General features: G+C 32.0%; 9 protein-coding genes across 10 annotated transcripts; 3 read left to right on the forward strand and 6 right to left on the reverse strand.

The window, feature by feature from the left end:
- Window positions 1-9,913: 9,913 nt before the first annotated feature.
- Window positions 9,914-34,578, reverse strand: LOC134694331 (uncharacterized). The gene is made up of 6 exons (XM_063555336.1): window positions 34,498-34,578; window positions 31,506-32,768; window positions 18,674-18,731; window positions 16,516-17,932; window positions 10,420-11,647; window positions 9,914-10,086 (listed from the first exon to the last, which is right to left on the reverse strand). Exons 2-6 carry the CDS (start codon window positions 32,686-32,688, stop codon window positions 9,914-9,916), a joined length of 4,059 nt encoding a protein of 1,352 aa, XP_063411406.1. The 5' UTR covers window positions 32,689-32,768; window positions 34,498-34,578.
- On the reverse strand, window positions 15,548-19,441 carry LOC134694872 (uncharacterized). The gene is made up of 2 exons (XM_063555976.1): window positions 19,385-19,441; window positions 15,548-17,932 (listed from the first exon to the last, which is right to left on the reverse strand). The coding sequence occupies exon 2, from the start codon at window positions 17,860-17,862 to the stop codon at window positions 16,144-16,146; it is 1,719 nt and encodes a 572-aa protein (XP_063412046.1). The 5' UTR covers window positions 17,863-17,932; window positions 19,385-19,441; the 3' UTR covers window positions 15,548-16,143.
- A 10,706-nt stretch (window positions 34,579-45,284) lies between the features above and the next one.
- LOC134694817 (P2X purinoceptor 7-like) lies at window positions 45,285-46,841 on the forward strand. The gene is made up of 2 exons (XM_063555882.1): window positions 45,285-45,826; window positions 46,600-46,841. The coding sequence occupies exons 1-2, from the start codon at window positions 45,480-45,482 to the stop codon at window positions 46,784-46,786; spliced, it is 534 nt and encodes a 177-aa protein (XP_063411952.1). The 5' UTR covers window positions 45,285-45,479; the 3' UTR covers window positions 46,787-46,841.
- Window positions 46,828-50,843, reverse strand: LOC134694816 (uncharacterized). Its single transcript, XM_063555881.1, has 4 exons — window positions 50,135-50,843; window positions 49,461-49,556; window positions 49,244-49,339; window positions 46,828-48,906 (listed from the first exon to the last, which is right to left on the reverse strand). The coding sequence occupies exons 1-4, from the start codon at window positions 50,195-50,197 to the stop codon at window positions 46,894-46,896; spliced, it is 2,268 nt and encodes a 755-aa protein (XP_063411951.1). The 5' UTR covers window positions 50,198-50,843; the 3' UTR covers window positions 46,828-46,893.
- Window positions 50,844-55,379: 4,536 nt separating this feature from the next.
- LOC134694332 (uncharacterized) lies at window positions 55,380-60,509 on the forward strand. Its single transcript, XM_063555337.1, has 3 exons — window positions 55,380-55,469; window positions 58,755-58,970; window positions 60,147-60,509. Exons 1-3 carry the CDS (start codon window positions 55,452-55,454, stop codon window positions 60,507-60,509), a joined length of 597 nt encoding a protein of 198 aa, XP_063411407.1. The 5' UTR covers window positions 55,380-55,451.
- A 15,901-nt stretch (window positions 60,510-76,410) lies between these two features.
- LOC134694333 (transcription intermediary factor 1-alpha-like) lies at window positions 76,411-78,143 on the reverse strand. The gene is made up of 2 exons (XM_063555338.1): window positions 77,183-78,143; window positions 76,411-76,580 (listed from the first exon to the last, which is right to left on the reverse strand). The coding sequence occupies exons 1-2, from the start codon at window positions 78,141-78,143 to the stop codon at window positions 76,411-76,413; spliced, it is 1,131 nt and encodes a 376-aa protein (XP_063411408.1).
- Window positions 78,144-84,119: 5,976 nt separating this feature from the next.
- On the reverse strand, window positions 84,120-85,058 carry LOC134694334 (transcription intermediary factor 1-beta-like). The gene has a single exon (XM_063555339.1). It carries the CDS (start codon window positions 85,056-85,058, stop codon window positions 84,120-84,122), a length of 939 nt encoding a protein of 312 aa, XP_063411409.1.
- An 8,941-nt stretch (window positions 85,059-93,999) lies between these two features.
- Window positions 94,000-97,527, reverse strand: LOC134694335 (uncharacterized). Its single transcript, XM_063555340.1, has 2 exons — window positions 97,460-97,527; window positions 94,000-95,823 (listed from the first exon to the last, which is right to left on the reverse strand). Exon 2 carries the CDS (start codon window positions 95,737-95,739, stop codon window positions 94,000-94,002), a length of 1,740 nt encoding a protein of 579 aa, XP_063411410.1. The 5' UTR covers window positions 95,740-95,823; window positions 97,460-97,527.
- Window positions 97,528-101,545: 4,018 nt separating this feature from the next.
- LOC134695236 (uncharacterized) lies at window positions 101,546-108,645 on the forward strand. Of its 2 annotated transcripts, none has more exons than XM_063556449.1 (3): window positions 101,546-101,608; window positions 106,969-107,184; window positions 108,358-108,645. In XM_063556449.1, exons 1-3 carry the CDS (start codon window positions 101,591-101,593, stop codon window positions 108,559-108,561), a joined length of 438 nt encoding a protein of 145 aa, XP_063412519.1. In that variant the 5' UTR covers window positions 101,546-101,590; the 3' UTR covers window positions 108,562-108,645. The 2 variants fall into 2 exon arrangements, with proteins under 2 accessions (XP_063412519.1, XP_063412518.1); XM_063556448.1 differs by lacking the exon at window positions 101,546-101,608 and adding an exon at window positions 103,438-103,527.
- The last annotated feature ends 8,754 nt before the right edge of the window (window positions 108,646-117,399 follow it).

Consider the following 117,399-nt stretch of genomic DNA (forward strand, 5'->3'; position numbering starts at 1 on the left):
TAATATTGTTGTGGTTTTACTTTTTGTTTGATGATTTGCTTTCAGTGGTTAAATTTCATCACAAAAAAAACCTCAGTACATACATTATGTCGATACCATATTTCAATGCATGCCAAAAAAGAAAAGAAAAATGCAACCCGTTTCAATAAAAAAAATCTGACGCTGATATTTGGAGAAGGCACTTTGCTCGAATTAACCCAAATTAAAAGAGAGAAATCGAAATATGCTAATTCAACGTTTTTCTAAGGCTTTTTCTAAGGCTCATATATGTATATTACACTTATATTTCAACTTTAATACTGCTTATACTTAGGTTAATGTGGACCCTTTCTAGAATTTATGTCAGTACATATTCTTTAATGTTTTAACTTAATTTCCCTAATTCAATGTTAATGCATCAACAATATTGTTATTGGTGTACCACTTTCGTTGTGCTCACTTGTTAAAGAATCAGTGGCGGATCCAGAGGGGGGGTTCCGGGGGTGCGCACCCCCCCCTTTATTTTTGCCGATCAATGCATTTGTATCGGGACATATGTTTTGCACCCCCCCCCCCCCCCCCCCTTTGCTCTGGGTTAGCACCCCCCCTTTCGAAAATTCCTGCATCCGCCCCTGAGAATAGTTGGTACTTAGAAGACTGGATGGTCAGCAGCTCCTAAGATATATAATATCATAAAGTGAATACCCGTTTTTAATCGACCAGTTAACATAGGCGAAAGAAAACACTATGTACGCGTTCCTTCCAGATTTACACGCGTACATTATGTAATCACTAGATAAATTATTTACACGCTTATTTCTACTACACACACGTATATATTTTCAAAGTTTATATTTTATGTATGCAGAATGAATATACGAGTTATCCGGCAATGACATCATACTCTTATTCTAGATATATGTAAACTTTGCATGATGAAAAGGACAATTTACACTCCGTCGTACTTTGTGTACAATTTGGTTAATGGGCGATAATTTGCATGGACTTTTGTTTTGTTGCCTGGAAGGTTTCGAATATATGATTTGATAAAAAGCATTTGAAAAGCAGATTTGACCCAATATGAAATTAAGAACTATTGCTTTTATCGTTCCTACCTGATTGCAACAACGTACGAATTTTAGTTGTTGTTAATCTCCATACATTAAAACTTTGCTATCTATACACATTTAGTTTACCTGTGATTTTTCACGTAGTTAATTGTGTAAAAGATCAATATAACATTTACGAATAGGAAACATAAATATATCAAAATTATTTGAAATAGTTAAATGTCCCTATATTGTCTTTGCAATTCAATACAATCCACTACATCTTTAATCATTTCCTTGAACTAAGTCTATTTTATCACCTTTAGGTTTATGACCCCTTCTGTAGCCATATTTGTACGAATTTTTCAAACTTCGATTGTATCAAAACTACAAGTATAACGAATAATAGAGATAGGCCATTTTGTACATACACCAAGGGAAACTTGATGAAAAGCATTATTATTTACTGTTTCATTTCATATAATAGTAAAGGAGTACTTTGTGGCAAATAAACCAAATTTTTATAGAAAATCCACAGCCTTTGTTACAGAGATTTTAGTTATAAAATTTGAAACATAGATTACTCATTTGCTTTTCTGTGATGTGCTAGTGTTTATTTTTTACACAAAAAGTTCTAACCAACCTGTTAATTCCAAAATATCTCGTGCTGAGTCACTAAAGTCGAGCGCACCCTAAAAGGTGTACTTGATTTGGTCCATATTATTCTGTTTTTAGCCAATAACTACATTAAGTAATGATTGATAATTGACGAACCAGATATAGATTTAAATATATTTATTATGTATAAGGTGTGAGGTAGTCCGCAAGTAGTCCTTTGTACAAATCATTGTAGCCTGAAAATATGACTTTTTCTACAAGTTCGACAGAAAATTTACTCTAAGGCTGTTATTTAATTCTGAACTTGATAACAAAGATGTGATTCCAGCTGTAAAAGTTTTATTGTATGTTTATGCTTTAAATAACATCGTACACGAAGGCGCCATAATTGTTATAGTTTGCTACTAGAAGCAAGTGTTTTGTTTTATGAAAATACAGGGCACGCGGTTTTGCAAGTCCGTCACTAGCTCCAATGAGCTCTTTCGCCTGTTTTCCATCTGGAGATATCACGACTACATTTTTTGAATCAGAACCCGCAACGTAAATATTCGAACTAGTATCTAATGTGATGCCGTATGGTTTTCTAAGCAATGTAGAATCGACATATTTCCATTGTACCTGCCCGCTGAAATCGTAACATACAACAGAATCGTCACGGCAATTGGTATGAAAAATGCGATTTGCATTTGAGGCAACGTAGGTATGATCCGCCGTTTTGGGAGAATTTGGAAGTATTCGGACATTAGAGTTGGACCTGTCATATATTTTTATGCCGTTGCTATACGTGCAACAAATAAATGAATCGTTGCTGTAGCTTATACCGCAACAAAAGTCTCCCAGTTGAAGAACTTGACGCGTTTTTGTACTATTCAAATCAATCAAGTATATATGACGAGGATCGTTTCCCCCACTTGATACAGCAACCGTATTAGAATCAATCACTGCAAGGTCATACCCAATGCTGCTCGTCGCTGGGTTTATACGTGATTCTGAAATGAATTCACCATTAGGCGCATATTGTATCATACTATTGTTATGTGCTTGAAGAAATATCATGGTTCCAGCTTCTGATATGGCACATCCAGAAAGACCATTGACATGTATGTTAATCTTGTGAACAAGTGTGACATTTATATTTTCAATAGATTTTGCTCCTAATATAGATTTATAAAGCTGTGCTGATTTATCTCCTTTCCAGGAAAAAGAAATATGTTTATCACAATCGTCTACCTGTATGTCACCAAATACTTTTACTTCGTTTCTTAACTCTTCCAGTTTATTATTGAACGTACATTCCATAGTGAAGTTGTTGAGCTTACCATTATCATATAATTCATGGACATTATTTTCATTGCTGGAAACATTTTCCTGGAATGTCTTTGTTCCAATGAAGATTTGTAAATTGGATGCAAACATTTTGACAGAATCCACATCTTCTTTAATTTCGTCAACTTTCTTTTTTTCATTCTCTAATTTTGCAATCACTTTATTTATTTTTAGACAGTATTCATTCTCCATTGCAGATGCCTTTTCTAGTAATGCATCTTCTTAATTGTTCAAGCGTGTATTTATTTCTTGACGTTTTTCTTTAATTTGCTCTGAAATCTTCTGTTTCTGTTCACGTAACTCGATTAAATTTCGATTTCTGACCTTTATAGCGGAACAAATATTAGTTTCTAGATCTTTGAGGGTTTTTTCAATGTTATCCAAAGCTACGGAGTGATATCCAGTAGAAGGTGTTAGAAAATCCTCAATGACAATAGTTTCCTTGCATTCCTTATGACTTGATATCAAACATCGTTTGCAGCAAAGAGAGTCATGACTTTTACCATAACATTCAAGAAAGCAGTCATGCTCCTCACAGTTATGCTTTATTTGCTTGATGAAAGATGGTAATTTATGATATTTTTCTAAAGAGATTGTCTGATGGGATTTTGTCGATTTCGATATCTTATGATGATGTTGACAGTCTCCACAAAGAGCCTCTTCACATTGCGGACAATATTCTTCCGCCATCTTATTTAGGTCCCTGGTAATGCAAATGTTGCAGCATGGTGCAATTTCCTTAGTAGCTTTATCTGAAAAATGCATGCCTTATTTGAGATCAATGACGGTGCTTTATAATATCCACTTCTCTCAATCTACCATGCATACTTTGAACCTATGAAAAAAATTGGAATACAGAAAATTATCTTTGCTAAAACATGTAAAAAGCTAAAATATATGTTTCTTGGTGAGGAAAAACAAGCTGAAATGCTTATTACTATCGTAAATCCCCCCAAAACATAAAACTTTTTTTTAAACCTAATAAATTTAAAAAAAAAGAAGAAAAAAAGTCCTACCGAATAATTTAAGTATTGATAAATCATGTAACCTAAGATAAGATATAAACTGAGAAGTGCATGTTAAAAGTTGCAAATCGAGGTTATAGAAAAAATCTACGAAAGTGAGTGAGACTGGGTTTGTCAAAAGTATGAAAATTAAAAAAAAAATCGAATTAGCATTAGTGTTCGAAAATGAGCAAGTTAGAATATTTTTTTATGACAGGTTATGCAAGCACAACATGACTTATATCCTTTTGAAAAGCCCGATCTCGCTCATTTTCATAGATTTGTTTCCCTCGATTTGCATCTTTTGAATGAATTGATAAGATTGAGTACCAGTGTACTCAAAATTGGACAGATGGTTTTGATTGGGGAATATTGAACAATATTTGAAAAGTGAGAAGCTCAGACAATAGCATAGGATCAGATTCTCCTATGTTACACGTCATCTAATGAGATGCAGATTTTATAGCTATTCTTATCTCTGAAAACCCGGATGTTGCGGACAAACACTCAGCATGATTGTATTACTTTAACTTATAACATGTACAGCAGTAATGCATATCAATTTGTAAAATTGGAAAGTAAACATTTACATTGTGTTTAAATATATTAATATATTATAATAACAAATAAATTAACAAAAAATCTAACAAAATGTTAAGTTTAATAGATTTTCAGTGTTTTAAGCGTACTAAATAATATCAATCTTTACAAATGTTTCCTTATTCTAATTTTCCTCTTTAGAGAACAGATTTTACTTTATTTTTCATTGTTGTATTTTTACCTGCTGGAAATGTAAACAATTATACAGTCCATACTATTATTATGAATAAGTTTCACAATAATCCTTATAAAAAGTATTCTCTGATTATTAAATAATCACTAGCAGATTCAATTTTGAAGTAAATTATGTGACTCAACAAAACATACTTTTTGCATTCTATTTTTGTGTAGATTTTCGCAGGGAAAGAAAAATTTAACTGAAAATGAATTAATTCAAATCTGAAACACAATATAAGAATTAATATTCCAAATATATAATTTTGGTCTAGGTTAAGAGGGTCTTTGAAATATATATATATATACATGTATATGTATTTGATGGAATAAATTCCCTGCATTTGATTGTCTCGCAGGGTCAAACATTAAAGTTGTCAAAGCCTACTTGAATTCAAATATTATAAAGTCTATATAATATACTTGAAATATTTGTCAACAATTTTTGAACTTTGGTATGTTGAAAAAAAATTCCAGCGCTATTAGGTGCTGTTGAAGCCATTTTGATATGAAATTGCATGCGAATTTAACATGTTTTTGTACAATATTTCATCAATCATGTTAATAGATATCTCAAACCAAAATCAAAAATTAATTTCTATCCAGAAAAAAATTTAGAAACTTGTTGTTTATCAAAAACATGATAAATGTTCCTGTAAAACTTTGAATTTGAGTAAAAACAATAAAAAAAAACTATTTGAGAAGGACTCTTGTGTAAAATAGATTCTGAGTAAATTGATTCTGCGTACTTTCATAATGAGTCTTATTGATAAAATTGTATACTCATATATGTCATTTTCTATAAAATGCTGTTCTTCTTGGGCTCTAAAACTATAAATATTCTTCCATGGTAAGTTAAAATAGACCGTCTTATAGAAAAATTTTAAAGAGAGTTTGTAGAAAATTTTGTTGCAAAGGGTACTTTTTTCTTTCTTTTTATATATATAGGGAATAATGTAAGAGGACTTTGTGTGGGTTTCTTTTCAAAGAGTACATTCCATTACTATTTTAAACTAATATTTCAACCAAAAAAGAATATTCTTCGATACTTATTTTTTCTATATAGACAACAAGGAATGGCCTTTAAGTGTATATATTTGTTATATAAACATTCAGAAATATTACTTATTATAAAAGAATGTTAAATCAGTCTTTACTAAATCATATTTAATTGAAATTATAAAAGAAAATTACTATTCCATATTAATTTCCTATAGTAATTGTTTGTTTAATACAGTAACACTACTAGTAGGGGATAAGTTTGTCCGCAAGTGAGACTGATTAATCAGTGAGTAGATAAGGTTAACTATAAATAGAACAATCAGATAATCTGAACCTATGCTATTGCAAACATTGTGTTTAATCCTTTGATTTTTGGAGGTTTATTCACAGTTTATTGCAGGTTAAACACCATTTTTATAAATGAACTAAGCTACATTTATCTGTTAAAAATGTAAAAGAGTTGTTCATGAAGTTATCTCAATATGGATACTTAATTTCTAATTTCATGGATTTACACAAACTCATGAAATAAAATAGGAGAAAACTTGAATTAATGGTCAGAGAGATGTTTTTTTAGAGTTCTGTTCTATCATTTACACAAATGGTATTCTAAATAATGATAATCTATATAGCTAGCAGCAGTTGTTGTAATTCAATTTTATCAAAAACTCATCCTCGGATGTTGCTTTTTTGTCGCACATTGATTAAATCATATTTGAGTCCGTAAACAAGACATAACAACCAATGTCAATTTTGAATTTTTGACGCTTATATTTTAAATACCAAAGTCTTTGGATTAGCTACTTTTGAAATAACTTAAAATAAATGAGAGGAAATGATAACATAATCAAACGTACTTTCTTTAACCTATATTTGATTCCTACACATAGAACTAGAATTTGACTTTGATACAGACTTTTAAACATGTTTGTTAGTATATGTTCTTTATCATTTCAAATTATTGTCTCTCATTCAACAAGTACACTAAAAGTAGTTTATAATTGCTGGTCCACTTTTCTAATTGTCAAAACATATATGAATAGTATGTACTCCGGTTACAGGGAAATAAATGTAGGCAGCTCTTAAGAAATGGAGTCATAAAGAGCAAACCTCTCTATTCGATCAAAATGTATAAGTGTAAATTAAAGCACACATACATTCTTAATTGTAATGTATATAATCTAATCGCCAGATAAGGAATCAACCTTTTAATTTCAAAAGGAGAGTTTGGGGATGAGGTTAAAGTTTTTTGACTGCAGTATTGTGTACGTTTTGTTATCTGAACAAGGAAATCTTATCCCTGCTCGTTGATCTCCTAAGAAACTTTTGGTTCAATTTAAAATAGTTTTTAATCGCTTCTTAACTTATATGAGTTATGTCGTATTGTTTTTCTAGTTTTTATTTTTTTTATAGGTAAGACTGTTTGTTTTACTGTTGTGATTTGCTTAACACTAGCCATTTTGGGGCTCTTCATAGCTTCCTGTTCGAGGTGAGCAAATACACTTTGTCGTACTTTGACCTATAACTATTACTTTTCACTCATGGTGACTTGAATGTAGAGTTTTCCCATTTTCACCCATCATGCTCATAGCACATCTGTATCTTCCTATTTATGTTTTGATGATGAAACAACACTGCTTGTGGTTTCTTTTTTTTCACGCCGCAATAATGTGTGTACTGTTTGGTTTACAGGTGAGATTTAACGTGTACTTTTTTGCTGGCTTGAAGGTTTCAAAAATTTGCTTTAATAGTAATGCTATAAAAAATAGATACGACCCATTATGAAATTCTGAATTTTCCATGTTCTTACCTGATTGTAACATTATTCGAATTTTAGTGTATCTCAATACATTTTAACTTAAATCTATACTGATTGAGTTTACCTGTGAGAATACACATACATTAGTGTGTTAACGATAGGACATATACAGATATCAGAAATATTTGGATATTTACCCTTTCGTCTACTGATAACGTTATTCAACTCCGTTTATTTAAGTACCTTTTGTGTAAAAGATAAATGTGGGATTGATTTTAAATTTTAGAAATTATTTGATTTCTTTAATCGACGTCTATCCTTGCCTGACAATTTATCCAAATTATGGCTACTTTGTCGTGAAAAAGAAAAGTAGTATGAACACGTTCGTTCGTGTATTTCAAATCCTTGCAACGAATTTTATTGATTGATTAATTATTGGTGCTTAAACGCCAAGTGAAAGCATCGGATTTAGGCTATTTATTGGCGGCCATATTGGTGGAGGCAGCCGGAGTGCCCGGAGAAAACCACAGACCTTTGATAGGATAACTGACAATCCTAGTCAAATAAGATTGGAGTCGAGTGCAACCGCACGAGCGGGGCTCGAACTCAAAACCTCAATGTTGGCTGACCAGTGATTTATAGTAATAACTACTTAGACTACTCGGCCACCGAGCTTCTCCTACACACACAATAATTTTAAGTAATAAATATATGACAAATACTGTTATATGTGCATTTGATTTTGTAAGACGGATTTGCTTTCTGTCAATCGATTTATGACTTTTAAACTTTTCATATTGAGTAAATTGCCTTAATCTCTTTTGAGTTTACCAATACAAATATAAACTACTCATTATTGAAGAGGGGCGAGAGATACTAGAGGGACAGTCAAACTCATAAATTGAAAATAAACTGACAACGCCATGGCTAAAACTGAAAAAGACAAACAGATAAACAATAGTACACATGACACAACATATAAAACTAAAGAATAAGACAAGAAAACAGTTTGTTTCCTCAATCTATATCAGCACAGGAGTACCCCAGTACACAGAGTATACGAAAAGGACACTCGTGATGAAAGCGGCGTTAAACTTAAGTAAATCAATCGAGATATTATATTTACTATTCTCAAAATATTTTTTCCCCAACAAATATATCTTTTTCTTAAGATTGCTTTTTGCAATAATTCTTCACTGTCTTTGCGTAAGAGGAGTATTCCTGTAAAAAACCTCTGAATTTCCAGGAACATACTCAGAATATAATAAACGTCCTAGGTTAGGGGGGTTGGGATCCCGCTAACATGTTTAACCCGTCACATTATTTATGTATGTGCCTGTCCCAAGTCAGGAGCCTGTAATTCAGAGGTTGTCGTTTGTTTATGTGTTACATATCTGTTTTCCGTTCATTTAAAAAAAAAATAAGGCCGTTAATTTTCTCGTTTGAATTGTTTTACATTGTCTTATCGGGGCCTTTTATAGCTGACTATGCGGTATGAACTTTTCTCATTGTTGAAGGTCGTACGGTGACCTATAGTTGTTAATGTTTGTATCATTTTGGTCTTTTGTGGATAGTTGTCTCATTGGCAATCATACCACATCTTCTTTTTTTTATAATACTACTTAAATTATGACAATATATCTCAATTATTATATTAAATCAACTCTTCAAATTTATGACAAACACATTTAGAGAATTATTTTACTTTCGTTAATAACCTTTCTAAATTCCTTTATAAACAATTCATACATATCTTAGCATTTCAATTTTTCTCTGAACCATAGTATGACTTAAAAATGCCAAAACCTAAATTTGTTAAAAAAAAGTCAAAACCATAATAATCCTGATCTGAAATTTTGTGTCATAACGGAAAGAGCAAGTAATCAGTCAATTAAAACGATACCGTACTTCATAGTCATTTTTATACCGTATAAGATTAACACCATCTGTTATTTAACTTGTACGATGATGATATTCGTTTGAAATATAGCTTTAGAAATACGATGTGGTATGATTGTCAACTCTTCACAAGAAACCAATTGCCGAAAAGAATCTTGCATGTTTTAATAATAAATACGTTATAAGGACTGGGTTTAATGGACTTATTTCGTTACCAGTATAATGACAGTACTTGGCACATACATTATGAAACAGGTAATTATAAATATAATTGAGCATTGACGAAATAGTTATAGATGTAAATAGATTAAGTTTGTAAGGAGGAATTAATATGTGTGTAAGATGGCTAGTCCTCCTTTGTACACTCTACTTAAGCCTGATAATATGATTATTCTATAAGTTCTATAAATCTGATAAAATTTACTCTTAAGCTTTTATTCAATTCTGAACTTGATACCAAAGATGTGAATCCGGTAGTAAAAGGTTTATTGTATGATTATGCTTTAAATAACATCATACACAGATGCGCCCCTGTTATAGTTTGCTACTAGAAGCAAGTTTTTTGTTTTATGAAAGAACAAGGCACAAGGATTTGCAAGTCCGTCACTAGCTCCAATTAGCTCCTTTGCCTGTTTTCCATCTGGAGATATCACGACTACATTGTTCGAGTCAGAACCTGCAACATAAATATTCGAATAAGTATCTAATGTGATACCGTACGGTTTTCTAAGCAATGTAGAATCGACATATTTCCAATGTACCTGCCCACTATAATCGTAACATACAACAGAATCATCCCACCAATTGGTATGAAAAATGCGATTTGCATTTGAGGCAACGTAGGTATCACGCGCCAATTTGGGAGAATTTGGAAGTATCCGCACGTTAGAATTCGACCTGTTATATATGTTTATGCCATTCTGATACGTGCAAAAAATAAATGAACCATTGTTGTAGCTTAAACCGTAACAATAGTCCTCAAGTTTCAAAACTTGACTCGTGTCTGTACTATTCATATCAATCAAATAAATCTGTTTAGGGGAATTTCCACCACTTGATACAGCTACCGTATTAGAATCAATCACTGCAAGGTCATACCCAATGAGGCTCAGTGCAGGGCTGATACGTGATTCTGAAATGAATTCACCATTAGGCGCATATTTCATCATACTATTGATGTGTGTTTGTAGAAAAAGCATGTTTCCTGCTTCTGATATGGCACATCCAGAAATACTTTCGCTATCAATGTTAATCCTTCGTCCTAACCTAACGTTTATGGTTTCAATAGATTTTGAGTCTGACTTAAAAAATTGTGCTGACTCTTCACCTTTCCATGAAAAAGAAACTTGTTTTTCACTATGATCAATTTCTACATCACCAAATGTTTTTATGTGTTTTATAAACCCCTCTATCTTTTCATTAAAATTGCATTTCATTGTCAAGTTGTTTAAGCTTCCGTTGTCATATATTTGTTGGGCGTTGATTTTGTTGTATGAAATACTTTCCTGGAACGACTTTGTAGCCATGAAGATTTGTAGATTAGAAGCAAACATTTTGACTGATTCAAACTCTTTTTGAATTCCTTCTACTTTTTCTTTTTCGTCCTCCAATTTTGTTATAATTTCTTCTATTTCCTGACCGTTTGTCTTTTCAAGTGAAGACACCTTTTCTAAAAATTCTTCTTCTAAACGTTTTAAAAGTGTATTGATTTCTTTACGCTTTGCTTTGATTTGTTCTCCAATTACCCGCTTCTGTTCGCGTATTTCATTCAAATTTCGAGTTCTGTCCTTTATAGCGGAACAAATGTTATTTTGCAAATCTTCCAGAATTTTTTCAATATTATCTAAAGCTGCTGACTGGTGCCAAGTTAATGGCTTAAGAAAATCTTCAATGAAAATAGTTTCCTTGCATTCCTTATGACAGGATATCAAACAAAGCTTGCAACAAGGTGCGTCATGCGATTTGCAAAAGAATTCAAGGAAGCAGTCATGCTCCTCACAGTTTTGGCTAATTTGCCTGATGAAGGATGGTAATTTGTTATATTTGTCTACCGTGATTGTCTGATGCGATTTTAACAATTTTGATAAGTTATGATGATCTCTACATTCACGACAAAGAGCCTCTTCACACTGTGGACAATAATCCTCCGCTGATTTATTAAGGTGTCTATTTTGGCAAACATCGCAGAGTAATACACTTTTGTCGGTGGCCATATCTGTAGTTTGGTAGCTTTTTGTATGTTAAATATAGTGCCTTAACATTTTTACATTTCTTCATATGCAATCCACTTTTTCAACCTTAGGAAAAATATGAAAAAAGTATTTAAAAGGAGTTAATGTCATATTCATCATTTTCAAGAGTTCAAGATCAATTGCTATCCGGATTTTTATTTTCACTATAAATTATTTGCATAGGCGCTAGGAGACGGGACCCCTTTTTCTCTGTTTTTTTTAATTTATTTTTTGTTTGTTATTGTTCTTTGATATTTCAACCTCATATCACTAACTGGACGTATTACGACATTTCAAACGCACTTGAATATATGCTGCCCTGATTTCTTGATTTAAATTTATATTGGAATATCATAAACGAAGGCATGTAAGATGCAAGGAAATGGTCAGTAGCGCCTTAAATATATTGTGGTAAAATACAAACCCTATCCAAGACCAACTCATCAATATCAAACTATGTTGTTTTACATGTGTATTATTAGGCACCAGATCAATTATACTATACATTACACGAGGAATGCATTTTATACATTTAAAGATAAATATTGCAACAAAAGATGCATGATCATTCTACTTGTAATTGTGTACTGGTTAAATAATATCTTGTTGATGAGCAAAACAATATGCTTTCCTTATGTGGAATTGACTTGATTAAGCAACGATGCGTTTCTTATGATTATACACAGAACGCTTTCGACATGTGGTATTGTACAGTGTGCGAGTAGTTTTGCTTTTGTCGGCTGGTAGGATTGGAGACTTTGACTTAATACAAAACATTTAAAACCAAACATCTTTGACATTTTTTTAATTAAGTACCATTTCCCCCTTTCTTACCTGATTATAAAATCCTCGGACTTTAAGCTGTTGTGTAACTTCATAGATTAAATTCACACTATTTACGATTTTTAAATTTACCTGTGACAAGTGTATAAATGTAAAGTAGGACACATACATTTTATAGCAATGGTTTAAATATCTGGGGTCTGTTGTTCAACTTGTGATTAAACCAATCATATGATTATTTCTAATAAGTCGTTAAAAGTTAATTGCATGATAAGTTAATACAATGATTTATTTGCGTTGTTCAACTAATCTTAATCATTGAATTTACTAATCATTCGATTAATTTGAAATCATATGATTAAGTTTGGGTAGTTAGCAAGTGTTTCCCATAATGCATTGTAAATCAGGGCCTTTATAACTTCCCTTTTTGCATTACACTATAACATTCTTCTTTTAAAAAGTTTTGCGGTACCAACAATTATTGAATAACTATCTTATAACATGTTCATATTTTTATGGACACATATTCATATTTTAGTTTAATTTGTTTCCAGTTCTTAATGAAATGTTCTTCAATTGAAACATAATTTCAGTGGAAAGTAATGCCCTCAGAATATGCCGATTTGTTTGGTCCCTGTTTACCATGAAATGGTTAAGTATACATTTTGTAATAATCAAAATTTGCATTTCACTTGACATATTTTTTTCATGCAGCATGTGGTTGTTTTGACCCAGAAACAATGTCAGTGATCTGAATTGTCTTCGGTCCTCAACAAGAATGCACCCGAGTTATGCCCATGATTTTTATATATTAATCCCAGTTTTTCACATATCCAGATCATAATGATTCTTTTAAAAACCTGTCAAATAACCTGTTCTTGTAAATATAACAAATAAGAGGATGTTCAGCATTACCAAATATTCAGTAATTTGTCTTTAAAAGAATGGTCGTTAAAATACCTGCAATATTTAAAAAATCAAAACCTTTATTGAAATCCTTTTTTTTAATAAAATGTTTTTATGATCTTCAGGGCGATCAATTTTGGGAAACAGTTTAGAATAACAGTATGCCATTATAATTTGAACGATTTAATTCTTAGAACTGTAATATGAAATTGTGTTGCAACCTCTAAAATTTTATTTTATTCATTTATAGGTAGAGAGCTTGATTAAGAGATAATGTCTGTCGTTGTTTTTTGAAATAGAAATTCGGTCTGAAACATTTGTATGGTTGATCCGAAATTTTCTTTGATTGTTATTTTTTCACGTCCATGAGAACGATATTTATGAACAGTTTTGGAAATTATATCGAAAATGTTAACAGAATCGGTTCTATTATCATTAAGACCGAGAGTGTACACTATCTGTATTTTTTTAATTCAATTTAATTTAATTCTTTTCCGTGATCGTACAAACTTTGAATGAGATTAACCGGGCTGCTTATTTACTACTTCTAAAGAGTGAACTGTTATATATTTAATAGGATGATTGTTCTTCTTAAGATGTTGATAAATGAAACTTTTGAATTTATTTGGTCTTTTAAAACGATACAGATGTTCTTGCGTGCGTTCAGCTACATATCTATCAGTTTCATCTACGGACTGTATACCACATCCCGGTTTGTTTCACATAAGTAAATATATACTACTATTTGTTTTTCAAGTAATATCAGTATTCAAAATTTAAAGAAAATATGCGACCATTAAACGTGGACCTTATCGTATTGATTGAGACGTGTAGATATCCTTTGAACGAGTTTAGTATTTAATATTTTTCCAGTTCTAAGCTTCATATTTGTTTTTTGGTAATATGTGGATTTTATTAGAAATGAGCAAAGACTGACGTCCAAAATATGAACCAGCACACAGTAAATTGAATAATGTAAAAATGAGAAAGCTGTTCGGGTAAAGACGTCAAACGCTTTTCATCATAAAGTACCCGACAGATTTAACAAAAGATAGGATTTTGCTTTTTGTCCATAGATTTATGAGTTTTGAACAGCGGTATACTACTGTTGCCTTTATATATCAAGGTAACGACTGACGTCTGACTATATAGATGAATGGAACTGAATATAAAAATACTACTTTTTAATAAATTTTCATAACGTAATGAACAAAGAGAAGTTCTCGCTCGGACACATACTCCATAGTCTAGTATAATATAAGAGCATAATTAACCAGTTTAAATATTAACTAAATTAGATATATAAACCACAATCACCATAATTAAGTACCTTTTTAGTTCTATACATTGACACTTACGATATACAAAGAGTGATTATATAGTAATTTGTTTTAAAAATGCTTCAAGAATTTTCCACTGAACGAAATAGCTGTTTTATTGACGAATATCTAATTTATTATTATAATTCAAAGAAAAAGAAAAACATCGAAGTTAAATTATGAACTACTTAATGCACAATCATCCCATGTCCCAATTTAACTTGATCGTTATTTGGATATGTCGAAGTGAGCCTTATGAACAGAAAAAACACGGTTTCTAAGACATGAGTTAATGTTAGGGTCAAGTGCACTCTGTCTGACTGATAAATATAAGTTGTGATAAAGCTATGTTCGAACTGTATAATACCTTTAATTAAACTGAATATATAAGTGTGATTAAAACTACATAGTTATCAATTGGGCATTGAATAATCATATCTCAAAATATTGAGTAAAAAGTTAATTTGAATAGCGATAACATTGGCGACAGACACGTTTAACGGGATTATACAGCATTACACATTCCCTTTGAATAAGTATGCAGATAAACAAACCTTAGTACCTCGTTAAAAAGTAAAACACAAAGTGAACTGTACAATAATTTGCCTTCTTTATATCGTATTGTAATAAACACTGAAAACATGAGGTCTTTTTGTCTTCAGACGACAGCGTAATGTTACCGTAATTACTAAAGTATTTTCGGCCAACTTTCCAATACATAAACCTGCCAATGTTAAGTTATTACCTCCTAATTTACAAACGCTATATAATATTGTATATCAAAGAAAGCTGTCTTGATAACTTGTATCCGTATATTTAATTCAAGCTATACCATTGGAAATAAATGAATCTCATAGTAATCATAAGTATCTTACAATTTGCATATGAGTAAATGAGGGCAAGGAAAACTGTCATATGCTATTCTAAAAGCAAATACATATCAATTTTGGATTATCAAGACAATCTATCTTTTGAAATAGCCATTTTTATTATTTAGTCAAATCCGGTAATAAACAGTCACTAAGACAACTTTTTGTCTGTGATAAGTGTATTCCTGTTGAATTTTCTTCTGAGTTCAGTATTTTTGTTATTTCACTTTATACAATGGTTTTAAAAGTATTTCACCCTGAAAATTATTCATGCACATAACATTGATTAATTATTTTCATTCGACTACTTTTGTAAACAGTATATCATTTGACACGTTCACAATTGAACAGCTTATCAGTACTTTCAATTGACTGTTGACCATTCAGCAATTAATTTGGTGCATATTCAGTAATTGATATATGTGTAAACTAGACTTATACTTATATAAACTTTGCATAAATCGAAAAAAAGATAACGTTGTCAGTTATCCGTCCAGTGTATACATTAATGAACTCCAAAATAGGGTTTCATTGAATGAGAGTTATGTCTTTTTTATACCGTTATCTGATAGTAGCACAAGTATCATGGGTTTTCAGTAGGAGAATATTATTGTATCAAAATGTTTTATATAACGTCGAACAGGAATGCAGTGTTCATATTGTTTGTTACTAGAAGTATGTTTTTGGTTTTATGAAAATAAATGGCTCGAGGATTTGAAATTCCGTCACTAGCTCCAATTAGTTCTTTCGCCTGTTTACCATCTTTTGATATCACTACGATATTGCTGGATTCATCACCAGCAACATAAATGTTGTTTTTATGATCCAAGGTGATGCCTTTTGGTCTTCTTAGCAACGAATTGGTATATTTCCATTGTACCTGTCCATTGTAATTATAACATACGACAGAATTATCATGATAGTTTGAATGAAAAATGAAATTTTCATTTGAGGTAACGTAGGTACCATATAATGATCCGGTTGTATAAGGAAGTACCTGCATGTTGGTAACTTTTTTCGACTTGTCAAATATGTGTATGCCTTGGTTTTGTGTGCAGCAAACAAGTGATCCTTTGTGATAGCTTAAACCATAACAGTAGTCCTTTAAATCAAAATCTTGACGTACTTCCGCATTATTAATATCAATCAAATAAATTTTGTGTGGGTTATTTCCACCAGTTGATACAGCTATCGTGTTTGAATCGACCACAGCAAGGTCATATCCAATGTTGGACGGCGCAGTATTTATATGCAACTCGGAATGAAATTCACCATTAGATGAATATTTGATCAGACTATTTTTGTGAGCAAGAAGAAATAACATGTTTCCAGATTCTGACATGACGCATCCAGAAAGCTCATTACGACCAACGTTAATCTTACGCACAATTTTGACATTTATATTTTCCACCGATTTTGCTCCCGAGATAGATTGATAAATTTGTGCTGATGTATCACCTTTCCAAGTAAAAGAAACATGTTTTTCACTGCTGTCTACCTTCATATCACCAAATGTATTTATCTCTTTTATAAACTGCTCTAGCTTTTCATTGAATGTACATTCGATTATCACATCGTTTAAGCTCCCATCGTCATACAATTTTTGAACTTTGAGTTCATTGGTCGAGACATTTTCCTCGAATGACTTTGATCCCACAAAGATTTGTAAATTGGATGCAAACGATTTTACAGATTCGACATCTTTTTTAATTTCATCTACTTTCGTTTTTTCTTCTATCAATTTTGCAATTACTTCCTCTATCTTTTGACAGCATTCTGTCTCAAGTGCAGATGCCTTTTTTAGTAATGCCTCTTCAAAATTGTCGAACAGTTTATTAATTTCTTGACGCTTTTCTTTAATTATTTCTGTGATCACCCGCTTCTGTTCTCGTAAATCGGTCAAGTTTCGATTTTTGTCTTTTATAGCAGAAGAAATGTTACTTTCCAAATTTTTCAGAACTTTTTCAATGTTATCCAAAGCTACTGATGGGTGTCCTTTTGAAGGCGTAAGAAAATCTTCTATAAACATTATTTCCTTGCATGCTTTGTGAGCTGTTATCGAACATATTTTGCAACAAAGAGAGTCATGAGATTTACAAAAGAATTCAAGGACGAAGTCATGTTCCTCACAGTTGTGTTTTATTTTCTTGATGAAAGATGGTAATATGTTATATTTGTCTACCGTGATTGTCTTATGCGATTTTGACGATCTGGATATTTTGTGATGGTCTCTACATTCCCCACATAGAACCTCTTCACACTGTGGACAGTATTCTTCCGCTGTTTTATTGAGGTCTCTGTTTAGACAAACGTCACAGAATTGTGGACTTTCGTTTGCGGCCATATCTATAATAGCTTGATTGCTTTGATGATGTGAAAAATACTTTTTGTCGACAGCAATCCTCTTGTTCAACCTTAAGAAGAAAAATGAATATATATATATTCAAATATGAATTTAAGATCACTCACAAATGCCTCTTGAAAATTGAGAAGGTTTGCTCTCACAGAAAAAGTTCAAGTGACATCTTTAAGTTAAATTGCCCATGCCAACTTATATTGCGTGTGAAAACTGTTTTGCAAAATCTATGTATATTTCAATAAAACTCATGGAGGTGTTTTCATAACGTCATCACGACATATATACTAGATTACCTAATTTTACCTTTTAACATAAATAGAAATTCGGCACCTAAATCATTGTTTTTTATTATTATTTTTAATATAAGCGAAAATTATATCTGTTTTTTTGGTGTGAGTTTTTCTGTACTTTTTCACCAAGTGGTCATTAAATGATATTTATCCACCTACACATTTTGTACAGTTGTGTTTCTTTGAGTGAACATTCCCAGTTCCTATGTTATTTTATAATGTTCTTTCATTTCTCACTGTATAATGCATATTGTTTTATGAACAGAAATATAAATTCGGCTGTTTCGTCAGCGTTTGAAGCAGATAATGCAAGAAGTGAAAAGTAATACAAATACAATTATGATTTAATCTGCACTTAATGTACTAGTATTACTTATTCGACGTTTTCCTGTTCCTATCTATATAGTATTTCATTAGAAAATCAAATGCTTCATGCTGACCCTATTTAAATTATTTTGTACTTGTCATAGAACTAAATAAACTCACAATTACAAAGTAAAACTTACTTTTCAAACACATTGTTTTTACATATATTAAGAAACCAGGGTACCTTGCTTGTGAAAGCTGTAACAATAAGGTAATTGTATCAGCTTTAGATTAATAAATCAATTATCATGTGAAAAAAAAGAATTACATAAACTAATGAACAAGGAAAGGGCCAGCTGCGACATACCCATATCAAAGATCAAATCATCAAATTGAATGTATTACAATAAGTCGTCGGATAAATTATATTCAATTTATATATTTTATCAATTTACACGTATATATCAACAACACACGCATATAAATAAATATAGTAATAATACACAAGTATGATTAGCATACTCGTACGTGTGTACTTAATAAGTGTTTTCCTTTTTGCTATGCATCATGTGACCTATGATGGTTTACTTTTGCAAATTATGAATTGGATAAAGAATTGTCCAATTGGCACTCATACCAAATCTTCTCATATCTATCAAATTGATGTGTGACCCGTATTTGTTTTCATAAAGTCGATTTATGACGATTAAACAGAGATTTATGACTGTTTTTTAATTCACATTTGCTTGATCGAGCACTAATGCGTCAGTTTTATTTTGAAAATATGTGTACTTGTTAAGTATGTGAGTAGTTTTCTTTTTGTTGGCTGGTTTGACTTGATGCAAACCATTTAAAAACACACAAATATAACATATTTTCAAATTAAGGACCATTATTTTCCCCTTTCTTACCTGATTGTTAAATCCTCGGACTTTACGCTGTTGTGTAACTGCACAAATTAAATCCACACTATATTTGATGACTGAATTTACCTGTGACAAGTGTCACTGGTATGAAAGTGTAAACCGTAACATGAATTACGACTATCCCAATATGACGACGGCAGATATAGGTAAAGTCTTTGCGATCATTTTTCTCAAATGTAGCATGGTTTTGTCCATAGTTACTCAGCTGCAATGTTTTTCTATTACATTACATCAAATTTGAATCGTAACGGTGCACTGGAATTGTTTTAGCGCTTTAAAAAGTGCCGTTGAAAAATTCGGGATGCTAATCTTAATTAACTCAGAAAAAAGATAATCGTTATTATGGTATTGAAAATTGAGAAGATCATCGTAACTGGATGGTGTTTTATTGATAGTGAAAATACAACGTATTTCTGATAGCATATGACATTATGGTGATGAATTAACCACGAAAACGTTCGAACTTCTTATGACATTTCTTTTTGTGCATATATTGTCAATAGTTCTAATGAAGCAAGTTACATACTAGCATATCATAAAATTGGAAGGGTAAACAAGCTCAACAAGAAATTTTGAAATAGAAAAAATAAAAACTATGTAAAACTCAGACAACTCCAAGAACTAGGGTTGTCACAAAATAATGAATGATCAAAGAGGCAATTTTAAAAGAAAATATGATGTATGGCAATAATTGTAAGACTTTACGCGCCATTTAGGAAATGCTAATAAAAACAGTTAACAATAGAAATAATAAACTGGTAACTATCCTAGATCCTTTACTATCCACACTGTTAAAAGAAACGTCCTAAAGACATGAGTATTTGATCAAAACATTTGAATTTAATTTTTAAAATCATATATTTATCAGTGTAAGACAGGAAAAAAGTGAATTCACGGGAAAAAATATGAACGGCTATTTTAAGGGCATACGATTCAGTTTTGATCCCGTATTTACATTTTGATAAAAATTTCCATGTAGACTATTTTTACCTGATTCAATCAAATATGTAATAAAGTATATACCTTCATGTGCTACTTTTTGGGTAAAATGAGGTCCAAATTTTGTATATTTGCTAAAAAATTTGCACAAAATTCGGATTTGTGGCCGTATTTTCCCTTTCGAAAGAAAGCCATAACTTGTTTGTTTTAAAAGATAAACACAAATTGATTTTGGTTAAATAATTCTGTAATATCTGTTTTTCATACATATCCTAAAAGTTTGTACATTTTCGATTCAGAAACAACTCATATTTATGAAATGTTCATGAATGTAGAAAACAAACACATTTTTTTCTGTATATTTATCAAATTAAACAAATTTGCCCTATCTACGTTTTCATGAAAAGTGGCACACATAATCTTCTCGCGTAATCAAACCAAATGGCATTTTAAAAAATGAGGGGTCCATTAACCTATTTTTAAGTTAAAAAAGATTGAATGATAAAAATCATTTGAAAACTGAATCATTTCCTGATAAGTCATAGTTTGACGTCGCGAAAATAACAATTTATGTTAGCAACATGAGTACCTTCCCTGTATCTGTATCGTATGCCCTTTAATTGATGGAAACTTTTTTTCTGTCACGCAGAATTTTAGACTAAACATGATATTCGGTGCAAAACATATGGCACATCATAATATTGTATATGAACTTTCATTTTGAGCAATAAATTGAGAGGATTGCACTTTTGGTATATGGGAGATTGCCACCCCCCTCCCCCCTTATAAAAAAAACTTTAAACGCACACAGAAACTTTGGTGAATTAGATCTATTGACCTATGTTCCCTTTCAATTTTTGATAAATTTCAGATTTAAAAAGGGGTATTTCCCGTTCTCGGACAATCACTCATAAACACTTTCACAACATTAAAAAGGGCAACGGGAAAATCATGTGCTTATAGCACATCTCTTTATTGAAATTGCAGTAGATTATGTCTTTTTGTTTATGCACGGCACTATAAACAGCTCAGAGTCTGTAGAGTCGCGCACATATTTTACCTATTTACACTCAACATAACATCGACCGTACTTAACTCAATCTAATTGAAAAACAATCTCTCATCGCTCCCGTGGGAGATCCAACGAAACCCGCTTTGAGGTCACATGTGAGTGAACTAGAAATTATGAATTTATAATGTTATGAAAATGAGTTGACGACCTATCAATAAGCCAATCAAAAAAGTTTATGAATTCTTTGGACTGACGAATTAAATGAGTTACATTCCTTTACCATGTTTACCTCACGATCGTCGAAGACTCATTTTCATCGGTCAAAAAAGACACACCTACGAGGTCCCTCACATGTGACCTAAAAGCGGTTTCGTTAGATCTCCCATGCGACATTTCAGAAAACGGGAGCGATAAGAGATCAGTTTTTAATTAGATTGTACTTAACTGTAATTAACTATACTCCATTTAAATCTCGACTTTACTTAATAAGTCTGATTCAGTACTTGATAATGTTGGTTTAGTCTGGAACCGTCTTGACAAATGATCAACCTGTCTTGACTAAATATCGACCTGTCTTGACCTTTTTCGACCAGTCTTGACCTTTAAATTCAGTTTAGACTTGACTTAATCGACCCATCCAACTCAATTATATATTGATCTTAAAAATATTCCAGGTTATTTGGTAGTTTGATTTATTGTAGACGTTTCGTCCCCGAGGGTATCACCAGCCCAGTAGTCAACACTTCGGTGTTGACATGAATATCAATAATGTGGTCATTTTTATAAATTTTCTGTTTACAAAATTTTGAATTTTAAAAAAAACTAAGGATTTTCTTATCCTAGGCATAGATTACCTTAGCCGTATTTGGCATAACTTTATGGAATTTTGAATCCTCAATGCTCTTCAACATTGTACTCGTTTGGCTTTATAAATATTTTGATATGAGCGTCACTGATGAGTCTTATGTAGACGAAACGCGCGTCTGGCGTATTAAATTATAATCCTGGTGCCTTTGATAACTTTTAACACCACTGGGTCGATGCCACTGCTGGTGGACGTTTCGTCCCCGAGGGTATCACCAGCCCAGTAGTCAACACTTCGGTGTTGACATGAATATCAATAATGTGGTCATTTTTATAAATTTTCTGTTTACAAAATTTTGAATTTTTCAAAAAACTAAGGATTTTCTTATCCCAGGCATAGATTACCTTAGCCGTATTTGGCATAACTTTATGGAATTTTGAATCCTCAATGCTCTTCAACATTGTACTCGTTTGGCTTTATAAATATTTTGATATGAGCGTCACTGATGAGTCTTATGTAGACGAAACGCGCGTCTTGCGTATTAAATTATAATCCTGGTACCTTTGATAACTTTTAACACCACTGGGTCGATGCCACTGCTGGTGGACGTTTCGTCCCCGAGGGTATCACCAGCCCAGTAGTCAACACTTCGGTGTAGACATGAATATCAATAATGTGGTCATTTTTATAAATTTTCTGTTTACAAAATTTTGAATTTTAAAAAAACTAAGGATTTTCTTATCCCAGGCATAGATTACCTTAGCCGTATTTGGCATAACTTTTTGGAATTTTGAATCCTCAATGCTCTTCAACATTGTACTCGTTTGGCTTTATAAATATTTTGATATGAGCGTCACTGATGAGTCTTATGTAGACGAAACGCGCGTCTGGCGTACTAAATTATAATCCTGGTACCTTTGATAACTTTTAACACCACTGGGTCGATGCTACTGCTGGTGGACGTTTCGTCCCCGAGGGTATCACCAGCCCAGTAGTCAACACTTCGGTGTTGACATGAATATCAATAATGTGGTCATTTTTATAAATTTTCTGTTTACAAAATTTAGAATTTTTCAAAAAACTAAGGATTTTCTTATCCCAGGCATAGATTTCCTTAGCCGTATTTGGCATAACTTTATGGAATTTTGAATCCTCAATGCTCTTCAACATTGTACTCGTTTGGCTTTATAAATATTTTGATATGAGCGTCACTGATGAGTCTTATGTAGACGAAACGCGCGTCTTGCGTATTAAATTATAATCCTGGTACCTTTGATAACTTTTAACACCACTGGGTCGATGCCACTGTTGGTGGACGTTTCGTCCCCGAGGGTATCACCAGCCCAGTAGTCAACACTTCGGTGTAGACATGAATATCAATAATGTGGTCATTTTTATAAATTTTCTGTTTACAAAATTTTGAATTTAAAAAAAAACTAAGGATTTTCTTATCCCAGGCATAGATTACCTTAGCCGTATTTGGCATAACTTTTTGGAATTTTGAATCCTCAATGCTCTTCAACATTGTACTCGTTTGGCTTTATAAATATTTTGATATGAGCGTCACTGATGAGTCTTATGTAGACGAAACGCGCGTCTGGCGTACTAAATTATAATCCTGGTACCTTTGATAACTTTTAACACCACTGGGTCGATGCTACTGCTGGTGGACGTTTCGTCCCCGAGGGTATCACCAGCCCAGTAGTCAACACTTCGGTGTTGACATGAATATCAATAATGTGGTCATTTTTATAAATTTTCTGTTTACAAAATTTAGAATTTTTAAAAAAACTAAGGATTTTCTTATCCCAGGCATAGATTACCTTAGCCGTATTTGGCATAACTTTATGGAATTTTGAATCCTCAATGCTCTTCAACATTGTACTCGTTTGGCTTTATAAATATTTTGATATGAGCGTCACTGATGAGTCTTATGTAGACGAAACGCGCGTCTTGCGTATTAAATTATAATCCTGGTACCTTTGATAACTTTTAACACCACTGGGTCGATGCCACTGTTGGTGGACGTTTCGTCCCCGAGGGTATCACCAGCCCAGTAGTCAACACTTCGGTGTAGACATGAATATCAATAATGTGGTCATTTTTATAAATTTTCTGTTTACAAAATTTTGAATTTTAAAAAAAACTAAGGATTTTCTTATCCCAGGCATAGATTACCTTAGCCGTATTTGGCATAACTTTTTGGAATTTTGAATCCTCAATGCTCTTCAACATTGTACTCGTTTGGCTTTATAAATATTTTGATATGAGCGTCACTGATGAGTCTTATGTAGACGAAACGCGCGTCTGGCGTACTAAATTATAATCCTGGTACCTTTGATAACTTTTAACACCACTGGGTCGATGCTACTGCTGGTGGACGTTTCGTCCCCGAGGGTATCACCAGCCCAGTAGTCAACACTTCGGTGTTGACATGAATATCAATAATGTGGTCATTTTTATAAATTTTCTGTTTACAAAATTTAGAATTTTTCAAAAAACTAAGGATTTTCTTATCCCAGGCATAGATTACCTTAGCCGTATTTGGCATAACTTTATGGAATTTTGAATCCTCAATGCTCTTCAACATTGTACTCGTTTGGCTTTATAAATATTTTGATATGAGCGTCACTGATGAGTCTTATGTAGACGAAACGCGCGTCTTGCGTATTAAATTATAATCCTGGTACCTTTGATAACTTTTAACACCACTGGGTCGATGCCACTGTTGGTGGACGTTTCGTCCCCGAGGGTATCACCAGCCCAGTAGTCAACACTTCGGTGTAGACATGAATATCAATAATGTGGTCATTTTTATAAATTTTCTGTTTACAAAATTTTGAATTTTAAAAAAAACTAAGGATTTTCTTATCCCAGGCATAGATTACCTTAGCCGTATTTGGCATAACTTTTTGGAATTTTGAATCCTCAATGCTCTTCAACATTGTACTCGTTTGGCTTTATAAATATTTTGATATGAGCGTCACTGATGAGTCTTATGTAGACGAAACGCGCGTCTGGCGTACTAAATTATAATCCTGGTACCTTTGTTAACTTTTTGTACATTTTTTTAAGAATTTATCTGTAAAATGATTACTAGCCACCACATATCATTCCTGGGTATTTTGTTTTATGGATCGCTCAAAATTTACTTTGATTTAAACAAAATATTACTTATTAAGTAACATTATCAAGATGTTTGATGCCATGATTGAATACATATTTTCTATGTTGAGAACACGTTAATTTTTCAACAAGCAAATGGCATTCCCAATAAACCAACAGTGTCCTCGTCTTGTTGATTGCCTTTTTTTTTTTTATTTTTTATATCAGGCTGACTCCAGAAGTTTGTAATGAAGAATAAAATGAAAAAAAAGAAATGAGTATTATACTATAACTTCACACGTTCCCGTTAGTTAAATGCTTACTGCCAACTAAATAATTCAACGTTTTTTTTTAACTATATTGGACGCATCTGTGTTAGTGAATTCCCCCAACATAACATACAGCATAAAATAGACCCAGAAAATTCTGGCCAATATCTTGACTTACATCTCGAAATATAAGAGATGGTGAGAAAAGGTTGAGAAACACACAGATACTTTCCGCAGTTTAATTATGAACATTTCACTTCTACAGTAGCATAATATCAGTAGCGACTGGAAAATTGGCGAGTTTTTCATGAAGTTATCTCAATATGGATACTTAATAACTCATTTCCTGTGTAATTACTTTTGATTAACACAAACTCATGAAATAGAACAGGAGAAAACTTGAATTGATGGTCAGAGAGATGTTTTTTGAGATGCAAAAGTATTGAGTTCTGTTCTATCATTTACAAAAATGGTATTCTAAATGATGATAATCTATATAGCTAGCAGCAGTTTATCAAAAGCTCATCCTCGGATGATATGTTTCTTTTTTTGTCGCACTTTAATTAATTCATATATAAGCCCGTAAACAAGACCTGACAACCAATGTCAAGTTTGAATTGATGACGCTGATATTTTAAATTTTAAATCTTTGGATTTGGTACTTTTGAAATAACTTAAAATAAAGGAGAGGAAATGATAACATAATCAAACGTCTTTTCTTTAACTTATATTTGATTCCTACACATACATTTGAACTATAATAAGACTTTGATTCAGAATTAGGGTATTATTAAGACCCCTATTAAATATGTATTTTAGTATTTTTTCTTTATTATTTCAAATTATTTTCTCTCATTCAACAAGTACACTAAAAGAAGTTTATTTGCTTTTCTAATTGTCAAAACATATTTGAATAGTATATACTCAAGTGCCAGGGAAAAATCGATCAAAATATATAAGTGTAAAGGTACACATACATTCTTAATTGAAACGCATATAATCTCATCGCCAGATAAGGAATCAACCTATTAGTTTCAAAAAGGGAGTTGGAGGGATGAGGTAAAGGTTTTTTTGACAGAGTCAGATTTTTCACATGCGTGTTTTGACTTGCAGTATGGTTTAACTTTTTTTTTTTAATCCGAACAAGGAAATCTTACCCCTGCTCGTTGATTTCCTAAGCACTTTTTGGTCCATTTCAAAATTATTTTTATAATCGATTCTTAACTTATATGAGTTATGTCGTTTTTTGGTATTGTTTTTCTAGTCTCCATTTTTTTTATAGGTAAGACTGTTTGTTTTACTGTTTGATTTGCTTAACACTAGTCATTTTGGGCCCTTCATAGCTTCCTGTTCGAGGTAAGCAAAGACACTGTGTTGAATACTGTACTTTGACCTATAACTATTTACTTTTCACTCATTGTGACTTAAATGTAGAGTTTTCCCATTGGCACTCAAAACACATCTATATTTTCGTATTTATGTTTTGACGATGAAACAACACTACTGCTTGTGGTTTCTTTTTTCTTCGCGCCGCCATTATGTGTGTACTATTTTGTTTACGGGTCATTTGTTTGTGATTTAGCGTGTTCTTTTGTTTTAGCTGGCTTCAATGTTTCAAAAACTTGCTCTAATATATAATGCTATAAAAAATAGATACGACCCATTATGAAACTCTGAATTTTCCATGTTCTTACCTGATTGTAACATTATTCGAATTTTAGTTGTTGTGTATCTCAATACATTTTAACTTAAATCTATACTTATTGAGTTTACCTGTGATAATACACATACATAAGTGTGTTAACGATAGGACATAATACAGATATCAGAAATATTTGGATATTTACCCTTCCCTCTACTGATATCGTTATTCAACTCCGTTTATTTAAGTATCTTTTGTGTGAACGATAAATGTGGGTTTTGATTTCAATTTTTTGAAATTATTTTATTTCTTTAATCGACGTCTATCCTTGCCTGATAATTTATCCAAATTATCGCTTCTTTGTCGTGAAAAAAGAATAGTAGTATGAACACGATCGTTCGTGTATTTCAAATTCTTCACACGAATTTTATTGATTGATTGATTTTTGGTGTTTAAACGCCAAGTGAAAGCATCGAATTGAGGCTATTTATTGGCGGCCATATTGGTGGAGGCAACCAGAGTGAAACGACCGGAGAAAACGACCGACCTTTGATAGGAAAACTGACAATCTTTAATAGTCAAATAATATTGGAGTCGAGTGCAACGGCAGGAGCGGGGTTCAAAATCAAAACCTCAATGTAGACTGACAAGTGATTACAGTAATAACTACTTATACCACTCGGCAACCGAGCTTCTCCTAAACACACAAGAATTTTAATTAATAAATATATGACAAAGACTGTAAAATGTGCATTTGATTTTGTAAGCCGGATGTGCTTTCTCTTAATCGATTTATGACTTTTGAACTTTGCATATAGAGTCAATTGCCTTAATCTCTTTTGAGTTTATTAATACAAATATAAACTACTCATTATTGAAGAGGGGCGAGAGATACTAGAGGGACAGTCAAACTCATAAATCGAAAATAAACTGACAACACCATGGCTAAAAATGAAAAAGACAAACAGACAAACAATAGTACACATGACACAACATATAAAATTAAAGAATAAGACAAGCAAACACTTTGTTTCCTTAATCTATATCAGCACATGAGTACCACAGTACACAAAGTTTAGTCCCTTGTTTTACTTAACCTTGGTATGTTACAAATGCAAGATATACTTCTTTAGGTACCTTTAATATAAGTCTTTGGTATTCAACATTGTTTGAATACATAGATTGTAACCAGATCCTCGAGTAGTCTAACAAGTCGAGCTACTGTATTATTAGCCTGCAAACACTTATGTTTATCGACTCCAATCTTAATTGGCTGGGAACGTCAATTTTTGGACCATAGCTCGGTGGTTCACTCTAGGCAATTTGGTTTCTCCATCAACAAAAACATTTACGAAAAGGACACTAGTGCTGAAAGCGGCGTTATACGCAGTCAACCAATCAAGATACTATATGTTCTATTCTTAAAATATTATTACTGGTCATGATAGTATTGCTATTTATAGATTATCGTGTATCATCTCAACGAGATTGATTTTCTTGTCTAAGCCGGTACACCGAAACTTAGAAAGCAATCAAATTGAGATGACCAATGATAATCTGTTTATCGCTATTTTACCTATGACGACTTTGTTAATTAAATTTACATAAGGCAACTGCGCCCTTAATTTCTAGCGACAATTTTTCATAACACTGTGACGAGAAAGGAAGTTATCAGTCAGTAAGATCAAAGAAAAATTTCTGAAAATTGCTCTAATTGTAGTTTTTAACTGATGATTTTGAAAATTCAAGATTTTTTTATTGTTACCTCTTGTCATAACGCAAAAAGCAAGTTATCAGTCAATTAAAATGATACCGTATTTCATACTCAGTTTTAAACCATATAAGATTAAAACCATCTGTTATTGAACTCGAACGAAGATGATCCTCATTTGAAATATAGCTTTTTATCCTGCAATTGGGTGTCCTACTATACAGATACAGCCCTACAGATATCGCTATGCTGTATCTGTATACTATACAGATATCGCTTTAAAGCTCCGCCCATTGCCGGACTGAGTATTGTTTGAACCTGTTTGACCTCAGAATGTGTATTCCCGTTGCATTCCAATGACGATGACAATTGTCGATTTCAAAACTTGTCAATTTCAGCATGCATGTATAGTGAAATTCCATGTCAAGTCTGAAGCAACTCGTACACTTCTATTTCAAATTGGACAATGCTTTGTTATTTGTTTTTATTATTGAAATTAGTTGTTTTGTTAAAATAGATAATAATTCACCTTGAGCGATGCATTATTGTTGACCATTCGAGATTCTTTTTTAGCGAACCCGTCTTCAGCGTAATGTGTGGTTTTGATATTACTACGCGGGCCTCAAGGGTTCACAAATCGAAAATAAATGCTAAATATGTTAGTTTTTGTGTCTTTCAAAACACAAACAATATACAGAATTAATTGCAGGATAAAGACAATAACTGTTTAGTGTCTGTAAATATCAACTGTATTTGTACTCGGCTCGAAACAGGTGTAGTAGCTCGCTAAAAGCTCGCATACACCTTGTTTCCTAGCCTCGTACAAATACAGCTGATATTTAAAGACACTAAACAGTTATTGTCTATATAAATACGATGTGATTTGATTGTCAACTCTTCACTAGACACCAATTGTCGAAAAGAATAAGCAACCAGTATAATCAGATATTGAAACATTCACCCAAATTTCCCTTCTATAAGTATTACTAATTGTCAATGGCGATATGCAAAAATTGTGTTCAATTATCTATTGCTTTTTTTTTAATGCGAAAGTTATTGTCACTGGAAGCAAAGAAAACAACGATCTTTAGTCAATTTTACGTTGTTTATATACATCATCCAACTAGAAAGTTTTCCATCTGACATGATTATTTACGAGTTAAGAAATGGTTTTGAAAACTGACATCATAATCATTAGCTGCTGTCATCGATATCTTTATTTTCATTTACTTAACTGACATAATTTGATTTTTCAACAGTTGATTTTTTTCACTTTACTTCTCCATCAATAATTTCTAGTGTTTCTCCCTTTTTTGGAAAAAAAAATATTCTTTTTTACAAATTTTGAGAAACTTTTTTTTTCAGAATTCTACGTCCTCCATCAGTGTATTTCTGTTACTAAAGTTACATGTATCATTGACGTACGCCTTGTGTAATGACAGTATGTAGCCCTGTATTTGATTTTCGGTTAACTTTGTTTTGTTTAGGTTGTTGTCTCATTGACATATAACATATTTCCCTTTGTTATTGCTCGTTATAATTTTTTGTAACTAAAAACGACAAACTTCGTCATAAGGACAAGTAAAAATCATTCTATCAATTAATTTCAATTAAACTTTTGCATAAAAATTTTGAAGAAAGGGTCTGATTATTTTATATTTCCAATAGCTTAGTACTTCTTACTTTTAGATTTTTTAAGAATTTATAAAAACTTCAACGGAAATTTCGGAATGATGTAGTTTTAAAGCCAGGACTGAAACAAATTGATTTTTGAAACTTTTAAAATTTAAGTTATAAATTTTAACCTACTGCCTGGGAAGGTATTGAGTTCAAGACAACAATCTGTTAAAACATGTGATTATAATTACGATTGAGCATTGACGAAACAGTGATCGATAGATAGAAATAGATTTCTATAATTGTTTTTTAGGAATTAATATGTGTGTAAGATGGCTCGCTAGTCGTCATTGAGGCCTGAAATAGGATTTATTCTAGATAAAATTTACTCCAAGGCTTTTATTCAATTCTGAATTTAGTAACACATATGTGATTCTATTTGAAAAAAGGGTTTATTGTATGTTTTTGCTATAAATAACATCATACACCGAGGCGCCATTGTTATAGTTTGCTACTAGAAGCAAGTGTTTTGTTTTATTAAAGAACAGGGCACGCGGTTTTGCAAGTCTATCACTAGCTCCAATTAACTCTTTTGCCTGTTTTCCATCTGGAGATATCACGACAACATTGTTCGAGTCAGAACCTGCAACATAGATATTCGAATTAGTATCTAATGTGATGCCGTACGGTTTTCTAAACAATTTGGAATCGACATATTTCCATTGTACCTGCCCACTGAAATCGTAACATACAACAGAATCATCACGGTAATTGGTATGAAAAATGTGATTTGCATTTGATGCAACGTAGATATGAACCGTCGATTTTGGAGATTTTGGAAGTATCCGGACGTTAGAGTTTGACCTGTCATATATTTTTATGCCATTATGATACGTGCAACAAATAAATGAATCGTTGCTGTAGCTTATACCGCAACAATAGTCCCCCAGTTGAAAAACTTGACGCGTTTTTGTACTTTTCAAATCAATCAAGTGTATCTGTTAAGGGGGATTTCCACCACTTGATACAGCTAATGTATTAAAATCAATAACTGCAAGGTCATACCCAATGCTGTCGTTTCTTTCTGGGTTGATACGTGATTCTGAAATGAATTCACCATTAGGCGCATACTGCATCATATTATTGCGGTGTGTTTGAAGAAATAGCATGTTTCCAGCTTCTAATATTGCACATCCAGATATACCGTTGCAGCCTATGTTTATCCTTCGTCCTAACCTGACGATTATGGTTCCAATAGATTTTGCTACTGATTTTGGTTTTAAAATTTGTGCTGATATGTCACCTTTCCAGGAAAAAGAAGCATGTGTTTCACTATTATTAATTTCTATATCACCAAATGTTTTTATGTCTTTTATAAATCCCTCTAGCTTTTCATTGAAAGGACATTTCACTGTCACGTTGTTTAAGCTCCCGTTGTCATATACTTTTTGGACGTTGATTTCATTGGTTGAAATACTTTCTTGGAATGCCTTTGTTCCCATGAAGATTTGTAAATCGGATGCAAACATTTTAACAGATTCAACATCTTTTTGAATTCCTTCTACTTTTTCTTTTTCGTCCTCCAATTTCGTTATTACTTCTTCTATTTTCTCACAGTTTGTCTTCTCAAGTGCAGATACCTTTTCTAGTAATTCTACTTCTAAATGGTCTAAAAGTACATTAACTTCGTAACGCTTGTCTTTGATATGTTCAGAAATTTCCCGCTTCTGTTCACGTAATTCCGTTAAATTGTTTTTTCTGTTTTTTAAAGCAGAAGAAATGTTACTTTCCAGTTTTTTCAGTACTTTTTGAATGTTATCTAAAGCTACTGATTGGTGTCCTTTTGAAGGCGTAAGAAAATCATCTATATAAATGATTTCCTTGCATTCTTTGTGAGCTGATATTGAACAAATTTTGCAACAAAAAGAGTCATGGGATTTACAATAAAATTCAAGGATACATCCATGCTCCTGACAGTTATGGCTAATTTGTTTGATGAAGGTTGGCAATTTGTAATATTTTTCTATAGAGATTGTCTGATGTGATTTCGTTGATATCGAAATCTTATGATGTTCTGTACAGTCGCTACAAAGAGCCTCCTCACAATGTAAACAGTATTCTTCCGCTGACTTGTTGAGATCCCTGTGTTGGCAAATGTCGCAAAATGGTGTACTGTCGTAAGTAGCCATTCCTATCAATAGTTTGTCTAAGTTTTGGTCCTATATTGTTACATTCAATATCGGAAATATCTACACTCTAAACTTTGAATCTAGAAAAAAAAATGTAGAAAAATATACTAATTAAAGAGCAAAAATATTAGAAATTTCAGTAATACAGTACTGAGGGATCCCTTATACACTTGGAAGTAAGTATAAAAGGAAGGTGTTGTATGACTGCCAACGAGACAATTTTCCACAACAGCCTACAGACATAAACAACTGTAGATCACTGTTCAACCTTCAGCAAGGAGCAAAAATAATACCGCATAATTAGGTATTAAAGGCCTCGAAATAACAAATGTTAAACAATTAAAATGAGATATCTATCGGCCTAATTTATAATTCACAAAATAATGAACGACAAAGCAACAACCAATAACCACCAAATTACGGGCTTCTGACTTCTGACAGAAATTAGCGGGATTAAACATATTAGCTAATTAGCAAGCGCACAATTATCCCCTACCTCGGACAGTAGCTATAGTGTAAAAGTAATAGGAGCAAACTATAAAAATCAGTTTAAAAATGTTGGACTCATCAGATGGATACAATTAGAAATGCATCTAACAAAATAAGAGAAGTCTTGAAAGGCAACTTTTACATCCCAACAACAAAAATACTCTAGTACATATCTGACAGTACTCGCATTTACTGACATCTAGTTCAAAGAAAATTACAACTAATAAGAACATTACGCATCTAAGACTAAATTATTATTCAATACACATCTAACATCCAATGGATTTAGTATAAGACGTCATAAAAGTCAGAGAAAGACATGACATTGTGCAATGTCAAGATACATTTGTACATGCATCGGCAGATTGAAGAGCAATGAATGTGCTCAATTTAGGTTTCTTGTGTACAATTTGGAGTTAAGTATTGCCTTCATTATCACTGAAATAGTATTTAAATTTGTTTAGGAGTCAACTGAAGGACGCCTCCGGGAGCGGGAATTTCTCGCTGCATTGAAGACCTGTTAGTGACCTTCTGCTGTTGTCCGTTCTATGGTCGGGTTGTTGTCTCTTTGACACATTCGAATTCCCCATTTCCATTCTCAATTTTATTGATGTTGGTTCTAATTTCACGGATAACAAAATTGATATTACTAAGTACTACCAATAAAACAATATTCAAAGATCTTATTACAGTGTTGCATTGGTAACCTTTTAGAATATATCAAAGGTATATGAAAAAATTGTGATCTAAACGTTAATCTTGCAAATAGGTTTATCAAAAAAGCGTTATTTTTTTTATATTGTTTAAATGTCAAAGTGTATTAAGAGGTACATGAATATGATTAAATGACTCTCCTTTTCTCCTTGTTTTTTTTTAATTATACAGACATCTACGTCTTTAATAACTGTGCGGTTTCGAATGTATATATGTCTATAGCATGATGTATAAAACACATACACATGTATATATTAAATGAACGCATTTGTTATCCGAACAATTTCACGAACGGCATACTCACACTAGGTCCTGTGTATCACACAAGTAATCGTAATTATTTTCGTTTTAAAAATATGCTAATGATTGATCATTCTGTACTGAGATTTAATTTGTTAACCAAACTATTACCAAAATAATATATATGTTCTTTTTTAAACGCCATCAAACTGTGTGTACTATTTTCTTTACATGCATAGTTATGTGTAATATTCTTTTCCTGGTTGGTACATGTTTCGATAATATGACGTGTTGCTCAAATACAAATCAAGCACCGATATTGACCATTATTAAGTTAGGACCCATTATTGATACGTCTGTTCTTACCTGCTTGTATCTTTGTTGGACTTTGAGATGTTGTGTACCTTCAAGGTTTAAGCTACACTATCTACAATTATTGATTTTACCTATTGTGGTTACAGATGTACATGTGTATAAACAATCAATACGAAGTAGGTCATATAGTTTTTGAAAAATGTTTTAGATATTTGTTGTCCCCCTTTTTCACGTTCATTAATACAATTTTCACTATTATTTGTAGGTGAATTCTCAGACATTCTTTTATAAATAATTAATTTGTTTGCATCTGTTATGAGATCAAATGAAAAGGAACGTTACAATATATCAATATTTTCAAATGGGAAAACATGCAATTTATTTAAACAAATCAAATTTATCTATTTCCTGCCATGGCTTACTTTTTGAGTTGACATGTTTGCCGATACAATAATGACATGGGTGTATGTAACCTGGAATCCTGATGTGTCTAATACTTTCGATTTTGCTATGCTTCAATTCAAATATAAGTCCGCTTACGGTATTAAGAATATTGTGTCAGGTTCCCAGACTAGGTTGTATGTAAATATGGCCATAGTTTGTAGTTCCTTCTTAAAACCTTCAACTGATATATTACAAAACATCAAGTATCCCTATTTACACATCATCAACTTTCAAACGAAACATATAGAGAAAGAACTGAAAACTTCACGCATCGTAAATAATTTTCACTATAACGAACAATATACAAGAAGGAAAAGTAAGCTAAATATACATTGCTATATATGTGCAGTTATATGAACGGATGGTCATACATCCTGTCTATACTGTTTACATATATTTTGACATTGCATAAGGTCATGCAATTCTCAGACGAATAATACGTAGTTTTACTAAATTCTTCTAATGTCTACTTATTAATACCTTTGTCTTGGAGAAAATTGAATTTATAAGTCGTAAATGGTTTTGAACGAATTTTCCGTAACTGTATGTTTGTGTCTATAGCTTCTTATGTTAGTTGTTTTTGTACTAAGGCTTCATGATGATCTTTTAGGTTGAGCCAATTGCAACTGATTTTCACAACTTGCTTATATATTGTGCTGTTACATCACTGTCCTAGGTTAGAAGAGGTGTGAGTGCTCACAGACACTTTAAACCCGGCAATAATCTAATTGTGCCAGATCCAAGTCAGGAGCTAGTATTTCAGTTATTTCTATAGTTTATGTATGTCATGTTTGTTGTTTTTTTAAATTATTCTGTTATAGGTAAGGGCCGTTACTTTAAATGAATGAAACGTTTTACATTTTTGCATATTGGTGCGTTTTGTAATCGACTATACGATATGGAACTTTTTCTCATTCTCGAACGCCGTACAGTGAAATATATTTCTACTTATTTGAAATCTAATGGTAATTTTATCATTTGCGTGCATACCACATCTCTTTTATTTCGATGCGTAAACCGCGCAATGATTGTAAGCACGTGTACAAAATAAGTCTGAATTTCAAGTTAAATATAAAAAAAACCACGTGATAAATATACTTTTTACAATGTCACTGACCAATTTGAATGACATAAGAAACACGTGAAAGCTCAAACCAACAGATAATACTGTATAATAAAGACGATCTACATTTTAAAATATGACGTGTTTTACTACAGAAGAAAACAGGTGTTTTAACTGTGCCCGTTTGGTTATCATCAGTGTATCAGACATAATGCGACGTTGAGGAGATGTTGCATATAAAATAAGATGTACTTAAAAACTGCAAAGATCATTTAGAGTACATACAATTTATGACTCTTTCATCTGGCAATAGTATTAAAACATCGGACTTTTCTACACTTTACACAAGTATTCCCCGTTCCAGACTAAAAGGCAAATTGAAAGAGTAGGCATTGCTTTGTTTCATAAAAAAGAATGGCAAACGTAGATACAAGTATCTTTTCTTAGGGAAGGATGAGTCCTACTTTGTAAAGAATCACTCTAATTAAAACAATAAATTTTCTGAAACTGAGGTGATCAAGATACTTGATTTCTTAAATGACAACATATTTGTTACGAGGAGGACGTGTTTTTCAACAGACTGTCGGAATTCCATTGGTCTAACCGACTTTTTTCTTTATCGTTATGAGGCTTACTTCATACAAGAACTTCTTAGGAAGAAAAAAAAAGAGAAATTAGCAATATCCTCTAATTTTACGATCCGCTATATAGGTGATGTTCTCTCACTAAATTATTCAAAATTTGGTGACAATGTTGAACGAATCCATCACTTTGAACTAGAGATAAGGGATACTACATATACAGTTAATCCTGTCTCATATCTGGATTTATATCTAGAATTTGACAACGAGGGTAGGTTGAAAACAAAACTGATGATTTCAGCTTTCCAATTGTGAACTTTCCATTTCTAGGTAGCAACATTCAAGAAGCGCCTGTGTACGATTTTCCCGGGAGTGTATTTATTATCATGCTTTCCTTGATAAGGGGTTGTTTTGCTGCTCACTAGGAAGCTAATAAACTAGAGTTCCAAATGGTGAAGTTGAAATCATCTTTTCGTAAATTTTACGGACGCCATTACGAGTTGGCTGACCGTTATTGGATAACAGTTTCACAGATGATATCGTATATGTTCTTTATCTCGTAACTACAATCCCCTTCCCTTTTCACGAATATGACCTACAGAATAAGACTTTTTACCGGATTTGTAATAACATAAGAACCACGACTGAGGCCACATGTGGAGCAGGATCGGCATACCCTTCCGGAGCACTTGAGATCACCCCAGTTTTTTATGGAGTTCGTGTTGCTTAGTCTTTAGTTTTCTTTGTTGTGTCTTGTGTACTGATATTTGTCTGTTTGTCTTTTTCTTTTTTTAGAAATGGCGTTGTCAGTCGATTTATGAATTTGACTGTCCTTTTTGTATCTTTCGTCCCTCCTTTATTGATGCATTGAAATTGTATGAATAGCTCTAAGATCTAACACGCTTATTTCCCAAATTTGATGTTAGTGTAAACTTGATAAAAGACTCTCACTCCTTCATGGATGAATCGAAAATGTATAAATAGATCTCAGATCTAAACGTCTAAGACGTTTTCCCCCCAAAATTATGTAAGTGTAAACTTGACAACATACTCTCACAAACTTTAGGTTTATTGAAATCTATCGAATGTTATTGTTAGTCGTGAATGCTGATGCAATCGAATGCCGTTCTTCTGTATTAAATTGATTACAAAATTGTAAACGATTCTTTTTTAGGCTAACTCAGTACAAACCATACAGTCATATAATTGTATTGGTCGATATTTTCCGCATTCGATATCTTTTGGCTGAAAATAGAGATTAACTCATTATAGATACCAAGATTAATATTTACATTTACGCCAGACGTGCGTTTCGTTTATAAAAGACGCATCAGTGACGCTCGAATCCAAAAAAAGTTAAAAAGGCCAAATAGAGTTGATGAGCATTGATGACCAAAATTCCTAAAAGTTTTGCCCAATACAACTAAGGTGATCTATTCCTGAGGTAGAAAAATCAGAAAATATTGATGAATGTTCTTTTCAGTAGTAATCCGAACTTTTCTGATTAGGTTCCAGTAATATATTCCCAAGAACCAGAAATTAAGGAAACAACAGCCATGGATTCCTCCCTTTTAAGACTATACGTCGAATTCGACACACAAATGCATCTCAGTACCATAATCTATGACAAATGAGACGATTCTTATTTTCCCTCACCTTATAGTAAAAGGAGTATACCAGTTTTCACCTGCATATGAGATATACATTTCCCAACTTATTCGGTATTCAATAGCATGCAGTAACTACTCAGACTTTGTAAAAGTCACCAGTGTTTGAGCAAAAAGATAATGAGACAGTGGTATGTCAAAAAAGGGTACCGAAACCTTGTTGACAAATATTTTGAATCAACTTTACAAATATACACGATAGTCTTGAAGCATAAACTCTGGGAACTAACGTTGTTTATCTTCTTAGTTACGTGTTATATCATTTTTCATTAAATGTTTTTTTTGTGATATCCATTAAACGTTACTCTGTACTTATGTATCCCGTTATTGTTTCTATGATATTTTTTATAATATTGTCTTTTATTTTTGCTTATGTACTTTGTATATATGCCTTTTTGTGTTTCTTTGATACATATGACGTGGCTCTGAACTCATACATCAAACCATTGTGTTATTGTTTAATGCATGTTTTTTGTATTCTTGTTTATCATTTTTGCCAATGTGCTTTGTCTATATTCCTTATTGTGCTTTCTGTGATTAAGATTATAATACAATGTTGACTGCTGTATCCGTATTTTTGACATTTTTACCTTTTGTATCTGTTTGATTTGTTCACATATTGTTGTCAATATATTGGAATTCGACGCAACTGCCATACAAGTAAGAGGTTTAACAAGCTATATAACCTGGTTTAATCCACCATTTTCTACATAAGAAAATGCCTGTGCTAAGTCAGGAATATGACAGTTGTTATCCATTCGTTGGATATGTTTAGGCGTAAGATTTTGCTATTTGATTAGGGACTTTCCGTTTTGAATTTTCCTCGAAGTTCAGTATTTTTTGTGATTTTCTTTTTTCTTACACAATTTATATAATTTCTATTATTGTATAATTAATGAAAATAAAGTCCAATAGACAACAGATATGTCTTAATACAGCCGTATCAGTTGTTTGTGCATTTGTAATTAAAAATTATACATATGGCAATTTTCAATCAGCAGAATGTTTACTGCATTTAACGTCAAACAGAAAGGCAACTTCATGATAGTTAGCAACAAGAAGTACGTTTTTGGTTTTATGGAAATATACGGCACGAGGATTAAAAATTCCATCACTAGCTCCAATGAGCTGTTTGGCCTGTTTTCCATCTTTAGATATCACTACAACATTATTTGATTCAGACCCAGCAACATATATGTTGGAATATGAATCTAAAGTTATGCCGTATGGTTTTCTAAGCAATGAATCAGAATATGTCCATTGTACCTGTCCATTGTAATTGTAACATACGACGGAATTAGTACGCCAGTTGGAATGAAAAATGTTCTTTTCATTTGAGGTAACGTACGTCTCATCTACGTCCATAGGGGCAGAAGGTAATATACGGATGTTATTTTGTTTTTGAGACGTGTCATATAGTTTAATTCCATTTTGATGTGTGCAACAAATAAGCAATCCATTGTGACAGCTTAAGCCATAACACCAGTCGCTGAGGTCATTCACTTTGAGCAATTTTGCATTATTCATATCAATAAAGTGAATGTTTGTTGGATGATTTCCGCCACTTGATACGGCCACCGTTTGTGAATCAACCACTGCCAGGTCGTAACCAATAGCGGTTTGCTCATTTATAATACATGATTCGGAATTTAATTCACCATTAGGACAATATGTAAGCAGATTATTATTGTGAGCTTGTAGAAATAACATGTTTCAAGCTTCTGATATGGCACATCCTGTTAGATAATTACGACCAATGTTAATCTTTTGTACTAGCTTGACGTGTATTTCTTCAATCGATGTCGGTCCTGAAGTAGATTTATAAATTTGCGCTGATTGGTCACTTTTCCATGAATATGAAACATGCTTTTCAGAAGAATCCATCTTCATATCTCCAAGTGTATTTATTTCTTTGATAATCGCTTCTAGCTTTTCATTGAACGTAAATTGTAATGATAAGTTGTTTAAACTCCCATTATCATACAATTTCTGGACGTTAATTTCATTGATGGAAACACTTTCTATGAATGCCTTTATTCCCATGAAGATTTGCAGATTTGATGCAAACAGTTTTACAGATTCAACGTCTTTTTGAACTTCGTCTACTTTCTTTTTTTCTTCATTGAGTTTTGCAATCACTTCTTCTATTTTCTGACTGTTATTTTTTTCCATTCTAGATGCTTTTTCTAGAACTTCCTCTTCTAAATGGTCTAAAAGCATAAGTATTTGTTGGCGTTTTTCTTTTATATTTTTTACAATCACTTGCTTCTGTTCACGTAACTCTGTCAAGTTTCGCCTTCTGTCCTTTATAGCAGTAGAAATGTTACTTTCCAGATCTTTCAGAACTTTTTCAATGTTATCCAAAGGTACTGATTGGTGTCCTTTTGAAGGCGTAAGAAAATGTTCAACGAAAATAATGTCCGTGCATTCCTTATGAGCTGATATCGAACAAAGTTTACAGCAAAGAGAGTCATGAGATTTGCAATAAAATTCAAGGAAGCAGTCATGCTCCTCACAGTTTTGTTTTATTTTCTTGATAAATGATGGTAATTTTTGATATTTTTCAATAGAGATTGTCTGATGCGATTTGAGTAATTTCGATGCCTTATGATGGTCTCTACAGTCTCGACACAGAGCCTCTTCACATTGTGGACAATATTCTTCTGCTGACGTATTAAGGTGTCTGTTTTGGCAAACATTGCAGAGTAGTACTCTTTCGTTGGTGGCCATATCTAAATGATTGATAGTTTTTATTATTTTCAAAGGGTGCCTTACAATTTCCAAAATTCTTCTTCTGCAATCCAGTTTGTAAGCCTTAGGAAAAAAATAGGAAGAAAAATTAAGTGCAACGATTTCTGTATTCAATTTTGGTGTTTCTTTTAATGAAAGTCTTAGTATGAAATTCCATACATTAATACTGTACCTAAAATTTGTCAACGTAAAATTAAAAAGATACAAAGATACAAAAGATACATATTCCATATAAAGCATAACACGTGTTATGAAGCTATTTTATAAATAGCAATTAGTATTTTAAATTAAAATAAAACATTAATTTGTAGACAGAAAATTATATACTGATTGATGAAAATCTGTGTACTAGCACAACTAACCATATGATATGTTTTATCCTTATGTTAACAAGGCCAGGATAAGGTTCCTGTATTTGAGGTATCTATTAACAAATGAAAATATGTTAATAAAATTCTGTTTGAATATAAAAATATGCAAAAAACGATTAGTCATGTTAATTATTTCAAAGTCTTGCTAGGTCTTTATATTTTAACCTACCTCAAATATTCGGTAACAACGGACGCGGAAATACGCACTAGGTTTCAGGTTTATGCATAGTTTTTTCAGCTATCTCCCTTTCTCTAAACGAACGAAATACGAACCTGATCAATGTGAAACTGGCCCAAAGAGGTAAATTTGTTGTGTTTTTGTATTGTACAGGTATAAAACTTATATAAAAACTTTTTATGTCATTTGAATATATTTTCTATATTTGACTGTATAACTAAGGTTGATTTCATTTTCCTTTGTAGTTTTCACGTTAACTTCAGTACGATGGTCACCCCAACACTTCTATGACAACATTATTGTGTGTGTATTAACGTTCATACGTGCTATGCCAATAAACAATTAGAATGCATTGAGTTTAACTATGAGAACTTTACTACTGCTACATATGCGAAGTGATTATGAAAGTAATTGATGTCATATTCTACGTGTTCAAGATTTCAAGACTGATTGCTTTGCAGATTTTCTTTTGACTATATGGAACGGAACCTCTCATATCTCTGTTTATATTTTTGATTGTTAATGTACTTTGATATTTCAATATCATTTCCCTTACTCGACGTGTTAATTCTGTTATAAAAAAGACATTTCAATAGCATAAGTTTATATGCTGCCCTGTTTTCTAGATTTAAACTGGCTTTACTGATACTTAGAATATTATGAACTAATTAAAGGGTCAGTAGCGCCTACAATATATTATAGTAAAATGCATACCCCTATTAAAAACCAAATCATCAACCTCAATCTTTTGAATGTATTACTATTGGTCACCAGTTCAATTAAACTATACTTTCTTCAATATACGAGTATATGAATCTTAAACATGTACATGTACAAAATGGAAAGATAATTAAAAACCAATTGTTCAGAGAACAATTGAAGGTCTTTCCATCAAAACAATGTATTTTGATATGATAAGTTGTGAAACTAAGTTTAAAATGTCATTTCAATCGTCAAATGATAGCTTCTAGTAAGCTGATTCCAAAAATATATTGTTTCCATACATTTTTTTTAAATAAGGGAGATAATTTGTTACTTCCGGTTTGAAAAATGTTACTTCCGATTATATTTGAATATTTACTTGACACTGATTCCAAAAATATCTGGTTCTATATACTTTTATATTAATAAAGTACAAAAAATAGCTACTTCCGGTTTACAAAAAGTCACGTCCGGTTGTTTTTTTCAAGGTTAAATGGTTTGATACCTTTTTCTAAAAGTTGTATATCTTTATCATGTATACATATAGAATAAAAGCAAAGGTCAAAATCTAGAACGTCAAATTAAGCTATGACCTTGAGATCAATTTCAAGGTCATAAACCAAGGACCTCAAATCAAAAGACCATAGGCCTTAATTATATTTAGTTAATGAGTTATATCACCAAACGCGTATTTTTAAATACAAGAGGGGAGAAAACTCCCTTTTACATTCAACGTACGCTTGCAATCAAAATTTACATCTTACGACATGTCGCAACTAACAATTTAGTAAAAATAATTTGTTGATATCTTATACAGTCTTTGGATATAAGTGAAAATAAGCCAAATTCAAATATTAGAATATGACCTTGACCTTTGACCTTGACCATATTTTAATTTTTTGGGACCAAGGACCTCAAATCAAAAGATCCTAGGTCTCTATCACTTATGGTTTATAAGATAGAAATTCATATCACTTATATCAGATGCATAAGGGGAAATAACTCTCATATGGAGCGGTCATATTGCTTCGGTCAAAATAGGACAAATCATGCGAAGGATATAACGAGCAATTTTGTAAAATAAATTTGTCATAATCTTTAACGGTTGCGAAGGAGATGCGTTAACAAGGAAAACAGTGTTTGGGAGATAACTCCTACAAAGAAAAGTATTCGTTTACGCAGGGTAAATTTCAAAAGCGCATAAACTGTTCGATATCATATACAAAATATCTAAGCGACATATTGCGAAACAAATGTTTATCGCAAGAACAAAATTAGGCGGAAGAAAAAAAAAATAATCAGAAGAAAAACAATAGGTCTTTCCACAGAAAAGTGGAAAGCCCTAAATATAGTAACAATACACACAAATATTATCCTGCAAATGACATGATCAACATACTCGTAATTGTGAAATAGTTAAGTTTTTTTTTATTGAATAGCAAAACATAATGCTTTCCTAATGTTGAATTGGCTTGGTTAAGCAAGAATGGGATGGTTAGGTTTTGAAAGCGTTCAAACGTGTTTTGTGTAGTTTGTGAGGTGTTTTCTTTTGTTGTCTGATATATCCAAATTGTACTTGAAGCAAAACATTTGAAAACAAACATATATAACACATTTTTAGATTAAGTACCATTTCCCCCCATCTTACCTGTTTATAAAACCCTCGGACTTTAAGCTGTTGTGTTATTTCATAGATTAAATCCACACTATTAACGATATTGATTTTACCTGTGATGAGTGTATGAACGACTAATATAAAGTACACGTAGAGGTCGATCATTTACAAACGTATCAAGCGTATCGTATACGTTGACGTAACCACATCTGCAGATAGATCTAAAAATATTATGTGATCCCGAGCTTATTAATAAGACCATGCTTCATTTAAAAAAAAACTAATTGGAATCTCTTCGAAGCAATCAAACATACACTTTCAATATTTGTGATAGTGCTGTTTTGTAAAAACAATCAGGGGTTCTTTAAACTACTTTTACATGCCCTTAAAAGGGAATCAATGTAGGGTAGGTACACGAATATCCTACAAAACCCTTTAATAATCTAGTTAAAAAATATTTCAAGATCTTATATGAATAAACACCCCCAAAAAAAATCAAATTTACTACTTATATAGTATATGTAAGGAACTTTGAATAATGGTTTTATCATTACAGATAATAGAAAAGTACTGAGTATCACTCTATTTGTCAATTAACAATTTGTTTCTACGTGAGAACAAGTTCATACACAAACAAACGATTTTACCGTATTCAGTTAACTGTTCCAACTATCCGGAATATCTTTAAAAGTCGGGTTATATTCCACAAAAACTCGATATTTCCTAATTGTTTAAAATTAAAGCTAGGGATCATATACTGTTTTTTGGTATATCTGCAGATGCGGATACGTCAACGTATATGATACGGTTATTACGTCTTTAAATGACCGACCTCTTGTAGGACACATACATTTTGGAGCAATAGTTAAAATATCTGTTGTTTTGTTACTTTATCAATAAATACAATTTATTACATTCATTAATTGAGGAGATTTTTCGGAAATTTTTCTTTATTTGCTTTATTTTGATACCTTCTGTGTGCGGACACAATAAAAAGATATATATGAAATTTGTTATCTTTTATGCTTTTTTCTAATTCTATTTATACAATCCCCTACATTCGACTTATCAGAAATTTTTCTTTAGTCAGTTTACTAGAACTCATTTGTGAGAACACAGAAAATAATCTGAAAAATATTAAACTTACTATAGATTCCCCTTTTCTATCTGTTGACAATTCGTGATTTAGGAATCCCAATCAGTGATTTCTGATTAAAAATATAAAAAAGGGGCGAAAAATACTAGAGGGACACTTAAACACATAGATCGAAATTAAACTGACAACGTCATAGCTAAAAAAGAAAGACAAACAGACAAATAATATATTATTAACTTTATTTCCTTCTTATCAAAGATTTTGCATGCATTAAAGGAAAAGGCCATGTTTATATTTTTTTGTAATTATCTGTTACAAATTAGTTTCAGTTGTTATAAAAAAATAAAATAATTAACTATTTAGCAGTTTTAATTGTTATAGAGGGGTTTTTAATTTTTACATATTTGAATTTCCCGCCTTCACTGGGGGCGGCCATGACCGGTGAACATCTGACGTCACATAGTCGGTTTGTTTACAAGACAAAAACACAGGTGTATTTATGTATTTATGGATAGAAAATTAACGTGTTTCCGATTTATATTTTTAATTGTGAAGCGATTGTGAAATGGCAGAAGGCCGGGACAATCTTGGAATAATTCCTTATGATTACGAACCGGAGTTTACGCAAGAAGAACTGCAAAATATAAGAGAGACATCGCCGATCACAAATCTTGCAACTTTAGAAGATTGGTGCAGTTGCAATGCATGTGAAGAAATGCCTTCGCCGGAGGAATGTATTTGTTGTTGCTCCTCTGAATATGTGCAACCGAACATTGATGACTTGGAGTGCATAACTGAACACCCTCAGTTTCAGCTGATCGTCCTTAATTCAGACGTTTTGACAGTGGCATTTATTCAGATATTTATGTTTCAAGGAAATGCAGGTCGTGTCCCGGATAATTTAACAAATCAGTAAGTCAATTTTACATCGAATATTAAGCTTACTAAATTTCGTAAATTGCTTAAAATTCTCGCTATCTTTATCTAACATTCATTGACATTCTCAACAACAACAAAAATGAAAAAAAGGGGGGTGCACATCTGCCTCCTCTCACCTGATAAAATGTTTTTATTATTAGTATTGACACTCTTATATATAGTCTAGCATGGAAGTAAAATCAAAGATATGAAACTTTGAAATAACTAAACTAATTTATATATATATGTGAAAAAAAAATATGTTTCCATTTATATGTTTTAAAATGCCACATTATTTAAGTGTCCGTACCAAGTCAGGAGCCTCTCTAGAAGTTGACGTTTGTTTGTGTGTTACATATTTGTTATTGTTTATTTTTTTATATAAATAAGGACGTTCGTTTTCTCGATTGAATTGTTTTACATTATCATATCGTGGCCATTTATAGCTGACCGGCTATGCAGTATGGACTTTGCTCATTGTTGAAGGCCGTACAATAATCTACATGTATAGTTGTTAATGTCTGTCATTTTGGTCTCTTGTGGACAGTTGTCTCATTTGCCATCATACCACATCTTCTTTTTTATATTATGTGTACAAAATGTAACTGTAATGAATAACAAGATATTGTAAAATAAAGAACTTTGAACTCTACATGTATATATGTTAAAACCCATAATTACCACAACTAATTAAACTGATTTGACTGTTGTATTTATTAAAATATGATAAAAAGCAAAATATTAATTATAATTGTCTTACTTTTCAGGCAGTCAAGGTTGACAGCCTACAGGCAGTTTGTATATTGGATGCTGAGAAGAGAAAAACTTGGAAAAGGAAAGAGAGTTGTTATCCCATCGTGTGTGGTGAAATGCATTCGTGAAGCATTTCCAGAGTCAAATGGACATTACACAGGTTTTAGAACAGTATTTGACAATAGTTCACATTTGTTCTAATATATATAATTATGTTTATTATGTACAGTGCTACTGTATTGATTTTTTAATTTCATTTAAAAAATATTTGCTCTAATTTGACTCATTTATTTATTTGTGATTCACATTCAATCACAAACTTTGTTAAATCTTGAAATAAGATTATGAACTAGTTCAGCCTTTTCCGGTGCTGGTACAGGTGCAATATTGCCCTGATTTTTTGTGTCAATTTTGGGAAAGATCATCTCTGCCTTTTGCAAAACACACATTTTCATCATTGTGTTTACCCACTTATATGTCTTAGTGTTATACACTGGTTTAGCTACCCATTTTGCTGTTATCTTTGAGTACACAGTTTTGTACACTTCATTTCCTTGTGCGTCAATTTTTTTTCCACGGTTTTGTGACATATTGTGGTCAATTACTGCTAGCGATGTTCTAGCATTCATCTGGTCAAAGTCAAATTCTTGTCGCTTTGGAACATATTTTAAAAGCAAGCTATGGTACACCTCCAAATTTCCAGTGTGGCAGAACTCGCTTAAATGTTTAATGTCTTTCCTTAACCGTTTATTAAGGATAACTTCTTTCAAAGCATTGTGTGCTTTCGAATCCTTCACAAGCCACCTTTTTTTTTCAGCTATAGCTGGTGTTATCTCTTCGTGTGCACAGGATGTGACTGCCTTGCCCTCGAATGTGTGCAGGTTTATCACATGATGAACGATTGAAACCCAGCTTTCCTCTAACCATTCCTTATCCCCGTTGCAATTGCTTGCACACCACCATAGGTGATTGCAAATAGCCTTAATCCATGGTGCAAGGTCTTCAGCTCCCCTCAGTTTGGCTTTTTGTTGGAGTTTTTTGCGTACACTTTTTGCCAAATGCCATACATCAAACTGGTGTTCAGTCTCAGGATATTGTTTGTTCATCACACTTCTTATCTGGACATGTCGATCAGTTGCAAGAACAGTAATTTGAAAACCTTTGTCTAAAAGGTACTCCATACATCGACGGAAACCCTCTACCTCCATCTTAGAGGAACTCCCAGTTTCAGTAACTTTGATAGTGACAAAAGCCAATATGTGTTGTGTTTCAATGTCAAGTAATGAATATGTGCAGTATTTGGCATTGAAACCAGGTGAATCACACCTACCATCTCCTGCAAGCCTTAGTGGTCTATTTGAAGCTTTCACTTTGTCTAATAATTTTCCCTGTATAACCGTCCATGTGTGTGCAATAACTGGCATAATAATTTCTCGTTGTATGGTGTAGTAGGTTGAACTTCCAATAAATTTTAAATTCATGAACTCAGCAAATTGGGCTATGTGTGTGTAGGTTTGACCACATAACATTGTAGCAGCAGTGACTAGTAAGTTGCCAGCTGGCATGTTGCCTATGAGAGGTTGGGATAACCACTTATAGACAAGATGCCCACTGGTACAGAACACAGAAACTCTGATGATGGTACCAGATGAACAATCTTTTTTAGTGTCTGACAAATCTACTGGACAGTTGCACTCATCACATTTAAGCCTAGCAAAGAGTTGATCCAGTTTGGTTTCAAAAACAATAAATTTTCTTTGATTAGTAATGCAAGCTTGAGTATCAGAGGCTGCAGTACTATCATCTGAATCTATGCTCTCATTTCCTTCATTTTCATCAGAATTTTGGATATCACGGTCGATGTCAAAGGTCAAGTCATTCTTATCATCACTGAAAGAATGACTTGCAATTGAGCTGTTGAAAATATCATTCTCTTTTATTGGAGTTGAGATTGAGGACGGAGGTATCTTAGGTATTGGAGTTAATGGCCAAATAGCTAAAGTCTTGTCTGTTGTTTCCATGGTTATATCAGTGTTTACTCCTATTGTACAAGTTGATGGTCCAATTCGCTTGGTGTAGCTGTGATCTGCTGTTAGAATTGATGACTCGATTTTATTTGCTTGCAAACACATCATACATGGATGACCACATGCGTTTCCTGAATATGTGACTGATAAAATGGAAGACGAATTTGGTGGTTCCTGACTGTGCAATTCTACCATGTCTTCTGTTTCAGGGACTTCAATTTGTCCACTGCATTCTACTGTTTCAAGAACTTCAATTTGTCCACTGCATTCTCCATGGGGCTCAGAAAAAATGCTCTATAACAAAAAATGCTTGAAATAGTATTTATAATACACAATAGAACCTTTTCCTTGTTTGTCTTTATGACTTATAATATTTAATTAGAATTGTTTCAAAATTGAAACATATTTATTAAAGTTCCCCAAGCTGGATTTTTTTTTATAACATATTTAGATATTCAAATTAATAAGATTTGCCTACAAAATATTTGTAAAATTAATTGGTTGTTTGTTGTTTGCTCAACACCCAGTGGCAAATATTTCATGCATGTTCAGGAGGGTAATAAATAGAGGCCGTCGGGGATGAAGGTCGAGGAAATCAAATCTTTGTACAAAACAATGTACTTTTGCATACCTGATCCTGTAAAGGTAAAGTCTCTGATATGACTGGAGGTGTAGAACATGTTGCCGCTTTTGGGTTTTCAATAGACAGTATAGTCTCTTTCTCGACCTGAAAAAAAATAATGAAATAAAATAAATACACGATGTTTATTGGATATATGTTGTATTTCACCGACCAACCTATCCCCCTCGTGTCCCCTATTTTCTCTATTTGTACTAGTTTTGCATACCTGATTCTGTAAGGTCAAAGTCTCTGAACTGACTGATGGTGTAGAACATGTTGCCGCTTTTCTTTTCTTTTTAAACAGCTTAATCTCTTCTTTGACCTGCAAAAAATAATCAAATAAAATAAATAGACGATATTTATTGAAATTTAGCTTTTATGCCGACCCCAAACACCCCCTTTTTTCTCCCGATATTTTTTCCAAATTTTCACTTGGATAATAGCAGTTTTTAAAATATCTCTTGTTCTCTTCTCTTGTGTAACTGCACATTCTATTTTATTTAAATAACTAGATAAACGAATATTTTGCATTCCAGTAGCACAGACTAAAACTGGATTTTAGAACCTAATCAATATAAAAGTCAAATAAGACAACACATACGAGACCAGGTTTCAGGACTTTATTTTTGTTTATTAGTAATTGATATAAGTAGCAATGCATTTATAATAATTGTTTATTATTCCCTGATCTCCGCGATGCATGTTATATTGAGAACTCACCATGATACCATGATATATATTGTTTACAAACACGCGCATACAATGACCTCAAACGACCTGATAATATGATACTATTACTACACACACATCATTACTGCACACGTGGAAATAGTTTAATTTTGCGTATTACGATAAATCGAAGTAAAAGTAATTCTTTTTTTTAATATTCTATTTACTAACCTGTGCACTTCGACGTTTTTGTGTAGATTTGGTCGATCGTTCCTGTGTTTTTCTGGTGTCCATTCCGGTGTTGACAATTGTCGGCACTGCATTTTGACGCAAATATTTTCTTTTTGGTAAGAAGTCCAAAGATTCTTTGACCAGGTTTCTCTCGAATGAATCGGGCGTGAAATGGTCTTAACAAACAACCTTGCTACTGCTAAATTTAAAATTTTCTATTTGCAGTTTACCATTTTTCAAGTTCGAGATCCATTGTTTACAAAGTTTCTTTTTATCTGCACTTTTTGAAGGATCAGGCATAACGAAAAAACTTTTTGTACACTTCCCTTTTTCATTAGTACAATTGAATGCTTGACAAGACGGCATCTTTATTGAAATATTAAGCGAATTGTGTTTAATTATAGCGAAGTAAAAAAATATTTTATTATGTTCATCCGCACTGCTTCAGTACCAAACAGACTGTGTGACGTCATTAGACATTCGGGGCTTATCGGTTTGAAACAATAAACAGCGAGGATGATTGGCACCGAATCTGTCTTTTATTAGAAGAGTACTTACAATGGCGTTTACCATGATATTGTGAAAATGTCAAATTTAATAAACCGTATTTCATTATTAGAAGAGTTAATTTAAAAATCGTTGGGTTATTTACGTTTGGGAAAACACTTTTTATCATATAAACTCAGCTTCAGTAAAACCTGGAGTTTTCCTTTAAAGAATTTTTGTACAATGATAATAATTACATATTGATCAAGACATTAGAGTGATTGAATTATTTAAATGTCACATATTAATTAGAGTGATTGAATCAGTTGAATATCACTTGAAAGTAAATTATAATATTTCTGAAGGTAAGTTAACTGTTATAAAACACGCTGCACATTCGTTAAATGTGAAATACAAGTTTTTGAGAAATAAATACTGTTACCATTATCCAGATCATATTACGTATAACATGCCAAAAACTTTGGGTGATCTCAGGTGCTCCGGAAGGGTATGCAGGTAGGTCACATTCGCGAAAGGAGAACGGGATTGCAGTACCGATATAAGGAACATATCCGATATCATCTGGGAAACGGAAATTCCATAACGGCCAACCAACTCGTGATGGCGTCAGTAAAATTTACGAAGGGTTGATTTCAACTTCACCATTTGGAATTCTTGGTTAAAGATATTCCTTGTGTGTAGTAACGCTCTATCAAGAAAATCATGATAGGAAATGTAAGCCCTAAAATATTGTATCAATTGGGAGATATATACTCCGTATGCAGACGCTGCTGGAATGTAACATAGAATACGAAATGGAACGTTCATAATTGGGAAGCTTAATTCATCTCTTTTGTAATAACGTTTTGTTTTCAATCCACCCTCATTGTCAATTTCTAGATGTTAGTCAAAATAATAGGCAGACTTAAATTTATATGTTGTATCCTTTATCTCTAGCTCGATGGGATAGGTGCTCGAGGATAGATGCGTTCATCATAGTCACCAAATTTTAACTTATTTAGTGAGAGAACATCATCTATATAGCGGATAGTAAAGTTAAAGAATATTGCTTACTTCTTTTCTTTCTCTGATTATTATCAATTTATGATACGTATCGACACTTTCCCTTTGGATATGTATATGTAAAGAGATCATATACATCGGCAATTTTATCACGTATATCAGTCTTCATTAATATTGAATGTTGATCAAATAATAATTAACTGACAAGATGAATGCTTGGTATTTGTGACTGGCAAATAATAAAGGCTAGCAAAAAATGTTAAAGCAGATTTGAAAGGTTTTCTACTTCACAACCTGATCGTCCAAATACATGAATTTGAATAAAAACTATTGATAACAAAACTCTACCCTTTATACTAGCCCTTGATATATTGCAAGCAAGAACAGTGTAAATATGGCGTTCAAAACAGTCATTAGATCGGAATTCCTGTTCCTGAAATAACAAGTTATTGTGATATTGTTTGATAAAACATATTTAATCATAATTTCCTATATTTTGTTTTATGGTAATTGAATTGTGATATTCTTAATCAATAATTTCAAATTGGTCCTGATGGGGTGGGGCAAACTATTTGAAACACATTAATCTTTTTCTTTCTTCTTTTCTTTATATGTATTTAAAATACAGCTAACGATCTAAATATAGATACAGATTTTACCAAAAAAAAAAAGCTTCGGTAACCCTTATGGCTCATGGGTTATATTAAGCATGTTAGATAATACACGTTTCATTGGTTGCATCATGTTTATAAAAACATTGTTGAGTGTTTCTGATTTAGATAATCAATTTTATTATAACATTTTTGATTTATTTATCATATGAATTATTAACTGTGAAAACAATTGTCAAGTGATTAATATTTGATAAACATTTGCAAGAAAGAAAGTTTTCTGCTCTTTTGTCGGGTTGATGTCTCTTGAACACAATTTTCATGTCCAGTCTTTTTTTTAGTATGGTATAAAATTGAAATAAGAAATAAATCAGAAAATTAATTTCAGATGTTCTCTTTTCTATTTTTTCTTCTTTCTTTTATTCCTTTTTTGTAATCTGATTACCCAAATATACGATACACTGACTAGATATTCCTTATCATTACAAACATACAGAATTCAATCCGCCAATTTAAAACATTATGTTGTTCTAAGGGAGCAACCATTTGATTTTTATGGGGGGGCTAGGATGGAAAATTTTGTCCTGCATTTTTTTTTTAGTTGTAATATCTGTCCTGCCTTTTTATTTTTCACTCTATTCGGTCCTGCCTTTTTTTTTAGTTTATCCTGCCTTTTTTTTTACCTAAATTGTCATCCTGACTTTTTTTTGCAAGTGTCTCATCCTGCCTTTTTTTTTACTCAAAATTCCTGTATACCTATTTTTTTTCAAATTTCATCCTAGCCCCCCCCCCCCCCCCCCCCCCCCCATAAAAACCAGATGGTAGCTCCCTAATTAATGTTAATATTTAACAAAAGTAAGTGCCGATACGTGCCCTTTATACTAGCCTAACTTTCGTTTTCTCAAAAGCAAAAGAGTCTTATAAAGCAGCATACTACTAATTAAAAAGGAATGAAAATATATATTGACAAATTCTATGCCTTATATTTAAAAATCACCATAGATCAAACAAGTATACCTTAAAATAACATCATAGTATTGTACAAGGAATGTATGATTATTATTACAAACATTTTTTTCAGATTTTAAATTAAATTATCAATCTTAATATAACTATGATTTTTCCAACAATAGCTATCGCGCACGCGCAATTTAACATAATGTCTGAAGTGCTATTGTTTGAAAAAAAATATTAAAGATTACATAATTGTTATTTTAACATCACTCCAGTTGTCATTGAATACTAATAAGCATTTAATTATAGCCCGATACGAAAATTTTCATAACAAAAAAAACCCAATTCTTCATATTGTCAGTTCATATTTTGAATTACATTTGCAAGGATGAAATTTACAGAAAAGGTATGAAATTAAACTCGTATTTTTTTTTCTATTTTCAAATATTGTTATTCAAAAATGTTTGGATGATATTTTTTTATAAGATTGCCATCCTACTTTTCCAATTGACGGTTGATTTCCTACTTTTTATACGACCCCAAGATTTTGTGGGGGGATTCGTGTAATGCTATGATGTCGTCTGCGTCGTCTGTATCGTCGTTGTTGTTGTCGTCGTCGTCCGAATACACATTTGGTTTACGGACAATTACTTATGTTCTAGTGAATGGATCTTTATAGAATTTTAAAAGAATGTTCAATACTACACAAGAAAGGTTTGGATTGATTTTGGGGTTAATGGTACTAACAGTTTCGGAATAAGGGGCCACAAAGGGACAAACAACAGCATTTTTGTAGTTTAATTTCAGACTATAACTTGTATGTAAGTGTATGGATTATCTGACATTGCACCACAATGTTTTACATTACAAAGGAAAACTGGGATTTAATTTAGGGATAATAGCCTCAAATAAGAGTCAAAGAAGAGGCCAAAATTAAGCATTATTTCTAGTTTCCATACAATAACTTGTGTTTAAGTGTATGGGTATCTCTTCAATTTTACTAAAAGGTTCAATGCTACAAAAGAAAAGGCAGGTATTGAGTTGGGGGTAAGTGCTCCAAAGGGTGGGGGGTTAAATAAAATTGGGGGGAGTTTTTTGTTCAAAACGTTTCAAATTCATTTTTTTTTAAGTTTCACGAAGAAATCTTCATTTGGGAAGTGCTATTTTGCAGGTTGCAGGTTGCGGGTTGCAGGTTGCAGGTCACACATAAATATTATATGTATGTAAATACATGTATAAAATCTACCCCATGACTAATAAATTTAAAATTATTTAAAATAATTCAATAATCATAATTTTAATACACATACATGTATCTTATAATGCTAATTCTACTTCTTAATTGCTATTAATATAGTTCTAAACATTGATTCCAATTAAGTGAAAGCAATAAAAACTTGACATGGACTGAACAGGTTCTATAGAACATATTTTTCTGTATTAATCTAGTTTCATAAACAATTAAATTCCTTTTGGTGGACATCCAACATCGTTGAGGCTTATATTAAGAAATTATTAGGTTTAAATAATTGTATAAATGCCCTTTCTTGCATGAACATAATTTAGCGCAAAAAACAAACAAAATAACTTCCTTCCCTTTATCTGATAAGAATTGTATCCTTGAGATCGCTAAATAAAGAGGACAACCTAAATATAGATAAAGATTTTCCCAAAACTATATTCGGGAACCCTTTTGGCTGAATAGTTATATTTATCATTGGTTGCATCATGTTTATAAAACATTGTTAATTAGTCTTTAACAATATTTTTGAATATTTCATCATTTAAAAATACTAATTGTGCAGATAATGGTCAGATGTTTAATATTTGATAAACATTGACAAGAGAGAAGACCGTGGTCTTAAAAAGACATTTTTTGTCTATCTATGCTTTAAACAAAATAAGTATTCTTGATTTACAACCTCATCGTATTGTGCAAACTTGTACGGTAACTATCAATAAAATGTGTACTATTTTTAGATTTGAAATCTACTTACCAATCTAAATATAACAAATGTGGACTTTCCAACTAGAGCTATCGAGCAATTTAAAACTGTGTTTGACGTGCTTTTTGTGTAGAAAATCTTACCGATTACATCATTATTATTTATTCATCACTTCAGTTGTCCTTGAATACTGATAAGCATTTAATTATAGTCTCAATGAAAATTTTCATAACAATAAAAAGAATAAAAAGCAAATTTTCATTTTATCGGTTCATATTTTGAATAACATTTGCCAAGATGAAGCTGACAGAAAAGGTATGAAATTAAGCGCATTATATATTTCAAGACTATTTTCGAATCTGATTAGTCACAAATGTCTAGATGGGATGTGTTTTTAAGATTTTTATCCTAGGTTTTATACGACTGCAAAAATTTTGGTTGTATATTGGTATCACGTTGGCGTCGTCGTCTGCGTCGTCGTCGTCGTCGTCGTCGTCGTCGTCGTCCGAATACTTTTAGTTTTCGCACTCTAACTTTAGTAAAAGTGAATAGAAATCTATGAAATTTGAACACAAGGTTTATGACCACAAAAGAAAGGTTGGGATTGATTTTGGGAGTTTTGGTCCCAACAGTTTAGGAATAAGGGGCCAAAAAGGGCACAAATAAGCATTTTCTTGGTTTTCGCACTATAACTTTAGTTTAAGTGAATAGAATTCTATGAAATTTTACACAAGGTTTATGACCACAAAAAAAAAGATTGTGATTGATTTTGGGAGTTTTGGTTCAAACAGTTTAGGAATTAGGGGCCAAAAAAAGGACCCAAATAAGCATTATTCTTGGTTTTCGCACAATAACTTTAGTATTAGTAAATAGAAATCAATGAAATTTAAACACAAGGTCTATAACCACAAAAGGAAGATTGGGATTGATTTTGGGAGTTTTGGTCCCAACAGTTTAGGAATAAGGGGCCCAAAGGGTTCAACATTAAACTTTGTTTGATTTAATCAGAAATTGAATAATTGGGGTTCTTTGATATGCCAAATCTAAATGTGTATGTAGATTCTTAATTTTTGGTCCCGTTTTCAAATTGGTCTACATTAAAGTTCAAAGGGTCCAAAATTAAACTAAGTTTGATTTTAACAAAAATTGAATTATTGGGCTTCTTTGATATGCTGAATCTAAACATGTACTTAGATTTTTGATTATGGGCTCAGTTTTCAAGTTGGTCCAAATCAGGATCCAAAATTATTATATAAAGTATTGTTCAATAGCAAGAAATTTTCAATTGCACAGTATTCAGCAATAGCAAGAAATCTTCAATTGCACAGTATTGTGCAATAGCAAGTCTTTTCAATTGCACAGCATTGCGCAATAGCAAGAAATATCTAATTGCACAATATTTTGCAATAGCAAGAATTTTTTTAATTGGAGTTATCTTTCTTTGTCCAGAATAGAAGTTGAATTAACTTAAATCATTGTTTTATACAATATACAATGTATATTCACTGTTACTTCCAACTGATAAATTAAAACAATCTTTACCATTCAGTGATAACAAGCACTTTTTTTACATTTTAATATTTTATGATGTATTTAAATGAGTAGTTATTGTTGCAAACTCCATTAGAAATTTGAATTGAGTTCAGTTTTGGAATAAGGGAAAGGGGGATGTGAACAAAAAAATGGGGGGGGGGGGGGGGGGGGTCAATTTTACTCATTTCAGATTTCATAAATAAAAAGAAAACTTCTTCAAACAATTTTAGAGAGGATTTATATTCAACAGCATAGTGAATTGCTCAAAGGCAAAACAAAAATTTTAAGTTCATTAGACCACATTAATTTTGTGTCAGAAACCTATGCTGTGTCAACTTTTTAATCACAATCCAAATTTAGAGCTTAATCCAGCTTGAATGTTGTGTCCATACTTGCCCCAACCGTTCAGGGTTCAACCTCTGCGGTCGTAAAAAGCTGCGCCCTGCGGAGCATCTTTTTCCATTTTAGTTTGATTTTCTTTTTATAAGATATTTTATCATGTTTATAGTAAATGTTTACAGACTATCAATTGTTCTATAATTATCATCAGAGATCGATATATCCTTTTTATACTGCAATGTGAGAGACTTTGAAAAACAGTAACGATGACCAAATATTTTGCGGTAATAATCTCAACGAATGTCCCATGTGTTGCAAATTTAACAAATACATTAAATAATTAAACGATAAGTATTGTCATAGATCACAATTAGTATATTTGGTGATCTATTTTTTCTTAGCTGTAAGCATGGTAAAACAATTTCGCAAAAGTAACTTACATGAACATGATAACGGTATAGAGAGAAAACGACAGAATAGTTATCAAAGGTACCAGGATTATAATTGTGTACGCCAGACGCGCGTTTCGTCTACATAAGACTCTTCAGTGACACTCATATAAAAAAAGTAAAGCCAAACAAGTACAATGTTTAAGAGCATTGAGGATCCAAAACTCCAAAAAGTTGTGCCAAATACGGCTAAGGTAATCTATGCCTGGGATAAGAACATCCTTAGTTTTTCGAAAAAATTCAAGTTTTGAAAACAGGAAATTTATAAATATGACCACATTATTGATATTCATGTCAACACCGAAGTGTTGACTACTGGGCTGGTGATACCCTCGGGGACGAAACGTCCACCAGCAGTGGCATCGACCCAGTGGTGTAAATAGTTATAAAAGCTACCAGGATTATAATTGTGTACGCCAGACGCGCGTTTCGTCTACATAAGACTCATCAGTGACGCTCATATCAAGATATTTTAAAGCCAAACAAGTACAAAGTTGAAGAGCATTGGGGATCCAAAATTCCAAAAAGTTGTACCAAATACGGCTAAGGTATTCTATGCAAAAGAGTGCTAGTGGTAAACGTCACTAACGGTTCTAATATTTCTGAAAAGGGTGAACCGCTCCCGTCATGATTCAGTGATTTCCTTTTAAATTAACAAAACGTTTTTTTCAAAAAGGTGGCCCTGGTTACCCACAGCCTCTTTTAATCCGCCAACGAACGTATGTTCGGACAATTACTTTAAAATTATCATTAGAATCTTAAAAATACATCAACAGATATACATACATATAATTATAAGATTCAAAGAAGAAGAGTTTGTATCTTCGAAAATTCTTGATCTGTCGTGTACATTGACAACCGAAACAGCTATATTTTAAAGATTTTTTTTTATCATATTTAACATGCTTAATTTACGATATAACTGCTCAATTGTTTTTGAAGATACCATGATACAATTGATATTCGCGCACATATGCTACAGGTCAACATTGTTAATTTTTAGTATTCCAAAGTCCAATTTCTTTCTATATATAGAACATGTTTAAAAAATAATAAATGTTGTATGCTTCAACATGTTGATCATCCTAAGCCTACAACAGATGTGTAGAAGTAGGTATAAAGTATTTCATGCGATTTGCCAGTTAAACAAATAAAGGTTTTGGATAGTCATAACTCATCACATGTGATTTATTACAGTAAAATATGATACATGCCAAGGTCTCAAAGATTTTGTAAAGTATTACAGATATAAAATGTAACATATTGTATTTCCTTTCAGACAAACTGCTGTTCCCATTGTAAACGGGACAATAATAAGTGCCTAAAGAAGAAACAAGTTTTGAAACATTTCTTAGGCGACAAAATAAATGCTTCTCTTCTTAAAAAGACAAAAACAGTACCAAACGCATATGGGTTGTACTGTATTACAAGTAATGATGCTGGTGAAGTTTTGTACGTTGGGTTTTCGAACCGTAGTGTGCGACAAAGATTGTTGGTAAGTTTTAAAAAAAGAACTTAAAATAAAACTTTGATGTTATTCATAGTTAAACCAATGACCTTCTTTCATTTTGCGGGATTCAATTTCAAATGAAATACAGTGCATATGCTATATTCGTTTGCTTTTATATTAATGGCCAAAATTATGTTGTCCATTGTTTTTGTTTAATTGTGATGTTAAAAATGAAAATTAATACATTTTCTCAGATGATTCATATATTACTTATGAAATAAAATCATGTTACGACAATTGCCATCATAAACTACAGCAAAATGTTTACCTCAACTGTCAAGGCTATCCTAGCAGATCTAAAATATACTCTTAAATGTCTCAAAGAATGGTGTTCACATAAGTCTTTTTTAAAGAGCATATAATTTTGAAACTTTAAGGACATGTGATGATTTACCGAGGAGGCGTAGGGAGGCTGGTAAAAAATGTAGAGGGATACACTTTTTCCATTATATTAGTCGTCGGGTTTATTTCACAAAATTTGATCAAGGTTATCTCTTAAGCAATATATGCTGAATTTAACCCAAAAAATAACAGGAAAATTTATGTACAAGAAAATGTATACATTCATATTGATAATTTTATAAAAGTCATTATGGATGCATCATCTCAAGAATCTCGCATTTCAAAGGGAATATAATGGGTAGTTATTGTTATAGACACTAGAAGTAAACATTATGACTATCATTGAATCAAGGGCGTCGTGATTTTTTTTTGTGTAAGGAGGGGGGAAACAAATTTTTGAAAATTTAAAAATAAAAAAAAAAACAACATATTTCCCGAAAGAAAATACCGTATTTTTTAAATGTGCATTTGGTCATGTGCTATTTGTCTGACAACAACCATTCCAAAATTGCGTGCATAAGTGGTCTCCATTTTGTTGATACTATATGTTTCGATGTAAGGTTGGATTTTTTAGTTTTGAAACCTTACACATGAAATTGAGAATGAAAATTTGGAATCTGTCAAAGAGACAACAACCCGACCAAAGAGCAGACAACAGCAGAAGGCCACCAATGGGTCTTCAATATTTAGCTATCAAGATAGTATTAAAAAAAATCACTGCTAAAGCCTCGCAGTTCCACATTCCTCCATAATATAATGAAAGATATGTGTTAATAATGTTATTCGTGCTAATAATATAAATCAATCTTGTCTCTTCAGGCTCATACAGGAGGATATGATAAACAGGCAATTGGTAGGTTCTTGAAAGGAAAGGATTTACGGAAATTCTCGCTCTCCTGGGTTAAGGAGCGAAAAGCGGAGTGTTTAGAACAACAGTTTATTGAATACGTTACCCATGATCAAGGTTTTCGACCATTGAAAAAAAAAAAAGAGGGAGATCATGTGGCAAAAAGGAGGAATGAGATAATTTTTATCAGATATCATTTGTTTGGTATGCTGTATTTTTTTTATAACTCTATTGAAATGTGGCGAATTGAATTATTTTATGATCACTTATACTTTCAAAGTTTCTTCATTCATTCTTATTTGCCATTATATGTATTGAATTTATCACATCAATAAAATAAGTTTAAACAATAGGAATGTCTTTACACTTTATCTTATAATTACACCTTATGTAAGAATCCTGGGTTTTTGATTGGTTGATAGCCAGTGTATTTTTCACCAATTCACTGTTATCAAATGAATATCGTTCATTTTTTAACGCCGCCGGGGTATTTTCCAAAAGGATATGCCTTTTTTACCCTCTCTGCCGTGGTATTTGCCAAAAAATACTCTATCCGACTGGACGCTTGTAACGTCACGATCATCAATGCATTTTTGAACATTAACATTCGTTGTAATTAAACAGATATATCATGTTCTTGAAGGGTATTTACGAAAAATACCAGTCTTGAGAATGAATTTCCCTCGCCTTACGGCTCGTAAAATGTAACATTCTCGCGACTGGTATTTTTCGCAAATACCCCTCCCTAACATGATATAACTGTTTATAATCCAATGTATAAAAAATAGATGTGGTATGTATGTCAAAGAAACAAATTTCAATTAAAGACTATCGGACATTGAGTGAACTTCTAAACAATCATACGTCTTACAACGAAAAACAAAACCTATGCTTATTTGTTTGTGAAGTTTGAATGTTTATCGGTTTATTCATGTTCTCATTAATATTGGATATACAAGGCTTATTTTACATTAGTCACTTTGTGGTCCTTTATAGCTTGTTGTTTTTGATGTGAGCCAAGTCTCCGTATTGAAGGCCGTATTTTGACCTATAATGGTTTACTTTCACAAAATATGACTCGAATGGATAGTTGTCTCATTGGCACTCATACCACATCTTCTTATATCTATTATATAAACATATATATATATATGGTAGAGGGCTTTTTAAAATTTTCCCGTTCTATAAAATTAATGTAGAATGTGACATTAGAAGATCCACAAAAGAACAATATTTTATAACCAAATTCAAGCCAAAACTAAATGCGCATTAGGCTTTCAATAGCGTTACATTTAGCTTTCCATATTTCACTTTAGAACGTTTATCTCCCTTTTGTAATTGTTTTATGACGTTACGTACTTAAATACCGTCTCATAGTTACAATTATTCGCCTTTCACCTGAAGATTGTTGTAAAACATGAAAGTACTTGTGAATATTAAATATTATATGCAGTATCCGGAAATGTTGGACTTTTTTATTTAGATATATATATATGTATACGCCAGACACGCGTTACTTTGAAAAAACTTGCATTCAAACGTCGTTCAAGAAATGAAACAAGATACTGATTATGTTTAGTTCATTCATGTTATTGTTTACTGTGTGAGACCCAGTATATTATTTTTGTTAAGTAGTTGTTGTAACAATGAGGTAAAATCGGCATACATTTTCATTCATAGACAGTTTCATTTTCATAAATATTGACCATAGAAAAACAATGTAAATAAAACATAACACAGAATACTTACGATTGAGCAAGATGAATTACACTCGAAATTGTCGGAAAGCAGAACTCGCTCAATTAAAGGAATCCATCAATTGTAATGATCATGACAAGCTGAAGTATAATATTTTTTGTTGTAAAGTGGCAGTAGTTGATTATCTTTGACACATTTAGGTAAAAAAAAATCAAATACTGAAGGTTTGCAGGGATTTATGAATATCTTCTATTTTATTTAAATACTGTGGTTGTTTGTAACATTTTACACAATACAATCTTTAGCAGTTACATATGGCATATTTCAACGTTGGTGTATGTTTAACTGCATTGATAATGTTTGTCGTTATAAATTGGCATTTGATTATTTTATACATAATATATATAATCATATTTACTGTCGGTTTTGTATATTACAAAGCGTTTCACAAGAAGTTGTCATGCTCATTTTGATAATTTTGCAAAAACTGTAAGTTTCTTGATATAAAAGATCAAAAGATGAAAGAAAAGAAAAGAAAAACAAATAGTATATAAGCCAATTTTATATATATATATATATAAAACTTACTCTGTTTTGACTGGTCGCAACACAACAAAATTGCCACCAGCTGTTTTGAGTTTTCGGTACAATGAAATAAACACATACTGTCAAACAAACGATTTCGATTGTCATCAACAACAAAATCTATGACAACCACCTACATGTAACTTCATAATTTATTCAAGTTATTTTAAAGTACGTAAACTCATTACAGATAGCTGGGTAAAAAGTATGTATCTATGGCGCGCGATTCATCTTCAGCATCAGTGACGCTCCAACCAAAGGGTTACAAGGGTAAAATTGAATCACACTGATGGCCTAAATGTAAATCACTTTGTTTTATTAGATAAGGTTTGTTTTCAAATGTCTTAAGACGAATATATCAATACCAAAAAAAAAAAGCTTGATGCCCTTAAGTGTTTACGTTATTTTTATACTTGCATATAGTCGAAAGTAAAATAACATAATAACTGAACACAAGCTAGTAATATCGACCTAAGTGGATCAGTAACTCCAAAAATAAAAAGTATTATACTATGTATTAAATTAATAAAACCAACTTTTAATTGATATACACACAAATGCCATAACTAAGGAAATGGCAGAGTTGAATATTAAATATTCCATATTATACAAATAGTCATCTAAGGTACCAGGATTATAATTTGATACGCCAAACGTGCTTTTCGTTAACATAAGACTCATCAGGAACGCCCAGATCAAAATATTTAAAAAAAGTCAACAAGTACAAAGTTGAAGAGCAATGAGGACCCAAAATTCCAACTCAGTTTGACAATATTTTTAGCAAAAGTTAATAACAAGCCCTCCAGTTTCCTCATGCTGAAATGATGAAGCGAATACATCGTTGCATTTGATAGATGTTGTAAAAAAAATCGGAGATAATAGTATTGCTGTCGATCATTTAAAATCTGTCTTTATGAAGAAACCAAATCCACGCCAAGACCGAAAAGAATAAAATAGAAATATGAACTTATCAAATGCCCGACATTTTGTTGTTATCAGCATCCTTGTTAATTTCGGTGAATTTCCTTTTTAACAGACAGATAGTGATTAAGTGTCTACTTTTATTCCTTTTTTTCTGTACGAACATATTGTACTCATTTGAAGTAGAATATCACAGGCACTTGTCTCAGAATTGTTTTCCCTATATAACTTTATATAGCTGAAATCATCTATTTTGTCGTAAAGTTTTGTTTTCAGCCGACCATCATTGTCAATTTCTAGGTGTAAGTCAAGATATGAGGCCGAATTAACTGTATCTGTAGTATCCTTTATCTCTAGCTCGATGGGATAGATGCGTTCCGCATAGTCATCAAATTTTGAATATTTAGTGGAAAAACATGTGTGTTTCATAACAAATTGAATGTCAAGCAGCTTATAACATTGAATGAGGTAAAAATGGTCATTACCGTTTACTTCTGTGGCAAAATGGAACAGGGAAGAGCCATTTGATTTGTACTATAAAACAAGAACTAAAAAAAGAGGAAAAAAACGGTCGCAGTCACAAGAAAACGGGAGTGGCTTCCTTGAATATAGGTGGGATTACTGTCCATTCCTGGTTCGGTATAGCAGATGGTCCTTTTTCTAACGATAAACTCTTACAAAAATTGACAGGCAAGCAGATGTTTTGATTCTAGATGAAATATCAATGCTTTCTGCTAAAATGTTTAATCAGATTCTTGATCTTAAAGGTGATTTAAAATCATTTCATTCTCTTGATGAAGGAGACCAAACTTAATTAAGGAAAATGTCTGTTGGTCAATCTTTACATTTAAAAAAAAACTGTCTAGTAATGTTGGTGAAAAATTTAAGTAAAAATCTTGTCAATGGGTTACAAGGAGCTGTGCAGAAAATAAATACTGACAATAACACTGTCACTGTTAACTTTAATGGTATGATAACAGACATATAAAGAGAAATGTCCACAGTGTATAGTTCCATTGAAAACAAATTTGTAGCTAGTAGACTACAAATACCATTAGTCTTGTCATATTGTGCGACTATTCATACGGCACAAGGGCAAATAGAGTTGAGGTTGATTCTTCAAATATTTTTATAGCAGGACAACTGGGTGTGGCAGTTGATAGGGTAAGAAAACAGACATAAGGTTATGTTAACCTGATATGCTGGTGACTGATGCACAGGTTTTTTTTTTATAAATGAGCGATTAAATTTACAGCTAAAGGCATACATTACTACTAAATTCATTTCTGACGACAATTTTTGAAAACATTTCAAATAGATATGAATAGGTTTTTGCAAGTGATTCTACTGAAAAAAGACAGATTCAAAATCATGGACAATCTATTTCAGCAAGCTCTATAAGTTTTCACATTCCAATGAATATATTTCTCTCATTGAAAATTGTTGCAATAGGAAGGCAGAATCTGATGACTTCACAGTTTTTAGTAGAATTTTTGACTTTGTTTCACATTTTATTATAGAAAATAAAACTAGTAACATTAAGGATTCAACTGAATTGCCTCATCAACAAAGTGCATACTCATATGATGATGCAGGCTTGGGCAAACATAGGTACATTGCTGGAAGATGTATTGCAAAAATTTCTGTAAGTTTTTGTGTTAAGTTTAATCAATTTGATTACTTAAAAAAGACTGCTTTTTCTATTTTATGAGGGAAACCTTTTAAAATAGCACAGGAACTTGTCGCAGAAAAATATTCCTATATACCTTAATGCCTGTGCATAAAAGGCATATTGTCTTAACCTTAAAATTAAATTCTAAAATGTTTACATGTATTTATTCAATTTATGAAACATTTTTCCACATTATTAGAGTTAATAGCTTGACATATTACCTAAGAAATCTTAAAATAGATATATATAGATAAGTTGATATGTCATGACTGCGAATAAGAGACCAAATACAAAATGTCAAGACTGCTTGTTAACCATCATCTGTTTTTTTGTTGTGATAATTTTGTACATTTATGCAGTTATGCAGCTGACAGCTGTATTACACAGGTACGCACACACACACACACAAACAAATATATATACACATACAGGAATACACCAAGACAAATGAAGATTAAGATTTTAATACTATTAAGTTGTACATTTGATCTCTAAATAAAATTGTCCACATGTACACAGATAACAGTTATATTTTAACAAGAGTTATTCATCTTTGTACTCTGCTCTGTATTTCCGCATATATCTTTCTTCTCTTAAATCATAAGTATGTATGCTAAGATATTGTATGCTGTGTCGCTGGTATTAATGGTCAGATCTAAATAAGCTTTTAAATTTGATTAAAAGAAATTTTAGTCTATGCAATAGTCAATATTCCATTTATTGATTGATATATAGCTTTAATATAGATTATTGTCTTTGTTTAACTGTCAGTCTATCCACTGGATAACATGCATCATGTATATGTTAATATACAATGTTTTATCAAATTCTTAATTTCTTTGTCGGAATTTCAGCGGAAAAGGGCTTAGCACCATTTCCACCTGCATTACTCTTTCTGGATACTACAGAATGTCCCAAAACAACACTGTTTATACCAGTTCTATATGAGTTATATGTTGGATGGGTAGTAGGTCCATGATAGAGTGATATTTGTTGACAAAACATATTTTCAATTATATCACTGTTCAGTCTTGCTGGTACAACTTCAGTCTTTAGGACTTCAATGCAAAAGGTGATGAGTGACATTATCCCATGGTACATAAAATCAAGGTCTTCTCTTGTTTCCATGGTAAGAAGACTCTTGTATCACCTATAGTGTCATTTTGACAAACTTGTTTTTCAATTATATGCAATACTTAATTTCATTATTCTTTCATCACTTATATCTTTTACAGGCTGCTGATCAGTAAAAAACTCCACCAATGTACTAAAGTGTTCAAGAAATTGGATACCGCACTTAATGCTTGCTGACCAGCTTCACCACTGAGAGACTTTCTATACATTTTCATTAAATGCAACATGTCAACCTTAAGTGTTTCAAATGCCAGCTTGTTTCTCATATTTTGAGCATTGTTAGGGAAGATTTGCTTCTGAGTTAATTTATTGTGTATTAGAAACCTATGGGTATAACGATCCCAGTTATATGTATCGATCCACATCTGCCATTGAATTGTACAGCTTTCAAATGATAATAGTCTCTGGTCATGAGCTTTTATTCCACTGGATAAGACACTATTACGGATTTTTTTAATAAGATGGCAGGGATCCATGATGAAGATCATTTTTCTTAAACATGTTAAAGGGTTTTTGTAATGTGAAGCCACCTTTTTTGTCAAAAGGGGGTCATTTTCAGGAAAATGCATTTTCAGGAAAGCACAGTTATTGCTAGAATCGTCCATACATAAGTAAAAGGGTTTAAAACCCCATTCATATAATACATCAATGCATTTCCAGGTTGTGATAAATATGTCAGCAGGTGAAGCTTGTGCATTAGGATAATTAGCAAATGGCCAACGGAAGTCAGTTATTCCATGGAAAATGTACTGCATAACATGATTTGCTAATTTACTTTCACATTTACCTTCATTGGAACAGTGCATTAACATAACCTCAGGTTCACAATCTACCAATCCAAACAATGAGGTACCACTCCCATGGTTAACTATTTGCAGGTCCTCTTGTATGGACATTTCATTCAATAAAACACCACCATAATAGCCTTCTGTTTCAATCCTCAGCCTAACAGCCTCATTTTTTCATCCATGCCATCATGGTAGGAATTATACCGGGTTTTTGTTTTAAAGCATTTTTATATAAATATAGAAGATTTTCAGATGGCAAGTACTAAATTATAATCCTGGTATCTTTGATAAGTAATTAAACCAACCATTTGTTGTAATGTCTTTGTATTCAGAAGGATTTCTGTTGTATATGGTCAGTGCCATGCATATTATTTCCTTTGGCCATCTAACTCCTTTAAAATGTTTATGTGATGAAGATTCAGTTTGACTTCAAATTCAAACCTGCTATTGTTTGTCAATAACTCAAATTTACTAAATAGTGAAATATAACTGATGATCAATGTCAAATTTATTGGAAAGTTTTGTGATCATGACACCACCTTTTGTATGTACTATAAATACTCGAATTTGTCAATTATATCATATCTTCTTATTTGCAAATTAATCATATCTAAATACAAAAATGAAACGACAAGTGAAGCACTGTGTCCATGCATGACGCGATTTTTATGACGATATCAAAGTCGCGTACATATATACGAAAAGAAGATGTGATAGAGACGTAAAAGGGACAGCAACCCAACAACACAACATACCAGAATGTGAACTGTTAGCTCTTGTGTGCTTTCTTTCCTTGGGATAAGACATTAAAAGATATTATACTGCACGCTTATATTATTCTTGCTTCAACATGCATCTTTACTTTTTTCCTCTTATGAGATCCTCATTTACACTTATATTATAATAGTCTGTGGACCTGTATGTATTTAGGGAATGGCACTCTTCATGTATCGTACTTAAAAAAAACTTTCATATATTTTACGTTTCAGAGTCCTACATGTATTTTGAATTTTACTCAGAAGTTAATATAAGCGCGGGATATGCTTAAAGTTAGCCTTTTATTCTATATGTCAGATAACCTACTTGTGTTGATGTTGCCGGATTGCTGTCTGATTGACGAATAGCTGTAATTTTATCTCTATACTTTTTTTAGTAATTTTTTTTAAGGATTCATCCAATCCCACCTTTTCATTTGAAATATATTTCCGTGACGTAACATCAAAAGATTAGTCACTTCAAGAAAAAAAATGTGAGTGAAAATGAAACCTCTTCTCGCATGTTGCACTTAGTGTAATTGTTCTCTTTGGCAGAATTAAATTTAAAGAAGCCACAATTTGGTTCCTGAATGAATATGCTTTAAAACCCGGGGCCTAAAGCTAGGTAAAGCCTATCACTTGACAAAGATTCTCCAATTTGGCAACTTTATAACACCGACCGTGGGATGAAATGGAATGGAAATGGGGAACGACTGACATATACTTAAGCATATTCAATAATTACATGTAGCATAATCAAGGTTAAGTTTATGCGATAAAGTTTATTTCTTTTAAGATGGAATGGGTGTCTTCCTCCATCTTGGATTGTGAAAAACAGAGAATCTAAGGTCCAGATTATCTATCTAGTTAGCACAATTTGATGCAGGAATGCAGATATTTAATGTGAACTTTTATTCAAAAGAACTAATTTCTAAGAATATATCTTTTAAATATTAGTATTTTAACAAAATTTGATTAATTTTGGTTGTTTTTTAAACGTTTTAAAATTAGCATTTTAAGGGGAGATAACTCTTAAATAGTCCATTTTCTGTTGGATTCTGCATGAATTTTTTGTATTTTGTATTTTAGATGGAAAAAACATACGGTGACCCTATCTTTTCTTTTGATTTTCTCAAAGTATTGTCTGAAAACTATATTTTTCTAATTTTATTTGCAATTCTATCATTTTGTTTAGTTTCTAATCACAAAATGTTGTTTTTTCCTGTTTAATTCATACAAAATGTGTCATTTTATCACCACCTGTAGCTTGAGAAAATGCGCGGTTACCTATCATTTTTATTTTATTTTTGAACATATATCAATAGATACTACGTTTTGACAAAGTATGAACAAATTCTATCATTTTTATTTTAGACTCCCATACCACCTTAAATGCATATTTTAAGTTTTCAAGTAAATATAGGATAATTATTTGGGAGCAATTTCTATTATGGACCCACTTATATATATATATAGTTAAAACCTTAATTAACTATCGGTGTTCCGTGTAAAATTATTTCCAATGTTCTAGTTTGTTCATAACTTTTTTTTATCTGGGACTAATATACATTTATAAAAAAAAAGGTTATATCCCAGTATTTATATAACACCTTTAATAAATTCCTTAAATTGACCATCAGCATGGCTATACAAATTATTGACAAAGGTACTGTGAGAAAACACTTCCAGGTTTTCAAGCAAAAACTGTCGGGCTAAACAAAGCTCTTATTCATTAGGTCTACAGCAACAAACTACAATAATACAAGTATATTTTTCATGTTGAAGTAGCTCAATCAAAGTTTTAAAATTATAGAATTATAACATACATGCGATTCTATATTTTTCCTATTCAAAATGTACTACAAAAAATAATAAATTGAGGTTTCAAACAAATTAACTTCATATTAATATCAGAAAAGACACATAGCCATATCAATAATACTAAGAAATTTAGCACAAAGAAAGAAACACTTCTCTTTAATACCTTGATTCATGTGGCACACATTGTGTGGCTGGAGCAAATTATATTCTGGTAATACGTCACGTTAGCTGCTTTAAGTGGCTATAGTAGTGAAAATAGTAGAGGGATATTATAGTTAAGACAAGTAGAAAAAAGGAGCCTCGGTGGCGGAGTGGTCTAAGTAGTTACTACTGTAATCACTAGCCAGTCAACACTGGGGTTGTGAGCTCATGAGGGTTCACTCGACTCCAATCTTAATTGACTCTGATTGTCAGTTTTCCTATCAAAGGTCTGTGGTTTTCTCCGGACACTCTGGCATCCTCCACCAATAAAAACTGGCCTCCACGAAATAGCCTAAATGTGGTGATTAAAAGTAGCGTTAAAACACCAAAAATCAAAAAGTCAACAGGTTGAAAATATTGATAGTCATGTGAATCAGATATTCCATGGTGCTGTGGTTTTAGTCAGGTGACTCAGATTTCCATGGTGCTGTGGTTTCAGGGAACCAGTGCATTATGAAAATACAGGGTTGAACTTTGAGTCATGCTAGAAGTAGTAATGTATCAATATGTTTTTTTTAATTTCATAATAATTCTTTTTTTACAGGAATCATTCAAAACCAAAGTGAAGGAATACATAACTATGTAATATGCTACTAGATAGTGATTCATAAAACCTCCTGTTATTGCCATGTGTTCATTTATCAAGACTTCATTTTACATCATGCCCCTTCTTAAGTAAAGGAAGATAATTTGATATTCAGGTGATCTGATACCTTATAAAGGTGTGCTGAATATTTGAGAATGAGGCGAGCTGTAAAAAAAGAGGATGTTCTCTCATCAGTTGACATGGAATTTGTGATAATTTGTGAAAATGATTTGCTGTGAACCAGAACGTTAGAGATTGCTACATGTATGATAATGTATTTAGTTTGACTGCTTTATATTTACCATTTTATCCTGCCAGCTCAATGATAATTGATTTTTTTTTATTTAAGTGCATAATTGATGAAATAAAGAATACAGTATTGAATAAGATAGTAGTGTACAAACTGTAAAGAATATTTTTTATTGTGAAACTGAATTGTTTAATGGAATAATGGAAATTAAGAAATTGTTGTATTTCACGTTTAACAAACAACAATTTGAGATTACTATGGTCTCACTATTTCAATGAAGTTTACATTTTCTATAGGCTGCAAAATCCAGCAAATCAAATATTGACTAAATACATTTTTTCCACAATCCAAAAAAAATACAAAAATAAATCAATTCACAGTATTAAATGTGATATCAATTTAATTCAACAACAACATAAATAATTCAATCAGATGTTAAATTGCATATTTGAATTGCAAAACAATTTCATTTTTCAGTGATACAAAATTGTCTAAAAAAGATAGTTAGTTTGGGAAAATTGTAATTTAAAGATTACACTTATCAGTCATAAAATCTTCAAGTGTTGTTTCAGACTCCTAACATATTATTTGTTCATTAATTAAATATTTGAAAATGAATTAATTACTATTTGAATGTAAATCTGGAAGTTTTATTGGCTACTTAATTTTGTGATTATCTTAACTACTGAAAATATTCAAACAATTTGTATCTAAGAGTAAAACTACTTTAACTAAATGATAGTTCTGTTTATTTACTCAGGGTTATGTTTAGATACTATCAGTTTGTGTATTTGTACAGTGAAATACAGATTGTGCACATGGAAATTGGTTAAATTATTTTTATTTGATTTTTTTTATTATGATCATGTCTTTAACTGCTTTTTTATGTAAATTTGTTTTGCTCTGGGTTAAGGCTACAATAGCTGACTGTTCAGTCCTTCAGATTTAAAAAAACAAAACCCAAAAACAAAAGTTAGGTTAAAGTAGGCACACTTGTCCACCTAGAGTAAAAATAAGAGAATATTTCTAGATTTTCAATACAGTTTTTTTGTCATGATATAAGTGTTAGTGCTAGTATATCTAACCCTTGTCCATACACATGTGATTATAACAACTTGCTGTTGAAGCGTATTTATTTATCAGAAAGTTATAGTGTTGTAACATTAACATTTATACCCATAACCCTGTTTTTACAGAATTGATCAGTAACATTTTAAATTTCTTGTCCTAAATTGAGTGTTTTGGGGACTATTTTTCAGGTTTTATTTGTTATTTCAGAACTCTTTGATACACAAATAAAAAAAAATGTTTTCCATTTTCTATATATCATGTATGTATAGTACAGCACCTTTCCATTATAATATTAACTTGATTCATGCATACCTGTGGTTTATATATGCTGCATTTAAATTTAATGTTTCATCAAACTTAAACTTTTCTGATATAACACTGAAAACTTACAATTTTAACCCTGAAACATGGTGCTAAATACATGTGATAAAAAGTCTGACAGACATACACATTTTAACTATAAAAGTAGTCCTTAGAATATTTTTTTTTGTAAAGCCCATTGTGTATGTGAGTGACATTTAAATGCTAAGTTCACTCTTTTTGTACAATTCTTCAATCCTTGGGTCAACATGATCTACCTATGGCTATTATGTATGATTGAACACTTGCTTTGTTTCACTTTATTAAGGTCTTTTTGATAGACTGGAAAAGTGATTATATATGATTTTGTTGTTTATGATTGTAATTTATTGCTGTACACAGGGTTCTTTTTTCTATCATGACCTCCTTTTACATTTGTTTTGATGATTTTCGTTCAATTTTGCATTGAAATCTATATCTCCTCAAAAATCGGTTGTAACACTGATAATTCACAGTTATAATTCATTTTGCAATTTGCTTGACAATTTTTATGTTTCAGAATATGTAAGACTTCTGTGTAGATTCATAACCTCTGTTAATTAAAATATGATTGACCACATTTGTACATTATAATTAAGTAAAACAATTACTGTACTTTCAGAAATTTTTGCATGGATTTATTGATTGTTGAACAAAAAGAGACTTATTCAAGATTAATTTGTAAGATTTTAGGAATGCTGCGAACACATACAGCTATCAAAATGCCAATTTATAGTCCATGTCATTCTGATAGTAACAAGTATACTGATTTGTTTTGTAAATGCCTTCACACATAAAGTCGAGCTCTAATATGACAATTTTTTGATTGAATTAACATTTATTTCAGCTCTACTCATTTGTGTTGAAATTTGAGACTTTGGCCTTTGAATATTTTGTGAAAATAATAGTTCTACTGACTTTTTTTTTAAATACCTTCACTGATTTTTAGTATGAAAGTCTACTTTAATGAGTTACAGATCAAGTTTATGATTGGTTGTTCACCACTGATTTTTGCCGAAATTTCAATCATTAGACTTTGAAAATTTCCACTCCTAAAAATGGCTTCAAGCTACTTTTGCAAGTGGAGCCATTCATGTCATTTCAACACATCTAGTTTTTATTGCAACAAATATCCTCTTAAATTTATTGTCATTATACAAAAAATGCAAACATTACAGTATCTTAAATTCATAGAAAACTATACATGTCATAATTGCAAAATGTAATGAAATAAATGAATTTATAAAAAATATTATATCCTTCATTCCTATTGCTTCCATTAAATATGGTTATTGTTTGTTTGTACATATGTTGATATTTGTTATTTTATTTGAATGACAACCGAATGTGGCTGTATTAGATGACCACACATTTGTTAGCTCATCAGATCCAACTGTCCAATGTGAGCTCATTGCAGCCATTATTACCTTATCTTTGAGATGTAATTTCTAAACCAATCAGAATGGTTGTAACATTATAAACATGAATCTACCAAACATTAAATGGTCAACACATTATTTAATTTGCTTAGACATTGATGTAACAGTTTGACCAAATAGAACTTAACTTTGATGAATAGATGTGAATTTGCTCTTTTAAAATTGAATATCCTTTACATTTTTTGTTTATAAAATGAAGAGGTGGTATGATTGCCAATGAGACAACTATCCACAAAAGACCAAAATGACACAAACATTAACAACTATAGGTCACCGTACAGCCTTCAACAATGTTTATTTGAATGTCACTGATAAGTCCTTTGTAGAGGAAATGTGCGTCTGGTGCAAATATTTTTTTTCAATCCTTGTATCATCGATGAATTTATTGTTTTCTCTACAATGCTTGCTGGTTCTTTATATTTGATGTCACCCTCACTGTATCAGCTTGGCTTAAAGATAAGAATATTTGTATTTGGCTGACCTTTAGAAATGTTATTTAGGAGACAAGTTAAATGCATTATCAGGACAAAAACTTATCAATTTGCTATGGCTGTGAACCTATCTCAATGAGTAATTAAAAAAGTGCTGACTAGTTGATGGCATTTAATTTTCTAACATAAAGGATAGAACAGATACAGTTAAGTCTGCCTTATATATATTGACTTGCATCTTAAAAATTATGGTCGGCTGAAAACAAAACTTTACCATAAAAGAAGATATCAGCTTCCAATTGTGATCTCTTTTTGTTTGCCCCACCTACAATAGTAGACAGGCATTTTGTTTGCTGTTCTGTACGTCAGTTCGTTCCTCTGTCCCGCTTCAGGATATAGTTTATGGTCAAGGTATTTTTTGATGAAGGTGAAGTCAAATCAAATTAAAACTTAATATACATGTTCCCTATGATATGATCTTTCTAATTTTAACGCCAAATTAGAGCTTTTAACCCAATTTCAAGGTCCACTAAACATAGAAAATGATAGTGAGAGTGAGGTATCTGTGTACTATGGACACATTCTTGTTTCTATATGCAACGCCTGCATACAGAGTATATATCCTCCAGTTGATATGGTATTCCAGGGCGTGTATATCCTGTCAAGATTTCCTTAATATCACAAGGATTTGTGTTTACTAAGAGTTCAAAGGAGTGAAGTTGAAATCATCCCTTTGTAAATTTAATAAACGTCATCAAGTGATGGTTGAAAGTTATGGATTACCTGTTTCACAGATGAAAAAATGTCGTAATTACAGTTGTGCCCCCTTTTCCCTGAATGTGACTTAATAGACAAATTACAGGTTTGTACTTACATGAGAAACATGATGTGTAGCACCTGTGACTTAGGATCTGCTTACCCTTCCCAAGCACATGAAATCACCCCAATATTTTGAATGGGGTTATCTTGCTCAGTCGTGAGTTTCTATGTTGTATTTTTAAATGCATTTTGTTTGATACTAGTAGTATTTTTCATACTAACCATGGTATTGTCAGATTATGTTTGACTTCACATGCAGTTTTCATTCACATCAATTTCACGTGAATTTAAATTCTGACATGTAAATCTCATGTGAAATTCACCTCAAACCAGCTGATACGTGAAACTCACGTGAAATCAGTTTATGTGAGTTTCACATGAATCTCATGAGAAATTCACTTGAACTTCACATGAAAATTACATGAAATCTTAAAATATTTCAAGCAACATCTAAATTTTTAAATTCAAGTAAAATCATGAAAAATACCATTTTTTTTTTTAAAAGTTCATGTGAAATTATGTTAAGTTTTTCGCGGGAGAATCATGTGAATCTCAATTCACGTGAAATTTACATGAACAGTTTCATGAGAGTTTCATGTATTAGCTCGATTGAGGTGAATCTCACATGAAATTTGAAATTCACTTGAGCAAATTTTGCCTGTGTAATGAGTTAAAATATCACTTTGGTATCTTTCTCCTTTCATTCAAATATGATGAGAGGAAGATCTTTTTAATTGAAGGTCTTTGCAAGTAAAGTTGAGTTGTAATTAGTCCATATATTTCCGGGAAAGTGGTGTAATCAATCGTTTGTTTACCAGATACATGTAGCAATTTTATATCTAAAATGGAGATGCGGTATCGTAGCAAATGCGACACTTATCCGCTAAAGTTGATATGTGTATAATAAGCAATTAAAATCAATCGTAGGGCATTATTCAATGGGATATATATATATATATACCATATACTAAGTAGAAGGCTTTAAAAGGCTCCGGCATAGAAAATACCAAAGAATTCATTCAAGGAAACTATCAGCTTGCAACCAAGAATTAAAACCTATTAATGTGTTTGCATACCTATTATAGTCAGATGACACACTAGTGTTGACAACGACTATAATGACAGAGTGGACGATGAAGCTAGAAAAGTAACTCTTTGGAATACACGTGTCAATATAACGGAACCACAAACAACTGTTATACAATTGGGATATTTTAGCTATCCCTTTTTTTTAGGAAAACGCCTGCATTAAATCAGGATATGACGGTTGTTTTGTACTCGTTCCGTTGATTGATAACGTTCGATTTGTCCAGTTTTTATGGACATCCCCTTTTTGAATTTACCTTGGAGTTCGATATTTTTGTTAAAACTTTTTGGTACATTCATCCATTGTCACATACCATCTTAATGATTGATTTGTTTGCAGCTTACCTACGATTACGTTGGATTGAACTGGTAAGGATGTCTAAAATTAAAAAAAAAACAATATATCGATGTTTCATCATGAAATATATGAGCAGTCTTTAAAAGTTGCATTTCTGTATAGATATTTGAAAAAAAAAATAAGAACAGAAAAACGTTTTTATTTCAATACATAACAGATAGATTATGAAACATTGAAGCTACTTGAACTTTTAAGATAATTCCAGATTTGCTTCATACGAACTGAAGAACGCTTTGAGGCTGTAATTGTTTTGAGTAGCACACTGATTACGGGTTTATTGTATCAAACATCAAACAAAAAGGCAGCTTTGGCATAGTTTGCTACTAGAAGTAAGTTTTTTGTTTTATCAAAATGAATGGCACGAGGTTTTAAAAGTCCGTCACCAGCTCCAATCAGCTCTTTAGCCTGTTTTCCGTCTTGGGATATAACTACAATATTGTTTGATGAAGAACCTGCAACATAAATGTTGGAATAAGAATCTAAGGTAATGCCATATGGTTCTCTGAGCAACAAATCAGAATATGTCCATTTAACTTGACCATTGAAATCGTAACACACGACAGAATGCTCATAATAGTCTGAATGAAAAATAAAATGATCATTTGAGGTTACGTAGGTATCGTACATATTCCGAGGTGCACTATGCAGTTTCCGGACGTTGGTCAAACTTTTATGCAACCGATCAAATATTTCAATCCCTTTCTCAGATATACAACAAACAAATAATCCATTGTGATAGTTTAAGCCATAAGGATATCCGTCTACATCAATAATTTGACGGGATTCCTCATTACTACATGTAATATCAATCACGTAAATCCGATATGGAGGATTCCCCCCACCTGATACAGCTACTGTATTTGAATCGATCACTGCAAGATCATATCCAATAGAATTTGACTGAGGGTTGATTCTTGATTTGGAACGGATTTCACCATTATGCGCATATTTCAACAAATGAACAATCTATTGTTGTACCCTTCTTAAAATAACATGTTTCCATCTTCTAAAATGACACATCCTGTAAGACCGTTGCCATCTATGTCAATCTTACGTACCAGTCTGACATTTATGTTTTCAATTGTTTTTGCTCTTAATGAAGATTTATAAAGCTGTGCTGATTTATCACCTTTCCAGGAAAAAGAAGTATGTTTATCAGAACTGTCTACCTTTATATCACCAAATGCTTTTATTTCATCTTTGAACTCTTCCAGTTTTTCATTGAATTTACATTCCAAAGTTATGTTGTTAAGATTCCCATTATCGTATAATACTTGGAGTTTTATTTCGTTGGTTGAAACATTTTCCTGGAATGCCTTTGTTCCAATGAAGATCTGTAAATTGGATGCAAACATTTTTACAGATTCGAAATCTTTTTTTATTTCGTCTATTCTCTTTTTTTTGTCCTCCAATTTCATCACCACTTCATCTATTTTCAGACAGTATTCATTCCCCATTGCTGATACTTCATCATGTAATACTCCTTCTAAGTTATCCAAAACTGTATTTATTTCTTGACACTTTTCTTTAATTTGTTCTACGATCACCCGTTTCTGTTCACGTAATTCTGTCAAATTTCGATTTCGGTCCTTTATAGCGAAACAGATGTTATCATCTAGATATTTTAAAACCTTTTCAACGTTAGCTAAAGCTGCTGACTGATGTCTTGAAGATGGTGTAAGAAAATCTTCAATGAAAAAAGTTTCCTTGCATTCCTTATGACTTGATATCAAACAACGTTTGCAGCACAGAGAGTCATTTGATTTACAATAAACTTCGAGAAAGCAGTCGTGCACCTCACAGTTATGGCTAATATTCTTGATAAATGATGGTAATTTGTTATATTTGTCCATAGAGATTGTCTGGTGTGATTTTGACGATTTCGATATCTTATGATGATTTCGACAATCTCCACAAAGAACCTCTTCACATTGTGGACAGAATTCTTCCGCCAATTTATTTAGGTCCCTGGTTAGGCAAATATCACAGAATGTTGCTATTTCCTTAGTGGCCATATCTGAATTTGTTCTGTCGTATTTAAGGTCAAAGATGGTGCCTCATAATATTCACCACTCCCAATCTACCATCAACACTTTGATCCAGACCTATGAAAAAATATAAAAACTGAAAATTCTGTTTACTAAAAAGCAAAAATAAATGTTTCTTGGTAAAGTAACGCAAACTGAAATGCCCATTCCTATTGTGGATTGCTATATATATCTAACAAGTCCGACAGTCACTTGAACTTACTTTTAAACAAAATGAATTTAAAAAACAAATAAAAGTCCCACCTAAAAAAAATTTTTTTGGAAAAATCATATGACCTAAGTGCATGCAATGTTTTATCTTTGACGATGTTTAAAAATTAAAAAGAAATAAAAGAAGCATCAGTGTTGGAAATTGAACAAAATGGAATACTTTAGTTTCGCACGACAGGTCATGCATGCATAACAAAAACTGTTTACCGTATTGACAAGCCTGGTCTCGCTCCTTTTCATGGAAATTTTCTTTCACCTTGATTTGCATTTTTTAAATGAATGGTTACGATTTGAAGACCTATTTTTAAACTGCAGTTGACTCAAATCGGACAGCTGATTTTGATTGGGGAATATTGAGCAATAATTGAGAAGTGAGAAGTTCAGATAATTGCAAACACTGTGTGTAATTCTTTGATTTTATGTAGTTTTATCCAAATATAAAAAAGAAGATGTGGTACGATTGCCAATGAGACAACTGTCCACAAGAGACCAAAATGACACAGACATTAACATTTATAGGTTACCATACGGTCTTCAACAATGAGAAAAGCCTATACCGCATAGTCAGCTACAAAAGGTCCCGATATGACAATGTAAAATAATTCAAACAAGAAAACTAACGGCCTTATTTATGTAACTATGTAAATGAACAAAAAATAAATATGTAACACATAAACAAACGACAAACACTGAATTACAGGCTCCTGACTTGGGACAGGCACACACATTAATAATGTTGCGGGGTTAAACATGTTAGCGGGATCCCAAACCTCCCCCTAACATGGGACAGTGGTATAAAAGTCCAACATAAGAACGAACTATAAAAATCAGTTGAAAAAGGCTTAACTTATCAAATGGACAAACATACAAGTGGACGTGGACGGGTACTTATAAAGTCTATTGCAGGTTAAAATTAAACGAATAAAGCTATGTATATGTATCGAAACGCATAGCCGTTTTCCGTGACGTTGTCTCATTATGGATTCTCTATTACTCATTTAATACGTCAAGTTTTTACTTTATTGACGCTGACATTTGAAATACAAAGTCTTTGAAGCAGATACGTTTGAAATACTAGTAACTTTATATAAAAGAGAGAAAATGATAAACTAATCAGACGTCTTTTTTAAACTTACATTTGATTTATACACTTATATTTGAAATAGAATCAGACTTTGATACAGACTCAGGGTGTAATAGAGACACCTTTCAAATATGTTTGTAAGTACACGTTCTTTATTATTTCAAGTTATTTTCACTCATTCAGCAAGTACATTAAAAGTAGTTTATTTGTTGGCCCACTTTTCTAATTGTAAAACTGTATAGGAATAGTATATACTTACATGCTAGATAAATGTAGGCAGCTCTTAAGATATAGGGTTGAAAAGAGCAAACCCCATTACACGAACAATTATATAAGCTGAAAGGCACACGTATATCCTAAATTGATACGCATATATAATCTAATTACCAGATAAATTGTTTCCGCGTTTATTTCTATAAAATCAACAGACCATGTGCCTGATGTGTTGTTTGACTTGCGGTTTCATGCATGCTTTGTTATCCGACCAAGGACATCATACCTTACGTGTTGATATCTTTTGGTTCAATTCTTAATCATTCTTATCAATAATTGATGTGAACTTTGTCGTGTGTTTGTGTGGTTTATAATTTTTCTTTGTTTCTCGTTTTTATATAGGCCGCCATACTTAATGTACTGTTTGGTCTACGGGTGTGGTTTTGCGTGTACTCTTGTTATTGCTGGATTGAAAGTTTAAAAAATTTGATTAAAGGTCGATCAATTGAAAAACAGACCCATTATGAAATTCAGAATTTAGAATTTTACTTGCTCTTACCTGATTGTAACATCATACAAATTATAGTTGTTGTGTATCTTCATACATTTAAAAAAAATTCTATTTAATCTTATTTATTTACCTGTAAGAATATACGTACACAAGTATGTTAAATGTCAGTTCAAGCAGGACACATATATATCTATCTGAATAACCTTCTCTCTATTTATTACGTAATTCAACAACGTTCATTTAAGTATCTTTTTGTGTGACCTATAAATGAAGGATAGATTTTGATTTTTTTTCTTTAATCGACGTTTATCCTGGGCTGAAAGTTTTGTCAAGTCGATAGTTTGTCGTGAAAATATGGCATGTTGTATGAAGACAGTCGCTCATGTACTTTAAATCCTCCTCATGAGTTTTAACGAATATACTACAAAGATTGTAATATGTGTATTTCATTTAAAATTTGTAACTCGACCTTGTTTTCTCTCAATCGATTTATGACTTTTGAACAGAGGTAAACTACTGTTGCCTTTGTTTATGTGGAATCAATTGCCACAGTCTCTTTTGAGGAAACAAATACAAATATAAACTATACATAATTGACATGTAAACAGTTTGTCTCCTTAAAGTCATAAGAAACCTCAAATCAAAAAAAATTAATGCATATGTTTTTTATAACTCAATGGATAGTTTTCAACATAAAACTTATGTACATATACTTTTTATCTGAAGAAAATTCTTTAATTTATTCATATTTAGAAGAAGTTTACTTTATTTTAATTGCTTCCTTTCAGCAAGCAATTCCCCCGACATATTTTCCGTATTCAAAGTGACCTCAGTGTGACCCATCTCGTAAAAATCCGGTGATCACAATACGCATGGATGTCCTTAAAATAAACTATTATCTGAATTTACATGTTAAACACGTGCTCTCTTTCCATGCTTTTTTGTTTATTTTTTGTCGATTGTTTACAAACAGGTGACCATCGTTAAACTTCGGCTTCAAAACACGAACTTTAATTATTTGCCATATTTTCACAACAACACTGACCGATTGATTATTTTTTAATGATTATACGAAATTTACACTAAAAAAATGATAAATTCGTGCACAGAAGACTAAGTTTATGATGTTTGTATGCATTTATTCAAAAATTGGAAGAACATTCTTTTTCACCGGTCACTCGTTTCTTAGGACTTTAATATATAAATATCCGTACAGTAGTACCCCAGTACACAACATTTGGTTCTTTGTTTTACTTAAACTTAATATGAATAAATAAAGGCAACAGTTGTATACCGCTGTTAAAAACTCATAAATCCATGGACAAAAAACAAAATCGGGGAAACAAACTAAAACCGAGGAAAACGCATTAAATATCAGAGGACAACAACGACACAACATTAAAATGTAACACACACAGAAACGGACCAAGCATCAGACAAAATCCCACGAGAATAAGAAATATAATATCAAAACCAAATACATGAATTTGGAATAGACAAGTAGTTTTTTTTTATTGTTACCTCTTGTCATAACGCAAAGAGCAAGTAATCAGTCAATTAAAAGGATACCGTACTTTATACTCAGTTTCATACCATATAAGATTAAAACCATCTGTTATTTAACTCGAACGAAGATGATCCTCATTTGAAATATAGCTTTATAAATACGATGTGATATGAATGTCAACTCTTTACTAGACACCAATTGTCGAAAAGAATAAGCAGCCAGTATAATCATATATTGAAACATTCACCCCCATTTCCCTTCTTTAAGTATTACTTATGTGAATGGCGATATGCAAAAATTGTGTTCAATTATCAATTGCTTTTTTTTTCAAATGCGAAAGTTGTTGCCACTTGACGCAAAGAAAACAACGATCTTTAGTCAATTTTACGTTTTTTATATACATCATCCAACTAGAAAGTTTTCCATCTGACATGATTATTTACGAGTTAAGAAATGTTTTTGATACAGGTATCCTAATCATTTTCTGCTGTCAGCGATATCTTTTTTTCATTTACTTAACTGTTATCATTTGATATTTCAACAGTTGATTTTTTCACTTTACCTCTCCATTTATAATTTTTTAGTGTTTCTCCCTTTTGTTGGTACCAACTATTCTTTTTCTACAAATTTTGAGAAACGTTTATTTTCAGAATTCTACGTCCTCCATCATACTATTTCTGTTACTATAGTTAGATATATCATTAACGCTATTGCACACGTGTGCATGATTAATGACAGTATGTAACACTGTAATTGATTTTCGGTTAATTTTGTTATTTAAGTTTTTAAGGTTTTGATGTTATATTTGTTATTCTCGTGGGATTGTGTCTATTGCTCGTTCCGTTTCTGTGTGTAACATTTTAATGTTATGTCGTTGTTCTCCTCTTATATTTAATGCGTTTCCCTCGGTTTTAGTTTGTTACCCCGATTTTGTTTTTTGTCCATGGATTTATGAGTTTTGAACAGCGGAATACGACTGGCCCCTTTATTTGCCGCGTTGACATATAACATATCACACTTCGCTAGTCTCATCACAAAATCATCCCAATTAAAACGACGAACTACGGAATGAGGACAAATTACGATCATTCTATCATTGCATTTCTATTAAACATTTGCATAAAATGTTGAGAAAAGGATCTACTTTTTTATATTTCCTACGAACTACGTCTTACGTTATTTTTTTTTAACAAAATAAACCCGGAAATTTCGGGATGATGTAGTTTAACTTGATTTTCTGAACTAGTTCTATTATTTCTATTAATGTTATGAATTTCAACCTACTGTCCGGGAAGTTATTGAGTTAAATACAAACATGTTTTCCCTTAGAAAGAAGTACTATATATTCTTGCATGTTTTTAATAAATACGTTATAATGACCGTGTTTATTGGACTACTTTTGTTACCAATAAAGTGATTTAACAATTATTCACTATAAAAGAGGTGGTTATATCTATGATTCAGCATTGACGAAATAGTAAAAAAAAATAAAAAAAAGATGTACTTTGTATTGAGGAATTGATATGTATGTAAGATGGCTCGCTAGTTGTAATTGAAGCCTGAAAATAGGATTTATTCTATAAGCTCGATAAAATTCCTCTTAGGCTTTTATTTAAATTTGAACTTGATTTCAAAGATGTGATTCCAATTGTAAAAGGTCTATTGTATGGTTATGCTTTAAATAACATCATACACGAAGGCGCCATTTTTATAGTTTGCTACTAGAAGCAAGTGTTTTGTTTTCTGGAAGAACAAGGCACGATGATTTGTCACTAGCTCCAATGAGCTCTTTCGCCTGTTTGTCATCTGAAGATATCACGACTCCATTGTTCGAGTCAGAACCTGCAACATAAATATTCGAATAAGTATCTAATGTGATGCCGTACGGTTTTCTAAGCAATGAAGAATCGACATATTTCCATTATACCTTCCCATACAACAGAATGATCACGCTAATTGGTATGAAAAATGTTATTTGCATTTGAGGCAACGTGGGTATCATCCGCCGATTTGGGAGAATTTGGAAGTATCCGAGCGTTAGAGTTCGACCTGTCATTTATGTTTCTGCCATTCTGATACGTGCAACAAATAAATGAATCGTTGTTGCAGCTCAAACCGTAACAATAGTCCTCTAGTTGAAAAACTTGACTCGTGTTTGTACTATTTATATTAGATTGTTTCCACCACTTGATACAGCTACAGTATTACAGTCAATCACTGCAAGGTCATACCCAATGAGGCTCGTTGCAGGTTGATACGTGATTCTGAAATGAATTCACCATTAGGCGCATATTTCATCATACTATTGCTGTGTCTTTATAGAAAAAGCATGTTTCCAGCTTCTGATATCGCACATCCAGAAATACCGTTATAGTTGCTATTTATGTTAATCCTACATCCTAACTTGACGTTTATGGTTTAAATAGATTCTAATACTGACGTTGGTTCATAAAATTGTGCTGACTTGTCACCTTTCCATGAAAAAGAAACATGTTTTTGACTTTTATCAATTTTCACATCACCAAATGTCTTTATGTTTTTCATAAACCCTTCTACTTTGTCATTGAAAGTGCAAGTCATTGTCACGTTGTTTAAGCTCCCATTGTCATATAATTGTTGGACGTTGTCTTCATTGGTTGAAATTCTTTCTTGGAATGCCTTTGTTCCCATGAAGATTTGCAAATTGGATGCAAACAATTTAACAGATTCAACATCTATTTGAATATCTTCTACTTTTTCTTTTTCATTCTCCAAATTAGCAATTATTTGTTCTATTTTTCCACAGTTTGTCTTCTCAAGTGTAGATGCATTTTGTTGTAATTGTTCTTCTAAATGGTCTAAAAGTGCATTAATTTTGTAACGCTTGTCTTTGATGTGTTCAGAAATAACCCGCTTCTGTTCACGTAATCCCGTTAAATTTCTTTTTCTGTCCTTTATAGCAGATGAAATGTTACTTTCCAAATTTTTCAGAATTTTTTCAATGTTATTCAAAGCTACTGATGGGTGTCCTTTTGAAGGCGGAAGAAAATCTTGTATAAAAATAATTTCCTTGCATTTTTTGTGAGCTGATATTGAACAGATTTTGCAACAGAGAGAGTCATGGGATTTACAATAGAATTCAAGGATACAGCCGTGCTCTTGACAGTTATGGCTAATTTGCTTGATGAAGGATGGCAATTTGTTATATTTTTCTAAAGAGATGGTCTGATGTGATTTTGTTGATTTCGATATCTTATGATGTTCTCTACAGTCTCCACACAGAACTTCTGCACAGTGTGGACAGAATTCTTCTGCTAACTTGTTGAGGTCCCTCTGTTGACAAATGTCGCAAAATGGTGTATTGTCGTTGGTGGCCATTCTTATCAAAGTTTGTCTTAGTTGAGGTCCTATATACAATTTAGGAAATATATATTATCTACACGTTGAATCTAGGAAAAAATATAAATATAGAAAAATATACTAATCAAAGAGAAAAACCACTGATTCTTTTGGATGTTATGAGAATCGAAAAACTGATCATAAAAAAATGTGTAGTGATTAACACTTGTGCCTGTGAAAGCATTTACAAAATTTAAAATTAGTAATACAGTTGGGTCCTTTTTTAAACTTGAGAGTAATTATAAAAATAAGATGCGATATGATTGCAACTGAGACAATTTTAAACAACAGACCACACGGCACAGACATTATTATCTATAGTTCACCGTACGACCTTCACAAATGAGCAAAACCAATACATCATAGTCAGATATTAAAGGCCTTGAAATGACGAATGTAAAAGTAAAACAATTCAAATGATAAAATTAACGGCTTTATTTACAGAATGATAACCGAGTAACGAATATGGTAAACAGCAACAAACAACAACCTGCGAAGATCAGGTTTCTGACTTGGGACAAGAATAAACAGAAATAAACAGGATTACACATTTTAACTAGCGTTCAACCCTCCCCTTTCCTGGAACTGCAGTAAAACTATACAACATAGAAAAAACATATACAAAATCAGTTGAAAAAGGCTAAACTAATCAAATAAATACAATTAAAAAAAACATGTAAGAAAACCACATACATGTAGGAGACGTGGAAGGCACCTTGTTTGTTCTTACAACTAAAAGACACACACTTAGTTCATTTCTGAAAGTACTCGTATTTACTGACAACTAGTTAGAAGACAATTACAACTATTAAAAATTTATGCATCTTAGACAAAATGATCAATAAGTACAAATCCAACATCCAATGATTTTATATAAAGACGTTATAAAAGTCAGAGAAAAAAACAACACGTTGTGTAATGTCAAGATACAGGTATCGACAGATTGAAGACCCATAAATAGATATAGGAAGATGTTGTGTGAGTGGCAATAAGACAACTCTTAATCCAAATAACAATTTATCAAAGTAAACCATTATAAACCATGAATGTACATATGTATATGTTAGCGGCAATACGTGAAATTAGGCATTAAGCTTAAATCCTAGGCAATAAGCTAACGCCTAGGCATTAAGTTATTACCTGAAATTTTCAGTCATTAAGCTTATAACCTGAAATCTGGTGATGATTATTTAACCTATTGCCGAACATAGTTTTAGGCAATAAGGGAACTCTGGAATTTATGTATTTTCTGTGATTTATTTTTCATATAAAATAGTTTCTTCATTATACTCCTAATATTACATGTATTACTTTACATTCATTAGACAGATCTTCAAATTTAATTTACTTTCAATAGTTAAAAAAAAGAACAGAATTAAGAATGTATTCTTCTGACTTTTCAGTCTCGTTGAAACCTCGTAATGGAATTATTTCCAAAACGATGTTATACTAGTGGAAAGTATCAATTAATTTAAAAAAAATGTTATTATCAAAATTAATTTTGTAAGAAATTGTGTTTTTATAATAAGAAGTTTTTGAGTATAACATTTTCAAATTTCATTACCAAAGTCAGTATGTTTAGCAAAAATTTTGAGAAAACGGGTAAGGGGTACAAACAATGATTCTAACAGAAACATGAACAAATGTACATCCCATATCACATTTTTCTTTTCAAAATTCTTAGATATGTAATAATCAATCATTTAAGAAGCTGAAACTATATGCATTTATAATAAGTACTATAAAAATCACTAATTTAAAACAATTATTGACAGCATAGGAAATTTGACACGAAAAGCCTCAAAATATGATAAAACTTTCTTATATTAAAACCTATAGTTTTCTTAAATTTATTCAGATTGGTCCTCTTTATTTTCATTAATGAAGAAAAAAAATATTCCCTTGAATTTGACAGTTGTAGAAAATTAACCCTGCATTTCAATGCACTTAAATTTTTCTGAGTCGTAAATATGTATGTTGGATGTCTGAAAGCATCATTCTGTTTTTTATTTGATGGTCTAATAAAATATTTTGGAACGTTAAGGTTACATAGTTACCAAAGCAGGTAACCAGTAAATAACAGTGTAAAAATTGGGTTGTTTACTTCCGGTGATGATTATTTTCTTATATGCAATGAAATGTAGTGTGAAATTTTCACTTTATCACTGGAAAGGATTAAACTTTACACATGCAAAGTATTTCTTTGGTTGAAATAAAGGTAAATACTGTACAATTTTTTTTAAAAGTGCAAATTTAACAAAGACTAGTAGGGAAAAATCAACAGTTTCAATTCGCATTACGGAAAATGTATGAATAGCAGGAGACGCTCCTCCAGTTCATAATTATTTTTTTTTCAATTCTTGTCATTCCTACGTTTTTTTCCCTTTGATTTGCATAATGGCGAAACACTGTATTCCATTGTTTTCAAATATGATTTTTATGTATAGAACGTTTTCAACACGATTTAGGTAAGTACGGGTGTATGAGACGTCATCTGTCATGGATTTTGTATTGTTATGCTTGTATCCCTTTAAACATTTAAAAAAGAATGCATGTACACACCTTTAAAAAATGCCTTAGTTTAAACATATTTATTTATAGTGGATTAGGAAACAAGTTTTGCAACTTATATTAATTCTTTTCCACTTTGCGGATGCGAGTGCTGCCTTGTAGCGGCATTAGCCTACTCTTTTTCGAAATCTACAAGGGTGTCTTTAATGTGCAAGAGATATGGCTCTCTCTTAACACGGGTCAGCCATTTATCGTCCCCGTCCGACGGACTATCATCATATCCTCAAGACCATACTCGCAAATGGTGTCAAGGGAGAGCCGAAAATTGAGTTCCTGAAATTTTCATCCCAAACGGGAATCGAACCAGGAACCTTTGTGTTAGTAGTCCGATGCACTAACCACTACACCACGGCTCTGTACCACTACACAAAAAATGCCTTGAAACATAAAGTAAAAAATGCCTTTCAACAATAATTACAAAAGGCCTTTAAACATTAAATAAAAAATGCCTTTGAACATTTAATAAAAAATGTCTTTAAACATTTAGAAAAACTTTTTTCAAATAAAGTGCACAATTTTTGGATCCTTAATGATCTTCAAAGTTTTACTTGTTTGACTTAATAAATATTTTGATATGAGCGTCAGTGATGAGTTTTATGTAGACGAAACGCGCATCTGTCGTACTTAATTATAACCCTGGTACCTTTGATAGCTATTCCTAATATTTGGAATAGTTATTCAACATTTTTAAGTCTTTAATTAAACTATGTGTATCGAAATTGTGGAAACACAAGTTAACATTTCTACGACGACAGCAACGTATTATTATTCGTGTCAGTATTGTTTAAACGTCAAAGTGTAATAGCAGGCACATGGATAGGAGTAAATGACCATCCTTTACCCGTTTGTTTATTATACAGACATCTACGTCTTAAATAACGGTGCGGTTTCAAATGTATATATGTTTACAGCATGTAAAACACATATAAACGTAAATATCTAATGTACGCATATGTTATCCGAACAATTTCACAAACGGCATACTCTTATTATTATTAGGTCCTGTGTATCACCCAAGTAATCGTTATATTTTACGTTTTAAAAACCTTCTAATGATTCTGTACTGAGGTTAAATTTGATATCCAAAATATTACCAAAATAATATAAATATATTTTTAAACGCCATCAAATTGTGTGTATTATTTTCTTTATATGCATAGTTATGAGTGGGATTTTTTTCCTGGTTGGTATTGGTTTCGATAATCTGACGTGTTGCTCAAAGGCAAATCAAGCACAGATATTGACCATTATTAAGTTAATTAGGACCCATTATTGATATTACTTTTCCTACCTGCTTGTAACTTTGTCGGACTTTGAGCTGTTGTGTACCTTCATAGATTTAAGCTACACTATCTACGATTATTGATTTTACCTGTTGTGGTTGCATATGCACATGTGTATAAACAACAAATACAAAGTAGGTCATATAGATTTTTGAAAAATGTTTTAGATATTTGGTGTCCCCCTTTTTCTTGTCCATTAATACAATGTTCTCTATTGTCTGTAGGTTATCATACATTCTTTTATATATAATTAATTTGTTCGCATCTGCGATGAGATTAAGTGAAAAGGAACCTCACAATATATCAATGTTTTTAAATGGGAAAATGGATAACGTTCTAGATGCACATGTTCGACGATACAATAATGACATGGGTGTATGTAACCTGGAATCCTGATGTGTCTAATATTTTCGATTTTGCTATGCTTCAATTCAAATATAAGTCCGCTTACGGTATTAAGAATATTGTGTCAGGTTCCCAGACTAGGGTGTATGTAAATATGGCCATAGTTTGTAGTTCCTTCTAAAAACCTTCAACAGATATATTACAAAACATCAAGTATCCCTATTTACACATCATCAACTTTCAAACAAAACATATAGAGAAAGAACTGAAAACTTCACGCATCGTAAATAATTTTCACTATAACGAACAATATACAAGAAGGAAAAGTAAGCTAAATATACATTGCTATATATGTGCAGTTATATGAACGGATGGTCATACATCCTGTCTATACTGTTTACATATATTTTGACATTACATAAGGTCATGCAATTCTCAGACGAATAATACTTAGTTTTACTAAATTCTTCTAATGTCTACTTATTAATACCTTTGTCTTGGAGAAAATTGAATTTATAAGTCGTAAATGGTTTTGAACGAACTTTCCGTAACTGTATGTTTGTGTCTATAGCTTCTTATGTTAGTTGTTTTTGTACTAAGTCTTCATGATGATCTTTTAGGTTGAGCCAATTGCAACTGATTTTCACAACTTGCTTATATATTGTGCTGTTACATCACTGTCCTAGGTTAGAAGAGGTGTGAGTGCTCACAGACACTTTAAACCCGGCAATACTCTAAATGTGCCAGATCCAAGTCAGGAGCTAGTATTTCAGTTATTTCTATAGTTTATGTATGTCATGTTTGTTGTTTTTAAATTATTCTGTTATAGGTAAGGGCCGTTACTTTAAATGATTGAAACGTTTTACATTTTTGCATATTGGTGCGTTTTGTAATCGACTATACGATATTGAACCTTTTCTCATTCTCGAACGCCGTACAGTGAAATATATTTCTACTTATTTGAAATCTAATGGTAATTTTATCATTTGCGTGCATACCACATCTCTTTTATTTCGATGCGTAAACCGCGCAATGATTGTAAGCACGTGTACAAAATAAGTCTGAATTTCAAGTTAAATATAAAAAAAACCACGTGATAAATATACTTTTTACAATGTCACTGACCAATTTGAATGAGATAAGAAACACGTGAAAGCTCAAACCAACAGATAATACTGGATAATAAAGACGATCTACATTTTAAAATATGACGTGTTTTACTACAAAAGAACACAGGTGTTTTAACTGTGCCCGTTTGGTTATCATCAGTGTATCAGACATAATGCGACGTTGAGGACATGTTGCATATAAAATAAGATGTACTTAAAAACTGCAAAGATCATTTAGAGTACATACAATTTATGACTCTTTCATCTGGCAATAGTATTAAAACATCGGACTTTTCTACACTTTACACAAGTATTCCCCGTTCCAGACTAAAAGGCAAATTGAAAGAGTAGGCATTGCTTTGTTTCATAAAAAAGAATGGCAAACGTAGATACAAGTATCTTTTCTTAGGGAAGGATGAGTCCTACTTTGTAAAGAATCACTCTAAATAAAACAATAAATTTTCTGAAACTGAGGTGATCAAGATGCTTGATTTCTTAAATGACAACATATTTGTTACGAGGAGGACGTGTTTTTCAACAGACTGTCGGAATTCCATTGGGCACCAATTGTGCCCTCTTCTTACAGACTTTTTTCTTTATCCTTATGAGACTTACTTCATACAAGAACTTCCTCTAATTTTACGATCCGCTATATAGGTGATGTTCTCTCACTAAATTATTCAAAATTTGGTGACTATGTTGAACGAATCCATCACTTTGACCTAGAGATAAGGGATACTACATATACAGTTAATCCTGTCTCATATCTGGATTTATATCTAGAATTTGACAACGAGGGTATGTTGAAAACAAAACTGATGATTTCAGCTTTCCAATTGTGAACTTTCCATTTCTATGTAGCATCATTCAAGAAGCGCCTGTGTACGATTTTCCCGGGAGTGTATTTATTATCATGCTTTCCTTGATAAGGGGTTGTCTTGCTGCTCACTAGGAAGCTAATAAACTAAAGTTCCAAATGGTGAAGTTGAAATCATCTTTTCGTAAATTTTACGGACGCCATTACGAGTTGGCTGACCGTTATTGGATAACAGTTTCACAGATGATATTGTATATGTTCTTTATCTCGTAACTACAATCCCCTCCCCTTTTCACGAATATGACCTACAGAATAAGACTTTTTATCGGATTTGTAATAACATAAGAACCACGACTGAGGCCACATGTGGAGCAGGATCTGCATACCCTTCCGGAGCACTAGAGATCACCCGAGTTTTTCATGGAGTTCGTGTTGCTTAGTCTTTAGTTTTCTTTGTTGTGTCTTGTGTACTGATATTTGTCTGTCTGTCTTTTTCTTTTTTTTTAGAAATGGCGTTGTCAGTCGATTTATGAATTTGACTGTCTTTTTTGTATCTTTCGCCCCTCCTTTATTGATGCATTGAAAATGTATGAATAGCTCTAAGATCTAACAGGCTTATTTCCCAAATTTGATGTTAGTGTAAACTTGATAAAAGAATCTCACTCCTTCATGGATAAATCGAAAATGTATAAATAGATCTCAGATCTAAACGTCTAAGACGTTTTCCCCCCAAAATTATGTAAGTGTAAACTTGACAACATACTCTCACAAACTTTAGGTTTATTGAAATCTATCGAATGTTATTGTTAGTCGTGAATCCTGATGCAATCGAATGCCGTTCTTCTGTATTAAATTGATTACAAAATTGTAAACGATTCTTTTTTAGGTTAACTCAGTACAAACCATACAGTCATATAATTGTATTGGTCGATATTTTCCGCATTCGATATCTTTTGGCTGACAATAGAGATTAACTCATTATAGATACCAAGATTAATATTTACATTTACGCCAGACGTGCGTTTCGTTTATAAAAGACGCATCAGTGACGCTCGAATCCAAAAAAAGTTAAAAAGGCCAAATAGAGTTGATGAGCATTGATGACCAAAATTCCTAAAAGTTTTGCCCAATACAACTAAGGTGATCTATTCCTGAGGTAGAAAAATCAGAAAATATTGATGAATGTTCTTTTCAGTAGTAATCCGAACTTTTCTGATTAGGTTCCAGTAATATATTCCCAAGAACCAGAAATTAAGGAAACAACAGCCATGGATTCCTCCCTTTTAAGACTATACGTCGAATTCGACACACAAATGCATCTCAGTACCATAATCTATGACAAATGAGACGATTCTTATTTTCCCTCACCTTATAGTAAAAGGAGTATACCAGTTTTCACCTGCATATGAGATATACATTTCCCAACTTATTCGGTGTTCAATAGCATGCAGTTACTACTCAGACTTTGTAAAAGTCACCAGTGTTTGAGCAAAAAGATAATGAGACAGTGGTATGTCAAAAAAGGGTACCGAAACCTTGTTGACAAATATTTTGAATCAACTTTACAAATATACACGATAGTCTTGAAGCATAAACTCTGGGAACTAACGTTGTTTATCTTCTTAGTTACGTGTTATATTATTTTTCATTAAATGTTTTTTTTGTGATATCCATTAAACGTTACTCTGTACTTATGTATCCCGTTATTGTTTCTATGATATTTTTTATAATATTGTCTTTTATTTTTGCTTATGTACTTTGTATATATGCCTTTTTGTGTTTCTTTGATACATATGACGTGGCTCTGAACTCATACATCAAACCATTGTATTATTGTTTAATGGCATGTTTTTTGTATTCTTGTTTATCATTTTTGCCAATATGCTTTGTCTATATTCCTTATTGTGCTTTCTGTGATTAAGATTATAATACAATGTTGACTGCTGTATCCGTATTTTTGACATTTTTACCTTTTGTATCTAGATATAGGAAGATGTGGTGTGAGTGCCAATGAGACAACTCTCCATCCAAATAACAATTTAAAAATTAAACCATTATAGGTTAAAGTACGGCCTTCAACACGGAGCCTTGGCTCACACCGCACAACAAGCTATAAAGGGCCCCAAAATTACTAGTGTAAAACCATTCAAACGGGAAAACCAACGGTCTAATCTATATAAACAAAACGAGAAACGAGAAACACGTATATATTACATAAACAAACGACAACTACTGTACATCAGATTCCTGACTTAGGACAGGTGCGAACATTTGCAGCGGGATTAAACGTTTTAATGGGCCCAAACCTTCTCCCTTTTTCTGAAACAATAGCATAACATCACAACATATAAAAACATACGATAAAATATCAATTAGAAGACTTAACTCAATCAAAAAACGTATATCTGTTTGATTTGTACACATATTGTTGTCAATATATTGGAATTCGACGCAACTGCCATACAAGTAAGAGGTTTAACAAGCTATATAACCTGGTTTAATCCACCATTTTCTACATAAGAAAATGCCTGTGCTAAGTCAGGAATATGACAGTTGTTATCCATTCGTTGGATATGTTTAGGCGTAAGATTTTGCTATTTGATTAGGGACTTTCCGTTTTGAATTTTCCTCGAAGTTCAGTATTTTTTGTGATTTTCTTTTTTCTTACACAATTTATATAATTTCTTTTATTGTATAATTAATGAAAATAAAGTCCAATAGACAACAGATATTCTTAATACAGCCGCATCAGTTGTTTGTGCATTTGTAATTAAAAATTATACATATGGCAATTTTCAATCAGCAGAATGTTTACTGCATTTAACGTCAAACAGAAAGGCAACTTCATGATAGTTAGCAACAAGAAGTACGTTTTTGGTTTTATGGAAATATACGGCACGAGGATTAAAAATTCCATCACTAGCTCCAATGAGCTGTTTGGCCTGTTTTCCATCTTTAGATATCACTACAACATTATTTGATTCAGACCCAGCAACATATATGTTGGAATATGAATCTAAAGTTATGCCGTATGGTTTTCTAAGCAATGAATCAGAATATGTCCATTGTACCTGTCCATTGTAATTGTAACATACGACGGAATTAGTACGCCAGTTGGAATGAAAAATGTTCTTTTCATTTGAGGTAACGTACGTCTCATCTACGTCCATAGGGGCAGAAGGTAATATACGGATGTTATTTTGTTTTTGAGACGTGTCATATAGTTTAATTCCATTTTGATGTGTGCAACAAATAAGCAATCCATTGTGACAGCTTAAGCCATAACACCAGTCGCTGAGGTCATTCACTTTGAGCAATTTTGCATTATTCATATCAATAAAGTGAATGTTTGTTGGATGATTTCCGCCACTTGATACGGCCACCGTTTGTGAATCAACCACTGCCAGGTCGTAACCAATAGCGGTTTGCTCATGTATAATACATGATTCGGAATTTAATTCACCATTAGGACAATATGTAAGCAGATTATTATTGTGAGCTTGTAGAAATAACATGTTTCCAGCTTCTGATATGGCACATCCTGTTAGATAATTACGACCAATGTTAATCTTTTGTACTAGCTTGACGTGTATTTCTTCAATCGATGTCGGTCCTGAAGTAGATTTATAAATTTGCGCTGATTGGTCACTTTTCCATGAATATGAAAAATGCTTTTCAGAAGAATCCATCTTCATACCTCCAAGTGTATTTATTTCTTTGATAATCGCTTCTAGCTTTTCATTGAACGTAAATTGTAATGATACGTTGTTTAAACTCCCATTATCATACAATTTCTGGACGTTAATTTCATTGATGGAAACACTTTCTATGAATGCCTTTATTCCCATGAAGATTTGCAGATTTGATGCAAACAGTTTTACAGATTCAACGTCTTTTTGAACTTCGTCTACTTTCTTTTTTTCTTCATTGAGTTTTGCAATCACTTCTTCTATTTTCTGACTGTTATTTTTTTCCATTCTAGATGCTTTTTCTAGAACTTCCTCTTCTAAATGGTCTAAAAGCATAAGTATTTGTTGGCGTTTTTCTTTTATATTTTTTACAATCACTTGCTTCTGTTCACGTAACTCTGTCAAGTTTCGCCTTCTGTCCTTTATAGCAGTAGAAATGTTACTTTCCAGATCTTTCAGAACTTTTTCAATGTTATCCAAAGGTACTGATTGGTGTCCTTTTGAAGGCGTAAGAAAATGTTCAACGAAAATAATGTCCGTGCATTCCTTATGAGCTGATATCGAACAAAGTTTACAGCAAAGAGAGTCATGAGATTTGCAATAAAATTCAAGGAAGCAGTCATGTTCCTCACAGTTTTGTTTTATTTCCTTGATAAATGATGGTAATTTTTGATAATTTTCAATAGAGATTGTCTGATGCGATTTGAGTAATTTCGATGCCTTATGATGGTCTCTACAGTCTCGACACAGAGCCTCTTCACATTGTGGACAATATTCTTCTGCTGACGTATTAAGGTGTCTGTTTTGGCAAACATTGCAGAGTAGTACTCTTTCGTTGGTGGCCATATCTAAATGATTGATAGTTTTTATTATTTTCAAAGGGTGCCTTACAATTTCCAAAATTCTTCTTCTGCAATCCAGTTTGTAAGCCTTAGGAAAAAAATAGGAAGAAAAATTAAGTGCAACGATTTCTGTATTCAATTTTTGGTGTTTCTTTTAATGAAAGTCTTAGTATGAAATTCCATACATTAATACTGTACCTAAAATTTGTCAACGTAAAATTAAAAAGATACAAAGATACAAAAGATACATATTCCATATAAAGCATAACACGTGTTATGAAGCTATTTTATAAATAGCAATTAGTATTTTAAATTAAAAAAAAACATTAATTTGTAGACAGAAAATTATATACTGATTGATGAAAATCTGTGTACTAGCACAACTAACCATATGATATGTTTTATCCTTATGTTAACAAGGCCAGGATAAGGTCCCTGTATTTGAGGTATCTATTAACAAATGAAAATATGTTAATAAAATTCTGTTTGAATATAAAAATATGCAAAAAACGATTAGTCATGTTAATTATTTCAAAGTCTTGCTAGGTCTTTATATTTTAACCTACCTCAAATATTCGGTAACAACGGACGCGGAAATACGCACTAGGTTTCAGGTTTATGCATAGTTTTTTCAGCTATCTCCCTTTCTGTAAACGAACGAAATCTGATCAATGTGAAACTGGCCCAAAGAGGTAAATTTGTTGTGTTTTTGTATTGTACTGGTATAAAACTTATATAAAAACTTTTTATGTCATTTGAATATATTTTCTATATTTTACTGTATAACTAAGGTTGATTTCATTTTCCTTTGTAGTTTTCACGTTAACTTCAGTACGATGGTTATCCCAAACACTTCTATGACAACATTATTTTGTGTGTATTAACTTTCATACGTGCTATGCCAATACACAATTAGAATGCATTGAGTTTAACTATGAGAACTTTACTACTGCTACATATGCGAAGTGATTAGGAAAGTAATTGATGTCATATTCTACTTGCTAAGATTTCAAGACTTATTGCTATGCAGATTTTCTTTTGACTATATGGAACGGAACCTCTCATATCTCTGTTTATATTTTTGATTGTTAATGTACTTTGATATTTCAATATCATTTCCCTTACTCGACGTGTTAATTCTGTTATAAAAAAGACATTTCAATAGCATAAGTTTATATGCTGCCCTGTTTTCTAGATTTAAACTGGCTTTACTGATACTTAGAATATTATGGAACTAATTAAAGGGTCAGTAGCGCCTACAATATATCATAGTAAAATGCATACCCCTATTAAAAACCAAATCATCAACCTCAATCTTTGGAATGTATTACTATTGATCATCAGATCATTTAAACTATATTTTCTTCAATATACGAGTATATGAATCTTAAACATGTACATGTACAAAATGTAAAGATAAATATAGTAACAATACACACAAATATTATCCTGCAAATGACATGATCAACATACTCGTAATTGTGAAATAGTTAAGTTTTTTTTTTATTGAATAGCAAAACATAATGCTTTCCTAATGTTGAATTGGCTTGATTAAGCAAGAATGGGATGGTTAGGTTTTGAAAGCGTTCAAACGTGTTTTGTGTAGTTTGTGAGGTGTTTTTCTTTTGTTGGCTGATATATCCAAATTGTACTTGAAGCAAAACATTTGAAAACAAACATATATGACACATGTTTAGATTAAGTACCATTTCCCCCCATCTTACCTGTTTATAAAACCCTCGGACTTTAAGCTGTTGTGTTATTTCATAGATTAAATCCACACTATTTACGATATTGATTTTACCTGTGATAAGTGTATGAACGACTAATCTAAAGTACACGTAGAGGTCGGTCATTTACTAACGTATCAAGCGTATCGTATACGTTGACGTATCCGCATCTGCAGATATATCTAAAAATATTATGTGATCCCGAGCTTATTAATAAGACCATGCTTCATTTAAAAAAACCTAATTGGAATCTCTTCGAAGCAATCAAACATACACTTTCAATATTTGTGATAGTGCTGTTTTGCAAAAACAATAAGGGGTATTTTAAACTACTTTTACATGCCCTTAAAAGGGAATCAATGTAGGGTAGGTACACGAATATCCTCCAAAACCCTTTAATAATCTAGTTAAAAAATATTTCAAGATCTTATATGAATAAACATCCCAAAAAAAATCAAATTTACTACTTATATAGTATATGTAAGGAACTTTGAATAATGGTTTTATCATAAAAGATAATAGAAAAGTACTGAGTATCACTCTATTTGTCAATTAACAATTTGTTTCTACGTGAGAACAAGTTCATACACAAACAAACGATTTTACCGTATTCAGTTAACTGTTCCAACTATCCGGAATATCTTTAAAAGTCGGGTTATATTCCACAAAAACTCGATATTTCCTAATTGTTTTGTAAATTTCTGCATTAGAAATTAATCAGTCGCCCATTTGCATTATTGAAAGTACATAAAATTAAAGCTAGGGATCATATACTGTTTTTTGGTATATCTGCAGATGCGGATACGTCAACGTATATGATGCGGTTGATACGTCTTTAAATGACCGACCTCTTGTAGGACACATACATTTTGGAGAAATAGTTAAAATATCTGTTGTTTTGTTACTTTATCAATAAATACAATTTATTACATTCATTAATTGAGGAGATTTTTCGGAAATTTTTCTTTATTTGCTTTATTTTGATACCTTATGTGTGCGGACACAATAAAAAAATGTATATGAAATTTGTTATCTTTTATGCTTTCTTCTAATTCTATTTATACAATCCCCTACATTCGACTTATCAGAAATTTTTCTTTAGTCAGTTTACTAGAACTCATTTGTCAGAACAAAGGAAAATAATCTGAAAAATATTAAACTTACTATAGATTCCCCTTTTCTATCTGTTGACAATTCGTGATTTAGGAATCCCAATCAGTGATCTCTGATTAAAAATATAAAAAAGGGGCGAAAGATACTAGAGGGACACTTAAACACATAGATCGAAATTAAACTGACAACGCCATAGCTAAAAAAGAAAGACAAACAGACAAATAATATATATTAACTTTATTTCCTTCTTATCAAAGATTTTGCATGCATTAAAGAATTTTTGTACAATGATAATAATTACATATTGATCAAGACATTAGAGTGATTGAATTATTTAAATGTCACATATTAATTAGAGTGATTGAATCAGTTGCATATCACTTGAAAGTAAATTATAATATTTCTGAAGGTAAGTTAACTGTTATAAAACATGCTGCACATTCGTTAAATGTGAAATACAAGTTTTTGAGAAATAAATACTGTTATCATTATCCAGATCATATTACGTATAACATGCCAAAAACTTTGGGTGGTCTCAGGTGCTCCGGAAGGGTATGCAGGTAGGTCACATTCGCGAAAGGAGAACGGGATTGCAGTACCGATATAAGGAACATATCCGATATCATCTGGGAAACGGTAATTCCATAACGGCCAACCAACTCGTGATGGCGTCAGTAAAATTTACGAAGGGTTGATTTCAACTTCACCATTTGGAATTCTTGGTTAAAGATATTCCTTGTGTGTAGTAACGCTCTATCAAGAAAATCATGATAGGAAATGCAAGCCCTAAAATATTGTATCAATTGGGAGATATATACTCCGTATGCAGACGCTGCTGGAATGTAACATATAATACGAAATGGAAAGTTCATAATTGGGAAGCTTAATTCATCTCTTTTGTAATAACGTTTTGTTTTCAATCCACCCTCATTGTCAATTTCTAGATGTTAGTCAAAATAATAGGCAGACTTAAATGTATATGTTGTATCCTTTATCTCTAGCTCGATGGGATAGGTGCTCGAGGATAGATGCGTTCATCATAGTCACCAAATTTTAACTTATTTAGTGAGAGAACATCATCTATATAGCGGATAGTAAAGTTAAAGAATATTGCTTACTTCTTTTCTTTCTCTGATTATTATCAATTTATGATACGTATCGACACTTTCCCTTTGGATATGTATATGTAAAGAGATCATATACATCGGCAATTTTATCACGTATATCAGTCTTCATTAATATTGAATGTTGATCAAATAATAATTAACTGACAAGATGAATGCTTGGTATTTGTGACTGGCAAATAATAAAGGCTAGCAAAAAATGTTAAAGCAGATTTGAAAGGTTTTCTACTTCACAACCTGATCGTCCAAATACATGAATTTGAATAAAAACTATTGATAACAAAACTCTACCCTTTATACTAGCCCTTGATATATTGCAAGCAAGAACAGTGTAAATATGGCGATCAAAACAGTCATTAGATCGGAATTCCTGTTCCTGAAATAACAAGTTATTGTGATATTGTTTGATAAAACATATTTAATCATAATTTCCTATATTTTGTTTTATGGTAATTGAATTGTGATATTCTTAATCAATAATTTCAAATTGGTCCTGATGGGGTGGGGCAAACTATTTGAAACACATTAATCTTTTTCTTTCTTCTTTTCTTTATATGTATTTAAAATACAGCTAACGATCTAAATATAGATAAAGATTTTACCAAAAAAAAGAAGCTTCGGTAACCCTTATGGCTCATGGGTTATATTAAGCATGTTAGATAATACACGTTTCATTGGTTGCATCATGTTTATAAAAACATTGTTGAGTGTTTCTGATTTAGATAATCAATTTTATTATAACATTTTTGATTTATTTATCATATGAATTATTAACTGTGAAAACAATTGTCAAGTGATTAATATTTGATAAACATTTGCAAGAAAGAAAGTTTTCTGCTCTTTTGTCGGGTTGATGTCTCTTGAACACAATTTTCATGTCCAGTCTTTTTTTAGTATGGTATAAAATTGAAATAAGAAATAAATCAGAAAATTAATTTCAGATGTTCTCTTTTCTATTTTTTCTTCTTTCTTTTCTTCTCTTTTTGTAATCTGATTACCCAAATATACGGTACACTGACTAGATTTTCCTTATCATTACAAACATACAGAATTCAATCCGCCAATTTAAAACATTATGTTGTTCTAAGGGAGCAACCATTTGATTTTTATGGGGGCTAGGATGGAAAATTTTGTCCTGCATTTTTTTTTTAGTTGTAATATCTGTCCTGCCTTTTTATTTTTCACTCTATTCGGTCCTGCCTTTTTTTTTAGTTTATCCTGCCTTTTTTTTTACCTAAATTGTCATCCCGACTTTTTTTGCAAGTGTCTCATCCTGCCTTTTTTTTTTACTCAAAATTCCTGTATGCCTATTTTTTTCAAATTTCATCCTAGCCCCCCCCCCCCCCCCCCCCCCCTAAAAACCAGATGGTAGCTCCCTAATTAATGTTTATATTTAACAAAAGTAAGTGCCGATACGTGCCCTTTATACTAGCCTAACTTTCGTTTTCTCAAAAGCTTAGAGTCTTATAAAGCAGCATACTACTAATTGAAAAGGAATGAAAATATATATTGACAAATTCTATGCCTTATATTTAAAAATCACCATAGATCAAACAAGTATACCTTAAAATAACATCATAGTATTGTACAAGGAATGTATGATTATTATTACAAACATTTTTTTCAGATTTGAAATTAAATTATCAATCTTAATATAACTATGATTTTTCCAACAATAGCTATCGCGCACGCGCAATTTAACATAATGTCTGAAGTGCTATTGTTTGAAATAAAATATTAAAGATTACATAATTGTTATTTTAACATCACTCCAGTTGTCCTTGAATACTAATAAGCATTTAATTATAGCCCGAAACGAAAATTTTCATAACAAAAAAAACCGAATTCTTCATATTGTCAGTTCATATTTTGAATTACATTTGCAAGGATGAAATTTACAGAAAAGGTATGAAATTAAACTCGTATTTTTTTTTCTATTTTCAAATATTGTTATTCAAAAATGTTTGGATGATATTTTTTTATAAGATTGCCATCCTACTTTTCCAATTGATGGTTGCTTTCCTACTTTTTATACGACCCCAAGATTTTGTGGGGGGATTCGTGTAATGCTATGATGTCGTCTGCGTCGTCTGTATCGTCGTTGTTGTCGTCGTCGTCGTCCGAATACACATTTGGTTTACGGACAATAACTTATGTTCTAGTGAATGGATCTTTATAGAATTTTAAAAGAATGTTCAATACTACACAAGAAAGGTTTGGATTGATTTTGGGGTTAATGGTACTAACAGTTTCGGAATAAGGGGCCACAAAGGGACAAACAACAGCATTTTTGTAGTTTAATTTCAGTCTATAACTTGTGTGTTAGTGTATGGATCTCTCTGACATTGCACCACAATGTTTTACATTACAAAGGAAAACAGGGATTTAATTTAGGGATAATGGCCTCAAATAAGGGTCAAAGAAGAGGCCAAAATTAAGCATTATTTCTAGTTTCCATACAATAACTTGTGTTTAAGTGTATGGATATCTCTTCAATTTTACTACAAGGTTCAATGCTACAAAAGAAAAGGCAGGGATTGAGTTGGGGGTAAGTGCTCCAAAGGGGGGGGGGGGGTTAAATAAAATTGGGGGGAGGTTTTTTTTCAAAAAGTTTCAAATTCATTTTTTTTTTTAAGTTTCACGAAGAAATCTTCATTTGGGAAGTGCTATTTTGCAGGTTGCAGGTTGCGGGTTGCAGGTTGCAGGTCACACATAAATATTATATGTATGTAAATACATGTATAAAATCTACCCCATGACTAATAAATTTAAAATTATTTAAAATAATTCAATAATCATAATTTTGATACACATACATGTATCTTATAATGCTAATTCTACTTCTTAATTGCTATTAATATAGTTCTAAACATCGATTCCAATTAAGTGAAATCAATACAAACTTGACATGGACTGAACAGGTTCTATAGAACATATTTTTCTGTATTAATCTAGTTACATAAACAATTAAATTCCTTTTGGTGGACATCCAACATCGTTGAGGCTTATATTAAGAAATTATTAGGTTTAAATAATTGTATAAATGCCCTTTCTTGCATGAACATAATTTAGCGCAAAAAACAAACAAAATAACTTCCTTCCCTTTATCTGATAAGAATTGTATCCGTGAGATCTCTAAATAAAGAGGACAACCTAAATATAGATAAAGATTTTCCAAAAACTATATTCGGGAACCCATTTGGCTAAATAGTTATATTTAGCATGCTAGATAATACATGTATCATTGGTTGCATCATGTTTATAAAACATTGTTAATTAGTCTTTAACAATATTTTTGAATATTTCATCATTTAAAAATACTAATTGTGCAGATAATGGTCAGATGTTTAATATTTGATAAACATTGACAAAAGAGAAGACCGTGGTCTTAAAATGACATAAGTGATAAATGGATCATAGATTTCAAATGTTCCGCCATTTTCTGTCTATCTATGCTTTAAACAAAATAAGTATTCTTGATTTACAACCTCATAGTATTGTGCAAACTTGTACGATAACTATCAATAAAATGTGTACTATTTTTAGATTTGAAATCTACTTACCAATCTAAATATAACTAATGTGGACTTTCCAACTAGAGCTATCGCGCAATTTAAAACTGTTTGACGTGCTTTTTGTGTAGAAAATCTTACCGATTACATCATTATTATTTATTCATCACTTCAGTTGTCCTTGAATACTGATAAGCATTTAATTATAGTCTCAATGAAAATTTTCATAACAATAAAAAGAATAAAAAGCAAATTTTCATTTTATCGGTTCATATTTTGAATAACATTTGCAAAGATGAAGCTGACAGAAAAGGTATGAAATTAAGCGCATTATATATTTCAAGACTATTTTCGAATCTGATTAGTCACAAATGTATAGATGGGATGTGTTTTTAAGATTTTTATCCTAGTTTTTATACGACCGCAAAAATTATAAAAATTTTTGGTCGTATATTGGTATCACGTTGGCGTCGTCGTCTGTGTCGTCGTCGTCGTCTGCGTCGTCGTCGTCGTCGTCGTCGTCGTCGTCGTCCGAATACTTTTAGTTTTCGCACTCTAGTAAGAGTGAATAGAAATCTATGAAATTTGAACACAAGGTTTATGACCACAAAAGGAAGGTTGGGATTGATTTTGGGAGTTTTGGTCCCATCAGTTTAGGAATTAGGGGCCAAAAAGGGCACAAATAAGCATTTTCTTGGTTTTCGCACTATAACTTTAGTTTAAGTGAATAGAAATCTATGAAATTTTAACACAAGGTTTATGACCACAAAAAAAAGGGTGGGATTGATTTTGGGAGTTTTGGTTCCAACAGTTTAGGAATTAGGGGCCAACAAAGGACCAAAATAAGCATTATTCTTAGTTTTCGCACAATAACTTAAGTATTAGTAAATAGAAATCAATGAAATTTAAATACAAGGTCTATAACCACAAAAGAAAGATTGGGATTGATTTTGAGAGTTGAGGTCCGAACAGTTTAGGAATTGGGGGCCAAAAAGGGGCCCAAATAAGCATTTTTCTTGGTTTTCGAACTATAACTTTAGTATAAGTAAATAGATATCTATGAAATTTAAACACAAGGTTTATAACCATAAAAGGAAGGTTGGGAGTGATTTTGGGAGTTTTGATCCCAACAGTTTAGGAATAAGGGGCCCAAAGGGTTCAACATTAAACTTTGTTTGATTTAATAAAAAATTGAATAATTGGGGTTCTTTGATATGCCGAATCTAACTGTGTATGTAGATTCTTAATTTTTGGTCCCGTTTTCAAATTGATCTACATTAAGGTCCAAAGGGTCCAAAATTAAACTTAGTTTGATTTTAACTAAAATTGTATCCTTGGGGTTCCTTGATATGCTGAATCTAAATATGTACTTAGATTTTTGATTATTGGCCCAGTTTTCAAGTTGGTCCAAATCAGGATCCAAAATTATCATATTAAGTATTGTTCAATAGCAAGAAATTTTCAATTGCACAGTATTCAGCAATAGCAAGAAATCTTCAATTGCACAGTATTGTGCAATAGCAAGTCTTTTCAATTGCACAGCATTGTGCAATAGCAAGAAATATCTAATTGCACAATATTGTGCAATAGCAAGACATTTTTTAATTGGAGTTATCTTTCTTTGTCTAGAATAGAAGTTGAATTAACTTAAATCATTGTTTTATACAATATACAATGTATATTCACTTTTACTTCCAACTGAGAAATTAAAACAATCTTTACCATTCAGTGATAACAAGCACTTTTTTTACATTTTAATATTTTATGATGTATTTAAATGAGTAGTTATTGTTGCAAACTCCATTAGAAATTTGAATTGAGTTCAGTTTTGGAATAAGGGAATGGGGGATGTGAAAAAAAAATTTGGGGGGGGGTTCAATTTTACTCATTTCAGATTTCATAAATAAAAAGAAAACTTCTTCAAACAATTTTAGAGAGGATTTATATATTCAACAGCATAGCGAATTGCTCAAAGGCAAAAACAAAAATTTTACGTTCATTAGACCATATTAATTGTGTGTCAGAAACCTATGCTGTGTCAACTTTTTAATCACAATCCAAATTTAGAGCTTAATCCAGCTTGAATGTTGTGTCCATACTTGCCCCAACCGTTCAGGGTGCAACCTCTGCGGTCGTATAAAGCTGCGCCCTGCGGAGCATCTTTTTCCATTTTAGTTTTATTTACTTTTTATAAGATATTTTATCATGTTTATAGTAAATGTTTAAGGACTATCAATTGTTCTATAATTATCATCAGAGATCGATATATCCTTTTTATACTGCCATGTGAGAGACTGAAAAACAGTAACGATGACCAAATATTTTGCGGTAATAATCTCAACGAATGTCCCATGTGGTGCAAATTTAACAAATACATTAAATAATTAAACGATAAGTATTGTCATAGATCACAATTAGTATATTTGGTGATCTAATTTTTCCAAGCTGTAAGCATGGTAAAACAATTTCGCAAAAAGTAACTTACATGAACATGATAACGGTATAGAGAGAAAACGACAGAATAGTTATCAAAGGTACCAGGATTATAATTGTGTACGCCAGCACGCGTTTCGTCTACATAAGACTCTTCAGTGAAAGTAAAGCCAAACAAGTACAATGTTGAAGAGCATTGAGGATCAACAATTCCAAAAAGTTGTGCCAAATACGGCTAAGGTAATCTATGCCTGGGATAAGAAAATCCTTAGTTTTTCGAAAAAATTCAAGTTTTGAAAACAGGAAATTTATAAATATGACCACATTATTGATATTCATGTCAACACCGAAGTGTTGACTACTGGGCTGGTGATACCCTCGGGGGCGAAACGTCCACCAGCAGTGGCATGGACCCAGTGGTGTAAATAGTTATAAAAGCTACGAGGATTATAATTGTGTACGCCAGACGCGCGTTTCGTCTACATAAGACTCATCAGTGACGCTCATATCAAGAGATTTTAAAGCCAAACAAGTACAAAGTTGAAGAGCATTGGGGATCCAAAATTCCAAAAAGTTGTACCAAATACGGCTAAGGTATTCTATGCAAAAGAGCGCTAGTGGTAAACGTCACTAACGGTTCTAATATTTCTGAAAAGGGTGAACCGCTCCCGTCATGATTCAGTGATTTCCTTTTAAATTAACAAAACGTTTTTTCAAAAAGGGGGCCCTGGTTACCCACAGCCTCTTTTAATCCGCCAACGAACGTATGTTCGGACAATTACTTTCAATTATCATTAGAATCTTAAAAATACATCAACAGATATACATACATATAATTATAAGATTCAAAGAAGAAGAGTTTGTATCTTCAAAAATTCTTGATCTGTCGTGTACATTGACAACCGAAACAGCTATATTTTAAAGAACTTTTTTATCATATTTAACATGCTTAATTTACGATGTAACTGCTCAATTGTTTTTGAAGATACCATGATACAATTGATATTCGCTCAAATATGCTACAGGTCAACATTGTTAATTTTTAGTATTCCAAAGTCCAATTTCTTTCTATATATAGAACATGTTTAAAAAATAATAAATGTTGTATGCTTCAACATGTGGATCATCCTAAGCCTACGACATATGTGTAGAAGTAGGTATAAAGTATTTCTGCGATTTGCCAGTTAAACAAATAAAGGTTTTGGTTAGTCATAAATCATCACATGTGATTCATTACAGTAAAATATGATACATGCCAAGGTCTCAAAGATTTTGTAAAGTATTACAAATATAAAATGTAACATATTGTATTTCCTTTCAGACAAACTGCTGTTCCCATTGTAAACGGGAAAATAATAAGTGCCTAAAGAAGAAACAAGTTTTGAAACATTTCTTAGGCGACAAAATAAATGCTTCTCTTCTTAAAAAGACAAAAACAGTACCAAACGCATATGGGTTGTACTGTATTACAAGTAATGATGCTGGTGAAGTTTTGTACATTGGGTTTTCGAACCGTAGTGTGCGACAAAGATTGTTGGTAAGTTTTAAAAAAAGAACTTGAAATAAAACTTTGATGTTATTCATAGTTAAACCAATGACCTTCTTTCATTGTGCGGGATTCAATTTCAAATGAAATACAGTGCATATATTATATTCGTTTGCTTTTATATTAATGGCCAAAATTATGTTGTCCATTGTTTTTGTTTAATTGTGATGTTAAAAATGAAAATTAATTCATTTTCTCAGATGATTCATATATTACTTATGAAATAAAATCATGTTACGATAATTGCCATCATAAACTACAGCAAAATGTTTACCGAAACTGTCAAGGCTATCCTAGCAGATCTAAAATATATACTCTTAAATGTCTCAAAGAATGGTGTACACATAAGTCTAACTTAAAGAGCATATAATTTGGAACTTTAAGGACATGTGATGATTTACCTAGGAGGCGTAGGGAGGCTGGTAAAACATGTAGAGGGATACACTTTATCCATTATATTAGTCGTCGGGTTTATTTCACAAAATTTGATAAAGGTTATCTCTTAAGCAATATATGCTTAATTTAACCCAAAAAATAACAGGAAAATTTATGTACAAGAAAATGTATACATTCATATTGATAATTTTATAAAAGTCATTATGGATGCATCATCTCAAGAATCTCGCATTTCAAAGGGAATAGAATGGGTAGTTATTGTTATAGACACTAGAAGTAAACATTATGACTATCATTGAATCAAGGGCGTCGTGATTTTTTTTTGTGTAAGGAGGGGGGAAACAAATTTTTGAAAATTTGAAAATTAAAAAAAAACCAACATATTTCCCGAAAGAAAATACCGTATTTTTTGAATGTGCATTTGGTCATGTGCTATTTGTCTGACAACAACCATTCCAAAATTGCGTGCATAAGTGGTCTCCATTTTGTTGATACTATATGTTTTGATGTAAGGTTGGATTTTTTAGTTTTGAAACCTTACACATGAAATTGAGAATGAAAATTTGGAATCTGTCAAAGAGACAACAACCCGACCAAAGAGCAGACAACAGCCGAAGGCCACCAATGGGTCTTCAATATTTAGCTATCAAGATAGTATTAAAAAAATGACTGCTAAAGCCTCGCAAATCCACATTCCTCCATAATATAATGAAAGATATGTGTTAATAATGTAATTCGTGCTAAAAATATTCAATCTTGTCTCTTCAGGCTCATACAGGAGGATATGATAAACAGGCAATTGGTAGGTTCTTGAAAGGAAAGGATTTACGGAAATTCTCGCTCTCCTGGGTTAAGGAGCGAAAAGCGGAGTGTTTAGAACAACAGTTTATTGAATACGTTACCCATGATCAAGGTTTTCGACCATTGTTCAACTTAAAAAGAGGGAGATCATGTGGCAAAAAGGAGGAATGAGTTAATTTTTATCAGATATCATTTGTTTGGTATGCTGTATTTTTTTATAACTCTATTGAAATGTGGCGAATTGAATTATTTTATGATCACTTATACTTTCAAAGTTTCTTCATTCATTCTTATTTGCCATTTTATGTATTGAATTATCACATCAATAAAATAAGTTTAAACAATAGGAAAGTCTTTACACTTTATCTTATAATTACATCTTATGATGTATCCTAATGTATCCTAATCCTATGATGTAAGAATCCTGGGTTTTGATTGGTTGATAGCCAGTGTATTTTTCACCAATTCACTGTTATCAAATGAATATCGTTCATTTTTTAACGCCGCCGGGGTATTTTCCAAAAGGATAAGCCTTTTTTACCCTCTCTGCCGTGGTATTTGCCAAAAAATACTCTATCCGACTGGACGCTTGTAACGTCACGATCATCAATGCGTTTTTGAACATTAACATTCGTTGTAACTAAACAGATATATCATGTTCTTGAAGGGTATTTGCGAAAAATACCAGTCTTGAGAATGAATTTCCCTCGCCTTACGGCTCGTAAAATGTAACATTCTCGCGACTGGTATTTTTCGCAAATACCCCTACCTAACATGATATAACTGTTTATAATCCAATGTATAAAAAATAGATGTGGTATGTATGTCAAAGAAACAAATTTCAATTAAAGACTATCGGACATTGAGTGAACTTCTAAACAATCATACGTCTTACAACGAAATACTAAACCTATGCTTATTTGCTTGTGAAGTTTGAATGTTTATCGGTTTATTCATGTTCTCATTAATATTGGATATACAAGGCTTATTTTACATTAGTCACTTTGTGGTCCTTTATAGCTTGTTGTTTTTGATGTGAGCCAAGTCTCCGTATTGAAGGCCGTATTTTGACCTATAATGATTTGCTTTCACAAAATATGACTCGAATGGATAGTTGTCTCATTGGCACTCATACCACATCTTCTTATATCTATTATATATACATATATATATATGGTAGAGGGCTTTTTAAAATTTTCCCGTTCTATAAAATTAATGTAGAATGTGACATTAGAAGATCCATAAAGGAACAATATTTTATAACCAAATTCAAGCCAAAACTAAATGCGCATTAGGCTTTCAATAGCGTTACATTTAGCTTTCCATATTTTACTTTAGAACGTTTATCTCCCTTTTGTAATTGTTTTATGACGTTACGTACTTAACTACCGTCTCATAGTTACAATTATTCACCTGAAGATTGTTGTAAAACATGAAAGTAATTGTGAATATTAAATAATATATGCACTATCCGGAAATGTTGGACTTTTTTATTTAGATATATATATATGTATACGCCAGACACGCGTTACTTTGAAAAAAGTTGCATTCAAACGTCGTTCAAGAAATGAAACAAGATACTGATTATGTTTTGATTCATTCATGTTATTGTTTACTGTGTGAGACCCAGTATATTATTTTTGTTAAGTAGTTGTTGTAACAATGAGGTAAAATCGGCATATATTTTCATTCATAGACAGTTTCATTTTCATAAATATTGACCATAGAAAAACAACGTAAATAAAACATAACACAGAATACTTACGATTGAGCAAGATGAATTACACTCGAAATTGTCGGAAAGCAGAACTCGCTCAATTGAAAGTATCCATCAATTGTAATGATCATGACAAGCTGAAGTATAATATTTTTTGTTGTAAAGTGGCAGTAGTTGATCATCTTTGACACATTTAGGTAAAAAAAAAATCAAATACTGAAGGTTTGCAGGGATTTATGAATATCTTCTATTCTATTTAAATACTGTGGTTGTTTGTAACATTTTACACAATACAATCTTTAGCAGTTACATATGGCATATTTCAACGTTGGTGTATGTTTAACTGCATTGATAATGTTTGTCGTTATAAATTGGCATTTGATTATTTTATACATAATATATATAATCATATTTACTGTCGGTTTTGTATATTACAAAGCGTTTCACAAGCAGTTGCCATGCTCATTTTGATAATTTTGCAAAAACTGTAAGTTTCTTGATATAAAAGATCAAAAGATGAAAGAAAAGAAAAACAAATAGTATATAAGCCAATTTTATATATATATATAAAACTTACTCTGTTTTAACTGGTCGCAACACAACAAAATTGCCACCAGCTGTTTTGAGTTTTTGGTACAATGAAATAAATACATACTGTCAAACAAACGATTTCGATTGTCATCAACAACAAAATCTATGACAACCACCTACATGTAATTTCATAATTTATTCAAGTTATTTTAAAATTACGTAAACTCATTACAGATAGCTGGGTAAAAAGTATGTATCTATGGCGCGCGATTCATCTTCAGCATCAGTGACGCTCCAACCAAAGGGTTACAAGGGTAAAATTGAGTAACACTGATGGCCTAAATGTAAATCACTTTGTTTTATTAGATAAGGTTTGTTTTCAAATGTCTTAAGACGAATATATCAATACCAAAGAATGAGATTTTTCCGAAAATAAGATTGGAAGGAAAAAATAGTCTTTTATTATAAAAAGCTTGATGCCCTTAAGTGTTTACGTTATTTTTATACTTGCATATAGTCGAAAGTAAAATAACATAATAACTGAACACAAGGTTGTAATATCGACCTATGTGGATCAGTAACTCCAAAAATAAAAAGTATTATACTATGTATTAAATTAATAAAACCAACTTTTAATTGATATACAAACAAATGCCATAACTAAGGAAATGGCAGAGTTGAATATTAAATATTCCATATTATACAAATAGTCATCTAAGGTACCAGGATTATAATTTGATACGCCAAACGTGCTTTTCGTTAACATAAGACTCATCAGGGACGCCCAGATCAAAATATTAAAAAAGGTCAACAAGTACAAAGTTGAAGAGCAATGAGGACCCAAAATTCCAACTCAGTTTGACAATTTTTTTTAGCAAAAGTTAATAACCAGCCCTCCAGTTTCCTCATGCTGAAATGATGAAGCGAATACATCGTTGCATTTGATAGATGTTGTAAAAAAAATCGGAGATAATAGTATTGCTGTCGATCATTTAAAATCTGTCTTTATGAAGAAACCAAATCCACGCCAAGACCGAAAAGAAAAAATAGAAATATGAACTTATCAAATGCCCGACATTTTGGTGTTATCAGCATCCTTGTTAATTTCGGTGAATTTCCTTTTTAACAGACAGATAGTGATAAAGTGTCTACTTTTATTCCTTTTTTTCTGTACGAACATATTGTACTCATTTGAAGTAGAATATCACAGGCACTTGTCTCAGAATTGTTTTCCCCATATACCTTAATATAGCTGAAATCATCTCTTTTGTCGTAAAGTTTTGTTTTCAGCCGACCCTCATTGTCAATTTCTAGATGTAAGTCAATATATGAGGCCGACTTAACTGTATCTGTAGTATCCTTTATCTCTAGCTCGATAGGATAGATGCGTTCCACATAGTCACCAAATTTTGAATTATTTAGTGAAAGAACATGTGTGTTTCATAACAAAATGAATGTCAAACAGCTTATAGCATTGAATGAGGTAAACAATGGTCATAACCGTTTGCTTCTGGGGCAAAGTGGAACGGGGAAGAGCCATTTGATCTGTACTATATAACAAGAACTGAACAAAGAGGAAAAAAACGGTCGCAGTCACAGGAAAAACGGGAGTGGCTTCCTTGAATATAGGTGGGATTACTGTCCATTCCTGGTCCGGTATAGCAGATGGTCCTTTTTCTAACGGTAAACTCTTACAAAAATTGACAGGCAAGCAGATGTTTTGATTCTGGATGAAATATCAATGCTTTCAGCTAAAATGTTTAATCAGATTGAATTTATATGTAGAAAAATCAGAGATAGTGATCTTGATTTTGGAGGTATACAAATAATTGGGTCAGAAGATTTTTTTCAGCTCCTCCCAGTTCCAGATTTACTTAACCAAGACACTAGAGAATTTTGTTTCAAGTCTGATGTTTTTTAAAAATGTATTTAGACTCAAAACTGCGTCGATATGAACCTGATTTTGTGAAGGCCATACAAGATATTTCAAGAGGAGAGCTACTAACTGATATGCATAACTTGATAAAACGTCTCCAAAGGCCACGTCCTCCTGGCATTGACCCCATCAGACTCTTTGCAAGAAATTTTGACAGAGAAGTATTTAATGCGTCTCGCCTTCTTGATCTAAAAGGTGATTTAAAATCATTTCATTCTCTTGATGAAGAAGACCCAACTTAATTAAGGAAAATGTCTGTTGGTCAATCTTTACATTTAAAAATAAACTGTCCAGTAATGTTGGTGAAAACATTCAGTAAAAATCTTGTCAATGGTTTACAAGGAACTGTTCAGGAAATAAATACTGACTATAATACTGTCACTGTTAACTTTAATGGTTTGATAACAGACATAAAAAGAGAAATGTTCACAGTTTATAGTTCCATTGAAAACAAAGTTGTAGCTAGTAGACTACAAATACCATTAGTCTTGTCAAATTGTGCGACTATTCATACGGCACAAGGGCTAATAGAGTTGAGGTTGATTCTTTAAATATTTTTATAGCAGGAAAACTGGGTGTGGCAGTTGGTAGGGTAAGAAAACAGAAAGGACTGAGATTGATTGATTTTCATACTAGAAATGTACTAAAACCTGAGAAATCCCTGTTTGAATTTTATGAACTAAATTCTGTTCCATTTCTGAGTGATTTGGAATGCTGCAATATTTCATATTCCTTAACAACAGAATTTAATTTAGAGTTTGAGGAAATGTTTTATCAGAATGAGAATTTTCAGAATTCGCTTATGAAGAATTGATGAAATTAAGAAAATGGTACATGTTAATGAAAATGTGGGTGATCCAATAGATTTTGTTGCATCTAAAGATGAGATATACAATGTACAAGTGAATTTAAATGACTGTCCAATAAGTTTAGATGACATAAAGTCATGTTTACCTGATATGCTGGTGACTGATGAACAGGTTTACAACTAAATTTATTTCTGACGACAATTTTTGAAAATATTTCAAATATATATGAACAGGTTTTTTAAAGTGATTCTACTGAAAAAAAAGACAAATTCAAAATCATGGACAAACTATTTCAGCAAACTCTATAAGTTTTTTTACATTCCAATGAATATATTTCTCTCATTGAAATTGTTGCAATAGGAAGGCAGAATCTGATGACTTCACAGTTTTTAGTAGAATTTTTGACTTTGTTTCACATTTTATTATAGAAAATAAAACAAGTCACATTAAGGATTCAACTGAATTGCCACATCAACAAAGTGCATACTCAAATGATGATGCAGGCTTGGGCAAACTTAGGTATATTGCTGGAAGATGTATTGCAAAATCCAAGTATCATTACATGACAATAGGGAAAAAAACCATGTATAGTTGCAAGTTCAACAGTGTTGATGAAAGGATACAATGTCACTTATGTGACAACTGGTATCACAAAGAAAGTCAGAATATTACAGCTGATCAATTGATAGATAAAACAGAAGATGATTGGTATTGCATGAAGTGCTGTGAATAGATCACCAAAAAATTTCTGTAAGTTTTTGTTTTTTGTTTAATCAATTTGATTACTTAAAAAAGACTGCTCTTTTTTGTTCATTTTTATGAAGGAAACCTTAATAGCACAGGAACTTGTCGCAGAAAAATATTCCTATACACCTTAATTCGGAGACCAGTGCCTGTGCTTAAAAGGCATATTTTCTTAACCTTAAATTTGAATACTAAAATGTTTACATGTATTTATTCAATTTATGAAACATTTTTCCACATTATTAGAGTTAATAGCTTGAGAAATCTTAAATATAGATATATATAGATAAGATAATATGTCATGACTGCCAATAAGAGACCAAAGACAAAATGTCAAGACTGCTTGTTAACCATTATCTGTTGTTAAGGTCTTTCCTCTACGCGAGGATGGTGAAGTTGAAATCATCCATTCGTAAATTTTACGGACGCCATCACGAGTTGGTTGACCGTTATGGAATAACCATTTCACAAATGATATCGGATATGTTCCTGACGTCGTAACAACAATCCCCTTCCCTTTCTGTTTGTCTTTTTCATTTTTAGCCATGACGTTGTCAGTTTGTTTTAGATTTATGAGTTTGACTATCCCTTTGGTATCTTCCGTCCCTCTTCTATTTGAGTTCTCAAGACCAAATATGGACCATCGGTAGACCTCATCATGAAGTATTACCAGATGAGGCTGTGTAGGATTTTATCATCCTCTTTAGAAGTTATCTCCCTTTTATTTTTATTTTTTTCGACATGCCCCCCCTCTTCGTTGTTTTAAAAGATATCATGACCTTATCTGGACAAAGGAAGATATCATCATGATGTATTTCCATATGAGGCTGCGTAGGATTTCATCATCCCCTTTGAGAGTTATATCCCCTTGAAGCAATTTCTTTTATTTGCATCATTTTAAGTATTAGAGATAGAATCGATTTGAAAATGGCAGCATGTACAAGAACAGATGGCAATGTTAATTAACATAAACAATTAAGTTGTTACCAACCCCTATAAGTAGTTATTTCTCTTTAAAAATTAAACGCAATTTTTGAACAATTCTATTTCGAGAACCAAAAGTCGTAGAGACTTGGGACCTTCACCAACAATCTTTATTTCATGTGACCTTTAACTTGCACCCAAGGTCAAAGGTCACTGAGTGCAAAAAAATTACGCTGCAATGTCAAGCTTACATATTAAGAAAATGATAAGAGTTTGCTGCATACATACTGTGTACAAAATGTTCTTCTCGACGAGCTCTACATTTTATACATTAAGCTCAAAAATTTTCGACCGTCTGTTCCAAAGTTACAACGAGATAATTCTTAAAAGTATAGTTTTGTGTGTATATCTTTTAAAGGGTAACAGATAGCAAGCTACTATAAACTGCAAAGATGATCAGTAATTCAAGACCTTCAATTTGAGGTCAATGTCAGGTCATGATGAAATTTCACCTTGACCTTCACAGTATACTATGACCTTGACCTTGTGATATTTGAAAGGTCAAGTGGTCTTGAGTCGAATGGTGTTAGTCCCATGTCTCTACGACTTCCGGTTCTCATGTTTGGTGTTGCATCATATATTTGATGATTAATTGTAACCTTGGTGAACTTTTTCTATAATGTTGTCCTTCAACTGTAGATCATTTATCATTTAACAGATTTGAGATATCTATTGTCGTTTCAGAGATAAATGAAAATGCAGTTTGAAATTTTGCGAGCGGCAGCATGTATTTCTGAATCAACAACAGCTTACCACTTAAAATGTTTAAGAAATTGAAAAGGTTAAAATATTATATGTTTATTATATGTTTGACGAAATACCAAAAACATTCCATCGAAAAAAACACCAAAAAATCAATTTGAAATTTTCATGTTTTGCACAGACTTTGTAAGTTTCATAAGTTCTATTTATATAGTTGCTATTGCATCATTTTTGGCATTTTGTCAAATGGGGTCATCTGATATATCAAATTGAAGGTCTAAAAACAATCTACTTAAAAATAATAATTTTAAACTTCTATTTCATTCCAGGGGGAAGGATGGGTTCATTTAGTGCAAAAATTCAAATTTCTCAGATGGTAAGGTTGTCGCATATCAAATGAAAGAACATAAAGCCTACATTTCAAATTTCAAATTGATGACCCCCAAAAATTGGTTTGATGGGGTCATTGAGTGCAAAAAGGAAATTTTCTTTACGACAGGGTTGTTGTATATCTAATGAAAGGTCATGATGTGTACATTTGAAATATCAAATTCCCGACCTCCAAAAATTAGTTGGATGGGGTTATTAAGTGCAAAAATCAAACTTTCTAGAACATGACGTTGTCGCATATCAAATGAAAGCTCATCTAGTCTATGTTACATATATCATACTTCCGATCCTGAACATGTATGCGGATGAGGTCATTAAGTTTAAAAAGCGAAAAGTTTCAGAAGGTGTGCTTGTCGTATATCAAACGAAAGCTCATACAAAGTACATTACGAAAACATCACTTTTACAGGAAAGACCTTTCAATTGTTTTACAAACAATTGAGATACTAGTTTTTTTTGTTGTTATAATTTTGTACATGTATGCAGTTATGCAGCTGACTGCTGTATTACACAGGCACGCACATACACACACAAACAAAAATATATACACACACAGGAATACACCAAGATAAATGAAGATTCAGATTCTAATACTATTAGTTGTACATTTGTTCTCTAAATAAAATTGTCCACATGAACACAGATAATAGTTATATTTTAACAAGAATTATTATCTTTTTACTCTGCTCTGTATTTCCATATATATCTTTGTTCTCTTAAATAATAAGTATCTATGTTAAGATATTGTATGCTGTGTGGCTGGAATTAATGGTCAGATCTAAATAAGCTTTTAAATTTGATTAAAAGAAATTTTAGTCTATGCAGTAGTCAACATTCCATTTATTGATTGATATATAGCTTTAATATAGATTATTGTCTTTGGTTAGCTGTCAGTCTATCCATTGGATTACATGCATCATGTATATGTTAATATACAATGTTTTATCAAATTCTTAATTTCTTTGTTGGAATTTCAGCGGAAAAGGGCTTAGCACCATTTCCACCTGCATTACTCTTTCTGGATACTAAAGAATGTCCTAAAACAACACTGTTTATACCAGTTCTATATGAGTTATATGTTGGATGGGTTGTAGGTCCATGGTAGAGTGATCTTTGTTGACACAAAATATTTTCAATTATATCACTGTTCAGTCTTGCTGGTACAACCTCAGTCTTTAGGACTTCAATGCAAAAGA

Source organism: Mytilus trossulus, chromosome 13 (genome assembly GCF_036588685.1).
Source record: "Mytilus trossulus isolate FHL-02 chromosome 13, PNRI_Mtr1.1.1.hap1, whole genome shotgun sequence".
Taxonomy (NCBI): Eukaryota; Metazoa; Mollusca; class Bivalvia; order Mytilida; family Mytilidae; genus Mytilus; species Mytilus trossulus.

What these genes read in the sequence shown, in the direction of transcription:
- LOC134694872 (XM_063555976.1), bottom strand. Translation starts at nt 17,862, where the DNA reads ATGGCCGCAAACGAAAGTCCACAATTCTGTGACGTTTGTCTAAACAGA.
- LOC134694331 (XM_063555336.1), bottom strand. Translation starts at nt 32,688, where the DNA reads ATGGCTACTTACGACAGTACACCATTTTGCGACATTTGCCAACACAGG. An exon ending in AAAAACAATGTGTTTGAAAA is followed by an intron (nt 17,933 to 18,673) that starts GTAAGTTTTACT and finishes TTTCTTCTTAAG; the next exon opens with GTTGAACAAGAGGATTGCTG. An exon ending in AAAAAGTTACCAACATGCAG is followed by an intron (nt 11,648 to 16,515) that starts GTACTTCCTTAT and finishes TATATTTAACAT; the next exon opens with ACAAAAAGCTACCAAACTAC.
- LOC134694817 (XM_063555882.1), top strand. Translation starts at nt 45,480, where the DNA reads ATGGCAGAAGGCCGGGACAATCTTGGAATAATTCCTTATGATTACGAA. An exon ending in CCGGATAATTTAACAAATCA is followed by an intron (nt 45,827 to 46,599) that starts GTAAGTCAATTT and finishes CTTACTTTTCAG; the next exon opens with GCAGTCAAGGTTGACAGCCT.
- LOC134694816 (XM_063555881.1), bottom strand. Translation starts at nt 50,197, where the DNA reads ATGGACACCAGAAAAACACAGGAACGATCGACCAAATCTACACAAAAA. An exon ending in AAAAACGTCGAAGTGCACAG is followed by an intron (nt 49,557 to 50,134) that starts GTTAGTAAATAG and finishes TATTTTTTGCAG; the next exon opens with GTCAAAGAAGAGATTAAGCT. An exon ending in CTTTGACCTTACAGAATCAG is followed by an intron (nt 49,340 to 49,460) that starts GTATGCAAAACT and finishes ATTTTTTTTCAG; the next exon opens with GTCGAGAAAGAGACTATACT.
- LOC134694332 (XM_063555337.1), top strand. An exon ending in GTGTGCGACAAAGATTGTTG is followed by an intron (nt 58,971 to 60,146) that starts GTAAGTTTTAAA and finishes TTGTCTCTTCAG; the next exon opens with GCTCATACAGGAGGATATGA.
- LOC134694333 (XM_063555338.1), bottom strand. Translation starts at nt 78,143, where the DNA reads ATGGCCACTAAGGAAATAGCAACATTCTGTGATATTTGCCTAACCAGG. An exon ending in CATAAATGTCAGACTGGTAC is followed by an intron (nt 76,581 to 77,182) that starts GTAAGATTGACA and finishes TTTATGTTGCAG; the next exon opens with GTTCTTCATCAAACAATATT.
- LOC134694334 (XM_063555339.1), bottom strand. Translation starts at nt 85,058, where the DNA reads ATGGCCACCAACGACAATACACCATTTTGCGACATTTGTCAACAGAGG.
- LOC134694335 (XM_063555340.1), bottom strand. Translation starts at nt 95,739, where the DNA reads ATGGCCACCAACGAAAGAGTACTACTCTGCAATGTTTGCCAAAACAGA.
- LOC134695236 (XM_063556449.1), top strand. An exon ending in GTGTGCGACAAAGATTGTTG is followed by an intron (nt 107,185 to 108,357) that starts GTAAGTTTTAAA and finishes TTGTCTCTTCAG; the next exon opens with GCTCATACAGGAGGATATGA.